The sequence below is a fragment of the Rana temporaria genome, chromosome 3 (assembly GCF_905171775.1).
Source record: "Rana temporaria chromosome 3, aRanTem1.1, whole genome shotgun sequence".
NCBI lineage: Eukaryota > Metazoa > Chordata > Amphibia > Anura > Ranidae > Rana > Rana temporaria.
Genome location: NC_053491.1, coordinates 215,858,112 through 216,002,290, shown reverse-complemented (window position 1 = coordinate 216,002,290; position 144,179 = coordinate 215,858,112). Strand labels below are relative to the sequence as shown.

The 144,179-nt window shown below is 41.5% G+C and overlaps 1 long non-coding RNA gene across 1 annotated transcript; it reads left to right on the top strand.

The window, feature by feature from the left end:
- Window positions 1–35,702: 35,702 nt before the first annotated feature.
- LOC120932097 lies at window positions 35,703–142,920 on the top strand. Its single transcript, XR_005747925.1, has 3 exons — window positions 35,703–35,818; window positions 129,057–129,136; window positions 142,396–142,920. It is a non-coding gene; the product is annotated as an uncharacterized LOC120932097 (long non-coding RNA).
- The last annotated feature ends 1,259 nt before the right edge of the window (window positions 142,921–144,179 follow it).

Here is a 144,179-nt window from a genome sequence, read left to right as displayed (position 1 = left end):
TAATTGCTTGTTACAGTGATGATTACTGTAGCAGCAATTATTTTAGCTGTCATGAATGGCTTTTATTCATGACAGCTTGCTTACTATTGTGATTGCTGTGATTGGCTACAGCAACCAAATGGTACAAGCCTGCTATGAATGGCCCTGTAGTATGTGAATGAAAGCCATTCATGACAGTTTGTTTACATGCTATCATGTGATTGGCCACAGCAATCACATGTCACCTCGGCCGTGTGCAACTGCTGGGAACCAAACACTGTGATCTGCTGTGTCTGGTGGGCACAGTGGTCACAAGATCGCACCACTGATAGTGGCAGGGGACGACTGGGAGGACATCCCTGAACACCCCCAGATCTGAAGTACCATCCTATGGCCGTATTTCTACAGCCAAGAAGTGGATATTAATCAGATGTAAAGTTGTTGGCAAAGGGTGGGGGAATTTTCACATCTCAACACATTTTTCAGAAAAGGCTTTTTGGGAGACTTCAAGGTGCTAGTAATAAAGACTATAGATTTAAAACATTATCTTTACAATACACATGACCAGTACATAAACATTTAAGGCATAATACACACAAAAAAACAATACAGGGCAAGACAAGGTGATGCTGCACAGCAGCAAACTAGGGGAGGAGTGGAAGACCTAAAGATACACTGGCCCAGGAAAGCAGGGTGGGCATTAGAGGGGTTCAAGCCACAAGGCTAACATGCCATGACACTTTATTACCAATGAAAACCAATAAATATACCAACCCAGGCATAGTCAATGGTACAAGCATAATGAGAGTATATGGGGAGAAGCATAAAACTATAGGAGAGTTCCCATGCACAAGATGTTCAAAATAATAGAATACAGAGCTCTGAAGAAGGAGAAAAAATACAAGACCACAAATTCAGATGAATGTTTAACTGGTCCCCAAAAAAATATCTCTGATGTCAGAAAAACAAAAATAGAAAGCAACACATCAATACTTCATTTAAGACAGCAGCAAGTATGCATCTCCCCAATTGGAATGGAACCAGCAGTTACAACCCCAACCCAGCTTTTAAGTACAGGTATGGCTGCCTATAATCCGTCCCTACGTCTGCCTTTGGAAACATAGCGGCATATATGATCACCAGCGGATATGCCGCTGCATATGTGGGGCTGTCAAATGCTGCACATGCAAAGTGGTGAAAGAGTGGAAGAGAGCCCAACCAAAAACTCCTCCTGTCAAACACGGAAGCCAATGGGATGATACACTGCACAGCGCATGCATGTGCACCACTAAACCCATCACTCAGAAAACCAAGATGCCTCATGACAGAGGGCAAAGAGGAGGCAAATACAACCCCCACACACAAAACACAATGAAATAGCAAAGATTATATACTGAAAAAAAAACAAGGCAAACAACAACCCATAAAAAGCAGCAAAGAAAAACAACAAACACAGAACAGAAAGGGGCTAGAGAGTATTGCTCAGACCACAATCCAAAACACCAAGCAGACCGTTAAGCTAACTAACAAAAATTTTACCAGATAATATGCAACAATAGAAAAAAACAAATACATAATTAATAATAACAATCAAAAAATATGAACAGCCTTTTGTGGATCAGGTATAGGTCACTGACGCTCAAAAACTCTTCAGGTCATGTCATAAATCAACACAGACTATTACAAGAATGGTTTTGAGCTAATGTCATTTAAACTTGGTGCCTTAGTGGCTTCTAACTTAAAGATCCATTTTGAGTTTAACCACTTCCCTACGGCCGTACGACTATTGACGGCCGCAGGGTGGTTCTAAATCTCTGAGCCGCCGTCAATTGACGGCAGCTCATTTCTGCGTTCCCCGCGCGCGCTCCCGAGCGCGCAGCAGGGGAACTTCTGTACTGGCCGTGTCCCTTGGACACAGCCAGTCACAGATCGCCGTGAACGGCCAATCGGAGCAGCCGTTTCCTAGGCGATCTGTGCGGCCAATGAGAGATGATCTCATATGTTTACATATGAGATCATCTCTCATTCCCGGCTCTCGCAGACAGCGGTGCTGTCAGGGGAGAGAGGAGACGGATCTGTGTCTCTTGTACATAGAGACACAGATCGGTCACCCCCCCCCCCAGTCACCCCCCTTCCCCCACAGTTAGAACACTATATAGGGAATACATTTAACCCCTTCCTCACCCCCTAGTGTTAACCCCTTCCCTGCCAGTCACATTTATACAGTAATTAGTGCATATTTATAGCACTGATTGCAGTATAAATGTAAATGGCGCCAAAAATGTGTCCGATGTGTCCGCCATAATGTCGCAGTCGCAATAAAAATCGCAGATCGCCGCCATTACTAGTAAAAAAAAAAATAATACAAAAATAATAATTCTGTCCCTTATTTTGTAGGCGCTATAACTTTTGCGCAAACCAGTCGCTTATTACGATTTTTTTTTTTTTTACTAAAAATATGTAGAATACGTATCGGCCTAGACTGAGGATAAAAAATGTTTTTTTTTAAAAAATTGAGCCATTTATTACAGCAACAATTAAATTTTTTTTATTTTTTTTTCAAAATTGTCGCTCTATTTTTGTTTATAGCGCAAAAAATAAAAAACGCAGAGATGATCAAATACCAACAAAAGAAAGCTCTATTTGTGGGAAAAAAAGGACGTCAATTTTGTTTGGGAGCCACGTCGCACGACCGCGCAATTGTCAGTTAAAGCGACTCAGTGCCGAATCGCAAAAAGTCCTCTGGGCAGGAAGGGGGTTTAAGTGCCCAGTAAGGAAGTGGTTAAATAAAGCAGTGATTTGTTGATTTGACCCCCTCTCTCCAGCTCTTCATGTGTTCTAATGTAATATGAAATATAAAGTATATTCTAGATGACACAGCAACATGAGTACATTGATTATCATCACAAAATTTCAGTACTGGTATTCAGGTCTAAAATATCTCTAGGAAACTATCAACATAACATTTGTTTTCCTTGTGTTTGTGCGGGATTTTTCCTCTCTTTCAAAGACAGCCTGGTAGATTTTTTAGTGTTAGTTTAGTGTTTAGTGTTTTAGTTAAGCCTAGAGCATGGGGGTTTGTTTGTATTTGAATGAATTTATAGAAGACATGCTATAAGATATATTGGCAATGAAAAGCTATCTATAGATATAGTAAGTGTTATTGCCTTTAAAAGTGCAGGCTCTAGGGCAGCCATCTAGATCCTGGTTTCCCTACCCAGCGAGTCTCTGACCTGGAACAATCATTCAGGGAGCAATTGAAGCTTTTTTGGATTTCACGGGATATGTACAGGCCAGTAATTCACAGGATAGTAAACCTAGATAATAAGCCCCATAGCCTACACCTGTATAGATGCCAAATGTCCCAGTTTTGTCAGGACAATCAAGCATGAGGGAGACAAAGGTTGCTCTTGTGCACATAGCTGGATCGGGATCAAGCTCAGGTAAGTATAAGTATGGGGGAGGAGATCCTGCAACTCAGAAGGTTTTTTACCTTAATGCATAGAATGCATTAAGGTAAAAAATCTTAAGGCTTTAGAACCACTTTAACTACTAGCCAACCGCTTACCACATAATTACTGTGGCAGATTGGCTCAATAGCGCAAAATCACATACCTGTATGTCATTTTGCACAGTAGACACTGGGGTGCTGGCGCACACTGCCAGAGGTGCGATTACATGCTGATTGGACACATTGAATGCCAATCAGCGGGTCCAGCGGCCCCAATTTTTGGCGGCACCTTGCTTTATTTACATTCGCTGAACTGAAAATACACGTTGTTCAGTCTTTAATCTTTTAACAAACCAACTCCACAGTCTAAAAATGAAAAAAAATTCCCTCTCTCTCTTTTTAGAAAGACAAATATGCACTATGGGTAAGCACTGCTTTAATTGTTCATTATTAAATAATAACATTTCATATAATGTGGAAAATGATATAAAACCTTTGATTAAGATGTTTTAAACAACGTTTCAAAAATTATTCCAAAATATTAAATAAACTTGAAAAAATAAATATTATAGTGTAACTCAAAGACAATTAGCTAATATGATTCGCTGAAGTGTACCATGTCTGGTTGGTTGCTATAGCTTACAACAGTCCACTGCTCTTTGCTCTGTTATTAAATGATCTACTTTTAAAATGCTTTCTATGCAGAAATTACCGCCATGGGTGGCTTATGAAACAATTCAGCACAGGACATCTTCAGCTGGTCCCTTGACAGACCGGTTACCATGGAAGGCTCTGCTCTTGGCAACACACACAATCTCTATACTTCTCTAATTGTTAATTTTAAATATTGAAATAGTGATTTCTTGCAGGAGTCATGTATCCCAAGAATAGCCAACAGGCAAAATGTTTCAGAAAGGTCTGCAGTTTTGTGATACACGCAATTAAATGATAGAATAACTAAGCAAATGAATTATTATAAAACGCAGCATCACATTTTTAATAAATGATCTACAAAACTAAGGGTATAGGTTTTATATATTTTTTTCCTGGTTACTTAATTTCTGTAAAGCTTGATTTTAGGAAAAATTTATCAAGAAGGCTTTTTAGAGAAAACTGTGTGTTTCTTTCTTCTTAACTTGCGTACAGAGCCTAAGTAAACTATCTGGCATCTGTGAAAGCAATAATTACATGACCTGGTTTTAAATGTCTTTTGTTTAAGGTGGCTTGCATTAAAAATACGACTTAAAATGTTGCTGTGCATTGTAAAATCGATACAAAGAAATGTAAAAAAATGTTAGCCTGTTAAATATAATAAAAACCCTGTATATAAAGATTTAACTGTTGTTAAATAAAGGATATTGCTATTTAAAGTTTGTGCTGTAATGAACTTGTAAAGCGGCCACACCTTGGCAAAATAGTGCACTGTTACGGTTGAGCAAGCTCCTGTGTAACAAATAACAGTATAAATTGGGTTGTTAGGTTTACTGCCCAGTAGTTTTCTGCTCAGTTGTTTGCCGTACGTGCATTCAGCTGATGGAGTTTAGATTGGGACTCTAGTGCTTTTGTTCTACACGCTTCAGATAAAACTTTAGCGGAGATGGATGAGTTCCGTGAATCGAGCAAGGTATGTGTTTTTTATTTAGGGTGCACTTTTTGTATTGATATACATAAATCATGAGAAACTGAAGATGCTGTTATACTTTGTCTGACAGAAAGGGCCTATGTTCAAGCTTGCAATTTTAATTGCCTGTTAAACAGTAAAGGGTGTCAGTTCAATTCTTTTATTGGTAAGATAGGATGCTACATTGTGTTAAATACCAAGACAGTTACTATAATCTGTATACAGCTTAGTGAGTATCGAGTGAGCCTGTTGACAGCTGAAGTTATTATTCTTATATAAAATGTAGTAGGGTATCTTTTATTTCATTTTCATAAATGTAAAGAACATTTCACCATTAGAATTCTGTTTACTGCTATATATACCTCTTTCCAATAGGAGTACCGGTACCCACTTGGAGTAACGTCACATGTATAAATGATCTTGAATGACATTAACAGAACCCATTTGACTTTTTGCTTTTTAACCCTGCAACTTTTGCATTTAGGAAAATTCTGTTTTGCATTTATTTGACATTCAAAATCTAACATTCTTACAGTTCTGCATAAACTGTATCATATCCTCTGCCTCTGATGAGAATTTGGGTATCAAAGGCCAATGCAAAGCACCTCATTTATATGATAATTACATATAAGCAGTGGCTAGTGATTCACGATTCAAGTCATTTGGTCCTTTGGGACTTGTATGTTTACCAGACAGCAAGTATGTGATTATGTCGTGCTAATTAGTTTCCAGGTGACTGGAAAAATGAGCCCACATTCAATAATTGTATACTCGATGGGTCCATTTCCTAGTAACAAAGTTAATTCTAATTGAATAACTAATCCTCATTGAGCCAAATGAATGTGATTATGTTTAAAACACTTCTTTTTGCATGGTTACAAGAAAAAAAAATTAACCCTATCACCGCAAAATTGTTAAATTATTTTTTTTCTTTGTGTGACTTTCTGTCAAATGTCTTTGTGTATGTCACTCCTTTATCAGTCGGCTCAGATATTCTATAGGTGTGCCATTATTTGTATATATCAAATGTGTATAAATGTGGTACACATGGGGATTCATTTACTAAAGGAAAATTCGCTGTGAACTGCAAGTGCACTTGGAAGTGCAGTCACTGTAGATCTGAGGGGGACATGCAAGGAAAATAAAAAACAGCATTGTTGCTTGCACATGATTGGATGATAGAAATCAGCAGAGCTTCCCCTAGTTTCAGGTCTCCCCCTCAGATCTACAGCGACTGCATTCCCAAGTGCACTTGTAATTCACAGTGGATTTGCCTTTAGTAAATATACCCCATGTCATAGTTATGGCATTGCTTACACTTGTTTACACGATTGATACAAATTTGCTTTATGTTTGAATCTATGGGGTTAATTTACTAAAAGCAAATAGACTGTTCACTTTGCAAGGAAGGTTGCACTCTGCATAGAAATTTTCTGCAGATCTTAGTGAATGAGGCGAAACTCTACTGGCCCCCATCAAGCAATCATGTGCAAGCAATTATGTCGTTTATTATGTTCCTTGCATGTGACTGGAATTTTTCTCAAAATTAAATTGCACCACATGCACTAGGCTCTGGGGAAAGTTCCCTTGACAAGTGCAACTTTCAATGCAAAGTATACAGTTCAGCTTATTTGCTTATAGGGTTAGGATTAAATGACATTTAGGATCCATTTGGGGTCAGTTTTGGGCTTGAGTTGAGGACTATTTGTTAAAAAAAATGGGAGGAAGAAAAACTGGTACAAAAGGGAGTTCTTGTGCAAAGTAACCAACTAGGTTCCTTGTTTCATTTTGCAAAATTATAAAAAGTTAATTCTAACTACAGTATGGCCAGAAACTCAGTTTTTGTTTTCTTTTTTTAATCATAAATATAAAAAAAATAATCCATTGATCAAAAGAAATGTAATACAAGATGACAATAAACACAACTTTGCACTGTCCCCTCTGATCCATTTAAAAGTTAACCTAATGCAAAACACAGGTCAGACGCAAAGCACAAGCAACCATGTCCATTAGTCTTTGAAACTCCAGCTCAAGCAACAGAAAAAACATCTCTAGCTGCAAAATGTATTCTATCTGGCAGAGACTGTTGTCTGGTCACTATTTAGGTGTGAGGCCACATAAGAAATTTCAAAGTATGGAGAGGAGTTAGAAGCTCAGTCAGTTTTTATTGCTGTCTGTGTCCCCAGTGAAGCAATTTCCTCTTACCTCCTGGACACCTCCCACTTATGCTATCAAAATAAGGAGAGGAGTAGGTGTTTTGTAGTCCAGAAGGGAGAACTGGGCAAGGTTGACAACACTGCCTGAGATTTAGTGCAGCAGAGGCACTGGGGTTGATTTACTAAAGGCAAATAGACTGTACACTTTGTATATGCAGTTGCACTCATTTTTCCCAGAGCTTAGTAACTGTGGTAAAGCATCACTTTGTAAAGAATACACAATCAGATGCAAGGGGAAAAAAAAAAACAGCATTTTTGCTTGCACATGACTGGATGATGTAAACCAGCATAGCTTCACCACATATACTATCTCTTGGGAAAATTAGTGCAACTGCACATGCAAAGTGCATGGTCTATTTGACTTTCGGAAATGTGTTATTAACAGGGCAGTAGGAGCAACTGAATTTCTAGCTTATCAGCAGGTTGCTTTCTGTAGTTGGTTTGTTTTTAATAGAATACAACATTGGGAATTATGGAGAGGTGCTGAATATAATTTTTTTCCACACGGTACCTTCGTCCCATCAAAATTTGAAATATGTATTTGGGAGGAGGCTGGGGTTTGGACTTTGATGGTACCATATATCAACTGATTACCAGTCAAAATTAGAAAAGTATAAAGAAGGTTTTATTACAAAAAACATATACATATTCATAGAATAAACTTCTTTAGTCATAACAACTATAAAGTGCCTAAAAAACATTCTGTCATTATAGATAGAGGGGCAGATCCACAAAGAAATTACGCCGGTGTATCTATTGATACGCCGGCGTAATTTTAAAATTCCCGCGTCGTATCTTTGTTTTGAATCCTCAAAACAAGATACAACGGCATCTCGGCTAGATCCAACAGGCGTACGTCTTCGTACGCCGTCGGATCTTAGATGCAATTTTTTCGGCGGCCGCTAGGTGGCGTTTCCATCAAAATCCACGTCGAGTATGCAAATTAGCTATTTACGGCGATCCACAAACGTACGTCGGCCCAGCGCATTTTTGTCCGTCGTTTGTGTTTGGCTTTTTCCAGCGTATAGTTAAAGCTGCTATATGGTGGCGTACTAAATGTTAAGTACGGCCGTCCTTCCCGCGTACAATTTTGAATTTTTTGCGTCGTTTGCGTAGAATGACGTCACGAATAGGAATTTGCGTAGAATGACGTCACCGTCATAAGCATTGGCTGGTTCCGGTTTAATTTCGAGCATGAAACAAGAGAAATTTAGTCACTCTAACCTAAGGGTCTGGAACAGTGATGAGCTTGGGCATTTTCAGACTAGCATCTAAACCCATGTGTGTAATTATCGGTAGCAGCTGCTTTCGCCGCTAGTGGTAATCACTGTCTTCTTTTGGTGGGGACGGCTTCCTATCGCCCCCCACTGGGAGAAAACAATGGCCTGGTAGGAGGGATTCCTGCATCAACACTGTCCGTTTTGATGGGGGAATTTAGCAAATTTCTTTCCTGCAACCCATGGTTGCAGGAAAGAAAGACACTCCATGTATGGTCGCCTAAGGAATGCTTGGGGAAGTTCCCCAGGCATCAAACAACACTATGTCACACCCAGTTTTCCACCTGCTTGAAGCCATGGGTGGTTTTTACACAACAGTGTGAAATGCCAAAAGTATTTTGGAACTGTTGGCCAGGAAACAGTAAGGCCTCTTACACACGACCGTTTTCCTCGACAGAATCAATGAAGAAACTTGGTGGCAGAGCTTTTTTGTTGAGGAAAACGGCCGTGTGTATGCTTTTCATCGAGAAAACTGTCGAGGAACTCGACGAGGAAAAAAGAGAACAAGTTCTCTTTTTCCTCGACTGGAGTCTGAATTTCCTCGTCCTGTTCCTCGTCTGGCTGGTTTTCGACGAGAAACACGATTGTGTGTATGCTAAGAAACCCGCGCATGCTCAGAATAAAGTATGAGATCGGAGCGCACCTTCGGTAAAAGTAGCGTTTGTAATGGAGATAGCACATTTGTCACGCTGTAACAGTCTGAAAAGTGCAAATCGTCTCTTACCAAACTTTTACTTAACACGCAGTAACATGAGATTAGAAAAAGCAGCCCCAAGGGTTGTGCCAGTGGAATCAAACTTCCCCTGCCATTGTATGTGTTGTACGTCACCGCGTTTGAGAACAAGGAGATTTGGTCTTGACCGTGTGTACGCAAAGCAAGCTTGTCAAGTTTCTCGACTTGCCTAACAAGGAACTCGTCTGGGAAAATGATGTGTCTTTTCCGACGAGTTCCTCGGTCGTGTGTACGAGGCCTAAGAGTTATGTTCTGTTTTATGTACATCTGTGTTGGAATAATTAATGCTGGGCTTTTCTGCTTGGGTAAGAAAAAAATAAACAAAATCTATAGTAAATTTGTTTCGACCTATCTGTCTGTTCATGTTAGTGGACTATTTATGTTAGGATCTCTGCTTACCATTTAATAATAAACCCTGTAAACAGGATCTGTGTATCTATCCATCACTATATACATAAGCATATAAAAGTCCACATGTTATAATGCAAGAATATATAAAGTATGTTTGTGTATATCTGTGTGGCTACATTTATCAGTATTCTTATGGTCTTCTTCACATATGAAATCTAACAATGGCTTCTGAAAAAAAAAAAGAAGATCATCTTTCTATTTTGTGCTGCATGTGGCCTGGGAATAATACAGCTTAGTACACACCATAATCAGGTTTTCAGATTGGCTGATCTTTTACAGATGTGCCCCTTGCCATCACCTGCGCCGCAGTAATTTATTTTGATATAACATGGTGTGCTTGGTTGCTAAAATCTACACAGCACAATGGCTGGCTGGAGCAGGCCAATTCATTGTTACTAGTCACAGCGTTCAGTAAAGTAGATTCACAATATGCCAGTCCTGCTAACAAAATGAGGATGAATGCTATTCTTTCCACAAGAGAGCCTTATAAATTCTGATCATACTATTAACACAGTGTGACTTATAGCTTTCCATATGGGAAATGTGTATTAAAAAGAAGCCTATTCGTTTAAAGAGGGTCATAGTGTTGTATAAATATACAGCAGATCAACAAAAGCTATATATAAAAAAAAGCTAATAACATGCTTATCCCTATACATCCGCATTTTTCCAGTTAAGGAGGATAGAGTGAAGAATATTTTCTTCGTCTAAATAAATCTCTACGGTGACTGTATGTTTAGCATGCCTGCTGTGGTCCAGATGAGCTCTGCATCTGGGATTTCTTTTTAAACCTACCCTTAAACAGTGTTCAATTATTACACAAGGAAGATTTCAGCACAGCTGTACATAGTGACAGTTCTTGCTAAAGATAAGGTCAGAACATCACCTGAGCTATTTGGAAAGTGCAGTTCAATTCCCTAAAGTCCTTTCCTGAGTGTGCAGAAATATGACAGTATTTATGGCAGAGATCCCTGTTTTTTAACATCATGGAAACCAAATTCACATCAGACAAGTAATGGGGAGCCACGTTTAGTATAAAAACATTTAAAGACATTTAGTATTAAAAAAAATAACACTAGGAAAACAATAATACATAAGGCAACATGTGCTGGGATTCTTGCATGTGCAATGTCCTTTAAAACTAAGTTTAGTCAAAAAAAATAAAAATAAAAAATAAAATAAAAAATCAGTACAAGGATTGCTAATTACAATCAATGCACAGTGCAGTTTTAGTTAAAATCTCCTGCTGTCTGATCCCTCTCTACCCCGCAACCAGGGGTTAGAGAGTATGTGAGACAGGGTACCTGTCATATGCAGTAGTCAAGAATGTGTCCGGCCCTCTCTTCTGTTCCTAGAATTCGTACTATAGCTTCCATGAATGAAAAATAACCTATGAATGGAGGAGGTAGACCTTTCATTCATCTGCCTGCCCACCCTTCGTAGAGAGCTTTTAATTAAGGGAACCTATAGTATGGCCCCTCTGAATAGGGGGGGGGGGTGGAAAGGGTGGACCTTATCAGCACTCTTGACAAATAAATACGCAAGGTCTCTCGGCTCATATTAACCCCTGCAGCGCTAGAAGAGGTTTACTGCTACAGGGGTAGGGGGGCATCAGAGGACAAAAAGTTTAAAGCGGAGTTCCACCCAAAAGTGTAACTTCTGCTTTAAGGCCTTCTCCCCAGCTCCTGTTTGTTAAACTGAGCTTTGTGAGGAGGAGGGGGGAAGCAGGTACCCAATTTTGACAGGTACTTGTTCCCACTTCCCTTCCAGTCACCTAGGTGTTCGGAAGTGGAAACTCTCCCTCCCAATGTCTTCTGGAACACACGACAGGTCCTAGAAGACTTCAGGACTAGCCCAGCTGTGAAGCCACAAGCTGTCACAGCCGGGTGCCCATAGTAGAGATGCAGGTGCCACCAAGGGAGGACATGGGGATAACACAGCATGGGTGAGTGCACCGCTGGATCATGGGACAGGTGAGTGTCTGTTTATTAAAAGTCAGCAGCTACACTTTTTGTAGCTGCTGACTTTTAATAAACAACAATATGAATGGAACTCCGCTTTAACTACTTCCAATCCTTGTCACAGCAATAGGCATGTGACATGTCCTTTTTTATGGAGAGATCTGGTGTCTTTAAGACCCCAAATCCCTTCTCTTCACTTAAAAGACTTTAAAAACACAGACATCAGTGTTTCTGAAAGCTTTCGATTTTCAAAAATTGGCGTTGATGGTTTCTGAGTAAACCTGGAAGTGATGTCATGTCATTGCTTCTGGGTTACTATTACAAACAGCCACAAAAATGTCGATCATGGCTTTGCTTGGTTGTCTGGCCAGCCGGCAGACATGCTGGCTGGTCGCTCCTACCACCTGGTGGGACGGGAGAGCCAGAGAGAGCCGAAGAAGGCGGCAGGAGGGGGGCATCACGTCCCGCTGCTGGCAACAGCAATAGAGCAGCTGGTGAGCTATTTCAAGAGAGCCAACCTCTAGCTCTAAAAAATGATACTGGTGCGATGGCTGCATCCTGGTTAAACAACCAAAAGTCCAGAGACGTATGGGTATGTCGCTGGACAGGGCGTGGTTGAACTAAAGCCTCACCCAACAGCACAAAGGACACTTTACATTAATGCTGCGTACACACGATCATATTTTCTGTCGGAAAACCTCGAATTTTGCGCGTCGGAATTGCTACAGACGATCAGATTTCGAAAATCCGATAGAATTTTTTTCCGTCTGAAAATTTGAGAACCAGCACTCAATCTTTTGTTGGCTGAAATTTCGACAGCAAAAGTCCAATGGAGCATACAAATTTCCGTTCAAGAGCTCCCATCAGACTTTTGCTGTCGGAATTTCCAATCGTGTGTACGGGGCATTGTTGTAAGTACCATCCCTTGTGCTAGTAAAAGAAAAAAAATGACTAAATTTATAGGCTTCAGAACTTAAAGGGGTTGTAAAGGTACATTTTTTCCCCCTAAATAGCTTCCTTTACCTTAGTGCAGACTTCCTTCACTTACCCCATCCTTCGATTTTGCTTTTAAATGTCCTTATTTCTTCTGAGAAATCCTCACTTCCTGTTCTTCTGTCTATAACTCCACACAGTAATGCAAGTCTTTCTCCATGGTGTGGAGTGTCATGCTTGCCCCCTCCCCTGGAATACAGGAGAGTCAGGACGCTCTCTACATTGCAGATAGAGAAAGGAGCTGTGTGTTAAGCCTCGTACACACGACCGAGGAACTCGACGGGCGAAACTAATCGTTTTCCTCGTCGAGTTCCTTGTTAGGCTGTCGAGAACCTCGACAAGACAATTTTCTCCATTCCAGTCAAGGAAATAGAGAACATGCTCTCTTTTTGGCTCGTCGAGTTTCTCGACAGTTTCCTCTGCAAAAAAAATATCTCCCAGCAAGTTTCTTGCTGGTTTTTGCCAAGAAACTCGGTCGTTTGTACGAGGCTTTAGTGGGCGTCCTGACTCTCCTGTATTCCAGGGGAAGGGTCTAGCATGACACTCCACACCAGGGAAAAAACCTTGCATTACTGTGTGGGGTTACAGACAGAAGAAATAAGGACATTTAAAAGCAAAATTGAAGGATGAGATAAGTGAAGGAGGACTGCACTAAGGTAAAGGAAGCTATTTAGGAAAAACATTTGTTATCTTTACAACCCCTTTAAGCCAAATGTTTATCAGATTCATACAGAGTGGGGAATGCTAAGAACCACTGGCACATTTTTAGTTGCAGTCTGTTTCCACATTATATGTCTCCTCATTTTCTGTAGGAACAGGAATTGATAAGAAATCCCTTGCATGGAAACACAGACTGTAGGAAAACTCTGTTCAATTGTTTTGCACAGAATGGCCCCTTTCCTCCTCTCCTGGAGTTGCTCTCTGCAGGGAAACCATGTGGGCATGCTCTGGAGACACACAATTCAGCTCAGCCACACCCTTGCTTTCTCCTCACAGGATATAACTGACAGCAGTTGGATTGGTGGAGAAATCGGGTAAGGGCTGGTTCACAATACAAAAATGCACTCCAGATCTGTTCCGGATGTGTTTCTGCATGTGAGTTTTTAACATGTTTTTGATGCATTCTGGTTCATTTTTCATGTGATTTAAGATGCATTCCATGTGCTTTATTTCTTGTTTTTTTGTTCCCACTATACTAGGGTCCAGTGTGTGTTTGATGCATTTCCGGTGTGTTTCAGTGCATTTTTGATGCGTTTTACTTTGTTCCAGTACAGTCCAGTGCAGGAAAAATGCAGCATGTTCTACTTTTTTTTCTGGAACAGAAAAGCCCTATAACTGACTGCACTGGTGGGAACTATGCCATTAGAAACCTTATAACCTACTTTCCATGCATTTTTGATGCAGAACAAAAACACACTCGACTGCATGTAGTGTTAACTGGCCCTAAGTGTTAAGGGACAGGTGGGGGAGACAGGAAGTGTTTTTTATACCTTAATGAATAGAATGCATTAAGGTAAAAAATACTTAGACTTTAGAACCACTTTAATAGCAGCCCTGTATATTTTAGGACATGTTTACATTAACACATCACTGTTTTAAATGTTGGTATATAACTGCAGCAAACCACAAAAGCCACAGGTGGGCTCAAGTCCCCTATTTGCAACAATTTTAGGTCAACTAATATCTACAGATCAATAATTGTGCATGTTGGGTAAAAAAATTGTGATATCTACCTAGGGTTTGATTGTTCATATATGACCCTTTGTGTTACATTAGTATATACAGCAGGGGTCTCCAAACTTTGTGAACAAAGGGCCAGTTTACTGTCCTTCTGACCTAGAGGGGGCAGGACTGTGGACAGTGGGAGTAGAAAATCCCTTGGTGTCAATACGAGTAAACAATGCCCCATCATTGGTGTCAGTGGCTAGAATAGTTCCCCTATCATTGGTGTCAGTAGGAAGAATAGTGCTTCATCATTGGTGTAAGTGGCAAGAATAGTGCCCCATCATTGGTGTCAGTGGCAAGAATAGTACCCCATCATTGGTGTCAGTAGGAAGAATAGTGCCCCATCATCCATGTCAACAGGAAGAATAGTGCCCCATCATTGATGTCAGTGGTAGGAATAGTAGCCCATCATTGGCATCAGTGGCGTTGGCGTAGAAGGAATAGTTGCTTGCATCAGTGGTAGGAATAGTGTCCTAAGGGCCTGATAAAGGCAAGCAAAGGGCCACATACGGCCCCCTGATATACAGATATATAGATTAAGTGCAAACACATGGCAAATACGTAAATTCAGTGGCTGAAAGCAGATAGGCATGGCCTTGGGCCACCAATTTTATGTATTTACTGTAGCTATGGAGAGCATGACCTGAGAGCAAAGAATGCTTTTGTGTTTATACAAATGTGTGTCTTTGAAATAAAATGTGTATTTAAGAAAGACACTTTCTTCTTGTGTCATCCTAATTGTTCTGTAATAACACAAGTGTAAAAGGTGACCACTCACAGGCTGCCATAAAAGTAAGGGGACTAGAGTAAAGAAAAATCTAAGAATGGGGGATGATAGAAGGGGAGAGAGACAACAAAGACTGTCATTTAGGCAATAATGGAAGTATAGACATATAAGAACTTGGTTCCCGCTGTTCTTCTGTTGTATGTGTCCACATAATCTTGCCGAGAGGTACAGTCGAAAAGGTCACGATTCTCTGTAAGAACTGGGAAACAATGGTTTCAGAGCAATAACAAAGTTTTACTATCACACAGTGTTCTTAGCATTTGCTTTACAAGAGCATGCTTTGCTAAGCCAGTCAGTCCTATTTCAGATGACAAATGAAAAAAATAAATAAAGAATGCTAAATAAAATAGACTGCTGTTTTGCTGAACAATGACTTCAACTTACATCTTCCCCAGTCTTAACTGGTTACTTTTTTTTTCTTTTTCTTTTTTTGATTTGATTTATATTTGCTCAGCATAATGCTTTTTTTTTCTTTACTAAAAAGCTTATACACTACACAATATAAAAACTACCAACGGCATATATAATTGTGAATGTATTGATATAGGGCTTGAGAAATCTGTAGTCAATATTAGATTTACAAGGGAAATTTTCGAAAGCTTGATCATGCTACTAAAATCAATATTGATTTACCACTAATAGTAGCAACGTGTCACTACAAATGGTTTCCTATAATGTAAATGACACAAGTAACATATATGTAGATATCACATACAATAATTAGAGCACAGTGTCACCATACAAGAATAATCACCACTATTCGCTAATTGTATAGTCTATATAATAGGGAACTATTTGCCCAATTTGTTTAGAAATCTGTCTTTATTGCTAGTGATTAATCAGTAGCAATGTTAGTATACCGATTAAGCTATTTAAAATCACCCATGTAACTCAAGCATAAGAACCATTTGTTGATCAATCAATGTAATTAGCTTGAAAAATCACGTCTGTCACACATGAAGCAAGACTGCAGTTTTGTAGAACATATTAAAACAGTGTAGAGATCACGTTTTCTATTTTAAGCCATGATGCCATTGGCGAACAGTGAGAATTTATCAATAGCAGCACTTTTTTTTAAACTGAATTCCTTTAGAAAAGAAAGCTGCATGGAGTCAAGGGCTATGGGCACGGCAAATAATTTAAAATGAATTGTAGAGTTTATATTTACAAACCTTTTCATTTAGTGGCTTTTTTCTTTTGTTCTAACACCTGTACACAAATAAACTCAGTTGAAGTTTGTTACTTCATCTAAATCGTATATTGCCATTTGTCCAAAGATTTTTATGTTTTTTTTTTTTCTTGGTGATTCACCTTTAATAATCAAACGTTATTTCTAAATCCTTAGAAACTGCTGTTTGCATACCTGAAAGTCTACCGACTTGTAGGCAATGTAAGAAAATTTGAAGGATTATTCACAATAGCAAATGAGGAAGATGAAGGACGCGGGTTCTTAGAAGCTGACAGCCCTTATCAGTTTTGATAAAGTGCCAAGTGGAATGAAAAGACTGCAGCAGGTGTTGAGACAGGCAGGTACTGAGCACCTGCTGGGAGCCACATCAAAGATATGTGGCTCCTATGCCACTAGGTGGGGACCTAGAGTGGTAGATTCCAAAGGTCTGCTTGTTTCTATCTAATTCATCAGAAGCAGAGGAATTGAATCTTGACAAAATGTAAAGTGGCACAAAACATCTGTCTATTTTGCACCTTCCATCCTTTTATCTTCCTTGATTTTTGTTGTAAGGAATCTTCATGTTCGTTCTTCTTGAATATAACTTAGTTATAGAGGTGATTTTTTTAAGGTGTTGGAAATAACGTAATGTAGTTATGTTCTTTAACTAATTACTCCAACTGCTGACCTGTAATAAAACTTATATATGCATTGATAGATAAGCACCACAAACCCTGTCCATTTGCATTAACTGATTGCTGACTTCACTAAGGATCTCTTTCACTCAGTTGTAGGGAGGTGGAGATAAGTAATCAACATTAGCGAGGAGCCCGATGTTCGAGTCAAACGTAAGTTCAGCTCGAACATCGGGTGTTCGCCCATTCGCTGAATACCGAACATTGTGGGGCGTTTGCGGGAAATTTGAGTGCCCGCGCAACGCCCCATAATGAACGCCGAGACCGCTGATTGGCCAAAACATGCACCTTACCTGCATGCTTTGGCCAATCACAGCGCGTGTGCTGTGAGAGCCATGAATTCTCAAAGGCTTTTGTTCAATCATGGCTCAGGGGGCTGAGTCCACACCCCACATTATGTTCAGCTGCTTACATAGCGGCTGTACATAGTTTAGTGAATAAAAGCAGAAAAATGACATTTGTAAAGGAAAAAATGTCATTTAAAACTGCTTGCGGCAGTAATGTATTGCCAAATCCCAGCAATATACATAAAAATAATTGAAAAAAAAAAGCGGCATGGGTTCCAGTCCATTACCAGGCCCTTTGGGTATGGTATGGATATTAAGGGAAACCCTGCGCCAAAATAAAAATAACTTGCGCCGCCCCCCCACCCCCCCAAAAAAAATCCATACCAGGTACTTCAGTTCAGTTATGGATTTTAAGGGGAACCCTGGAACCCTGCACCAAATAAAATAAATGGTGTGGGGGTCCCCCCAAAATCCATACCAGGACCTTCAGGTCTGGTATGGATTTAAAAAAGACCTGTGCCAAAATTAAAAAAAGAAATGGTGTGGGGGGAACCCCACTTCAAAATAAAAAATGGCTTGGCAACCCCCCCAAAATCCATACCAGACCCTTATCCAAGCATGCAACCTGGCAGCCCGCAGGAAAAGGGGGGGGGCGAGAGCGCCCTCCTCCTAAACTGTACCAGGCCACATGACCTCAACATGGGAGGATGTTTTGGGGTCCCCCCAAAACACCTTGTCCTCATGTTGATGGGGACAAGGGCCTCTTCCCTGCAACCCTTGCCCGGGGGTTGTGGGGGTCTGTGGGCAGGGGGCTTGTCGGAATATGGAAGCCCCCTTTAACAAGGGGACGCCCAGATCCCACCCCCCCTATGTGAATGGGTATCGGGTACATTGTACCCCTACACATTCACCATAAAGAGTGTCAAAATGGTAAAAATGACAGGAGACAGTTTGGGACAAGTCCTTTATTAAAAAAAGCATCACGCAATGTCTATCGATCCAAGCACCGACAACTGTAGAAAAAAATGGGAACACTCTGCCTCCATGGGAGGCGTCCTGGGACTGCAGGTTTTTTGCAATGACATTGTGACATCACATGACATCAGAGGGGGGCAGGGTCTCCCATTTACGCCACCGGTTGGCCCCGCTCTCAGCTATATAAAAGCTGTCATTGCAAAAAGCCTCCCATCGAGGCAGAGTTTTTCCTTTTTTTTTTTTTTTTCTCGGGTTGTTAGCGCTTTTATCGATGAATGGACATAACAGTTCCTTTATTTTCTTTAATAAAGGACTTGTCCCAAACTGTCTACTGTAATTTTATTTTTTTTTACACTTTTTAAGGGTGTTTATATAGATTTTGGGGGGACCCCCTGCCATTTGTTTTATTTTGGCGCAGGGCTCCCCTTAATATTCATACCGGACCCAAAGGGCTTGGTAATGGACTGGGGAGTTTCAAATATTTTTATCTATATTGCTGGGATCCGCCAATTTATTACAGCCGCAAGCACTTTTACTAGGCATTATTAAAATCACTGCTCCTGAAAAACGTCAGTTTGTCCCAAAACACATTTCTATTGGCAATAACATGCATATAAGCCTTTAAAATTAGCACTTTTCATTTTTCATGTTCGTTTCCCAAAGACTAATGGTCTTTTCGCGCTTGCACACATTTTTTTACCTGTTTGCGAGGGGGGGGGGAGACGACGACGAGTGTTTGGCTCATCCCTAGTCAACATCACCCAGAAAGATTTCTTAAAGCAGAGTTCCAGACAAAAATACAACTAGGTCTTAAACAAAAGACCACCCCACCTTCCTGATTTTAGAATATGCCACCAGGTGCAACTTATCACTTGTCACATCACCTTCCACCAGATGCAGCTTGTCACTTGTCATGTCACTTACTGTACCTTCAGACGCAGCTTGTCAATTGTCAAATCACCTGCTACCAGATGCAGCTTGTCACTTGCCACGTCACCTTCAACCAGATGCAGCTTGTCATTTGTCATGTCATAAAATACAACAAAAATAGTCTTTGCGCTAGAAATGTCCAATCCAAAGTGATAACACACTGACCAAGGAACAGTAGTGTATTTAGGTTTTGTGCTTCCCTAGGCCTGACTAAACTTGTGCACCCCCATATTTAAATATGACCCACCCCTTCCTGTCAAGGCCACACCAAGATCCGCCCTCCCCTTACAATTTTTTTTAAAGTGTTTCTATAGTTCTACTTTAGACACAGAATTCTGATAATTTTATGGAGAGGACTAAGAAGATATAACCATGCCAATGGTGCAGAAGAAAATACATAGCACAGTGAGGAAGGTTTGTGGTCCAGGATGATAGGACAGTCAACATTAGAAGCTCCCCCCCACAGTTGCGGAATTCTGGCTGCAGAGTGTAGCACAAGCCGGCGGGGACTCTTTCTGTGCTGCCCACTTGCAACGTGCTGCCCTAGGCCTGGGCCTTGTTGGCCTAGGCCAGGATACAGTGATGCCAAGGAATCCCTTAATGAGAATGCTTAATGTGAAACAATCTGGCCAGCACCATACTCCTTGCAGCTCAGTGATCAACGGGAAATTGATATCTGTGAAAACAAAAGGGAAAACAAAAGGGAATACGAGCGCACAGGCTCATGGTACAATAATGTCTTTTATTGGCTATAAAATAATAAAATCAATCAATACACTCACAAGTGAAGGTTAATAAAAAGCATTAAACAGTTCCTCCAATGAAGAGCCTTAGTGAGGGACATATCCATGTTTCAGAGTGAATGAGAAGACCTCTGGATGGCTGGATATGCTGGCTCCACAGACCAAGGGTCATCAAAAAGCTGCCGACAAGCCGTAAGTGAGCTGCTCACTGACTGAAGAAACATCCGGTCAGGAGAGGGCTGTGAGGCGCCTACAACTCTTGTCCCAGGGAGGGCTCTGGTGAAGCTAACAGCCACCAGATGCAGTTTGTCAAGTGTCACCTCACCTGACTTCAGATGCATCTTGTCACTTGCCACGTCGCCTGCCACCAGATCCTGCTTGTCACTTGCCATGTCATTTGCCACATCGCCTGCCACCAGATGTGGATTGTCACTTGCCACCAGATGCATCTTATCACATTGCCTGCCACCAGATGCGGATTGTCACTTGCCACGCTGCCTGCTGTCTGCTTAGAAACCAATCAGCCCCAAGGTTTTACTGTCAAAGCTTAATAGAACAAGCTGAAATTAGAAGCTGATTGGCTACCATGCAGAGCTGCACCAGATTCTGAGTGCTCCAAGTTCAATAAATCTACCCATAGTGTTTGTTTTTTTGTTTTTTGTTTTCAATTTTTACATGCATTGTGTTAAGGCAGCCAAGTGAAAAAAACAACTACATCAGACATGATTACTGAGTATCGCCCCTGGAAACAGACCTTGTGCTCTTGGCTCTGGTACATTTGGTAGTTAGGTACATTTAAAATGAGGTATGGAGTGGTCAAATACAAAGTAAAAAAGAAAAGCACTTAGAAGTTGAGCCAATCTTAGGCCAGAGTCACGTTGTTGTGCTAATTATGGACGATGAGGTGCACTGCCATTTATTCTGAATTGCACCGCAAAGAACCTTGTCGGTGGCTGTGTGTAGCAGTGCAACAAGTTGCAACAAGATACTTGTACATTTTTTGTGCATTTTAGTGTATTAGGTAGCCATCTTAATTGAATGGGCTGCTTCAATGTGTGACATAAACTGTGTCAACAAATGTGCATTAAATGCACTGCAAAGATATCAATGTGTCTTCGTAGCATGGCTTGCATGTTCACATACAGTCAGGTCCATAAACAATGGGACATCGACACAATTCTAATCTTTTTGTCTCTATACACCACCACAATGGATTTGAAATGAAACAAACAAGATGAGCTTTATCATCTTTAATTTGAGGGTATTTACATCCAAATCAGGTGAACAGTATAGGAATTACAACAGTTTGTATATGTGCCTCCCACTTTTTAAAGGGACCAAAAGTAATGGGACAATTGGCTGCTCAGCTGTTCCATGGCCAGGTGTGTGTTATTCCCTCATTATCCCATTTACAAGGAGCAGATTAAAGGTCCAGAGTTCATTTCAAGTGTGCTATTTGCATTTGGAATATGTTGCTGTCAACTCTCAATATGAGATCCAAAGAGCTGTAATAACAGTAAAGCAAGCCATCATTAGGCTGAAAAAACAAAACAAACCCATCAGAGAGATAGCAAAAACATAAAGTGTGGCCAAATCAACTTGAATGGAAAAAAATTGTTTTCTTTTTCCTAGGTTTGAAGACAAAAAATTGTAAAGAATATCAGCTTCATCTTTTAAGCCTTTCTTCGATAGACTGCAGTTTCTGAGGTAGAGAGCAAGCATATACAGTAGCTACTGAAATAAAAAAGTTGGACATTTTTAGTAATCTGCATATGAAAAAATTTCATAGATGGTAGTAAGCGTGGTTGAGTGGACATATTACATCTGGAAATAAAATATTAGTGTCTTCTGAAGACTAACAAGGTCAAAATGTTACAGTTTACAACCACATTACGCATGGATTTTTTAGTCAGAGACTTGTTAGGGCTGGGCTATTAGCAGCTCCCTTTTCAGTGCTCAGCCTGCTCAGCTGCCAGATAGTTGTCAGCAATCACTGATCCTCCAGTGGCTCACCTGGTTATCATTACCTGCTCATCAGTCCCACCTACAGCCAGCCACATCTGGCTACTTAAACTGCCTTGTTTATTCCTTTCTTTCCTTTGGAACATCCTTAAAAAGAAATAATGCACCAGTGAGCTCAGCAACACCAAAATACCCGGAAGACCACGGAAAACAACTGTGGTGGATGACCGAAGAATTCTTTCCCTGGTGAAGAAAACACCCTTCACAACAGTTGGCCATATGAAGAATACTCTCCAGGAGCTAGGTGTATATGTGTCAAAGTCAACAATCAAGAGAAGACTTCACCAGAGTGAATACACAGGGTTCACCACAAGATGTAAATCAATAATGATCAATGCCTTAAAAACAGGAAGGCCAGATTAGAGTTTGCCAAACAACATCTAAAAAAGCCTTCACAGTTCTGAAACAACATCCTATGGACAGATGAGACCAAGATCAACTTGTACCAGAGTGATGGGAAGAGAAGAGTATGGAGAAGTAAAGGAACTGCTCATGATCTAAAGCATACCACCTCATCAGTGAAGCATGGTGGTGGTAGTGTCATGGTGTGGGCATTTATGGCTGCCAATGGAACTGGTTCTCTTGTATTTATTAATGATGTGACTGCTGACAAATGCAGCAGGATGAACTCTGAAGTGTTTCGGGGAATATTATCTGCTCATATTCAGCCAAATGCTTCAGAACTCATTGGACGGCGTTTCACAGTGCAGATGGACAATGACCCAAAGCATACTGCAAAAGCAACCAAAGAGTTTTTTAAGGGAAAGAAGTGGAATGTTATGCAATGGCCAAGTCAATCACCTGGCCTGAATCCGATTTGAGCATGCATTTCCCTTTATGAAGACAAAACTGAAGTGAAAATGCCCCAAGAACAAGCAGGAATTGAGGACAGTTGCAGTAGAGGCCTGGCAGAGCATCACTAGGGATGAAACCTAGCGTCTGGTGATGTCTATGTGTTCCAGACTTCAGGCTGTAATTGACTGCAAAAGGATTTGCAACCAAGTATTAAAAAGTGAAAGTTTTATTTATGATTGTTAATCTGTCCCATTACTTTTGGTCCCTTAAAAAGTGAGAAGCACATATACAAACTGTTGTAATTCCTACACCGTTCACCTGATTTGAAAGTAAATACCCTCAAATAAAGCTGAAAGCCTGCCGTTAACTACTTGCCAACCAGCCACAGCAGTTATACGGCGGCATGTCGGCTTCCCTGCGTGAGGTCACGTAGATCTACGTCACCTCACGAAGCGGCCACACACAGCACCCGGTCCTGTCAGGGGGGAAATGACCTATGGTCTGTTCATACAATCTATGAACAGCGATTTGTCATTTCCCCATGTCAGTCCCACCCCCCTTCAGTTAGAACACACCCAGGGAACATGATTAACCCCTTCCTCGCCCCTAGTGTTAACCACTTCACTGCCAGTGGCATTTTTATAGTAATCAATGCATTTGTATAGCACTGATCGCTATAAAAATGCCAATGGTCCCAAAAATGTGTCAAAAGTGTCCAAAAAATATGTAGAAGAATACGTATCGGCCTAAACTGAGGAAAAAAACAATGTTTTATATATTTTGGGGGGATATTTATTATAGCAAAAAGTAAAAAATATAATTTTTTTTCAAAATTGTCGCTTTATTTTTGTTTATAGCGCAAAAACTAAAAACCGCAGAGGTGATCAAATACCACCAAAAGAAAGCTCTATTTGTGGGAAAAAAAGGACGCCAAATTTGGTTGGGAGCCACGTCGCACAACCGCGCAATTGTCAGTTAAAGCGACGCAGTGCCAAATCGCAAAAAGTGGCCCGGTCATTGATCAGCAATATGGTCCGGGGCTTAAGTGGTTAAAGCACATCTTGTTTGTTTAATTTCAAATCCATTGTGGTGGTGTATAGAGCCAAAAAGATTAGAATTGTGTCGATGTCCCAATATTTACGGACCTGACTGTAAGTTATATATGGTAAGGCAGCAAAGCTTCCAAAAATATCACCAGACAGAACACCAACAGCTTTACACCAGACAGAACACAAAGGTGTTGGGATAAAAGAGTAGATGAGTAAGGGCAAAAATGCAGTGTGTTCGTGACTAGGTTGCAGAAGTTCAGCACAGAAACAGCCCAAGTCAGAATCGTGACTAGTATAAGCACTTGCCCAGAACATTGTGGAACTTTTGTGTTGTACTTTTTATACCCCAATTGAGAACACTTTATTTTTAACTTTATGGCGAAGAGTAAATGTAGGTAGGCACTCCTGATAATTGTCATTTTTTATTTACCTTCCATTGTGTTTTTGCTTGTATTGAACAGTTTTCTGCTGCTATGATGATTTCCCCCAAAATATTTGGCTACATATGTTTTGGGGCAACAAAATCATTTATATATTTATATATATATATCTATACATATATATATATATATATTTATATATATATTTATACATATACACATTTTTATAGGTAAAACACAGTGTAGGTACAATGTAAATATTTATTTTGCAATTTATGATATTTTCCAAAATGCTAACATTATGCTTCTAAAAAAGGCAGAAATAGGTTATCACAAACGATATATGGTATATTTTCTATGTTTGTGTATTATATTAAACTCTGCCCCAAAAAATACATACCGTAATTGGATGAAAACCATAAAAATAGTTAATACATACAGTAACTCCAGGAATTTTATTGTTTGCATTCTTACATTGATGTAGCTTTAGCTAAACACTAATGGCAATTTGCTACCTGTACCTTCCTGCCCTGGGACAGGAAATTAGTGAAAGTCTCATCCCTGTCAGAAATCATAACCATTATGATTTACGAAAGTAATGCTGTAGAAAAAAAAATATTTTGATGGTACGTTAGGCATTGCTGTCTAGCAAATGTATGTTTGTAAAAACGCAAACAGTTTGTAAAATATTGGAATGTAATGTTTGAATTTTGACACATATTCTATTCTGCTGCATGTGAATTTCTTCTCCCACCATACAAGTCTATTGGGATATAAGGACTGCCTTAAGCAGCTTGATGCAGCTTAGGAGGCCAGCTACAAGTCAGAATGACTTGTGAAAGAATTCAGAATAATCCTAAACTGATTCTAAATGGACCCAAAAGCATACTGTATTTGCCCATCTTAACACTCTAATGTGAACAACAGGTTAGAAGAAACTCCAAAGCAATTGAAAACTGATCTACAACACAAGCCATTTTCCTTGTAAGGCTGTATTCACACCTATGCAGTTTTGGAGCTTTTGTGGCCTGGTACGGTTCAGGAGGGGGCGCTCTCCCCCCCTCTATTCCTGCAGTCTGCCAGGTTGCGTGCTCAGATAAGGGTCTGGTATGGATTTTTGGGGGAACCCCACGCCATTTTTTTTTACATTTTGGTGCAGGATTCCCCTTAATATCCATACCAGACCTATTGTTTTGCCTGTTCACATGTTCTGCTGCGAACCGAACCGGGGGGTGTTCGGCTCATCCCTAGTGAGGACATATCGTGTAGCTGCTGTATAAAATAGCAGGTGGGTTCTGACTATGGCTATAGCTTCCAGTCCTGGAAATAAGTTGCAGTAGCAAGGAAGAAGAGACCACAAGCTAATAGAACCACAAGTTGCAGATCTGCTTTACTGCTGAAAGGCCAGCAGGACACAAACCCAAGCTTTGATGGTGGTTTTAGCCAAATGTCGAGCCAATTTCCCATCTTGACTATTTTTTGTTTTTAATTCTCTTTATACTACTGTTTTCAATGCTTAAAACATTAACTTATATATATATGGTTATGTGATGCTTGGGCTCCAAAGAAGCGTTTTCAGAAAATTAAGAAGGGCCATCATCAAAAATCTCTAATCCCGCAATTTTAGAAGTGGGATTTATATGCTCTGACGTGCTCTTTATCCAATCAAAGCTAATTGCTATAATTTTTGTTTTATCATAAAATATTAATAATTTGCTTTCCTTAAAACAGAACTTAACTGTATCTGAGCACCAGATACAGTTAACAGTATCTGATTTATTTTTAATCTTTAGAGCAAACTCACCCATCCATCCATATCTCTAACGCTTTATTTTGTTGAGAAATCACTTTGAAAAACACACCTCCTAGAATTTCTAGCTGCGCTCATCTTAAGTAAGGGCAAATGATTAACCACTTCCATACCAGGCACTTACGCACCTTCCTGCCCAAGCCAATTTTCAGCTTTCAGCACTGTCGCAATTTGAATGACAATTACGCGGTCATGCTACACTGTACCCAAATGACATTTTTATCATTTTGTTCCCACAAATAGAGCTTTCTTTTGGTGGTATTTGATCACCTCTGCGATTTTTATTTTTTGCGCAACAACTAAAAAAAGACCGACATTTTTGAAAAAAATTAAGTTTTTATTTTTTTTCTGTAAGTTTTCTTCTTCAATTATGGGCACTGATATGGCGGCACTGATGGGCACCGATGAGGTGGCACTGATGGGCACCGATGAAGTGGCACTGATGGGCACCGATAGGCGGCACTGATGGGCACTGATAGGCGGCGCAGGTATGCGGCACTGATGGGCACTCATAGGCGGCACTGATGGGCACTCATAGGCGGCACTGATGGGCACTCATAGGCGCACTGGGCACTCTTTGGCGGCACTGATGGGCACTCATGGGCGGCACTGATGGGTGGCACTGATGGGCACTTATGGGTGGCACAGATGGGCACTGATAGGTGGACACTGAGCATAGATTGGCACTAAGAGGTAGCACTGATGGACACTGGGTGGGCACTGATGGACACTGGTTGACACTGAGGGGTGGCACTGATGGCATTGCTTAGCATCATTAGTCAGTGCCCATGTTGCCAGTCAGTGCCCATTTGTGGGCACTGATTGTATTCAATTTTGTTTTATTTTATTTATTTATTGTTTTTTTTGTATCAATCTGTGCTCTATTGAGCACCGGGGGGCACTCCCTGGTGGTCCAGTGTGGCGATCCGAGGGGGGGCTGCGCTGATAAACAATCAGCGTGAGCCCCCCTGTCAGGAGAGCCGCCGATCGGCTCTTCTCTACTCGCGTCTGTCAGACGTGAGTGAGGAAGAGCCGGTCAACGTCTCTTCCTGTTTACATTGTGATCAGCCGTGATTGGACACGGCTGATCACGTGGTAAAGAGCCTATATATGATATCTTACTTATATATTTACTAATGCTAACAGCATAAGGATGAAAAATAGTTAATGTTGATTGAGAGAGTTAAAGGGGTTGTAAAGGTTCGGCTTTTTTTTTCTAAATTGGTTCCTTTAAGCTAGTGCATTGTTGGTTCACTTACCTTTTCCTTCGATTTCCCTTCTAAATATTTTTTTTTCTTTGTTTGAATTTCTCACTTCCTGTTTCGCCTGTTTCGCCTGTTTCCACCATCATCGGCGTGGTGGAAAGCTTACTGAGGAGGTATATGAAGTGAGAAATTCAGACAAAGAAAACAAAAAAAAAACATTTAGAAGGGAAATTGAAGGAAAATGTAAGTGAACCAACAATGCACTAGCTTGAAGTAACCTATTTAGAAAATAAAAAACAAACCTTTACAACCCCTTTAAGTTCTGCTTTAATTCATGAAGTCATTCAAGTTGGTTCTCAACACTTTTCTCTCTCTATTTCAGTGCATCTGCACAGTGCTAGCATTACAAATTAAAAGGATGGCAAGCTGCCAACTCACTGCTGGCATATTGAAGCTAAGCTACTGAGATTAAATGAAAGTAAACTTAAAAGGTCCTGGCTGCAAATTGTGAGGATGAGTTACGCCACAGTACTTGCAGGTACAGCGATCAGTAATTATTTTATTGCCCATTATCAGTTTTCTGTCTGCTCTGAGCCACTCAGATTTGGTTGGATATTTTCCAAGTCAAGCTTACTTATAACTGATTTAAATAACTGGGTACACCACTTTTCAGTTAAAGTCGATGTAAACCCCTATTCATGAAATTTTAACTGGACACTTATATCTGCAGTGTTTTCTTATCTCTCATCAAAGCCCTATGTCCCGTAAATGTCTCCTGCTTAGTTCTTCTGTTATCAGCATGATAACTCCTGACAAGTAATGCTTCACATATGATAAAAGCATAACTGGAGAAAAGATATCTAATAGCATACAAGCTTGTGTGTTTCACGAATCAAAAGAATCAAATATAAGCTACAGGAAAACATTAATTCCACCATTAGTAAATGTCGCAAAAGGACTGATACCAAAAAACTGGTTAAGTACAAAAAAACAGACATAAAAGAATGGTTCGAAAAAGTGGAAAACTATAATAAAATGGAATATCTATGTAGTTGTGATGTGGGCCAACTCAATAAACATAATAAAAGATGGAGACAGTGGAAAGATTTTAAATCATCGGAGGAAGTAAAGAGGAAGGAACAAAGGGTGGGAGGGGGGCGGGTAGGGTTTATAATTAAACTTGATAGGTAAACTGATAAATAATAGAAAAAAAAGGGAAAACAAATGAAGTAAAGATAAATATATAAAATAGTATTCGTAAAACCACAAATGATGCGAAACCGATGAAGAGACGATATTAACCACTTAACGCCTGCCGCCGCACGCCTATATACGTCCACAGAATGGCACGTACAGGCAGATGGGCGTATATATACGTCCCTGCCTTCTAGCGGGTCGGGGGTCCGATCGGGACCCCCTCCGCTGCGTGTGGCGGGCGGCTTACCTCCGGGAGCGATCCGACTCGAGGGGACGGCTGTTCGTTTCTGACCGCCCCCTCATGAACGCTTCCAGCCAATCCTGTGAGCTGCCGCCGTGTCACTTCCTTTGCCTGTAAAATGTAAACATAGGCAGAGGAAGTGATGCAGCTCTCATCTCGGCAGTATTTTCAAACCGCCGAGATGAGAGAAGAGTCACAGTAAGTCGCACCTAACACTACACTGACACCAGTACACACAGGCACATTTAACCCCTTCTGATCACCCCCCCCCACCCCCCTGTCACACTGTCACTGAATGCAGTGATCATATATGTACTGATCACTGCATTTAGTGTCAATGTGACAGTTAGTGTGACAGCCAGTTAGTGTTAGGTCCAGGGTAGCGCTGTACCCCCCTAATAAAGTTTTAACCCCTTGATCATCGCCCTAGTTAACCCTTTCACTCCCTATTGCCAGTGTCACTAAGCGATCATTTTTCTGATCGCTGTATTAGTGTCACTGTTGCCGCTAGGAAGCTATTTTTTTTTATTGCGATTTTTTTTTCTAAAGACATGTGGCTGAATACATTTTGGCCTAAATTTTTTACTAAAATTTAGTTTATTCAATTTTTCTTATAACAAAAAGTAAAAAATATTGTTTTTTTTTTCAAAAATGTCACTCTATTTTTGTTTATAGCGCAAAAAATAAAAATCGCAGAGGCAATCAAATACCATCAAAAGAAAGCTCTATTTGTGGGAAGAAAAGGACGCAAATTTTGTTTGGGAGCCACATCGCACGACCGCGCAATTGTCTGTTAAAGCGACACAGTGCCGAATTGTAAAAACGCCTCTGGGCATTTAGCAGCATATTGGCCCGGGGCTTAAGTGGTTAATAAATGAATGAAATCATGAGCAAGTCTCTTGCTGTGGTTGAGTCTGAAGTGGTTATAAAGTAAAATAAAATAAAAAATGATAAAAGCAGCCTGGGATTTGTGTTGGGGTGGATGCTAGAAATAGATTAACAGTGTGTGCTGAACGATTCAATAGAGCTGAAAATCTCGACCTATGGGGAGAGGGGGGGTGTGGGAGAGGGGGTGTGTGCCTTTCCTCCAATCTTGACTGTATGCCCAGGCTTCACTGCAGTGTTAAACAGGAAGAGAAAATCTACTAACACGATTTGAACTTTCTAAAAAGTATATAACGATAAAGACAGCAGATATACAGTGGGGATCAAAAGTTTGGGCACCCCAGGTAAAAATTTGTATTAATGTGCATAACAAAGCCAAGGAAAGATGGAAAAATCTCCAAAAGGCATCAAATTACAAATTAGACATTCTTATAATATGTCAAAAAAAGTTGGATTTTATTTCCATCATTCACACTTTCAAAATGACAGAAAACAAAAAAAATGGCGTCTGCAAAAGTTTGGGCACCCTGCAGAGTTAATATCTATGCACTGAGAAAGAAGAAGAGAAAACCCTCATAAAGCATGCACTCATTTGCTTTCGTTTTTAAAGCTCTTACTGTAAATAACTATTTTCTATGTGAACATTAAATCTCTTTTCTTTCACACACATAAAAGTGCCCTTATGCCCTTTGAGAACTGTGAGAACAAAAAGGTTGTATGTTTTTTAAGGACAGTAAAAATAATTACTAATTAAACCTATTTTTCCTCTGTCTTTAGTTTATGTCTGCAAAAGCTTATTCTAGCTCAGTATTTTTGTTTGGCCTATTTTTTGACCAAGAGTATGCCATTTTTGCATGAAAATATGGTTTATTTGTCCAGTTTTTCCATTATTCAAGGAATCCATTACATTCTTATTTTTTTTTATCCAAAATTATTACATTTTTTTGCATGAAATAATGACCTATTTGTACATTATTTTCCATTATGCGAGGAAGCCATTCAATGCTTTATAAGTGTGGTGGAAAACACATGATGAACAATATTTTGTTACAATTTAATTTAACCTAATGTATTCAAGTTCTGCTAAAAGCTCTGCCTGCAAAAATAAATAAATAAACGTCAGCGGTTTAAAAAACTGCAGCTACTGACTTTTAAAATAAGGACACTTACCTTTCCATGGCGCCCGCGATGTCCTCACTCGAAGCCGACCCATCCCTCAGCTTCTGATGGAGTTATCGGCACCTTAAAGCGGAGTTCCACCCAAAAGTGGAACTTCTGCTTTAACCACTCCGCGCCCTCTTACATGTCACATTTGGCATTTTGATGCCTGACAGGTCCCAGGCGATCACCTGTCCACTCTGGGAGTGCAGCGCGACTCACGCATGTGCCATGCGTACCTGGCTGCGAAGCTGAAAGCTGTCACGACCGGTTGCCCGGAGTGAAAATGGAAGCGCAGGCGGAGAGGAGCGACGCTTAGGTAAGTACCTGTTTATTAAAAGTCAGCAGCTACACTTTTTGTAGCTGCTGACTTTTAATAAACATACAAAAGCCTGGAACTCCGCTTTAAGTAAGGGAATCAGGAAGTAAAGCCTTGCGGCCTTACAGTCTGTTTCCCTACTGCGCATGCGCAAGTTGCGCTGTGCGTTCTGACTGGTCCCTGCCGTTTACTGGGACCTGTGTGTCTCCCAGAAGACAGCGGGGGGGAATGGAGGAGGGGCCGGAGATGGTGTAGATCGCTGTGGATACTGCAGCAATCTTTTGCCGGAAGTGGGAGCAAATACCTGTATTAGACAGGTATCTACTCTCCCCTGAAGGGTGCCAAATGTGACAGCGGAGGGGGGGGGGGAGGAACCAGATCAGCGGACGTTCCATTTCTGGGTGGAATTCTGCTTTAATCTCACTGGTAAGTCTAAAAACAACTATAGCCCAGTTTAAAGAATTGCTGTAAAATGAGCATAACACTTGGCACTGGCTTATCACCTGAATATTTTATAAAGAACAATTTCATCTCAAAATAACTATTGAAAGAGAACTTTTTAAAGTTGTCTTTATGTAAAATCTAACAGCAAAGCTGAAATTTTGTCCGATAAGTTTTAAGCCACATTTTGCTATACTTTGTGATTTTATGTTTCATGAAACTTGGAAGCATTAAAATGACTTTAAAATTATTATTTTCAACACACCATATGACCCATTTTGCCCTGTGGTGGATTTTCTGAAGGCATAAGCAAACTACAGAGCACAAGTATTGTTTTGATTTCTAGGCATATTCCATATGCGCCAGAGCTGATGGCACTGTACATGAAAGTCTCTTTTGAAAGCACTAGGGATTTAAGTGCTATAACTCTGCTGCAGTTCCAAAGAGCACATTGCTTTGGTTACACACAAAGGTCATTGAGAAAAAAGTGAATATAATATTTTTTAGAAGCAAAATACCTTATCCAGCGAAGTTTAACAGAAAATTGCTGGGCTTAGACCTACTGTATGTATTGAGCAGATCTCCCAAAGCCTTTGCATTATTATTGACAATGTTCTTGCCGAGAAAAGTGTTTTTGTACGTACCGTAGTTGTTTTTGAAGGCTTCATAATAGTTAGAAACAACTAGAGATACAATGCATTCTCCTATTGTGTCAGTATACATATGTCAAAAGAATGCAATGGATAGTGAATCTATCCAAGGAGAATTAGTCTTGGCTGGTTTCTGCAGCTTGAATCCCCATATAATTCGATATAAATTTCATAATCCTGCTCAGCCGCTGTGTACTTCTCAGCCTATGGTGTATTAGGAGAATCACGTTCTCCAGAGCTTACATACTTAATCAACAAAGAAACATTCCCTAAATGCCTACTCCTCAGTCTGTTCTTCAAAGTTGGATAAGTCTCATATCCCCAGATATTTACATGTCTATTCCCTTTAGCCTACACTATATGAGTGTTCTCCATTCTACACCGAGCTGCTCGAAGTCTAACCAGCTATAGTGCGTCTGTTCCAAACATACCAACTAAATAAAATGTTTTTTTTTCTATATCCTTTTAGTTTAAAATATATACTAATACTATTAGCATGTATGATATAACTGGTAACTGATAACTGTATCCCTCAAATGTACCTCAAACAAATGATGGCATTCTTGTTTGCAGATTTTAAATGTTACCTGAACAAATTGCCTTTTTTCCTACAGAAGGCAATTAGTCAATGGGATGAACTAAGCATTCTTGAACAATACTCTGTATGGTTCTGTTACTTCCGACAAAAACCTTTAGTTTTCTTTTAGGTTTGGAAAGCATGGGAAAAGCTTAGATCTCTCTCGGGTTTTATTGATATTTGTTGCTTATCTGAGAAGAGTTACTTTTAATTCATATCCAAGTGACAACATTTTCATTAGGGCAGCAAGTGAGGGGAAATCTCCAACAGTTATAGACATTAATAAAAACCTAACTGAGATTTTAACCCTTCCCCATCCTGTCAAAAACTGCAAAACAGTTTGGGCTGGAATTTTGCTTTAAAGGTTTTTGCACTTCGCTAAAATCACATCCTCTTGTATTGTACCGTAGTGTGCTAAGCCTGATGACTGGCAACATAGCTAGAGGCCAGTAGAAAAATATCCTTGGAGATTTTTGCATTAATGACTATTGCTTGTCTGTGCTGCATACAACTGGGAAGTAAGGCCTCGTACACACGACCGAGTTTCTCGGCAAAAAACAGCAAGAACCTTGCTGGAGGAAACCGGTCGTGTGTACATTTTCGTTGAGGAAACTGTCGAGAACCTCGACGAGCCAAAAAGAGAGGAAGTTCTCTATTTCCTCGACGGGAGTCTGATTTGACTCGTCGAGTTTCTGGTCGGGCTGGTTTTTGACGAGAAACTTGAACGTCTGTATGCTAAGAAACTCGCGCTTGCTCAGATTATAATATGAGACGGGAGTAAAAGTAGCATTTGTAATGGAGATAACACATTTTTAAAGCAATTTTTAAAGTAACAGACTGAAAAGTGCAAATCGTCTCTTACCAAACTTTTATTTAACACGCAAACACATGAAGTTAGCAAAAGCAGCCCCAAGAGTTTAGCCAGTGGAATCGAACTTCCCCTGCCGTTGTATGTGTTGTATGTCACCGTGTTTGAGAACGAGGAGATTTTGGCTTGACTGTGTGTACGCAAAGCAAGCTTGTCGAGTTCCTCGACAAGCCTAACAAGGAACTCGACGAGGAAAACGATGTGTTTCGCCCGTCGAGTTTCTCGGTTGTGTGTACGAGGCCTAAGGTTTGTTAAATTGTTCATCCATTTTTAAGTAGTCCTTTCATTGCAGAAATGCAGGCCTGCTGTTGCCTGTTTTTTTTCTGGCTGTTACACTGACCTGCTGTTTTTTGAGTTACAGACCTGGAACAAGTATGCATAAAAAAAATAAGTCAATGAAAAGTCAGAAGTCCTGCATACTTGTTCCAGGTTAGTGAATTAAATGATAACAGCTTTAATTTAAACCCCTTTCACATTGGGGCCGTTGTCGTGTCAGCGCTAAAACGCAACTTGTTTTAACGGCTCTGTAGCGCTGTTTAATCGGTTAAGACCCGGACCATTATGCAGGTTAAGGACCTTGCCCCTTTTTGCGCTTCGGCACTGCGTCGCTTTAACTGACAGTTGCGCGGTCATGCAACGTGGCTCCCAAACAAAATTGGCGTCCTTTTTTTCTCACAAATATAGCTGTATTTTGGTGGTATTTGATCACCTCTGCGGTTTTTATTTGTTGCGCTATAAAAATGCAATATTTTTTACTTTTTGCTATAATAAATATCCCCAAAAAAGATATAAACACATTTTTTTCCCTCAGTTTAGTTCGATACATATTCTTCTACCTATTTTTGGTAAAAAAAAAAAAAAAAATCGCAAAAAGCGTTTATTGATTAGTTTGCGCAAAATTTCTAGCGTTTACAAAATAGGAGATAGTTTTATGGCATTTTTATTAATATATATATTTTTTACTACTAATGGCGGCGATCAGTGATTTTTTTCATGACTGCGACATTATGGCGGACACATCGGACACTTTTGACTAATTTTTGGGACCATTGTCATTTTCACAGCGAAAAGTGCTATAAAAATGCACTGTTTACTGTGAAAATGACAATGGCAGTGAAGGGGTTAACCACTAGGGGGCGCTGTAGGGGTTAAGTGTGACCTAGGGGGCGGGGCTGGACTTGTGACGTCAGTAATCGTCGTTCCCTATATCAGGGAACAGACGATCACTGACACTGCCACAGAGAAGAACGGGGAAGGTTTGTTTGCACTCAACTCTCCCCGTTCTTCAGCTCCTGTGACCCGATCGCGGGACTCCGGCGGTGATCGGGTCCGCGGTTCCCACGGGCACAGTCACAGAGCTTCGGACCAGGTCATGAGTGCGCCGGCGGCGGCACGCTCGTGACCCACGGCTGGGCTCTTAAAGGGGACGTATATATACGTCTATGTGCCCTACCGTGCCATTCTGTCCACGTATATAGTCGTGTGGTGGTCCTTAAGTGGTTAAGCAGCACTTTTCGGCCACTAGCGGGGCCCTTTTAACCCCACAGAAAGTGTTAAAAATGCCTGTGTTGAGATGCTTCCAAAGCTCTTTTTAGGCGCTTCAGAAGCGCTGCCCATTCATTCCAATGGGCAGGGAGCTTTGGAACCACTAAATACAACACTCCTAAGCCACCCCAAAGATGCTGCTTGCAGGACTTTGTGGAACGTCCTGCAAGCTCACAGCCCCAGTGTGAAAAGTCATGCTTGAATAAATGGGAGGCGGTTTTCAGGCGCTTAGCAGAGACAATTTCCAGCACTAAGGCATCTGAAAACTGACCATCGGGTAGATATAATAGGTATGATAGGTAAATAGGTAATAGATATAATAGGTACATATTATTACATCTTTGTATATATAATACATATATATAATACAGTACATCAATAAATGTATTATTTTAAATGCAAGCATTGTAATTACTTTCTTACCCCTACCCCATTTTGTACCCCTTTCTTTCTGCAATTTAGACTGTGGAACCTGTATATAAAAGATTAAAGTAAAGTGTTTCCTTTATCATAGGAATTCATTAAAATGGTTGTATCTATTTGGACATATTCTTGAGGAAATGTTTGAGTCATTTTAATTCACAGTCAAGCGGTATATGATCATTTTCAAATAATTTTCATTTTCATTATAGACAGGACCCAATGCGAAACCAAAACTTTTACAACATGGAGCCTTCACTCAAGCTGTACCAATCAAGGAGAAGAAATTCCACAGGCATGTGAGGTAGGGGCAAGCTTTATAAACATGTACTTCAAGAATTTCTCAATATTAATACAATTTAAGAAACGGACAACCTTTTGCTAAATAAATATCAGCTAGTAGCTGTTTCAGTGGAATTCCATGTACCGTAGTAGTAGTGTTTTTTAGTAGTCCCCTGACTTGGCATACTCCTTTGAGCTTCAAATCAATATCAGTCAAACACCCTGACATTCTAATATCACAATGCATGTGCCTCAGTGGCCAGTTGCATGTGTTATACTGTAGGATATCAGGAATATTCAAGCTCCAATTGGAGTTTAGTGAGCAGTGTTTAAGGCAAGTTTTTACAAAGTATTTGAAACGTTTTCAGAAGCTTTGGGCAGCTTTGTTGAAGCTTTTAGATCAACTTTTAGATCCAGTTTGAGGATGTCAAACACTGCTTGAAGCATGTTGATAGACCGCTAAAGCCTGACAGTAACATGTTTGAAGTTATACTCAACACACTCATTTACATCTGTGTTTAACATTCCTAAACTGGAACTTCCATAGCTGCACTTTAAGGTCATAACTGTATTTTTTTTTTACAATTATGTGTAAATAGTTAATATGGAAAATAATGTGTGAAATATCCGATGGCAACAAATAAACTTGCCATGCTACACTTGCCATGTACATGGAGGCCCCTTTCACACTTGCGAATGGGGCCGTTAGTGATTACTTGCGGGAGACCCAGCAAATGATTGGCCCTGGAAGCAGTCTGTGGTGTGTTAGGGCTCATTTACACTAGCAGTTGTTGGGTAGAAAATACCAATACCCTATACCTTCCTTCATGGGTGTGGCAGGAATTCTACCCCCTGATGTTTTCAGTGGGAATAGCACCCACTGAATGTGTCCCAATCAAGTGAATGGGGCCACTCTTGGTGCCCAGCAGCTGCATGCAATGCATGCAGTTGTAGCATTCTACAGTGAGGTTCAAGAGGTTAAAGCAGCTGGTGAGGAGGCAATATAGCACTTATTTACAACCTGTCATATGCTCTTTGAAGAGAATTCTGGATGCAAATTGTACTTCAGGGAGCATAATTGTGTGAACAAGCCCCTTTGTGTATATACATGTGTTTATTGTGCATAGTTTATGTGTGCTAGGGACTTATCACAGAATCTGCCAGGGACAGGACCACTATACAAATCAGGAGAATACTTACCTGTGTCCATGCATCACTCTCTGCTGCTTAGCAACTGACTGAAGCAATGCAAAATGTCACCTGTCGCTAATCTGGCCAGTGATGCAGTAATGCATGGATGAGAAGAGTATTTACTCAGCTGTACCTAATGATCCTGTGGGATTACAAGAGTAAACAGTGTATTTGTGTGTGTGTGTGTGTGTGTGTGTGTGTGTGTGTGTGTGTTAATGAAACTGATTTTGGCTCTGCAGAGAACTATCTTTCTTAGTCCCACTGACAATAATGCAGCATGACTCCCACTACTACCAGTAAAAGAAGGGGCTTTTATCCTGAAGCCACCTAACTAACAACACATACTGTAAGTGGCATTTTTAATCCCACTTGCCACCAACCTTCTTAAGTTGTTAGTAAGTAGAAAGAATCTTAGTGGTCAGTAGAACAGAAAATGCCCCGCCATAGGTTAGGGATAAATTGAAAGAAACATTTTTTTTTACCTAACTGACTAAAATGTATATGGACATTCTTCTACCCCACTAACCACCTATATAAGTGAACATATTTCATCCCACTGACCACTAGTGTTGGGCCATTATTTCTCCAAATGACTACCAACTTAAGAGAACATTCCTCCTCCCATGCACCACCAACTTAAGGGGCATTCCTAAACTGCTGACCACCAAAACAATGAGGCATTCTCCACTTTACTGATCACCAATGTAAGAGGGCATTCTTCCTCCTATTGACCACCAATGTAAGGGGTCGTGCTTCTTCATTTTGATCACTAAGGTAAGGGGAATTCTCCCTTCCACTGACGACTTAGGTAGTGAGCATTCTTCCTCCATTATTCTATTCAGTCTACTGGCCACAAGTGTCTAGAAAAAGTCATTAAAACAAATTTGTCCTCGTAGGATGTTTATATTTAAGACCTGTTCCATATGCATGTGGTAATTAGGGTGTTGTCAAGTTTTTTTTTCTTTCTGTTAAAAAAATGTACCTCTGGGGCCCTGTTTCTAGTCACACCCCTGTGTATTTCTAACTACTATATATATACATTTATATACATTATTAATATATTTTAACTGCTATGTAACTGCTGTTATACTGTACAGGGTCTGGCATATGAAGTTGGATGTTTACCAAGACAATTTTATTTTTAAGTCTTGCTTTAATCAAAATTTCCTGCAAAAGGAGTTTTTTTTGTTCTTCCTGATAGCCCTGGCTACGACAAAGCATTTCATGTCTTAAGCTGGTGTAGTGTTTCGGAACAGTGGTTTAGGTTTGGCAAGGTTACCTTTCTTCTAGGCAACATAAACACAATAATTATGTCTGCAATTTTAAGAAGACAGGTAAAACATATATTAATGCATTACAATCAAGACTTATTGTTTTTGGACCTGTATTAATTACAGCCTTTTTAATGGTATGTTAGAAACAAAGGCATAAGGATTTGATTGTGTCGCAATAAAAGGTGCCATGTTTTTCAACATTGAATGATAGTAACAGTTTATTTCCTAATTATTGCAGGTTACTGAGTGACTGTATGGGAATAGTGACATATAGGTAGACATCCCTACTCTTTAATGGACATGCTCTAGTGAAACATGAACATTTCCATACAGAGTCTTAGGTAAAAAAAATAGAAACCAAACTGGTATACCTCAGGTCACATGAAATGTTTCAAAGCTCAGTTTTTCATATAATATAGTACCATTGGTATTACTATATTCCTCAGCCCACTGTCTCTGTGACTGTCAAAACACCTGTCCTCACTGGTCCTCTCTGCACCAAAGCTGTCTGCCACTGTATGGTTTTGTTTCTTATATTTCTCCATAGAGCACTATAAGGTGAAAGTAAAGCACTCTAACCACCACCAAACAATGCACACAAATTACAAGAGAGGGCCAATGAAAGTGTGGCATGAGAATATGGAGTGATAATGATGGCAGCCCATTGAACATGAATATTATGTACGTTATCAGTGTACAATTTCTGTGTACAATCTCAACACTCATTTTAACTAGGGAAAACACTTGGGTGCAGGGCCGGGACAAGGGGTAAGCAAAAGAGGTGCCCTGTTCACTGTGGTATCATGTGGGGTAGAGGGGGAACCACAAGCAGATTGGGGGAGGGAATTTGTGTTGGAAAGGAGAATTTGGGGGAAGGTGGTAGTGGGTAAGAATTGTTCTAGGAGGGGAAATGTGGGTAGGTGTACTAGGAGCAGTGATTTGGGGGGAATTTGTTTTGGAAGGGGGGGGTGGCTGAAGAGAATTTGTGCTAGGAGGTGATATTTGGTGGGTTTTTGCTAGAAAAGGTAGGGAAGGGGGATTTGTGCTAAGATCTGAATTTTTATTGGGGGGGTGGGGGATTTATGCTAGTAGGGACGAGGTATTTGTGCTGGGGGGGATTTGAAATGGCGGCAGAGGTTTTGTGCTTGATGGGGAAATTTGCAGGGTGGAGGATTTATGCTAGGAGGGGGAGTTTTTTTTGGGGAAGAGGCAATTTGTGTTGAGGGCAAATGGGGAGAGAGAGAATTTGAGCTGGGGGGTAGGAGTGGGGCAAAGATTTGTGCCAAGAGAGGGGATTTCAGCAGGGCATGGATTCTTACCGGGAGGAAGGGGGGATTTATGCTTATGTGGAGCATGCAGATTGGTGCTCAATTTTTTTTTGGGGGGGGGTGTTTGTTGAAGCATAATCATAAATCTTGGTGGGGGGGCAATTTGGCATGTTTGCCCTGGGATCCCGGCACTGCTTGAGTGAGTAGTGAAACACCTTTAACATTGCAAAACAAGTCCACTTAAATGTAACAAGTTAACTACGTGGACTTTCTGAGTTAAGAACTTCAGCTTTAGTTTATCTGAGCCTACATAGTAGATGAAATTGGACTGTCAGGGTGTCATAGGGCACCTAAAGTTTGACAAAATACTAGAATGAGAGGCAGGAAATGACAATGCGGTCCTGAAGTCTGTCTTTTTCTGATTTAACTTTTTTTCTTAATTTTTTTAACCTTGTTTGAATGTAAACCTATGTTAATATCATACATGTTTAAATTCATTTAGTGCCGGTTCACACAGGGGCGGCTTCAAAGTCGCAAGCCACTCTGAAGTCACCCCAAAGTAGTACAGGAACCTTTTTCTAAGTCTGAGCGACTTGAGTCGCTCCTATTAGAACGGTTCTATTGTACAGAATGGAGTGCGACTTGTCAGGCGGCTAAGTCGATTGACAGGTCGCCCCTGTGTGAACCAGGTCTTACTGTTGAAGTAAAAGTTAAGTATAAACCACAAAGGTTAAAAGACAGACTCAGTATACCACTGCAGCTCATTATACATTTTACAATCTGACTGTACAATTAGTTCACCAAAACTATGTAATATCAGGACCTGCCTAGACAACTCACATAATCTGTATTCCAGTTAGGTAGGATCATGCACTACATAGTTATTGGTAGCTTCAAAAGGTTGAACGTGTGTCTTAAGCTTAAAGGGTAACTCAAATTTTATGAAAAAAAAAAAATTGTAAATATAAAGAATGCATATACAATTGCTACACAAACCATATTGCAATTTTACTTTATTAAAACTGACATGTCTTTTTCAATCTGCAGCCACTGTAGTTTTCTGTAAAATCCAATGCAATATGGCAACCTGTATGCATTCTGTAAACAGCTGGTGTACATAACTTCCCCAGAAATGTGACTTCTTGCTTGTGTGATTGGCTTACTGATTTTCACAAAAGCCTGCACTAACATACAAGTCAATTTAAGCTTTCTTTGCAATACAAATTATATATATTTTTTAATTATATTGAGATACTCTCTGAGGGTTAAGTACTTCTAAAGGGGTAGAGACACTATTTCCTCACTAGAAGAATGCAAGTGCATCAGCTGATTAGATTGAACACAGACACTCCCATTCAGGAGCCAGATATCCTACAGTAGGACAGGGGTAGGCATCCTTTGGCCCTCCATCTGTTGTGAAACTACATTTCCCATGAGACATTGGAAGGCTGGCAGTTACAATTACTCTCAGAGGCATGATGGGACTTGCAGTTCTGCAACAGCTGAAGGGCCGCAGGTTGCCTACTCCTGTCCTAGGACATAGTAGAACAAGACACTTTTTCTAAATAACAGAAACAGCTGGACTCTGCTACTAGTTTCTTAAGATACTTGCAATGCACATCACCTAAAAGGGATAATTTTTTTCTTAACAAAATTGGAGTTACACTTTGAGGGCCAGATCCACAAAGAAGTTACGCTGGCGTATCTATTGATACGCCGCGTAACTTCTAGTTTGCTCCGGCGTATCTTTGTTTTGTATCCACAAAACAAGATACGCCTGAAGCTGGCCTAGATCCGACTGGCGTATGTCTTAGTACGCCGTCGGATCTAAGGTGCATATTTACGCTGGCCGCTAGGTGGCGTTTCCGTCGATTAGATACGGCGATCCACGAACGTATGTCCGGCGGCGCATTTTTTTGCGTAGTTTCCGGAAGGCTTTTTTCGGCGTATAGTTACCCCTGCTATATGAGGCGTATCCTATGTTAAGTATGGACGTCGTTCCCGCGTAAAATTTTGAAAATTTTACATTGTTTGCGTAAGTCATTCGCGAATAGGGCTTTGCATAGAATGACGTTCATGTCGTAAGCATTGGCTTGTTGCGGTTAATTTCGAGCATGCGCACTGGGATACCCCCACGGACGGCGCATGCGCCGTTCAGAAAAAACGTCATTTACGTCGGGTCAAGTAAAATTAACATAAAACACGCCCACATCTTTAACATTTGAATTCCGCACCCATACGTCGGCAGATTTATGCTACGCCGCCGTAACTTTAGAGGCAAGTGCTTTGTGAATACAGCACTTGCCTCTCAAAGTTGCGGCGGCGTAGCGTTACTAAAATTACGATCCGCTACGTGGATCTGGCCCTGAGTCTTTTTCTGTCCTTACTCTTTTGTGCTTAATAAGCATAAGCCGAGCACTTAGAATATGAGATTATGGAGTTGATTTACAAAAGGTAAATAGACTGTGCACTTTGCAAAGTGTACTTGCCTTCTACAAGGGCAGTTGCTCCAGAGCTCAGTAAGGACCCTTTCACATTGGAGCAGGAGCCGCAGTGGCTAAAAATAGCGGTATTAACCCCTGCTAGCGTATTGCCGCGATTTCCTATTGTTTTAAATGGGAAGGAGCGGTGAAGGAGAGGTGTACACGCCGCTCCTCTCACCGCTCCAAAGATGCTGCTGACAGGAGATTTGTTTCTCTCCCGCCAGCGCATCGCCTCAGTGTGAAAGCCCTCGGGCTTTCACATTGGGTATGCAGTGAAGGAGTTTTTCAGGCGGTATAGCAGCGCTATTTTTAGCGCTGTACCGCCTGAAAAACTCCTCAGTGTGAAAGGGGTCTAAATGAGGTAAAGCTTCACTTTGCAAAGAATATCCAATCGCGTGCAAGAAAAAAAAGAAAAAAACACTTTTGTGCTTGCACATGATTAGATGATGGAAGTCAGCAGAGTGTCTGCTCATTTAATAAGCTCTGTAGCAAAGTGCACAGTCTATTTGCTTTTTGTAAATCAACCACTACGTGTATATGATCAGGCATTCCTAAGCAGCAACTATCAGACTGATCAGATGACCTCTGTTCTTCTGATTGTCCCAGCAATGGCAGCTCCCATATTTCTGTTTTGACATGTTTTAAGGTTTGTTGTCCTTTCTGGATAGAAGTTCAGTAACTGATTTTACTTGTTGCCTAGAGTTGCTCTGTAACACAATATACAGTTGTGTAAACCAGTTGAAGCACGCATGTCAAATAGTCTAAATGACATTACACTGTGACCTGACAACTATGTATTCACACTAGCTAAAGCTATTTGACAAAAAAATTTGATAAACAGACTAATGTGAATTTTATGAGCAGTTTTGTCATTATGTGAAAACTACAACTGTTTTTACAAGGACAGTGTTTCTCTAATCATTTCCTGTGAAGACCTGAAAGAATAAAAAGGTGACCTATGGCCTTGTGAACGTTCAAACTGTGCCTTATTATGCGTTTGTGTTGATGGCTATTCACCACAGGATGAACAGAGCTAAAGCAGCATTGCATTTTGTTGAAATCCAAGGATAACACGCTGGCAATGTGCGTGAAGTGTTCACAATAAAAAAGCAAAGACCGATGATCACTTGCATAAACTGCCAAAACATTCTTTATATGCTTCAATAAATCCTACATGTAGTTGTGTAAATGACTAAGCTCAAAGAGAAAGTTGACCCTCTGTAGACCTACCCTTTATACGTTCTGAACATCTCAGTGACTTCTAAAATTCTCAACAGTTTTTCACTTTGGATAAAGTACGGAAGTTGTCTGTATTTCTGCTAGGGAGTTGTTTTACTACTTTTATGATGGCTGTTGTCACTGGACCTGAATCTTTGAGTTGTCAATAGAGTTGGAATATAAGGAAGTGAAGGAAAACAATTCCCCAAAGTGACACAGGCAGTAAAAAAAATTAAATAAAATACATTTTTGATGCGCTGAAAACATAGTTATAAGCGTACGGTATTTAACCTCCCTAGCGGTATGATTATTTCAGAAAAAAAGGTGCTGAAAGCGGTACCATTATTTGCAAGGAAATTTGGCGTTTTATACTGTAGGCCTGTAATTCTTAGGAATAACTCATTTAAATCTGACCAAACAAGAGTCTAGTAGGCATCCCGGGTATGACATTTTTTAAAAAACAAAATTATAAATTATAATATAATAAATAATTATAAATAATTATAACAAATAATAATATAATTATAATAAAAATTATTCAATAATGTAATCAACTCAAAATCACTGACATTTTCTCAGTTGCAGAATTGTCGCTGTCATTACTTTTATTTTTTTATGACGAATTTCCCCACAAATCGCTATCGCACAATTCTGCAAGTGATTATAATTTATTATTGCTGTTTTCTAGCTGCTCTATATCCATTTTTGACATAAAGGGACAATTTTGGTTGCTATGGACAATCTACAGTTTGCAGGCAGAAAGAACAGTTTTTATTATATACAAGTACATGTAGGACACTGGGCAGACCACTAGGGACAAGGGGTGTGTGTATTTTTTACATACAGTACTGTAATCTATAAGATTACAGTATACTGTATGTATTGTGTTTGTTTACCTTTTTGAATTTGGTGCCGTTCTCCACTCCCGTGCGTCGTAACGTCGCAGGGAACGGAGATCGGCGGCACAGGAGGACACTGTGTGAATCGAGCGAGGTCCCGCTCGCTCACACAGCGCGGTGGCATCGCTGGATCCAGGGACAAAGTAAGTAAACACTGCCTGTGGATTCAGCGAGGGGAGCCCGAGTCTGACTCGGGGTTACCGATCGTAGCCAAAAAATCTCACCGAGTCAGACTCGGAAATACCGCCAGGGGGGTTAAATCTACTTAGGATTTTTTTTCTTGGGGTCCCACTGGATAAATTTCACTTCAGGCCTTGCAGATACAACTTGAAGTAAAAAGAAAAACCTCCCCACAGTTACAGTAAATACCCCCTTAGACAATTGTCAATAGAATACTGTAAGGTGTAGATTTACTAAAACTGGAGCACTGAGAATCTGTTGCCGCTGTGCATGGTAGCCAATCAGATTCTAACTTCAGCTTGTAAAGGGAAAGGATCGTCGCTACTCCTGCCGAGCCTAGGTGAATAAATGATGTATAGCAGCCTCAGCCTACACGTCTCCACAAAACCACATACCCTGATGCCTCAGTGGGTGGAGTGGTATGCACCAGGGTAGGCTGAGGCTGCTATTTCATCTCTACTTTGAGCAGCGCCAAAAGCAATCTAACTTTAGCTTGTTTAATTAAGCTTTGACAATTAAAAAAAACAACAGTCAATGCCCCTACCTATAACTGGTCCTCACAGCAAGGAGCACTGGAAGGGGCGAACGCATGTCAAAAAACACACAGAATTTCCAAGCTCAACTTACCAACCAATCAGCAACCAACCAAATTCACCTGTCTAACAGGGCGTTAAAAACAGGGGTTTAGTTGCACGCATTTGACAATAAAAACTGGAAGCTGATTTGTGTTCTCTGTTAAATATTTTTCCTCGGCTCCTGCTTGGGGAAAGTAGTCACCAGGACAAATAGAGGGGTGAATCACCTCAGCATCACACAAACAGCAATAAAAAGAGTAGAACAATATTATTTGCACCTAATAGTGCATACAAAAGGATGGATGGTTTCAGTTGTCAATTCAATCTTTTGAAATCATACTCACCTAGATGGATGGAGCATCTGTCCCCAGCTGCCCGCTGGCTCTAAGAGTGTGAACCGAGTCATCAAACACAGCCAATCGCTCAGTTCTCAGAGCACCCTGAGCAGAGGACTAGTGGCTGTCAGCTCTCTGCTCTGCCCTCCCGCTATTTGTTGAGAGGTTGAGCCGGTTGCCGGTCCAGGCATGTGGGCGGATCCCGGCCATATGGTCATAATCTTTCCCAATCCTTGGCGGGTCTGTGACGTCACCTCACAACTGGCTTTAGCACAGAGTCCTGCGTGTCATGGTGGTCACACCAGATGCTGATTGGTTTTCGGACCTTCCGGACCCCCCCAATACAGTGAAACTGCACATTTTAGAGTGCCTTTTTATTGTGGCCAGCCTAAGGCACACCTGTGCGATAATCATGCTGTCTAATCAGCATCTGGATATGCCACACCTGTGAGGTGGATGGATTATCTCAGCAAAGGAGAGCAAACACAGATTTAGACAGATTTGTGAACATTATTTGAGAGAAATGTGTACATAGAAAAAGTTGTTTAACTTTAATGCTTCCGGGAAGGTTGTCCACAAGGTCTATGGGAATGTTTAACCATTCTTCCAGAAGCGCATTTGTGAGATCAGGCACTCATGTGGATAAGAAGGCCTGACACGCTGTCTCTGCTCTAATTCATCCCAAAGATGTTCTATCACGTTGAGGTCAGGACTCTGTGCAGGCCAGTCAAGTTCCTCCAACTCAAACTCGCTCATCCATGCCTTTATGGACCTTGATTGAGCACTGGTGCACAGTCATGTAGGAGCAAGAAGGGGAAATCCCCAAACTGTTCCCAAAAGTTGGGAGCATGAAATTGTCCAAAATGTCTTGGTATGCTGACACCATAAGTGTTCCCTTCACTTAGGGGCGAAGCCCAACCCCTAAAAAAAACCAACCCCACACCATAATCCCCCCTCCACCAAATGATTTGGACCAGTGCACAAAGCAAGGTCCATAAACACATGGATGAGCAAGTTTGGGGTGGAGGAACTTGACTGGAGAATGGTCAAAGATTTTCCAGAAGAGTTGAAGCTGTAATAGCTGCAAAGAATGGGCCAACACAATATTGAACCTTACGGACTAAACTAAGACTGGAATGCCATAAAAGTTTATGGGCCCGCGTGATTTAAATGGGCGTGTGCCATATAAATTAGGCGCGCTCCCGCGCCGGACCTACTTTACTGTGCTGTGTAAAGTTAAGGCACCCAAAACGACGACTAACTTTGCGACGGGAAACTAGACTAGCGGCGACGTAGCGAACGCGAAAAACCGTCGTGGATCGCCGTAATAGAGATTAGCAAAATTTAGAGTTTTATTTTCTCCAAAATTTGCTGTAAAAATCAGAAGATTTGGGTAAAATGTACTAAAGTCCATGAGGTGCCTTCTAAAGGAGCAATAGTCTTTAAATGTCTCCTGAGGATAACTGGCTGGATCACCAGGTGAAAAAAACCTAAGAAATGAAACTAATGCAGCATGACATTTAAGGATTGATAAGCTGCAAGAAACAAAATATATTTTTTGGGCAGTTTAACAGACCGAGCTTGAAAAACTCTGCAGTTGATCAAGAGTAATGTGAAAAAAAACCTTATAATGCATGGTTCAGGTAGTTTCAACATGCAAAAATATCCTTTTTAATCCCTAAAAGCAATTATTTACCTTCCTGAATTATACTATAGTGTTACTTCTTACAAATATGTGCGGCTATTTAAACTTTGTGTACTGGAAGCAGTTATTGAGGAAGTCTATTTCACAAACTGTAAAAAAGAATGCCAAAAGGATCTTAAAGCGGGGATTCACCTGAAAATTGTTTTTTTTAAAAGTCAGCAGCTACATATACAGGAGCTGCTGACTTTTAAAAAACTAACACTTACCTCTCCAAGTCGCCCGCTGAAGCTGAGCGGTAGCTCGGCTCTCGGCTTCCCCTGCCGACATCCTCTGTAAGGGAATCGGGAAGTGAAGTGCTGCGGCTTTACTGCCCGGTTCCCTACTGCCAGTCATGCTGTGCAGTTCCCAATGGTTCCCGTTGTGTTCTGGGAGCCGAGTGTTTCCCAGAACACAACGAAAGGGGGGGGGCTTGACGCAGGAGTCTATACCCGGAAGTGGTGCAAATACCTGTTTTATACAGGTATTTGCACCCCCTCCCCCTGAAAGGTATCAAATGTGACACCGGAGGGGGGGAGGGTTCCAAAAGCGGAGGTTTAATTTTGGGTGAACCTCCACTTTAAATTTTTAGTTCCCAGCCTTTCTGAATATTGGTATAAACACATTTTATTCAGTGCTGCTTCTGGTTTACTTATGCCATTGAAATACTGGGGGAGATTTATTTAAACTGAAGCTTTTGAAATCGGATGCAGCTGTGCATGTTAACCAATTCGCTTCAAACTTCAGCTTGCTTAATTAAGCTTTGGCAATAAAATCTGGAAGCTGATTGGTTTCTATTCTGACACTGTACCAGATTTTGCATGCTCCAGTTTTAGTAATCTTTCCCACTGTATACCACTGTATACCTTAAGAGTGCTGTTGTGCTCGCCAAAAGATATGTATTTCTGTCCAGTCCGGAAATTTACACAGCTCTGCCCCACAACACTGGTTTGTCTAACACTAGAAGAGTCCTGATCTTTCTCTGTTTCAGTTTTAGATACAGGTCTCCCCACCCTCTGAATGGGCTGTGAAAAAGAGAATTGACACATTGATGAGCTCTCTCACTTTTTTCCCTTCTCCTATCATCCTGCAGCACCCCTGATTGGTTCCTTGTGTTGCTTCTTCCTCACCATCTCTGAATTCTGTACTATCTGTGATTCTGTCGTATCGCTGAGTGCGCTCGGTCGTATCTATGCGCCTGATTCAGAGAATCAGTTACGCATAGATATCCCTAAGATCCGACAGGTGTAAGTGTCTTGTACCCCATTACCAATTCACATAGGGGGGGCAGGATCTGGGGGTCCCCTTTGTTAAAGGGGTCTTCCAGATTCTGATAAGCCCCCCGCCCGCAGACCCCCACAACCACCGGGCAAGGGTTGTGGGGATGAGGCCCTTGTCCCCATCAACATGGGGACATCCTCCCCATGTTGAGGGCATGTGGCCTGGTACGATTCAGGAGAGGGGGCCGCACTCTGTCCCCCCCTCTTTTCTGCGGCCGGCCAGGTTAACGTGTTTAGATAAGGGGTCTGGTGTGAATTTTTGGGGGAATTCCACACCATTTTTTTAAAAAAATTGGGGTGGAGTTCCCCTTAAAATCCACACCAGACCTGAAGGGTCTGGAATGGATATTTGGGGGGAACCCCACGTCATTTTTTTTTAAAATTGAGGGCGGGGTTCCCCTTAATATCCATACCAGACCTGAAGGGCCTGGTAATTAAATTTGGTGGGACCCCCACGTTTTTTTTGTTTTTATGAATGAATCCTCTCTGAATTGCCGGGAGCCGACAATTCATTATAGCCGCAAGTCCGTTTTTAAATGTCTTTTTTTCTTTCAGAAATGACACTTTGTGCAGGGACAGTTCTAAGTACTGGAAACATGTGCTATTTCACATGCTAACTTTACACCGCCCCTAGGTACGAAATTTAAAGGAATATTTCACTTTTATTGTTTCACTCTAAGCATTATTAAATTCACTGCTCCCGAAAAAACGTCAGTTTTTAAAACTTTTTTTGCATTGATAGATGTCCCCTGGGGCAGGGCCCAGGTCCCCAAACACTTTTTAGGACAATAACTTGCATATTAGCCTTTAAAATTAGTACTTTAGATTTCTCCCATAGACTTTAACAGGGTGTTCCGCGGCTTTTCGAATTTGCCGCGAACACCTCAAATTGTTCGTTGTTCGCCGAACAGGTGAACAGGCAATGTTCGAGTCAAACATGAGTTCGACTCGAACTCGAAGCTCATCCCTAATCAGGAGTAGTGAACTGATACGCACGGATAAGGTTGACTGAATACAAGGTATGAAACAATGAGTGGGAAGACCATGCCGGGTAAAAAATTGAGACATTTGGGAGCCCTAGGCCACCTTTTGTATTTGGTGCAATATAAAATTGTTTTAGCTATCCATGGTCTAGTTTTGCCCCAAACATAGGTGAGCACATGGCGTTGTAATATTCTCAGAAAATGTGGAAAATGTGGAGGGAATTGATAATACCCAAAACAGGTATAAGATGTTTGGCAAGATTGCCATTTTGACTACATTGATGCGACCCATCCATGCCAGGAGCAGAACCGACCATGTGGACAAGAGACCAGTTAAATTAGTTAGCATAAGAGGGTAGTTAGCTGAATATAAATCAGCAGTGTCAGCTGTCAATTTGATTCCAAGATAAGGGATAGAGTGAGGAGACGATGGAAACGGGAGGACCTGTGAGAGGATTGATGGGGGCAAAGATATGTTTAGGGCTCTGGATTTCTGCGGGTTGATTACTAGGCCAGACAGAGCAGAAAATTGGTCTAGGGTTGCTAGAAGGTTGGGGGCAGAGGTCAGTGGGGATGTGAGAAAGAGCTATGATTTATTTATAAAAAGGGGAAATAGCTTATTTTTCCATTAAGCCCTGTTTTCTTGCTAGTTTTTAAAATGAAAATCAAATGACATTCTCTCTGTAGAATCATTTTATCTAAATCTCCACCAGGGGGATGGGGGTAAATTCACTTTAAGGTCATCACGGAGGACAAGGGGGCACTCTTTATGTCTAGAGGAAAAGAGATTTAATCTCCAAATATTAAAAAGGTTTCTTCACAGTAAGAGCTGTGAAAATGTGGAATAGACTCCATCAACAGCTGGTTCTATCCAGAAGATTGCGTTAAAAAAGGCTGGGTTATTTCCTAAATGTACATAATATAACTGGATGCTGATATTTATAGATAAAGTTGATCCAGGGAATATCCATTTGCCTCTTGGAGGATCAGGAATTCATTTATTTCCCTGCTGCAGCAAATTGAATCATGCCTTGCTGTTTTTTTCCTTCCTCTGGATCAAATGTGGGTAAAGGATTGTGTATAAAGGACTGTAAAAAAATAAATAAAAAGTCTTCCCTTTTATTGGTTGAACTAAATGGAGTCGCAAATCTTGTGTTACTACTCTATGTAACTATGATGCTGTCTGTTAACCACTTAACCCCCGGACCATATTGCTGGTCAAAGACCAGAGCACTTTTTGCGATTCGGCACTGTGTCGCTTTAACTGACAATTGCGCGGTCGTGCGACGTGGTTCCCAAACAAAATTGGCGTCCTTTTTTCCCCACAAATAGAGCTTTATTTTGGTGGTATTTGATCACCTCTGCGGTTTTTAGTTTTTGCGCTATAAACAAAAATAGAGTGACAATTTTGAAAAAATTAATATGTTTTACTTTTTGCTATAATAAATATCCCCCAAAAATATATAAAAAAACATTTTTTTCCTCAGTTTAGGCCGATACATATTCTTCTGCATATTTTTCGTTAAAAAAATCGCAATAAGCGCTTATCGATTGGTTTGCGCAAAAGTTATAGCGTTTACAAAATAGGGGGTATTTTTTTGGCATTTTTATTAATATTTTTTTTTTACTAGTATGGCGGCGACCAGCGATATTTTTTCGGTACTGCGACATTATGGCGGACACTTCAGACACTTTTGACACATTTTTGGGACCATTGGCATTTTTATAGCGATCAGTGCTATAAAAATGCATTGGATTATTATAAAAATGCCACTGGCAGTGAAGTGGTTAACACTAGGGGGCGGGGAAGGGGTTAAGTATGTTCCCTGGGTGTGTTCTAACTGTAGGGTGGGTGGCCTCACTAGGGGAAATGACTGATCTTCTGTTCATACGTTCTATGAACAGAAGATCAGCATTTCTCTCCCTGACAGGATCGGGAGCTGTGTGTTTACACACACAGCTCCCGGTCCCCGCTCTGTAACAAGCGATCACGTGTGCCCAGCGGCGATCGCGCCCGCCGGGCACGCGCACGAGAGTCGGGAGAGAGTGGTGGCGCGCCCCTAGTGGCCTGCGCGAGAACCGACGTATAGCTACATGCTCTCGCACAGGGGAGCCGACCTGCCGCCGTAAAACGACGGCGGCTGGTCGGCAAGCTGTTAAGTAATAGGCATACTGATTCTCTATCAATGAATTTGCAAAAGTTCATTCTAAAGCCATGGTCACATGATGATCCTTTTCTCTTCTCTTTACTTTCTGTGGGCCTTTTTTTGGCGTGTCCAAAGAAGGTGTGGACAGCTCCTATTGGTGGAGGTGACACTTGTAGTGGTTAGGTCCTCTCTCCAGAGGCAGGAGAACTTATAATGTTGGTAAGGGGACCAGTGCTCAAAACGACTACAAGCATGGAAATATGCCTAGTCCCCCAGGCAGGAAATTAGCTTGATTCATATCGGAAACTGTAACCTTGATTCATGACACTGCAGGATGGCCTAGGAAGAGGTGTTTGGAATCAAAATTGAGGAGTAAGGTAATTCATGAACAATTCACTATTTACATATAATTTCTTTCCTTGGAGTTGGACATTAATGATGTATTGATGATGACAGAGCTGCACTAAGTCTGTCTTTTCTAGGTGCCTGGAGTTTAGCTTTAACCTTACTAAAGCTTTTATGATTGTGTAACTATCTAATTAGAGGATTACAAAACTTTGTATTGTAAAGTCATCAGATGTTTCACGTACAATGGTGTCAAATTCATTTGTGCCAGACTAATTTTTCTGGCACTTTAAAAGAGTTAGAAATATAGCTCTAATGCATTTTTAAATACGTGTTTCTTTATTAGCACTTATGCCCTACTGGAAGATTTTTTTTAGTTTAGTTTCCACTGATTTTATTTTTCTACACGTGATTATTCATTTAATGCACTGTAATGTTGTAACTGTGGGTGACAGGTGTTAATATTGATCTACTGTTACAGTTCAGATAACGTGTATAGGTTTGAGGTTTGTTGGCTTGTTTAGACTGACAAATAAAGATGTTAACATACCTGAGAGAGTTAACCCATATCAATGGTTAGCAGGTCTCTACTGACATACTAGGATTTTTGGATGCCCAGTGTTTGGCAATGAATGCCACCACATTTTCATAAGAATAGTTTAGGGCAATTAACTAAGAAACCTGAGACCGTAGGAGAGGTTTGAGAAATTGCTGTCTAGATTTCCTTTAGGGTCCTGCATGATTGTATTGGTACGTTCACACAATCTTTTGTGTTAGAAACTAAATCCAAGTGTCTAGTGTACCATGAACTAAAAGTTTCTTTCAACACAAGCTGCAGTAGTGGCTTGGCTTTTCTCCAAGCTCATAAACTTGGTATGCGATCAAAAGGTTGTGACATAGCTCCAGAAGATTAATAATTCTCGCTTTAGAAGAAACAAACAAAGCCACAAGACAAATGAATATGCTTCTATTTTGTGGTATATGACCTGAGATGGCATAACCAAGTAGTTTAAAATCTGACTTTATTCCTATTACTTTACATAAATCTACATTTGCAATTATTTTTGCCATTCCTTCATATTCTTAATTAGACCTTAATTAAAACGTATACTGTGAGAGAACGCTGACGATGTGCTCATTTCTCTTGGAATGTTGTGGGCTACTCTCCTTATTGATTTTATGAAAAAGAAAGGCAATACATACCTAATGAAATAATTCCTGTGCCACAGGAACAGTTTCCATAGAGATTATTTGTGCAGACTGGACAAAAGCCTTTGCTACAGTAGAGGAGAATTCTAAATTGGGTATTAATTTCATCTAAATTAATGCAACATTGTCAAGTCATATTGTTTAACAGGTTCACATCTGAAAGTTAAGACAATGAACCCAAAATAGAATCTCTGCTAAGTGGAAAGTTACAGAAATAAGAATACCTTTGTTTAAATTCACTTGGCAAATCAATTTTATTTGAAAAAAAAAAATGTCCTTACAAAATGCACCAAAGGCCCTGGGCTAGGTTTCAGTATGTAACTTATTTATTTTTAATAAATAAATTGTACTTAGACTTTTGCCTTCCACCTTAATCCAGATAATCTCCTCTGTGAGTATTACCTGAATCTTTAATTTATCTTTATTAAAAATGTACTGTCTGAAAGTATTGAAGGTTAAAATGGTATATTAGAAGATCAAATGCACCTTCTAAGTGAAACTTCAAATGTTTTAGATAAGCATCTGTGTGGCGTTAATACTTAGGACTAATTGAGCATCATTAACTGTCAGCGTCATTTGGGATATTTTAATTAGAAGAAACCACACTCCAGTTTATTTACTTTCGCATTGTATGTTGTATAATACGTGTTTTAAGGCAAAACAAATGTCTCATTTATTTCCACTTGATATTCTCTACATTCACATTCCTCCACAATATTCAGCACAATGTTCAGGACAAAGACAAAAGAGAATTTCTCACCTCCAAAATGGATTAGATCAGCTGTTTCAATTATTCCGAAGAGACAGGCAGTGACCAACTGACTTGCACATCGTTGAAAAAAATGATATCCAGTCCTGTGAGGATGCCATATGCTCTGTGCTTTGAGGCGAGCTGCCTACAGTAAAGTGCAATTACAAACAGACTGGAGGCTACACTAAAATCTGATGAAAAAAACGCCAGCAGAGAACATTGTTTCGGGGCTTTCTTAATTACTAATGGAGACAAACAGCTAAATTTTAGTTATTTATCACAACTTAAGTTAGTTAAAATGCAAATTTCTGCATCCTTTCTCCTGGAAAGTGATACATGCATAGTTACAAAACAATTACGTTTTGATATGACTGGGATTTTTCCCGCTGGCCTATCACTCGTTAAGAATCCCTGAAATGGTTGCCATTGCTTTAAATAATATATCTATTAGCAGAAGAACATAAAATCCTGCTGCCTAAGATGTATCTGTTAAATTGTACTTTTATGCAGGTTTAGACATAATATCGCTTTCTACGTCCTTGTAGAATCAGTCATTACATTTTCACTGCTAAAATTACACAGAACACTTTTAAAATGTAATTTAAAATCAAAATCAAAGTGGTTTTTGATCTTATTAAGGGCAGCGGCAGTCCTATGGGTTTAAAGCCCAATTGTACATTAAGTTTATATCAGCTCAGTGCATTTAGGTTTATCAAAATAAAAGGTATTCAAAGTCATGAAGTTTCTTTAGTTAAGAAAGCAGCCACACCCTGAGTAGAAAGCTTGTTCCCTATCAAAATGCTGCATTAAAAGGACTATATCTCTCTGCAGTGGTCCAACACCTCCCTGTTAACATGGAACTAAACCTTACTATCCTTTTCAGCCAAGGAAGCTGCCATCTTTGCCTCAGTTAGATCTGCAACTGCTGTGGTGCTGCATATTTGACCAGTTATGACACCATATAACTAGAAAGAGGGAAACCATGAAAACAGTTATGACACCAGTCATTGGATGGTTTGATAGATTGGTTGAGAACACATTCCTGTGAATGTAAAGTTACATTGATGGATTTAGTTCCACTTTAAGTCAGAGCTAAAGCTTTTGAACAGCAAGAAACATGATCTTTGGGCTGCGACTTCTTTCTATAGAAAAAAACGGTAAATCTACATTCACCCAGCAGTTTAGCTAATTAGCTTGTGTTCAGTTTGGGTGCAGCCAAAACTCAACAGAAGTGTCGACCGTGGATGCACACGGCCTGTGTCCAGGGTCATCAGAGGCCCTATTTACATATAATTGCTCAGATGAGTGGTTACTAGGGATGAGCTTTATGTTCGGGGCAAGCATGAGTTTGACTCAAACATTGGCTGTTCGATCATTCGCCGAAAAACTAATATTATGGGGTGTTCGCGCCAAAATCGAGTGGCGTGTAACGTCCCATAATGCACTGCGAGATCGGAGTGCATTGGTGGATGATGATTGGCCAAAGCATGCACTATGACCCGCATGCTTTGGCCAATTTCCAGCGCCGTCAGCAAAGAGAGCCATAATTGGCTAAAGGCAGGGCGCCTTTGGCCAATTATGGCTCATGGGGACTAAGTCCATGCCCTACACTATATAAGGCCGCCTGCACGTCGGCCCTGTGTAGTGTGTTGCTGGTGTGGACCGAGAGAGAGTGTCATTTAGATTGAGCAGGCAGGTTATTCACTTAGCTCAGCTGCAGTGTATTTAGCATATATATATATATATATATATATATATATATATATATATATATATATATATATATATATATATACTGTATATATATATATATATATATATATATATATATATATATATATATATATATATATACAGTCTTGTATATCAACTAGAGTATCTGTGAGGAGTTGCAGTGTTGTGGCACCACCACCACTGCTTAAGGCCCAATTTTTCTGCCCCAGTTTAACAGGGGCATGTAATTACAATTTTTAGCTGTAATATTTCACAGCAGGGCTCATTCCTGCGCTTAACTAGAGTATTTGTGAGGGGTTTCAGTGTTGTGGCACCACCACCACTGCCTAAGGCCCAATTTTTCTGCCCCTGTTTAACAGTGGCATGTACTTACAATTTTTAGCTGTAATATTTCACAGCAGGGCTCGTTCCTGCGCTCAACAAGAGTATCTGAGAAGCTTTACAGTGTTGTGTCACCACCACCACCTAAGGCCCAATTTTTCTGCCCCTGTTTAACAGTGGCATGTAATTACAATTCTTGATATAATATTTCACAGCAGGGCCCAATCCAGCGCCCACCAAGAGTAACTGTGAGAGCTTACAGTGTTCTGGTATCACCAACACCTAAGGCCCAATTTTCTGCAGAGTATATAGTGCAGGCCATATAGCATATACAGGTGGTCCCCTACTTTCAAACATCCGTCTTACAAACGACTGCAAATGGAGGGAGACAACAGGAAATTAGGGGAAATCTACCCCTAGGAAGGGAAATTATCTCCTGTAAGAGTTAATATGGGACAAAAGTGTCTCCACTGATGCTTTCTCACCAATCCTTGTTACCCTAAAAACTCCAAATGTTCTAAATCCAATTGTCAATGGGACAGAAAGTGAGGTGAAATCTTCTGAACATGGGCATAGACAGCAAAACAAATGTTACAGGGGTGATAACCCTTCCCTATGTTATCCAAAAGGCTTAAAAATAGATGTTTTGGCTGGAAAATGTACAAACAGATTCAACTTTTGAACAAACCTACAGTCCCTATCTTGTTTGTAACCAGGGGACCGCCTATATACTGCTGTTCAGAGTATATAGGGCCTGTGGGCCCCACGCCTTTTAATTTGGGTGCGGGGTTCCCCTTAATATCCATACAAAAATATCCATACAATAATTTTCATCTATATTGCCGGGACCCAACATTACATTAAAGCCGCAAGCAGTTTAAGATGACTTTTATTCCTTTAGAAATGTCATTTTGTGCAGGGACTGTTATAAACATGGGAAAAATGTGCCACTTTACAGGCATACTATAGACAGCCCTCGAGTATCATATTTAAAGGAATATTTCACTTTTATTTTTTCACTTTAAGCATTACAGTATTAACCTCTTTCCGACCGCACTATAGACAAAACACGTCTACCGCATGGTCGAGTTGTTCTGGGGGGACGTCCTCCCAGAATCTTGCTCCCGTGCGCCCCCTGGGGCGCGCTCCCAGAATCATCCATTAACGCCGGATCTAGAAGACCCGGCGCATCACGGATCGCGGTAAATTGCTGCTGATAGCGACCGTTTATCGCGATCACTTGTAAACAAACCGGCGTCAGAATCTCTGTACCGACCCTGCGCAATACTATGCAATTCCCTGTGCAATACTCTGCAATTCCCTGCGCAATACTCTGCAATTTCCTGCGCAATACTCTGCAATTCCCTGCACAATACACTCCAATACTCTGCACAATACTCTGCAATACCCTGCGCAATACTCTGCGCAATACTCTGCACAATACCCTGCAGTATCCTGCGCAACACTCTGCAATACCCTGCGCAATATTCTGCAATACCCTGCGCAATTCTCTGCGCAATACTCTGCAATACCCTGCACAATACTCTCCAATTCCCTGCGCAATACTCTGCAATACCCCAATACTCTGTAATACGCCAAAACTCTGCAATACCCTGCACAATACTCTGCAATACCCTGCGCAATACTCTGCAATACCCTGCACAATACTCTGCAATACCCCAATACCTTGCAATACTCCAATACCCTGCAATACTCCGCAATACGTCCCTCCCCCCACCACCCTCCCATGCTTCTCCTACTCACCGCTACGATCAAAGCCAGGATCATTTTATTTTTATTTTTTTCAGTCTTCCCAGCCTAGAGGTGAGATGTGGGGTCTTATTGACCCCACATCTTGCTGTAAAGAGGACCTGTCATGCCATATTCCTATTACAAGGGATGTTTACATTCCTTATAATAGGAATAAAAGTGATCAAAAAATGTATTTTGGGAAAAAAGTGTCAAACTAAAATAAATAAAGTAAAATGAACAATACATTTTTTTTTAAAGCGCCCCTGTGTGCTCACATGCAGAAGCGGACGCATACGTAATTTCCGCCGACATATGAAAGCTACACATGTGAGGTATCGCTGCGAACGTTAGAGCAAGAGCAATAATTTTGGCCATAGACCTTCTCTGTAACTAAAAACATGTAACCAATAAAAATAATTAAAGCGTCGCCTATGAGGATTTTTAAGTAGCGAAGTTTGGTGCCATTCCACGAGTGTGTGCAATTTTGAAGGGTGACATGTTTGGTATCTATTTACTTGGCGTAACTTCATCTTTTATATTATGCAAAAACATTGGGCTATCTTTACTGGGTTTTTTTTTTTTAAGCACAAAACATTTTTTTCTAAACACGCGTTCAAAAAATTGCTGCGAAAATACCGTGCGCGATAAAAAGTTGCAACGACTGCCATTGTAATCTCTAGGGTCTTTGCTAAAAAAGCATATATAATGTTTTTGTATTTTTCTAGCAAATAAATGATGATTTTTATATGTAGGAGAGAAATGTCAGAATTGGCCTGGGTGCTTCAGAACATCTGATGGTGCTCCCTGCATGTTGGGCCTCTGTATGTGGCCAGACTGTGTAAAAGTCTCACACACGTGGTATCGCCATACTCAGGAGTAATATCAGAATGTGTTCTGGGGTGTAACTTGTGGTATGCATATGCTGTTAGTGAGAAATAATCTGCTAATGTGACAGAAATGAGAATTTATTTTTTATTTTTACAGAATTTTCAGTCTTTTTTCTTTTATAGCGCAAAAAATAAAAAACCCAGAGGTGATCAAATACCACCAAAAGAAAGCTCTATTTGTGTGAAAAAAAGGACAAAAATTTCATATGAGTACAATGTTGTATGACTGAGTAATTGTCATTCAAATTGTGAGAGCACCGAAAGCTGAAAATTGATCTGGTTAGGAAGGGGGTTTAAGTGCCCAGTGGTCATGTGGTTAAAATCACTGCTCTTGAAAAGATGGCAGTTTTTTTAACTTTTTTTTGCATTGATACATGTCCCCTGGGGCAGGACCCGGGTCCCCCAAACACTTTTTATGACAATAACTTGGATATTAGCCTTTCTTACATTCGGGTCCCATAGACTTTAACAGTGTTCGAATGTTCGCTCAAACTTTCAGTCCGTTCGCATGTTCTGTCACGAACTGAACATGCGACAGAACATGCTGCTCTTTGCATACAGTGAGTTTTATTTACTAAAGGCAAATAGACTGTTAACTTTGCAAGGAAAGTTGCACTGTGCAAAGGAATTTTTACTAGGGCTTAGTGAATAAGATTCAGCTCCGTTGACTTCCATAATCCAATAGTGTGTAAACAAAAATGCTTTACAAAGTGAACCCTTACCACATTCTCTAAGTACTGGGGAACATTATTTTGCAAAGTGCAACTTCCCTTGCAAAGTGAACAGCCTATTCACTTTTAGTAAATCAAACCCGTATTTGAGTGAATTCCATGCATTCATTCAATTAAAGTGCAAAAGTAAAAATATTTAAATAAAAAAAACATAGTAAGACTCCCCCAGGTCCGCCCGCACTCACCCATTCACGGTGATGGACCCGCCCCCCACTCACGCCTCCACGGTGACGGACCCCCCCAAAAAAATAAGACCCCCCAGATCCACCTGCACTAACCCCTTCATGGTGACGGACCCCCCCAAAAAGAAAACAACAAAAAAATGTACAAAAGTAAAAATTAAAAAAGTAAAAAAACAGTGAATATTGATTCGCTAGTGTCACGAATGGCTGGGTTCAGGGCACAGTGCTCTGCACCCCGAGCCCAACCTTTTTCAAATATGTGGCTTGAAAAAAAAATAGAAACATATAAGTCTGTTTCCCCGCATGCAAACTAGAGGGACAGCCTTTATTGACCGTCCACTCCTGGTCCCTCCCTTTCTCAGATTGCATCCTGCTGTGCAGAAGATGTCAGATGCTAATATCAAGACAGGGGGCTTACTTTAACTGGTGCACTCAGAATCTGGTGCAGCTGTGCATGGTTGCCAATCAGCTTGTAACTTCAAATAGAACAAAAAAGGGGACAGAGAGTGCACAGGCTCATAGTGAAGCTACTAGACATGCGCAGAACATAACATTTTATTTAATTATGGAATTTGTTTAGTTTGGTTTCGGAATATGTTTAGTTCAGTTTAGTTTTTTGTTCAATTTAGTTTTGTTTTAGTTAAAATGTATTTCATTTATTAATTTTCTAACAAATCCCAACTTTTTTTCTAGAATGATTAGAATTCGAATCGGTTAAAAAAACATTAACCAATTTGAATTGTGTGTGAAGAAATAGCTGGTTGTTAAGCAGCGGGCCAGGAAGTCGGCCATCCATGTGTTTAACAATCACGAGTCATCATCTGTCAGCGGGCTTCCCCACTGACAGATGAATGTAAAGATTTTTTTTTGCCAATTATACAGCAATAGAATAATGGCGTAGGGTCCATACCAGGCCCTTTGGGTATGGTATGGATATTAAGGGTGGAGACTCTACCTGTTGATGGGGACAAGGGCCTCTTTCCAACAACCCTTGGCTGTGGTTGTTCTTGGTATGGAGGCAGGGGCTTTATCGGAATCTGGAAGCCCCTTTTAACAGTGAATGCTTTTGCAATAATTTATGCTGATTCCAAAAGGATGGAGGAAGAATAAAAAACACGAGGAATGCCAACGTATAAGAGATAGCTCCACCTTGAACTGATATTGAGAGCATGAACAAAGTTGCCAACATTAGGTAGAGAGGGCTATGATTCACGAGCAACAATAAAAGCAACTGAAGTCTTTGTTTAAAACATTAGCAGAAACATATTTAAAACCAATGAAACCTCTCTTGGTGAAAAATATCCAAGCTGATGCTGATGATAGATGATGACGATAAAGATGAAATTGGATTTTACTTCACTACTTTTGAGCATGTTGCTAATTCCAGTAATTGACAACAATGCCAATGGGTAATAGGCTTGGCTCCAAATTTGACTGGAAATGCACAAAAAGTAATATTGCAGATGCTGCCAATCATGATGCTGTAAAAGAGGCCATATTGAGGCAGTTGGACCCCATTAAGCCTATACAAATCTGAAAGAGCTGCTCCCTAAATGGATTAAACCAACTGCCTAGACAAAATAATGGATCTTGGGCTACAGGGGCAAGACAAGTGGTAAGGTCTTTTAACCCTGTTTCTACTTAGCAGAATTTGCCAAGAGCGTAGAAGACCTGCATAGATCAGAACGTTTACTTAAATGTGGGAAAAATGTGCATATTTTCCATTTTTGCTAGCAAGTCCAAATCTCTGTTCTGTTGTTACATCAGACACTCGAGATGGACCGTCAAAAGCAGCTAAAATTAAAGGAAAAACTGTTCTTGCTCTGAAAGACACCGATAATCTGTATTGAAAAACAACTTTCAAGTGGAACATGTGAACCACGTCAATAAACTGTGTTCTTGGTTATTTAAAATGTTGCCCTAATACACAAGTCACTATTGGCTTCAGAGACTGATCAGAAACAGTTAAGGTTGCTATTGTTAATAAACTGCCTTATTTAGTTATCTTGGGTAGATATTTTCCAGGATTTAGAAAACTGCTTGTTGAAGCAACAGGAAACATTGCTGTAAGTACCAATAGAGCACACACTCTGAAACAAAAAAGTCACTATGTCCGTTCTTTCCTTTTGAAAAATAAACTTTTCAAGGTGCTGGTACATGCAAAAAGACCAAAAGTGAAAAAAGGAGATTAAAAGAATAAAGCAGACCCCGACACCTTGTAAAAATGGCACCTAATCTTAAGTGGAATGCTGATATTGTTGCTGAACAGTCTAAAATGAAGCACTAGTACTGTAGAAATGTATCTGACAATGATTTTGTGAATATACATGTACAATAGTTTACTGGGAAGAGTATGCAAACACCAAAACCTTGGTTTTTAAAGTTGAGCAACCTGTGGTACCAAGAAAGTCTAATTCTTAAATTGGCGCATCTGAACCTTATGGCAGGTCATATGGATAGAGATAAAACCCTTTTCCAAATTCTTCAGTTTTTTTGGGGGCCTGTGGTACATAAAGATGTTACTAAATTATGTGATACTTGTGCCACTTACCAAATGAATACACCCATTAAATAAGACCAAGAGCACCACTGAAAGCTATCCCTATGGTTGGCAATATGTTTGAGAAAGTAACCATGGATGTTGTGGAATCCTTAAAAAAAAGGAGCAAAAATATAAAATATATTTTGGTTGTATGTTACTACTTAGGTACCCAAGACCTATTTTTTTGCATGGTATTATTGAAAGAAGAGTGGCAAAAGAAGAGGTAAAATATTTAGTAAAACGGGCATTCCTAAAACTGTTTGACTGAAGAAGGCACTAAGGGCCAGATTCACAAAAGAGATACGACGGCGTATCTCCTGATACACCGTTGTATCTCTGTTTCTAACTATGCGACTGATTCATAGAATCAGTTACGCATAGATAGGCAGAAGACCCGACAGGTGTAATGGACTTACACTGTCGGATCTTAGGATGCAGTACCGCGGTCGCCGCTGGGGGGAGTTTGCGTCGTAAACCAGCGTCGGGTATGCAAATTAGGAGTTACGGCGATCCACAAGGCTTTTTCCCGTCGTTACGTCGCCGCGAGTGTTAGATTTCCGTCGCAAAGATAGTGCACCTTTAACATGGTGTAAAAGTACTCCACTATGTTAAAGTATGCCTGTCTTTCCCGCATCGCTTTTGAATTATTTTTACATTTTTTAATTTTCCTGGCGTAACTCTTTTTTCACGTCGCGATTCACAAAACGTCGGCACGTCGTAATTTCACGCAAAGCACGTCGGGAAATTTGCGACGGGAGCATGCGCAGTACGTCCGGCGCGGCAGCGTGCCTAATTTAAATGGTACCCGCCCCATTTGAATTGGGCCGCCTTGCGCCGGACCTGTTTACGATACACTGCCGCAAATTTCCAGGTAAGTGTTTTGTGGATCGGGCACTAAATCGGATAAATGATGGCGGTTGTAACGTAAACCGGTTATGTAAAATTGCGCCCGCTCTACGTGAATCTGGCCCTAACTTCCCTTCTGCCTTTCTAAAAGAGCCGTACAATATTTTAGGAGTTTAAACAGTGAGAACAAGACCAAATCATACTCAGACAGATGTACAGTAGTTGCTGAAAGAATGAATCAAACTTTGAGGTGAATGCTTCAGAAGCTTATTGCAGGTGAACCCAAACTGGAATAATGGCTGCCATACCTAATGTCCGCTTACAGAGAATTTCCAAAGATGTCAACAAGGTTTTCAACTTTTTAAAAGCTGTATGGTAGGCAACCATGTCTGGATGTGATCAAAAAAAAATTTGATTGATAGTAATTGTGAGCGAAAATGTGTGATGACTCACATGTCCCAGGTGCGTTAGTGCACCACACTGTGTATGGCATGAAATATTACAGCGGCTGGTTTTGGAATGGTGTATGTTTTCCTCCTTTTTTTTATGTTTTCCTCCTAAGCAGGTAAACTAGCTGTCGTGTCGTCCTGGCCCCTCACATACACGTGTTCGATACAGGGTAATCGTATCTTCATCAGGGGGTATTCATAATGACATAATTATTGTTTTTATTTTGGTCATATCACATCTATGTCACATATTTCACATTAACACTACATGTGTTTGTTTTAATCTTCAGCACACATATATTGTGTAATATTCCAAAGCGCAGCATATAATTTACTATTTTTGTCTATGTGCACGAGCTTATGAGACGTGTGTTACGCTTGCAGCTGGTTAGTGATATCTATTAGGCTTTGGGTTGATTGAGACTCACAGGAATTCTATTACTTTCTTATTATCTTATTTATATGCATCAGAAATTGTCAAGGATAGGTGATGACAGCTAGGCAAATGTACAGAAAGCACAACATAAATAAAAATGATGATATAACTGTAAGTCAAGGGCACATAGCTTTCACCTTGGTGAGAAGATAGTGGTGGTGGTAATGTTGTTGCTTACTAAGGAAAGGAAACTAATAGCTAAGTGGCATGGTCTTTTTTCAAATTACATGTCAGGTAGGCACTGTCAATTATGAGGTTGCAATTCCAGATAGAAGCAACAAAACTGTTTACCATGTAAAGTTGTTGAAAATGTGAATAAAGAGAGAGGAAAAAACATCCCTTATGGTTATTAAAGAATGTGACCAAATGTGGAGGCTGAGGGCTATCAGAGACTGGTGGTGGTTAAAAAACCTATAGAGAAAATTTACCTGGGGAAGTTGCACTAGTAAGCAACATGATGACCTCAGGTCTTTGCTGCACCAGTATCTATCACCTTGATATAGACACCTGGATGTACTAACCTCATTAAACATGTGACATCGATACAAGTGATGATTAGCCAACCAGACAGAGACCATAGAGAATTCCTGAAAAGTATAAAATGTAGCTGAACAAGAGGTTGCTAAAATGTTGAGACATGGTTTTCTAGAAAGGTGTTCACCAATTTTACTGGTTCCTAAACAAATCAAAACAAGTACACCCTTTTTCAGATTTCTGTAAGTTCTGTGCAATTTCTAAGTTTGATGCATACAGGATTGAGTATGGAAAGTCTAATTAATTTGTGCTTTGGATTTAAAGCGGAAGTAAACCCATCCATAAAACAGTTATTTTTTTCCGACACGTGCCAGAACTGTAACGCTCCCATTGGTTGTGCTCCCAACCAAACTGTCAAACCATCCAATGGCTGGTGTCATACCTGATCACATGTGCAACATCATGGCAGTTGTAGATTAAACAGAGGCATAGATGGCAGCTTCCTTGGCTGAAACCAATAGGGGAGTTTACTTGCACTTTAACAAAACTTTATTAACAAATTCAAGTCCAAAGAAAAGACTGATTTTGTACAGGGAAAGCGTTGTGTTAATATATCAACAGGATTTCATAGGACACCAGCAGAATTTCAGCACCTAATGAATGATCCTTTAAAGAGGTATACAAGAGTATGCTGCTGTATATCTTTATGATGTGGTAGTGTTCAGTTCCACTTGGGAAGAACACATGAAACATATGGATGCCATCCCTATTCTTGTGTTAAATCCTCAGGGTACACTTTCAACCCCTTAAAGTGTGCATTTGCCTTTAGTCATATTGAATACTTGGGGTATATCTTGATTAAAGTTCTTAAGTCTGCCACAAAAAAATAAGTTTGTTCTTTTCCTAGTCTAGTTGGATACTACTGAAGATTTATTCCTGATTTTTCCAAAACTGCAGCACCACTTACTGAGCTCACCAAAAAAGCAAAAAGCAATCAAGTATTATGGAGTACAGAATGTGAACTGTTTTTAACTGGATTAAAGACATTCTCTGTAGTGATCCTATTCTGAAAAGTTCACCTTTTTCTTAGCCTTTTATTGTCAAAATAGATGCTTCTGAAATTGGTTTAGGATTCATTCTAAGCTAGGAATTTGATGGGAACAAGCACCCAGTGCTCTATATAAGCAGTAAATTGTTTTCCGGAGAGACTAGATACGCTGTCTTAGAAAAGGAATGTCTCGCTATAAAGTGGGCCTTGAAGTCTCTAAAGCCTCGTACACATGACCGAGAAACTCGACGGGCGAAACACATCGTTTTCCTCGTCGAGTTCCTTGTTAGGCTGTCGAGGAACTCGACAAGCCAATTTTCTCCATTTCCGTCAAGGAAATAGAGAAGATGCTCTCTTTTTGGCTCGTCCAGTTTCTCGACAGTTTCCTCGACAAAAATGTACACACGACCGATTTCCTCGGCAAAAAAATATCTCCCAGCAAGTTTCTTGCTGGTTTTTGCCGAGAAACTTGGTCGTGTGTACGAGGCTTCAGATCCTATCTTTTGAGGCAGAAGTTTTTACTGGTAACAGATCACCATCTACTTCTGTGGTTTAACTCCATGATATATAACAATGGCAAAGTAACCAGGTGGTGTTTAGCATTGCAGCCCTTTTAATTCACTATCCAACATAAACCTGGTAAAGAACATAAGAATGCTGTTCTGTTTCATTATGAAGTTAGCATTGAGTAAAATGTTTCTGTTGAGTAATGCTTGATATGTTACCTTTCTCTTAAGAAACAGAATTTGTGTCAAAGTCACAGCTTAACCCTTTTATTACCATTGAGGTATGCCATACCTTGTCAGCAGTGGGAGGTTTTATGGTTGTCGGCTGCCAGATGGAAGTGGTGGTTGAATAGCTGTCTCAATCACTTCCATGCACCACCAGTACATTCACCCTGTCCCTGTGTGCACCTCCAACATGATTTTCAAAATACACAATCCCACCTCTGGGTCTGGGAGGTGCATTGCGGATGATACAGAAAATGGCTGGGGCCCAGAAGAGATGTGTATTACATAATTTCCAAGTTCAACTGTCACTAGAGAGCATGAGTGAAAAGTGATTTATAAACGGAGGTGGTGGACCTTTCATTCATTCATTCATAGAATTTATATTACAGCTTCTATAAATTGAGGATGGGACAGAAAGGGCAGATATAATAAGCACTCTTAACTGGTGACTGTGACAGGTCCCTAGGCTCTATTAACCCCTGCAGCACCGAAAGATTACAGCTGCTGAGTATGGGAAGGGGCAGAGGACAAAGGGACACTTTATTTTATACATACCGTATTTTCCAGCGTATAAGACAACTTTCTAACCCCTTAAAATCTTCTTAAAAGTCAGGGGTCGTCTTATACGCCGGTAACCTAACATCCCTTACATTATCCTAAGACATGCAGAATCGCGGGCATCCATTCAGCTTCCCAGGAGACACTGTGTTTAGTGTCGGCCTATCACGGAGGCCCTCTCGTCCTGTGCTTGGTGTCCGCCTATCACGGAGGCCCTCTCGTCCTCGGATGAGAGGGCCTCCATGATAGGCGAACACTGAACACAGTGCCTCCTGGGAAGCTGAGTGTTCCGCCTATCACGGAACAGAAGACGTAGGAGGCGCGGCTTTTGAAAAAATGTACGGCCGCGATTCTGCATGTCTTAGGATAAGGTAAGGGCACAGCGAGTCTGGCATGTAATGGGGCACAGTCTGGCATGTAATGGGGCACAGTCTGGCATGTAATGGGGCATAGTCTGGCATGTAATGGGGCACAGTCTGGCATGTAATGGGGCACAGTCTGGAATGTAATGGGGCACAGTCTGGCATGTAGTGGCACAGTCTGGCATGTAATGGTGGCACCGTGAGGCGAGGCATGACTAGTAGGAAGGGGGTAGTCTTATACAGCGAGTATATCCCAAAACCAACATTTTGGCTGGAAAATTAGGGAGTCGTCTTATACGCCCAGTCGTCTTATACGCCGGAAAATACGGTATAAGTATGCACATGTATATATAGTTCTATTACATGTCTATGTTTTTTGTTGTTTTATGTATGTATAAATGCTCCTCCTAGGATGTGTGAGAGTACAATCAAATGTGTTATGTAGACCCCACTCCTTGGTGACAGGTAATATACTGTTGTTGGTTTCTAGTAGTAAATACAAAACACTGACACTGACCCTCTTTCTTAGCTTGTATTATTATAACTTTCCATTGGAATTTACTTCTTTATATTTCTGAGCATAGCAGGAAAGTGGTTTCTATTTATCAAATATGCTACACAATAGATATAAAGAGCATTGTGCTAATTTGTTGTGCAGTGAGCTTTATTCTGGCCATTCTGAGAGATTGGAGGTTCTGTAGCATATCTAAACCTAGGAACAAGAATGTTATATATTTCAGCTTTTTAGTGTTTCAGATGTGGTGGTTGCATTAGTTTTCTTTTCTCTGGCTTTATTTTCCTTCATTGTGATTTATGAAAAAGGGCTTGTAATAAACACATATCCATCCATTGTGATAAAATTACCCATACCCCCCAAGGATTTTATGAAAAAACAATCTTGTAATAAATATGTATATATATATATATATATATATATATATATATATATATATCACTGGCCCCTTTATCAGGCACACCTTGCTAGTACCGGGTTGGATCCCCTTTTGCCTTCATAACTGCTTGAATTCTTTGTGGCATATATTCAACAAGGTGTTGGAAACATTCCTCAGAGATTTTGGTCCACATTGACATGATAGCATCACGCAGTTGCTGCCTATTTATCCGCTGCATATCCATGATGCGAATCTCCCGATTCACCACATCCCAAAGGTGCTTTATTGGATTGAGATCTGGAGACTGGGGAGGCCATTGGAGTACAGTGACCCCATTGTCATGTTCAAGAATCCAGCTTGAGATTATTTGAGGTTTGTGACATGGTGCATTATCCTGCTGGAAGTAGCCATCAGAAGATGGGTACATTGTAGTCATAAAGGTATGTTCGTGGTCAGCAACAATACTCAGGTAGGCCAATGGCATTTAAACGATACTCAATTGGTACTAAGGGGTCCAAAATGGGCCTAAAATATATACCCCACACCATTACACCACCAGCACCAGCCTGAATCGTTGATACAAGGCAGGATGGATTCATGTTTTCATGTTCTTTACACCAAATTCTGACCCTACTATCTGAATGTCGCAGCTGAAATTGAGACTCATCGGACCAGGTAGCCTTTTTCCAATCTTGTACAATTTTAGTGAGCTTGTTCGAATTATAGCCTCAGTTTCCTGTTCTTAGCTGACAGGAGTGGCATCCAGTGTGGTCTTCTGCTGCTGTATCCCATCTGCTTCAAGGTTCGATGTGTTGCGCATTCAGAGATGGTATTCTGCATACCTTGGTTGTAACGAGTGGTTATTTAAGTTACTGTTACATTTTTATAAGCTCAAACCAGTTTGTTCATTCTCCTCCGACTTCTGACACCAACAAGGCATTTCTTTGACTCAACTGCCACTCACTGGATATTTTCTCTTTTTCAGACCATTCTCTGTAAACCCTAGAGATGGTTGTGCGTGAAAATACCAGTATATCAGCATTTTTTTTTAAATAAAAGCCTGTCTGCCACATTTAAAGTCACTTAAAGCTGCTGGCTTTTTATAACCACTGCCCATCTCAATCCCACCCGATTCAACCAATCAGAACCCGTTGCTATGCCACTCCACAATCTGCCATCACCTGGAGCAACCCAAAAAGAGAGGAAAAGAGGGGGAGAGACCAGGAAAGGGAGGCAGCCCTTTGCACTGTCCGATGGAGCCCCACATAAACGCTAGGGGCTCAGTCATGGGACAGCAAAAATGACTAAAGAATAACTTAAATAAAGAAACACAACACAATTAATTTCATGTTGGCTATAATGGCCACTTTGTTTAATAAGGGGTTACCCAAAGATGAACACAAAACATCCATAACTGGAAAATATTTCATCTTAAAATAACATAACCATAAATTATTTAATTTATTAATACTATGCGTTGCACCGATTAGGACGGTGCCATTGCCGTCAATTGCCGGCAAATGCCGCCGATTTGAGATGCGATTTGACATTTCAAATCGCATGTCAAATCGTACCACTGTGAACCAGGCCTAAAACAAAAATGTCTAAACCAACATCCGACAGGTGTAAAAAATCAATTCTGTACAGACCAGAAAGGAAACCCTCAAAATCTATATGGCGGTAAGAAAAACCACCTTGGGAAATAACTAAATTGCGTTTAGTTCTATTTATGCGTTTCCTAATCCTATCTAAATAATGGAGGTTACTTGAATCTGACCAAAGGAGTCTAGGTACCATCTCTGAAAATACTATGACCACAAAAGGAAATAACAACTTAAAAGAAGATAAATTCCTCTTCATTTCACAAATCAAATCCCAAGTTTTAATCCTGCCCAGGTCGTTAGCCCCGGCATGAATGATAAGTACATCAGGAGAAGGCCATTGTCCTAGTAAAAAAAAAAAATGATCCCTTAGGTTTCTCCATCTCAACCCCCTTATCCCCCACCATAAAACCTGAAATTGTCCTTCATCCAAAACAAGATTGGTTTTAAAAGTCTTGATGGAAGTACTCCTTTTGGTCCAAAATATAAAGGAATGTCCTACTATCCAAATGACACACTTGGAAGTACCTAAGGAAATTAAACAATAACAAGGTCAGGACGAACATAGAATTTAAACCTATCACTATCCCAACGTCCCAATTTTTTAAACCATCATTAGAGAAGCCAAAAATGCTGACTTCCATAAAGAATGGGAAGAAAAATGAAAACCAGAAAGGTTAACATTTTTAAGGCAAGAAGACAGGACGGATGAAAACTGAAATCTTGTTAATGGAGACAGATTAATGTGAATAAAAAATGAACCTGAAAAGGGGGGTCGGACATAAAGATATATAGTCAAGCCCTGTACACACGGCCTGGATTCTTGTCAGGAAAAAAACTTTGTTTTTCATGACGAGATTCCTGGCAAGATTGTCTTGTCGGCCGAGTGTACACACGTACGATTCAAAGGAACCGTTCGTCACATTCGATGCCGTAGCCGCCATCTTGCTTCACCCTACCTATGCCTTGGAAGCTACCGCGCATGCGTCAAAGTTATTTCAGGCATGCGCAGGTTTCCATGGAGACAGGTAAGTATACACACACTCGGGTTTCTCGGCAGGAAAACACTTGCTGAGAATCACGATGAGAAAATAGAGAGCAGGTTCTCTATCTTTCTCGTCTAGATTCTGTCGTTTTTCAGAAGCCGAAAAATTATGTGAAGCCCACACATGATCATTTTAAATGACATATTTTTAAAACAACGTTTTTTTCATGCTGAAAAATGATGGTGTGTACGCGGCAACAAAACTGGACAGATGTTCTCAAAAGGAGCTCTATAAAGAGTAAACCACGACCTTTCCCTAACTGGTCCATCTTGGATCTACAAGAAAAATCCTAATCAAATCTTCCTTAACCTCCCTGGCGGTATGATTCTTTCAGAAAAAACATGCTGAAAGCGGTACCATTATTTGCAAGGAAATTTGGCGTTTTATATTGTAGGTCTGTAATTTTTAGAAATAACTCACTTAAATCTGACCAAACAAGATTCTAATAGGCATCCCGGGTATGACATTTTTTTAAAAACAAAATTATAAATTATAATATAATAAATAATTATAAATAATTATAACAAATAATAATATAATTATAATAAAAATTATTCAATAATGTAATCAAATTAAAATCACTGAAATTTGCTCAGTTGCAGAATTGTTGCTGTCATTATTTTTTTTTTTTTATGACGAATTTCCCCACAAATCGCTATCGCACAATTCTGCAAGTGATTATAATTTATTATCGCTGTTTTTTAGCTGATCTAAAACTATTTTTGACATAAAGGGACACTTTTGGTTGCTATGGACAATCTACAGTTTGCAGGGAGAAAGAAACGTTTTTATTATATAAAATGACATGCATGACACAGGACAGACCACTAGGGACAGGGGGGGTGTGTTTTTTTTACATACAGTACTGTAATCTATAAGATTACAGTATACTGTATGTAAGGTGTTTGTTTACGTTTTTGAATTTGGCGCCGTTCTCCGTCCCTGTGCGTCGTAACGTCGCAGGGAACGGAGATCGGCGTCACACGGAGGCACTATGTGAATCGAGCGAGGTCCCGCTCGCTCACACAGCGCGGTGGCATCGCTGGATCCAGGGACAAGGTAAGTAAAAAGTGCCTGTGGATCTAGCGAGGCAAGCCCGAGTCTGACTCGGGGTTACCGATCGTAGCAGGAAAATCTAACCCCGAGTCAGTCTCGGGAACACCGCCAGGCAGGTTAACAGAGATATCTGAATACACTAGGAAAGAGGAAGAAGCTTTATTAGCTGCTGTGAGCTCCCCTATTCTAAAAGCACCAAAAAAGGCAAAGATGAAAACCATTCTGAACAGCGACATTTCAAAAGAGGAAAAGCAAACTTCTTCCAGTGTAGACATCAGTTTTACCAATAATTCAGAAGAAATAGGGCATCCACTGTCAATAGCTGGGGAAGACCTTCTGAAGTCTTTCTTCACTTGTTTGACTGGAAAAAAGGAAGAAGGAGCAGGTAGAAATTATTAGACATTTTTAGAAAGAAAGAGGCCTCCGCTAATGTCTTGTTAACTAAAGCAGGACTACGTTTAGCTTGAAATAGAGAGGAAACAAAGCATAAAGCCGTATAGGCGTCAACTGAGTTAACAAAACGATTAAGCCCTGTACACACGATCGGTCCATCTGATGAAAGTGGTCTGATGGACCGTTTTCATCGGTTAACCGATGAAGCTGGCTGATGGTCAGTCGTGCCTACACACCATCGGTTAAAAAAACGATCGTGTCAGAACGCGGTGACGTAAAACACAACGACGTGCTTAAAAAAAACGAAGTTCAATGCTTCCATGCATGCGTCGACTTGATTCTGAGCATGCGTGGATTTTTAACTGGTTAGGTATCCATCGGTTAAATTTAAAACAAGATTGCTTTTTTTTAACCTATGGATAAATAACCGATGGGGCCCACACACGATCGGTTTGGTCCGATGAAAACGGTCCATCAGACCGTTCTCATCGGTTTGACTGATCGTGTGTACGCGACATTAGACACTGAACAGAAATTAAACCATTTAAACCAGGCTTGAGAGTATTCTTCCCAAGTTTTAGGAGCGATGGACTTCCTTAGATTTGCCTCTATTAGTCCCAAATCAGGCCCCAGAGAAATTCTGGACATGGGAATCCTTCTTGATCTGCCTCTAGAGCGAGTTCCCGAAACTTCCGGAACTGCGAGTGAGATAATGAATCGCCAATTTCATTAGTAAAATCAGGGACATGCTTTGCTTTAAGCCAAATGTTAAAAGTCATACATTGCAAAACCAAAAAACGGAGTATTTTTTTTACTAATTCAGATTTTGATGATAGGCAGGTTACAGCAAAAAATACTCCTTTATTATCCGTATGAAAAACAACCTGTTTATTCTCAAAGTTTACTCTCAAACATACTCCTTTATGAAAAATAGACTGGGTATTAATTGTTTGGGGTCTCTGAGTATATTGAGGTCTTTGTGGCAGCATCAGATTCAGCCACAGCCCTACATCTTTAACCCCCCAGCGGAGGGATGGGTGAACGGAGAGCTTTTGTCTGAGGCTCTCATCGTAACTGAACCAAGAATGCCTTTAAAGTGGCGATATACCTCCGCCACTATATCTAGGTGTTGAAAGAATCCTGAGCATTTATCAGAAAAACATTCGCCCATCACAGAAGAAGAAATACAGAAAGCCTGGCAAAAAATTGCCCTCCTCCTATCCTACTTCAACCTATCATCCATTCTTTTATTAGATTTCAACAAGAATTCCTTAGATGACAGGCGCAAAGATAAAATATCTATAAATTCTCCCCGCCATATTTTTTCTTTGATAGTGGTGGATAAATGATAGCCCAGAGGGGACAATTGACAGGGGAGAGCCTCTTTAAGACATGAGTCCGAAACCAGAGCTTTAATAGGTGAAGAAAGTGTAGAATTTGAAATAGAAGCAGGTATAGTAGAAACAGCACTGGTATTGTCTACAGGTAATTTATCCATAATAGAAACCATGGTATTCAAAGGGTTAACACTTACTGGGGTGGCGGGGTTACCCTGTGAAAATACAGCATTATCTGACGTAATTATACCACCTGAGCCACCGCCGTTCCAAACAGTACCAATATTGTGAGGTTCACTCAGTTTAGAAAGTGCATTGGCTAAAGAACCAACTACTTTACCCAATTCAATAAAATTTTAATAATTTTTCTCACCAGAACTGCGGTTCATACTAACAGGTTGCCCAGACGTTGCCACCTCACTGGATATGCCTGCATAAGCTAGCTGAGGTGATTCACTTCTGGCTCTGTTTGAGGAGCGTGACCCTCCTTCTTTAAATTTCCTCTCAACGAAGAAGAGGGAGAATCTTCCCTTCTCAACCTCTTTCCCCTGTTACCTCTGTGACCTTTCTTTTGAGCAGTAGGGGAAGCTGGGTGACTGCCATTCTCCATATTTTCAATGGGAACCCACTGGGCATGTTCCATATCAGCCAAAGCTGATACAGACGGGACTGCCTCTTCCTCCAGACACCTTTTTAGCCACTCCACCCCTCTGCGACTCTCAGCTGTGAGGATAAGATGGCGCAGCCTTTCTTCCATGTCACAGGTACACTGACTGCAGCAGCACGGGCTCCGTCTTCAGCAGGGTCTCTTAAGGTGGTGAACGGAGCAAGAAAGCCGCCGGCTTTTTATAACCACTGGCTCAATCCCGCCCAATTCAACCAATCGAGACACGTTGCTATGCTGCTCCACAATCTGCCATCACCTGGAGCAACCTAAAAGAGAAGAAACGAGGGGGGGGGAGACCAGGAAAGGGAGGCAACCCTTTGCACTGTCCCATGGAGCCCCTCATAAAAGCTAGGTGTTCAGTCAGAAGACTGAAGCCAGCCATAGATGGATCGAATTTCGGCCGGTTCATCAGGGACCATCCAAATTTTGATCCATGTATGGGCAGGCTGGTTGTACTGAAGTAGATCCATCCCAAGAGTGGGAAGGATTTAGTAGTTTAACAGACAACTGAGCAGGCTTGACAGTGTTTCTTGCCATTTCACTGTAAGGTTTTGTGTGTTGTCAGGTTTTGGAGGGAAACTAGGAGCTAATTGGATTTCTTGCAGTTTAACAGATATTAATCTGTTTTTCCAGAGTTGTTAAAGGATTTAAAAAAAATGGGGAAATGTATGCAAAGATGTACTGAATATGTTATTTTATTTTGCCCTGACATACAGTATGCTTTTAGGGGGAATCTCTTCATGCTGAGATCTGGAGCAGCTGCCAACTGTAACTTGGCTTGGGGATCTCAAATAAGAAACTTCAATGACTTCGTATTCATATAATATCTTAAATCTGCTGTGAGGAGATGAATCCATACACCGCAGGGCTAAGATATTTTTATATGGTTTAATCTGTTTAATTTAACATTTTTGTCTGCTTATATTTATTGCTAACAATAAATGCAACTTGGAAAATGCTGATAGAGCAATTTGTACTTCACTTTATGGCTACTGCTGAGAAACTACTTTTCTGGATCTTCAACTTTATTATTTCCAGGCCAGACATTCTTAAAATTTTAAACACCAATTCCTATAGTTCCTGATATGAATATGTGCTTCCTCTCAGTCATTCTACACGGAAACTCTCCCTCTCTTGTTTTCTGACTTTGGATAATTGTCATGTACATCAATTTCAGTGCTGAAAACAGTTTAGGACGTTAAACTGTGATTTTAGTTTTGGTGTAAACTGTAGAGTTCAGCAGCTCTCTTTAATGTACTATCAATTTTCTTAGCAAGATCCATTTTTCTTAACTGAGCCTGATCCGATCCAGCGACATGCATGATAGCAGCGGCTCCAGTCGCTTTCGTCCTCCTTATTGTACAGATTGATATAATTGATTTCAACTCCTGCTGCTGTCAACCAAAAGCTGTAACACGGGAGTGGGGGGGGTGGGGCCAAGTCCCATGTATGTGTCAATGGACGCAGCAGCGGGACTTGGGAGCGAGAAAGCAAGGGTGCTTCCATGAAATACAGCTATTTGTGGGGGCACCCGCCGATAAGGAGGGACCTGGAGCGCAGGCAGGGGACCCCAAAAGAGGATCAGGGCTGCTTTGTCCAAAACCATTGCAAAGAGCAGACGTGTTTTTTTTTAATTAACAAAAAACAAGCCTTTAGTAACACTTTAGGTGCTGCAGTTTTTTATCACAGGACAAAACATACCAGTAGGTAAATTGGCTCCAACTCAATTGGGTGTTACTGTGTTCATGGTGTATTATGGTTGCAGTGATATTTCAAGCTTTCTTGAGGCAGCTGTTAAAAGGGTTAATACATCTGGGGTTTTCATTTCTTTTGGAGTTTGTTGATTTTTATTTTATGTTGATTGGGGATTTCTAAAAGTTTGGGGAGCTCAAGTGTAGCACTCACTTGTTGCTGATCAATTCTTGGAGTTTGGTTTAGTTTGCAGCATGCAGCTCCATAGTATTAAATACAAGTAAAACTATTTCAAACTACCATAAATTACATCAAGAAAATTCACCTTCCCAACATCATAACAGTAAAAAATAAAAGTTTGCCATACACATGTAGCAAGGTGTAACTTTGCAACGTAGCTAATAGACTACAGTTTGTGATTGAGAAGGAACTCGGCTCCCTCTGGTGTTCTATTGTTATACTGCTGCGACTTGTTCGGTTTAATTATATTAGAACAATGCATTATGGACCTTGAAGTACAGGGAGATAAATACTCCATTGCCTTGGGTGTTTAATAGACTATAATGCCCACAGTGCTACTGTGCTACCAGAGTGCATTGCATCACGCACAGCCTCCTCAGAGGAGCTACTTAAAGGAAGGGAAGGTTTGCATCTGACCTCTTGGGATGGCACCTTCAAGCAAGCAAGCAGGAAGCCTGTGCTGAGGCCTGCTACGAGGGTGCTTAGGCCTAAGAAGCATGGGCCTACAGTGTCCAGAGTGGATCGCCTATCCTGTGGGGGATCCTTGACACAGTGTCTGGCCTATGCTCCACAGCAACCAGAGACGCCTATCCACCTGCGATTTGTAACTGCTGCGTGGAGGACCAGGGACTGCCAGTAATGGAGAGACCGAGAACAGAGACACTACAGACAGAATGTACCTGAGAGGCGAGGCCTCATTTGGTGAGAGGGCACCTGCCCAACTATATAATAACTGTATCACAGGAAGGTGGATCTGATAGACTCACTATTATTGTTTGGAGGTTAACATGCCACGTGCAGGGATACATTGCATCCGGCAGTGACTGTGCATTGAAAGAATTGGCGCCTGTGTCGCCAGTACGCTATATTTACTCTGAATGCTCGTTTCTTCTTTTTCTTCATACCTATTGGATTACAAATTGTTAATGTGCACCAACTAAAGCTAGCGAAGACTACAGTTAACCAGAAGGAACAATTACAGGATTCAGTTTGACTATCTGAGCTAACATAGTAGGACACATGTCTGAGAATTGCCCGCTGGGGAGCCAAAGAGTATATAGACTTACATACATAATATAATTGTTTTATACTCATTTGTACAGTATTGTTGTTCCTGATCCTGAGAGCTGGGTGAGGCCTAGTGGAGAGGTACTCCAGTACTGATAGTATTGCATTGGGGAAATCCCTCCACTGCGTTCTTACGTAGGTCTGACTTCAGCTTGTATTGATTAAACTTGTTCCTTATTCTATTACCATCGACTCTTGCAGGGCCCTGTAAGAAGTCAACTGCTGTTTGTTTAACCCTTAAACACTTACTTCTTGGTTAAACTGCATTTTGTGTGGAGCCTTATCTGTTACCATTTGGATAGGTGATCAGTACAAGGTAATAACATTTGACTGTATCTTTATTACTGTATGGTATCATTGTGGTTCCCAACTGCCAGTGGGTTCCATAATCGTTGGCTGTCCAGTTGTGCCAAGGGAGGGTTCGAGTCAAACTTCTGGGTTTGATAGGCAGAGCGTAGACCCAAAATCTAAACCAGCAGCTCCTATGGGGGTAGTGCTGCACACATATAAATTAAGCCTATTATCCCTTTCACTGTCCTACTGCTTGAAATGTTTACACTGTTGAATGTTCTGCAGTATATTGATTCACTCTTGATTGTTGTAGTTAAAGTGATTGTAAAGTCTTGTTAAAAAAATAAAAAAACATGTTATACTTACCTGCCCTGTGTAGTGGTTTTGCACAGCATAGCCTGGATCCTTCTTTTCTCAGGTCCCTCTTCGCTGCTCCTTGCCACTCCCTCCTGTCGAGTGCCCCTCACAGTAAGCAGCTTGCTATGGGGGCACCCGAGCCAAGCTGCAGCTCCATGTGTCCATTCAGACACAGAACTGCCGTTCGGCCCCGCCCCCTCTCTCTCCTGATTGGCTAACTGACTTTGATGGACAGTGGCAGCCAATGGTGCTGCTGCTGTGTCTCAGCCAATCAGGAAGGAGAGTCCAGGATGGACAAGGGACTCATAGACATTGCTGGACAGAGATGGGGCTCAACTCGACAGTATTAAGCGGCGCTGGGGCATAGAGCTGCACGATTAATCAAGATAAGATCGCGATTCACCTCCCCGCGATCTCCAGGCTGGATGACCCGCGATTTTCTTATCTCACCGCCGATTCCAGCGTGGAACGCAAATGGCACCGATATCAGAACCATCGTCAGCAGCCTGCGCCGCTGCATGGATGCCTGGGCGTAGGCTTCTTTCTCACAGTTCTGTACAACTGTAATGTGTATCCATGCTCCACCCAGTGGTTGCCGGCGGTACTCCTTCTGATGTACAAAAAAACAGACCAGTGGTATGTCTATAATGTTAAAGACATTGTAGACATATCACTGGTCTGTTTTTTATACATTCATATTTTCAAATATATCACAGGTGTATTTATTTATTTATTTGGGGTGGGGGTGGGGGTTTCTGGCATTCAGTTTTTGAGAATCATGAGAGAATCGCAATCTTTAGTTTAAGCAAAAAAATTGTGATTCTCATTTTGCCCAGAATCATGCAGCTCTACTGGGACAGCTGCTTCACACAGAAGGCTTTTTAGATAAAAAAAACCTTCTGCCTTTACAACTCCTTTAACCACTTGCCGAACAGCCGCCGTCAAGATACTGCAGCAGGTCGGCTCATTCCCACAAATCGGTGTACGTTGGCTCCTTTAAGAGCCATAGCAGGCACGCATGCACTACTGGAGGCGATGTCCGCCGGCCACCCGCGATCGCGAGAAAGAGAGCCAGAACGGGGATCTGTCAATGTAAACAGACAGATCCCCGTTCTGACAGGGGAGGAGACAGAGATCGTCTGTTCCTAATGATTAAGAACTCTTAGGATCCCTCGCCTCCTCCAGTCTTCCCCAATCCCCTCACAGTTAGAAACACCTCCCAGGGAGCACATTTAACCCATTGATCGCCCTCTAGTGTTAACCCCTCAATGCCAGTGACATTTACACAGTAATCAGTTCATTTTTATAGCACTGATCGCTGTATAAATGTCAATGGTCCCAAAAAAGTGTAAAAAATGTCTGATCTGTCCGCCGAAATGTCGCAGGCCCACTAAAAAAATCTGAGATCACCACCATTACTAGTAAAAAAAATAATTGTAATAATAAAATGCCATAAATCTATCCCATATTTTGAAGACGATATAACTTTTGTACAAAAAACAATCAATATACACTTATTGCGATTTGTTACCAAAAATATGTAGAAAAATACATATTGGCCTAAACTGATGAGATATTTTTATTTGTTTATTTTTTGGGGGGATATTTGTTATAGCAAAAAGTTAAAAATATTGATTTAAAAAAAAAATTGATGCTCTTTTTTTGTAGCTCAAAAAAAAACGCAGAGGGGATCAAATACCACTAAAAGAAAGCTCTATTTTTGGGAAGAAAAATACATCATTTTGTTTGGGTACAGCATTGCATGACTGTGCAATTGTCAGTTAAAGCGATGCAGTGCCATATCGCCAAAAAGTGGTTAAACAACCGCCTGGACAGTACCTGCCTCTCTAGTACATTTTGGCTAATTATTAAAGTGTTCGCAGGGCCGGATTTCCCACAAGGCCAACAAGGCCAGGCCTCGGGGCGGCACTGTGTGCAGGTGCGGCACCGCGCGGCGGAGGAGACAAGGAATTTTTTCAGCGGTGCGAGCCGTGCGGTGGCGGAGAGAGATTACATCTTCTCTCATTGTTCGCACTGCTGTTCCAACTTCCGCCCTTACTTACAGGCTGCGTGACACAGAAAAGAGAGAATTACGTCATCTCTCACCGCCCGCCCTCACTCTCATCTCTCACTCGAGTCTCATGTGCCTCTGTTTCACGGTTAACCTGCAGCTAGTTTCCCCGCGTGGGAGAGGAGGCAGCATTGTACCTGGCTGCAAGTACTCTGCAATGCTGGAGGGGGGCTTGATTTTACATGCAATTAGTGACAAACTGATACTTTTTGAGTGGCAGCCAGGTAACTGTGGCAATTCCCATTCTGCTAGCAGGCAGTGTGGCAAGTGACATCCCCATCTCGTGGCAGGCAGTTGTGGCAAGTGACATTCCCATCTGGTGGCAGGCAGCGTGGCAAGTGACATCCCCATCTGGTAGCAGGCAGCGTGGCATCTCCATCTGGTAGCAGGCAGTGTGGCAAGTGACATTCCCATCTGGTGGCAGGCAACGTGGCAAGTGACATCCCCATCTGGTAGCAGGCAGCGTGGCATCTCCATCTGGTAGCAGGCAGTGTGGCAAGTGACATCCCCATCTGGTGGCAGGCAGCGTGGCAAGTGACATTACCATCTGGTGGCAGGCAGCGTGGCAAGTGACATCTCCATCTGGTGGCAGGCAGTGTGGCAAGTGACATTCCCATCTGGTGACAAGCAACGGTGGCAAGTGACACGCTCAGGGCTCACACTCATTCTGCTTTATGTTGAGTTTAACTATTTCATTTTATATTACAATGTAATGATAGAAATAATGCATTTCAATCATCCTGACACCATAACAACCATGGTGCCGGGATGATTGAAGCACTAACACCAGTCATTGTCTGGGAAAAATCGCTTACCTCCGCGCGTCGCCCCCCCTTTAATGGGGGGGGGCGGCATTGAAGGACCCGGCCTTGGGGGTGGCAAAGGGAGTAAATCCGGGCCTGAGTGTTCGTCAGCCCAAATATTGTTGTTACTACAATCTCCTCTGTTATAATAAATGCTGTGCCCCACTGTATGTGTTTTCTAAAAACATTTGTGATAAATACCTTATTTCATAGCACCAATCGGCAGTTGCATGACCAGTGATCTCTCTCCTTTCTAGGTCTGACAGCAAAGTAAGCGGGATGTCAGCCAGGAGGAGTAGAGGAGGAGAGAGATGGTTGGACAGGCAGGGAGGGGAGGGGAGAGGAGAACACAGGAGTACAGAGGAGAGCAGAGAGTGGGGCTGCGGATGATAGGGGCACATAAACTGACCACAGTGTCAGGGCTCAGCAGCCATGATAAACCGTGGTCAATTAACAGAGGGGAGGGTATAGCAAGGAAGGATCAGCCAGTGTTACAGGGGGCCAAATGACACAGCACAATCACTGTGCTGTATAACATGCTTTAAAGGAACAGAATCCAATTTTTTTTCAGGTTGTACCCCATACTCATTCACCGAGGGTGGGAGGCCAGAATCTGGAGGCCCCGTTATCCGTTAAGCCCCCGCCCGCAGACCTCAACAACCAACGGCCAGGGCTGTCGGGAAGAGGCCCTTGTCCCCATCATCATGGGGATAGGGTGCTTTGGGGTGGGGGGGGCGGGCGGCGTGCTCGGATAAGGGTCTGGTATGGATTTTGGGGGAACCCCCACACCATTTTTATCGGCGTAGGGGGGTTCCCCTTACAATCCATACCAGACCCAAGGGCCTAGTATGCTCCTGGAGAGGAACCCATGCCGGTTTTGTATTTTAAATGTGTCATGGAGTTCCCCCTCGTGATTCATACCAAACACAGTGCCTGGAATTGGCGGGAATCCAAGTCGGATCCCTGTCACTTCTTTCTCACGCTTGCTGTAATGTGTTTTTACTTTTGCAGCCAGCGGGAGATCTACAGCACCCTGTCGCCGAGAACCGGCACGATGCGATAGCGCTGGAAACACATTCTCGCGGGCAGGTACTGTACATTTTCTCCCCCCTTCTGCTAAATAAATCAGTCTAATTTAGGGAAACTGATGTGTTAAGGTGGTCACCATACATAGATCAAAATTCAATTGGTTTAGCAGGGATCAGCTCAGTTTGATCCATGTATGGATAGGCTGCAGTAGCGGCTGGTGCTCAAACTTTTTGAGGGGGGGCGCAAACAAATTGAAAAATTCTGAAAAATACTAATACAAAAACATCAACTGAAGCCACTGTGCCCATCAAATACAGCCACTGAGCCCATCATAGGCAGCAACTGTGCCCATCATATGCAGCTACTGAACCCACCATATGCAGCCACTGTGCCTATGAAATGCAGCCTCTGTACCCAAAAATTGCAGCCACTGTGCCCATTAATTGCAGCTACTGTGCCCATCATATGCAGCCACTGTGCCTCCCCGCCGCTCGTCTGACTGGCACTTTTTTCCCCATTTTGGTGGCGGGTCAGCCAATGGCTCCTGTGTCCTCCATGTGTCTCTTCTTCATTTCTGATGGCTGACCAATGGGATTGCCTGTGCTTTCAGCCAATCAGGTGACCAGTATTAGACCCATTCCTCCTGATTGGCGGCCAGGCGGTTCAGTGTTAGAAAAGCAAATACTTATTTGCTTTGCTAACTTGCCTGGGTGGACTGTGAGCACAATGCTCTTTGCTCCAAGTCAACCTTTTTTGAAGCCTATTAGAGCCTATCTCTAATCTCTAATCAGGTGCATGAATCTATTCATTTGACAGAGTGACAGAGCAGGTGGCACCTGTGCGCCCTCAATAGGCAGGCCACCCCTGGTAGGCTGGTTGTACTGGATTAGATCTACTGCTTGACTTCTGTACAACCAGCCTGTCCGGTCTTTCTTGATCGTTCAGTGCTGCTGGCTGTAGCTAGAAGCACTGATCAGTGTATTCTGACAGTGGGGAAGTCTCCCTGCTATCAGCAAACTAGAGCTTAGCAAAACATATTTTTTGTTTAACCCACTGGTTGAAAAAAAAAAAAAGAATGAAAGAAAAAAAAAACAATGTGGGGATTTGCAAACCTGACCAGCATAGGTTTTGTCCTACACAAAGAGATGTCAGAATAAAGTTGAAGCTGTTCTTCTGGCTTGCATTGCTGCACAGTAGTTGCGCTTTACTAATACAATGAAGGTCTGAGCAAGTGCACTCACTGAAATAAATGCATTCCCTGTGTGCCTGATCACTTTTTTCAAAATAAAATCTTTTCCCAAAGATTCACTAAAGCCTCAAAAGATTTCCAGCTAAATCTTCTGAGTTAAACTCTACTGTTTTTTTGTACAATGTTTAATGCAAATTTACAATGAAGTAGAAAGTAAACTTTGAAAGAACTGTTTAATATGTATCAGCCTGCTGAGTTATTAATAAATATGTGTGTGTTAAAGAACACCTAATTCCTTTTTTGCAGGCATAAATGGACTAAGTAAGCTAAACTGTCTGCGCTTTACATTTTTCCACTGGAAACTTCTTGGAACTGTGACTTTTTGCAGCTTCATGTCAGGTTCTGATTTTTTCTTCATTTTTTTGTTAAGAAGCATACCATTTAGAAAATCAATGTATATTTTTATGTGTACTTTTGCAATTAATGCAATTAACCAAGGTGCAAACATAAATATATGAAATGTTAAACATACAATTATTCTATTATGACTAGGGATGAGCCAAACAACCCCCCGTTCGGTTCGCATCAGAACCTTCGAACGGACCGAACGTTCGCGTGAACATTTAGAACCCCATTGACGTCTATGGGACTCGAACATTCAAATTCAAAAGTGCTAATTTTAAAGCCTAATATGCAAGTTATTGTCGTAAAACGTCTTTGAGAACCCGGGTCTTGTCACAGGGAACATGTATCAATGGAAAAAAAGTTTTAAAAACAGTAGTTTTTTTCTGGAGCAGTGATTTTAATGATGCTTAAAGTGGGAAAAAAAATGAAAAATTCCTTTTAAATATCGTACCTGCTGGGTGTCTATAGTATGCCTGTAAAGTGGCAGGTGTTTAGAACTGTCCATGCACAAAATTAGATTACTATAAGAAAAAAGCAATTTAAAACTGCTTGCGGCTTTAATGTAATGTCTGGTTACATACTCCCCTCCTCAAGGGCGCCCCAATGGTCTCTTTTACTGGAGATGGTCGTTCAGGGTATCTGCGGTGGAACTGTCTGATTAACTGTGGGGCATGAATGTTTGAGGCATCTTCCCAGGAGTCATTCAATTCACCATAACCAAGCCAACGAACCAAGTATTGTAGGGATGAACCTCGTCTTCTTGAATTAATGATCTTTCCGATCTCATACTCCGTTTCACCTAAAACCTCTATTGGTGGAGGAGGTTGTGGGGTTCTGTTATGAAAGGTATTGGGAAAATAAGGCTTTATAAGGGAAACGTGAAAAGAAGGATGTATCTTCCAATCTGTAGGCAGTTTTAATCTAACTGCATTTGAGTTGATTATATGTATGATAGGAAATGGACCAGTAAATTGTCGGCCAAGCTTCTTTGATGGTACTTTAAGTCTTAAATTTTTTGTAGAGAGCCAAACTAAATCACCAACTTTGTAAGGAGGAGGAGGTGTTCTGCGAAAATCGTAGTATCTTTTTTGTCTTTGCTGGGCGGCCAGTAGGTTTGAACGGAGTTCAATGAGAGTATTCTTTATGGTGGTAAGATAATGTTCTAATGCTGGAACATTATTAGATGGGAAGGATGTTGGTAAGCTGTTAGGATAAAATCCATAATTAGCAAAAAAAGGTGAGTAATGAGAGGAGGAACTGGTAGTATTATTATAGGCAAACTCAGCACAAGGAAGCAACTGACACCAATCATCCTGGAGGTGACTACAATAACACCGAAGATATTGTTCGAGGATCTGGTTTACACGTTCAGTTTGGCCGTTGGTTTGAGAATGATAAGCTGTGGACATACGATGGTCTATCTGTAGTGTCTTACACAAGGCCTTCCAAAATTTAGAAATGAATTGTGACCCTCGGTCCGAGATAATCTGACTTGGGATGCCATGGAGTTTGAGGATGTGATTAATGAAAGCCTCCGCTGTCTGTAATGAGGTTGGTAATTTCTTTAGGGGTACGAAATGGACCATCTTGGTTAGAAGATCGACTGAAACCATGATCGTGTTTGCACCTTGTGATTTAGGAAGATCGACTATGAAGTCTAAAGAAACTATTTCCCAGGGTCTATTTGGTACAGGAAGAGAAGTGAGGAGTCCAAAGGGAGGTCTCCTAGAGTGCTTGTTGGTGGCACAGATCTCACAGGAACGGACGTATTCTTGAACGGATTCAGTCATTTGAGGCCACCAGTAATCTCTTTTGAGAAGAAGAAGGGTCTTCTTGAGACCTGGATGTCCGGCTAATAGAGAGTCATGGGAATGTTTAAGAACTTGAACCTGAAGTTCTGGAGGGACATAAAGTTTACCCTTGAAAGTATAAACACCATCAGGTTGTCTTAAGAGGTCATGAGGTAAGGATGGTGCGTTGTTAGCAAAGGAACGTGAAAGTAAGTCTCTGAAAGGTGTAGCAACTCCAATGATGCGATTTGGAGGTATAATGGAGAGAGGTGGAATCTCAGTTGTCTGGTCTTCGAACATGCGGGAAAGGGAGTCAGCTTTAGTGTTTTGAGATCCTGGTCTGTAGGTAATAAAAAAGTCGAATCTGTCGAAGAAAAGACTCCACCTGACCTGTCGGGCCGATAATGTCTTACATGCCTTAAGGTGTTGAAGGTTTCGATGGTCTGTAAGTATAGATATAGGGTGTGTGGCTCCCTCTAATAGGTGTCTCCAATTTGTCAGTGCATCCTTGATGGCTAGAAGTTCTTTTTCCCCAATGGGGTAATTCTTTTCTGAAGGTGATAAGGTTCTGGAGTAGAATGCAACAGGATGCAAAGGTTCTGATAAAGAAGGACGTTGAGATAGTATTGCACCAAGAGCAAAATGAGATGCGTCAACCTCTAAAGTAAAGTGGCATGTTGGATCTGGTAGTTGAAGAAAAGGTGCGGTGGTGAAAGAATTCTTTAATAAATCAAAAGATTTCTGGGCATCCATGGTCCAGCTAAACGGTACTTTTGTACTAGTAAGACTAGTTAATGATTTCACGTGGAAGAGAAATTCTTTATAAACTTGCGATAGTAGTTAGAAAAACCCAAGAAGCGTTGTAATGCTTTTCTAGACTTAGGAACTGGCCAAGAAAGGATGGTCATGCATGGTGTCGGAATAAATTAATATATCATCTAGATAAATTACGACACAGACATCAAGTAAATCCCAGAATATATCATTAATGAACCATTGAAAGGTAGCAGGAGCATTACAAAGACCAAAGGGCATAACTAGATATTCGAATAGGCCATACCGGGTTTTGAATGCAGTCTTCCTAATCAGGTTGTAAGCACCCCTGAGGTCCAATTTAGTGAAGATCTTAGATGTTTGAAGTCTTTCAATGAGTTCTGGTATGAGTGGTAAAGGGTAGCGGTTCTTTACTGTGATATTGTTTAGAGACCTATAATCAATGATGGGTCGAAGGGAGCCATCTTCGTTTTTAACAAAAAACATTGCAGCACTGGCTGGAGATGTAGAGGGTCTAATAAAACCTTTTTTCAGATTGTCGTCTATGTATTCCTTTAGATGAATTAATTCTGGTTGAGAAAGAGGGTAAATACGTGCAGTGGGAATAGTACTACCAGGAATGAGATCTATAGGGCAGTCGTAGATGCGATGAGGTGGTAAAACATCAGCATTAGCTTTACAAAACACATCTGCAAATTCATGTAAGTAAGTAGGGAGACTAGGAACCTGTGTATTAATTATTAAGAGTGGTAACATTGATGAACAGGTCTATTTACAGTATGTGGAGGGTAAGGATAAGGATCTGGTTGACCAATTGAAATTGGGTTGATGGAGATGTAACCAAGGTAACCCAAGTACGATTGGAAAAAGAGGGGAAGAAATGATGTCAAAGGAAAGCTCCTCTGTGTGATGACTCATACAAGAAACCTTTAAGGGGACGGTATGTGTACAGATTGGACCAGAAGAGGAACTTGAACCGTCAATAAAGGTGACTGACAAGGGTGTTGGCTTGAGAAGGAAAGGAATTTTATTATGGTGTACAATCTCAGAGTCTATGAAGTTGCCACAAGCTCCAGTATCCACCATTGCTTCAATAGGAATCTTTTCTTGGTCCCACTGTAAAGTAAGAGTAACATAAATATAAGAATTAGTGGTGGATCCTCGAGTCGTGGGCATACAAATGTTGGTAATTTTACCTTGGGTATTCTTCTTGAGTAACGGGCAGGTGGCGACAATATGATCTGGTGCTGAACAATATAGGCATAAATTATTTGCTCTACGTCTCTGTTTTTCTGCTGGAGATAGAGGACCTCTTATAGAACCTAGCTCCATAGGGACTTCCTTAGGAGGTGATTTAGATCTCTTGAGTGGAACGGATGGGTATAGAAGGGCACGTTCAGCCTTCCGTTCACGCAGACGTCTATCTATAGCAACTGATAGATGCATTAAATCTTCCAAGGAGGGAGGTAGCTCTATTCGAGCTATCTCATCTTTCAAAGCCTCAGATAGGCCGAGTCTAAATTGGTTCCTAAGTGCTATGTCAGTCCATTGAGTTTCTCGACTCCAGCATTTATACTCTGATATATAATCCTCAACTGGTCTTTTGCCTTGTCTGAGATTGCGGATTGTATTTTCTGCAGTCAATTGTTTATTGGGATCCTCATACAGTAGAGACATTTCATCTAAAAAGGTATTGAAAGCACCAAGAAGTTCACCATGTTCCTCTACGTATGAGTCTGCCCATACTCTAGGTTCACCTTTGAGGTACGAAATTACAGTAAGAATTCTCATCCTATCCGAGTAGTAAGTCCGGGGGCAAAGTTCAAACAAAAGTCTGCAGGAACTCATAAATTGTCTAAATAATCTTCTATCACCAGAAAATGGTTCTGGTGTACAGACTTTAGGTTCAGGGCGGTCCCTGGGATGGGCGAAATTTTGATTGCGAAGAGTGTCATTTTCGAGCCGAAGCTCATTCATAGAAGCAGTTAGAGTGTCAACCCGTTGGGAGAGACCAAGCATATGATTAGCTAACTCTGCTGGATCCATTTAACAAAAAAAGTCATTTTTTGGGGTTCCACAATTATGTAAAGACCCTGCAGTCTTGGGTTATGTAAATGGTATGGATCGCAGCTGCAGAGGTTTCTCAGGTATGATACCCTTATTCACTCTCTATAATAGCTAGAAAGTTCAGGGATCAGGTCATCACAACCTCTTATTTAGACACCAAAATATGATACTGTTAATACCTATTCCCTCATAGGCATTTGTGTTAAGGTAACAGACATGTATGGATTACAGTGGTATAGCATAGGATAACTATCTTCCTGAGATCAAACAAGAGATGCAAGTGATGTTACTTATGACAGTATGTACTTGGCATTAATATATGGTCAGTCCATAGGTGTCATAGGCTTGCTCTATATTATTACTGGTAAACCATTATACTTGCGGTTAGTTGCTTGTCCCCTTAGTTGTAGAAGATAGTTCCTAGTGATAAGCCAAGTCGCTGTAAACTGTATCTGGAGATTGTCCTAGAGGAGGAGGTAGTGAAGGTAGCTTATGCTTGTTCAGCTGTACTGCTCAGGGCTTGAGTATTCTGTTCAAGGTCTCCAAAAGGTATGTATCGGGTTCTGTGTTCCGGATCGAGTAATGCGGCTGGTGATGCAGGGTTCAGACACTCAGGAGGCGGCAGGCGTCCTACGAGAATTGTGGAACACCTAGCCGCCATCTCTGAGGGTTTAAATAGCAAGCAAGCGTGTGAGGAAGCCGGGGAACGCTGAGGCGCACTTCCGCGTTCCAGAGTGGAACGCATGCGACCGCGCACCGGAAGTGACGCGGCGCATTGGCCAAACTGAGCCTGATTGCAAGAAACTGAGTTGAAATCAGTAAAAACATGAAGGGGAAAGCGAGAATCATTACAGATAATGACAGAGGCATTACAATAACTGACCGATGGGGCCCACACACGATCGGTTTGGACCGATGAAAACGGTCCTTCAGTCCGTTTTCATCGGTTTTGACCGATCGTGTGTCCACGGCATAAGTTTGGCTCTATGTTGCTTAGATTTATAAGACTGTGCCACAGAGACATTGCTGTGAAGCATTCATGTTTGTGCAAGTTTTATAATCAGTTTTGTATTATTCAGCAGTGTATGACTACTCTGCCTTTTTTACACTGTTTTGCATTATTTATTCTGACTTTGGACTTGTTTAGTGAGTGAGTGAGTGAGTGAGAAACTTATATAGCGCAACACATGCTAACTGAATCGCCTCTGGGCGCTTGGTATCCATTCCCTGGGCCCTCAGAAGAGATGGGTCTTGATCTTTCTCCTGAAGGCCAGGTGGTTTACCTCCAATCGGATTCTGGTTGGTAGAGCGTTCCATAGTCTGGGTCCTTGGACCGAAAATCTTCGTTCTCCTTTGGACTTGTATCTGGCTTTGGGTATCTGGAGTAGATTTTGGTTGGTGGATCGCAGAATGCGATTGGTGTTGTGAGCTTTTAGTTTCTCGCATAGATATTGGGGGGCATTTCCCAGAATACACTTATGCATTAGACAGAGAGCTTTGAAAGTGATTCTGTCTTTTACGGGCAACCAATGAAGGGATCTCAACGAAGGTGAGATTGATTCCCATGGTTTTTTCCCAGTCACAAGTCGAGCGGCCGTATTTTGAACGACTTGCAGACGAGTGATTTGGTATCGGCAAGTCTTAGCGTGTACAAGCAGAGGGACAAACTTGTGCACTGAATCTGGTGCCTGCTCGGGTCAGAGGCCCCTCCCCTCTCCATTGTATATACTCACACTCGGGAAGTGAACTGTGCTTGCTGGATGGACATCCCGCAGACATCACATAGCTGTCGATCGCCCTCTCCCGCCCCCTCCCCTGTATTGTTAGATGCCAGCCGGAGGTACAGGGGGAGGTGCGGGGTCTTGGGGCCCCCCCACACTGGCGGAATGCCAGGATCCAGTCACAAGTGCGACTGTTGCGACCCTGGTAATTCCACCACTGCTAAATGTTCAGTACAAACTGAAGCTTGCAGTTCTTTGATATGTGAGTGGACATGGAAATGGTTGAACCTGAATGTAGCCTATGACTTGAGGTTATAACAACTTCTATCAGTTTTCAGAGATGGCCCCTTTTAACTTGTCTGTCTTTGATATTAATGCCGTTTTGCCCAATTAGGTAAAAGCAGAGTACATACAAGTGTTTTTTGCCTATGTATGGTGGATGCGTTCATATACATTGGTGTTTTCTTCACTTTGTACTTTGTAATCTAGCCTTATCTGTATCCGATTGTTAAAACTCTGTATTTGCTTCATATAAGACCAACATATGTCATATGAATTATTCTACCACATCCTCTGATTTCTGTTTGACACCACTTGTCATCTGATGCGAACATCTCTGGAGATACATGTTTTGATACTAGTCAGTCCGTCACCTTGATGTGCTTTCTGCTTGGCTTTCTGAAAAGTTTTGTCATGTTTCTGATTCAATATTGGAACTTGTCTTTCAAATGTTATTGCCTTGCTCAACAAAAAAAGGCATGTGTGCACGATGGTAACCTCTGAAAGCAACAGTTAATAAAGGAAGAATGGTCAATCTAAAAAGCAGCTGCTCAAGTGACACATATGTCAATTATAAGTTGGTTTCCGGCTCACTTAGGACTGCATCTAAAAATGCATTTTCAATTTCTTCTTGTCTACAGATTAAAGTTTTCATATCATTGTATTTTCTTTTGCTTTTTTATTTTTTTACTTTTTTTTTATATTATTCTTTGACAGATCCTTCTGTAAAAGTAACAAAAAAAATCCTACATGATCAACATTTACCATACAATACACAGTATATATGTAAATATATATATATATATATATATATATATATATATATATATATATATATATATATATATATATATACTGTATATATATATACACACACACACATTTAGCTTGCGGGTATAGTATTACATTGACAACTCACAAATTCTTTTTTTTTGGGCTGTCCATCCACAAGTTTTCATTCCAAAAAACAGAACATAAACAAAAGCAAAGTTGTTCCAAAGCAGGGGTGAATCCAGCAGAACATGGGGAATGATCAGCAATGCGGCCATCCGTACAGCTCTCTCCAGAGTCTTCAAACTAACTAAGACAGGTGTTTTAAGCACCCGACTCTACAAAATAACCAGGATTCTGTGATTGATACTTGCTCCCTATAGAGCCTGTCTTTGAACAGACCTTCGTGTTCTTGGTGGCAGAATGTGTCTGTCCCAGACCAACCCTTAGACCATCTGGAGCTGTTTGTCATTATGTGTGCAACAATTCATAACAAGTTTAAAAGATTATGCCCAAACTCTTCTGTATAGTGCCATGATAATAATCTAAAACAAGATTCAAAATGTGCTTGTTATCTTTACCTGCACCTGATTTGACCTTCAGTGTACGTGATCCCTTTGAAAATCAATACATGCATTTATACGCATTTAGAAATTTTCTAAAATTGCGGTTATGTCAATGCCAGTGTGAACTGACAAAAATGTTCTGTTGTTTATTTAAAGAAATATTCCTAATTCAGTCAAAATCTTATTAGACATTTGTAGCACCTTGCTGCAAATATGTGCTAATGTATAGCAGAAATACTTTTTGTGGACTATGATCTATCCAATAACTGAATATAGTGTATTACTCTGCCAATTCTCAAAGCAATTGGATCTTGCATTTCACAGCAGTCCATGGAAGAGTAAGGAAGGCAGTTATACTTAGCGCCATCTTGTGGCTGAAATAGACAAGCACAGTCATTTCATATATACTAGAATGCATAATGTATTTACCTTTTTTTCTGTAAGACTAGCAGACATGATACACATAAATGCTTGAGTTTTTAATCCTTCATTAGCTGTGAGGGGAAGTGTTTCCTCACAGATTGGGATGTTGGTCTTGGAAATTAAAGTGGGATTTTGCAAAAGGAACAATTTAGATAAAATCAGGGCTTCCCAGAGTTCCTCTTTACAGGATAGCTGTACTTTCAGGACAGAGTCTCCAGTTTTTATAATCTCTGCAACCAGTCCATGAAAGTTACGTGGAAGTCGGTACCTTTTAAAAAAAGATGAGTCTGTTGTATTACTGCTTGTGCTTAGGAATGAGTTGCTTTCAGGAGCCACTTAAGTAAAAAGGAATTATAGGATAATGAAAACCAAGAACAAAAAACACATTTATTGCAGTTTACCAATTTTTGGATGTGGTGGCTGCAATTGTTTTTGTTTTTTAGGTTATGATCATTTTCAGCAAGTAGGCTAAGACCATTTTCAGCAAGTACAAAAACATTTCCGTTGATCTAAAAATGCAGCCTCTTTGTCGCTTCCTGTGAGTTGTTTAGAAAGCAAAACAATTCCATCTTCGTTATTTAAACTACTAATCCCATGATCCGTCATGTATTGTTTAAAGTCCAAAATGGGTAACATCCATGGCTCTCTCAATGGATACAGTGGAAGGGTGAACAGGAAGCAGTTACCTAGGGAGGAGAACATGCAGAATTTCCTATTGCCATTAAAGGGAAAAAAGACTGAAAAATAAGGAACTACTAGTAGGCTATAATATTTAAAAAGTTTAGTTGTTTTAAGATGATTGAAATTCCACTATCTTGACCCCAGAGTGAATAGCAAAATCTAGTAGTTCAGTCTCTCCTCTCTCCTTTCAAGGGTGTGGGAAGCCAAGGAATGCTGTATCATAATTGGTGGCAATGCCCCAAGGTCTATAAACTGTGGATAAGGTATACAATTTGATCTTAACCATCCTCATTAAAATGTATTTTGCAACCCGTAGGAAACAATACTTCATAGGACCATGTCTAATCTTATCAGGTTTGAGCAGAAATGTATATTTTGTTTCTTAGCTACAGGTCAAACTATTGCCAGAGCCTGAAGGCAGCTGACCTAGAACTTCATAGGTGAAGAGATGAAGCAGCAGATTATGGGTACCATGGTTCATGAAAAAACGTTCTGCTATACTAAAAGATACAACTCAAAATTTATGAAAATATGGTCTTTCTTGGTCTTTAAAAATTCAACAAAATAACTGTGAAAAAAAAGCCCACAATCTCTTGTCCTCAGCTCTTTTTGTAATAGGCTGCACGAGTACTAATAGCTAAGGGTTATTGTGTAAGGAAGAAGGCTTGTTGCCTCAAATATATGGCAGGATTTACCGGCACACAAATATGTATCTTATTCAAATATAAAGTTTATTACAAAAAAAACACACATTTCTTAAAAACAATACATTAATAAAATCATGCTTCTCAATTCATGGACATTGTTTACCAACAGCCCATTTACAGTATACAAACTTCAATCCAGTTTTTTATCTAAGCAGTATATACCGTAATTGTATTGGTTTCTCTACCAAACTCAAAGCGTTTCTTGGACTTTGGTCCACTCCATCAGGAGCTTACTAGCAGGGTATGTATATACTGTATACACTCCTCACTGAGTGTGAAAGGAACATACATAGAATATTAAAATAAAAAAACAAACTATCAATTTTTCTTTATGTTCACACATGACCGCCACTTACCTGGGTGGAGTTGGGTGTGGGGAAAGAGGGGAACCCGACTATTATTCCTTTATGAGGGGGGCAGAACAGGTCAGTCCCAAGGTTAGAGAGATACAGCGGAGGGATCTACACAAGATATATATTCTATATCAGATACTAGGGCTGCGCATCTTCACCCGTCTCACGATTCAATGCGATTACGATTATCAAGTCCACGATTCAATTCGATTCGATTCAGCGATGCATCACGATGCATCAAGATTAATACCCAAGTGCCCATGCTTTTCAACTTTTCATCAAAAAATAAATGCAAGCAGTCAGAAATTGAATAAAAATATATTTATTTGCATTTGCTATTTAAATATACCAAGTTCCCTGCAGAATCATATAGCAAAGTCTGAATGAACAAAACAGTGCAGCAGAAAACAGTATTTATTTAAAACAGTACTGTCTGTAACATTAAACTCTTGTGTTGGGCTGGCCTGGTTCAGTTAGTTTCTAAGTTTTACAATAATTGTACTATATATATTAAATAATAAATATATTAAAAACAGTAACGCCTACATCTCTACAAATTTAGGAGCACTTCTAGTTCCTGACTGGCAAACATCACAGTGAGTCAGTGAACCTATAACAGTCAGTGACTGTGTTATAGGTTCACTCACTGTGATGTTTTCCAGTCAAGAACTGTCTGTCACACAGTTGTGTTGCAGAACTTCCTGGTTCACCGTGATTGTTTTAGTACCACCAGCACCACCACCCCCTAAGCCAAGACCGCAAATTTGTACACTTGGTGCAAAGGGATTAATGAATAGGAATACAGAATATGTATGTAATAATGGCAATCCAATCACCAGCATTATATTATTTACTTTAGTATGTATATTTTACAGTACACTACAAGTCCACACAATGCATCAGCGATACAGATTATTAATCTATATCTCTGATGCATTGTATGGACTCAGAGTGGGCTGTAAAATGTAAATACTAAATATAATGCTGGTGATTGCTGGATTGCCATTATTCCAATAATTCCATACATATTCTGTATTCCTATCCATTAATCCCTTGCACCAAGTTTAAGTTATATCATATCTCAGTTTAATACAGTAGGACTTAGTGAGTGTGTGTGTGTGTGTGTCTGTCAGTGACATTGAGTCACCTACCTGATTAATGATGATGCGATGACAACGACGTACGACGACGGTGGTGGTGGTGGGTGGCACTGGTACAGTGGCAGTGGTGGCACTGGCTGGCTGCTGGTGGACTACTGGATTCAGTTCTCCTCCTCTCCTGCTGTCTGTGATGACGGAGTCTGAGGACAGGGCAGATGACAAGTTTAGTACAGTGACAGTCTGTAAGTGACAGTGACACCGTGACCGGATGCATGACCAAAATGACTTAAAGACTAAACGTTTGGCCTGCATTCTGCAATACAGAAATGTAGTAATTAGTTCCCCAGCACAAAATCTACTGACATTTGTAAAAAAAACTGATTTCATAACTTACAGTACGCTCAAAGAAAACAAAAATGTCATAACTTTACACTCAGTGTAAGTTATTAAATGTTAGTTTTCTTTACAAATGTCAGTAGATTTTGTGCTGGGGTACAAATGAAATTACTACATTTCTGTATTGCAGGCCAAACGTTTAGTCTTTAAGTCATTTTGGTCATCATGCATCCGGTCACGGTGTCTGTACTGAGGAGAAGATAATACTACACTGTTGTTTTTTGTGCAGAAGGGTATTTTTTACTTACTGTGTGTGCTCAGTTGCGCTGCACTGCAGTGAGTGTGTGGCACTGGCGGGTGGCGGCGGCTGTGGCCTAGCTCGGGGCTCCAGTCTCTCGTCTCTCCCCAGTGCAGTCTCTATCTCCACTGTCTGTGACCTGTCCTGCTGCTGTGTGAGCCGAGTACGTCGGTGAAGGTCTCCTCTCCCCCTGCAACACAGCCTGTCAGTGTCTGTCTCACTGTGTGCTGTTGTAGCCGAGGAGGAGAGCTGCCTGGTAGTACTCTGAGCGGCGCGCTCCGGGGGGGGGGGGGGATGTCCGTGCTGTGCTGCTGTCCGACGTCCGGCTCCTCCTCTCCTCACGACTCGAGGAGTGCGACCCAGGCGAAGGGGGATGAAGTTGGTGGGAGGCAGCGGGAAAAAAGGCGCTAGAAGTTCGGCTCCACTCGGCTCTGCGCGACAGGACGCGACGATGACGTCATCAACATGCATCGATTATTTAAGGCTACAGCATCGATGCGAAATCGCCGGCGGTCGAATCTCGATGCATCGATTCTCCAATTATATTCAACAGCCCTCTCAGATACTTTATCAATTATTTTTAAATGGTTACGGCATAACTTTTGCGTTGATCACATCATATGTAGAAAAAAAGAGGGAAAAAAAAGGGGGGAATGAAAAAACGTATATATTACAAGAAGACCTACATTTTGCCACCATGGTGTAATATTGATGGTGCTCTCTGAAAATTAATCCATCTTGGCCCATATATTGCTCTTAAAACACAAGCAATGGAAATAATGGTGCACTATAATGGGCCAGCTTAGTTGTGGATACTAAAATAAAACCACCCAAACAATGATAGTGCTTTCTAAAGGTGATTAGTCTAGCCATAATCAAATACAATCAGATAATTACACCCAACATGGCTGCAGTTATAAATAGATCTATATCACCTTATGATATACAAAAAAAATATATATATATTTTATAAAGGAAGGGATTATACTCCTTTACCTGGTGTGTTATGGCATGTACCAAAGCTAAATATTAGCAAAAATAAAAAGGACAAAAACTGGACAGCCGCACTCCAAAAATTTCTTAAAAAGAGATGTCTTTTATTTTTCAACTGTGCATACAGTCACTGCAAGCCAACAACATACAGTATGGCCAACGCGTTTCGCACTGGCAGTCAGTGCTTAGTCATGGCTCAGCTCTACCAAAGCTAAATATTAGTTCCCTTCTAATAGCATCCTTTCCACTTAAACTATGTGACCTAAACAGAGGGCACATGGGAAAAACTTGTTTAGGATAAAGTGGCTTAAAGGAACACTAAAGGTTCGTTTTTTATTAGATCAATTGATTGCTGTAAGCTAGAGCATTTAAATATCACTTACCTCGTTTTTCTTTTGACCTCCAAAATACAGTAATCCAGGTTTAAAAATGCCATTTCCTGTCTCTCCTCTTCTTGCTTTCCACCAGCATCTGAGCCGTTTTGCATGGTGGAAAGCAGAATGTGCTCACCCCCTCCCTATGACTACAGCCCTGCGTGAAGATGCTCTCTTATCCCTCACAGGCATGGAGGCTAAGCCTAATGGGAACTGTAGTTCCCATTAGGCCGTGATGTAGCAAGAATGAATGCGCACCGCAAACCAGGAAGTCAGTGAGAATAACGATTCAGGAGTGACGGAGGTGAATAAAACAGCTCGATTTCAACAGGTATCAAACTAGTTATAATGCAAAACATTACTTTTTACTTTATAAGCTACTGTCAGACTTTAATTTAAGAGGAAAATATTTTTGTCTTTACAACCCCTTTAAGCCAGAAAATGTTTTTTAAACATTCCAATCAGCAAAGCTTGAAGGATGGTTGGGAAGGCTGAAATACCATCTGTTGTCTTGAGCAAGCTTCTGGTATATTACAGTAGTGTGGTCTGTGTGGATTCCCCCAGCTGCACAATTTCCGCCTGGAACCCCCAACTATATATCACCCTCATTAGCCACTATTGCTGTCACCTGGGGTGGGGGCGGAGGTGTAAATGTCCAGCTAACAGCTGAGGACTGTTCTGTCCTCCTCATAAAAGGATAAAGGTCGTGTTCCCCTCTTTCCCTATGCCCAACCCCATCCAGGTAAGTGGCGATGTCATGTGTAAAGAGAAATCAATATTTGTTTTCTAGTTTTCTACAGTATGTACAGTATGTTCCTTTCACACAGTGAAGAATGTATATATACATTCTTCGCTAGTAAGCTAGTAAGCTCCTAATTAAGTGGACCGAAGTCCAAAGTCCAAACACGTCAAGTTTAGTAGAGAAACCAATAAAAATATACACCACTTAGATAAAAAACTGGATTGAAGTTTGTGTAATGTAATTGGGCTGCATTGAGAAGCATGATTTTATGAATGTATTGTTTTTACGAAATGTGAGTTTTTCTTTGTATTAAACTTTATATTTGAATATGATATCTATTTGCGTGCCATTAAAATCTTACCATATCTTTAAGGCAACAAGCCTTCTTCCTTACACAGTTTTGAATAAGGATAAGGCACTGAAAGGCCAATCAATCAATCCAAGGGGTCTGTATTATTAGCCAAAAATCCAAATAATTAAGTAGAAAAAATTCTGATTTGAAAATGTTCTTTTACAAGTGACTGCTTTTCAATGTAATATAATGTGCTCTTCAAACCCTACTCAGGGGCCTGTTTATTATCTTTTTTACACATTTACCCAGAATTCACATATTTTCAAACTGAATCCAAATTGTAAAAAAATATGTAAATAATGGGTGAAACTTGCATTATTCTTGTGTGAAAACATTTATTTAAAAATCCCTTTGGCCCCATACACACGATAGAATCCATCCGCAGATAAATCCCAGCAAATGGGTTTCTGCGGATAGATCCTATGGTGTGTACACGCCAGCGGATCTGTTTCCGCGGAGAAATCTCCTCTGGGATGGATTCCAGCAGATCGGATATTTGCTGACATGCACAACAAATTCATCTGCTGGAATCCATTCCAACGGATGGATCCGCTCGTCTGTACAGACTCACCGGATCCATCCGTCCAAAGGGATTCCCCGCACGCGTCGTAATGATTTGACGCATGCGTGGAATTCCTTATATGACAGCGTCGCGCCCGTCGCCGCGTCATAATCGCGGCGACGGCGCGACACGTCATCGCCAGAGGATTTCCGCGCGGATTTCAATGCGATGGTGTGTACACTCCATCGCATAGAAATCTGCGGAAATCTTTGAGAGGATTCATCCGTGGAAACGGTCCGCTGGACCGTATCCGCGGATAAATTCTCTCGTGTGTATGGGGCCTTAGTGTTGTTCTCACCATCAATGAGAACATTCAACATGATCTTTTCTAGTGTTCAGAATGTGAATGAGAGGACCTGTTCTCTATTTTTCTTTTGTATAAAAAAGCAAGGCTTGCCATGATCTATGATTCTATGAAAATCCAGTTAAGTGTCCGCCGAAACTCCAAACATTTACCCTGATAGAAAGATTCTGAAACATCCATGACACCCGGCACCTACCCTGGAGGGTCCCTCTCATCATCCCCCGATCCAGACGTGCAGTTTTCTCCGCAAATCGGCAGCGAACATGTCCCGCAAAGGTGGCAAGGAATCTCAGCAGGCCATAGAGCATGGAAGCCAAGATGGGGCCCGGACCCAGCGCTCAGCCAAGGAGGCAGCCATGCAGATGTTAAGCAGCGCTCTGGGGAAGGGTGGCATACCTAAAACACCCTCTCATCTCATGGATGCATCCGATTTGGACTCCCCTGAAGAGGCCATGGAACAAGGCATGACCGGAGGACGCAGACCAGGCCTCCTCATGGGACGCAGTGAATACACCTGCTACTGATATTAATGCCAGGGCCCTGACAGACCAGGACAATGTCCTGAGGGACATTTTTGCAGCTGTAATATCCTGCAACACATCCATTATTACACTAATTAATACAATTAAAGGGGTGAAGCTGAAACTGAATATGGTTACACAGGACATGCAAAAGCTGCGTGATCGCACGGCTGCACTGGAAGACAGAGTGAGCAATGTGGGGGATGATGTTGCCCCCCTGCAGAGAGAAGTCCATCATATGCAATCTATTATCACTGGCCACACAGACCATTTGAAAGACATAGAAAATAGACAGAGACGCAATAATGAACGTGTGGTAGGCATACCAGAGAGGGCTGAGGGCAAAAATCCTGTGGCATTTGAGAACTGGCTAACTAACACATTTGGCAAAGACTCTTTTTCTTCCATGTTTGCAGAGTCCCACCCAGGCCGCCCAAACCTATTGAGGCCCCCAGGCCGTTCCTGTTCAAAATGCTGAACTTTAAAGACCAAGATGCCATTCTGTACCAAGCCAGAACCAGGGGTGCCCTTATAAGAATTGATAATACTGTCATACCCTGATTTCTCTGCTGAGCTGCAGCGTCGCAGAGCCAAGTTCACAGAGGTTAGGAAGCGTTTTCGCAAATATGATGTCACATATGCTTTGTTGTACCCTGCCAAACTCAGGATCGCTGCCAATAGCCAAATGCAGTTCTTTGATAATCTTACCAATGCGTCTCTGTGGCTGGATTGTAAAGAGCACACCCTCAAGAAAGCACCGGCACCTATGGCCTGATGGTGATTTGCCTTTTTCCCTCTTTCTACTGGGTGAAGTGGATGCCCTGTGAGGAAATTTGGGCATGCTACTCTTTTTCTTTGACCTCCCTGACAGACGGAGAGGAAGACAAATGTTACTTGCACTACATTTACCTGATGACTCACAAGTCCCTTCGAATCAGAGTTGAACTGAGTAGGGTACCCAACTGGTCGATATGGGAAAGGGCAGGGGTTGGGTTCCTCATCCAAATACTTGACGGACCTGTCTTAAAGCCGTTCACCCAATTGAGCGAATTCCCTGCACTCATGGCCACCACTGTCAATATATACAACTGCAACACGCCATTAGATATCAGTAGACAAAAATTTGCAATTAGAGGAATCCACGTTCCTTGAGTTCATATTTTACAACCCTGAGAAGAAGGGAATCATTTCTAGAATCTATACTCACTTATTATCACACATACAAGCCCCTGACTTGTTACCATCTAGGGAAGGGTGGGAGTAAGATGTTGGCCCCATCGATGGTGAGCAGTGCACTAAAATACTGGTAGTGGGCCCCTTGGTATCAGTATCAGCGGCGCAGACTATCCCACCTTTTCATACTACATAGAGTATACCACACTCCTGTGCAGTTACATAAGTGGTGTAGGCCTGATTCCCCCATATGTCCGAAATGCCAAGCCCACCCGGGTGATCTAATTCATATGCTCTGGTGATGCCCCAAGCTAGTGAGGTACTGGAATTGCATTGTTACCAGAATAAACAGTGTATACCAAGTTCAGCTTGCGGTGGAACTGCTAATGTGTTTGCTAGGTAGCATAGATGAAGACCTGTACCTCCCTTCGGTATACATTTCCCTCACAAGGCTCCTATATTTAGCCAGGAAGCTGATTGCCCATTTGTGGCTATCAGCACGCACCCCAAGATAGGCGCAGTGGATCCAAATGGTCAAAGATAATCTTATTTGGGAAAAAAACACATATCATCATAGAAAATCGCCAAATAAATTTACCAACATCTGGCAGTTGGTTGAACTCCCCAGAAGTGGCACCGCCACAATTGGCCCTGGATAGGCTGTTGATGGTATAATCGGTCCTGTGGTGCAGTTCTTGAAGCTTTATAATGTTGGGGAAGATGAATAAGGCACTAGGAGAGCTTTGCATGATTGACAGATTTAAACCACTTGTGATATATCAACGGTTGGACTCACACTTTATTGTCTAATTTACTTTCATTTAATTTTGTCTTTGTTTTTTGTTATTTTTTCTTTTATTAGTTGAGCACTAGGTTGTTCATCTGTTTGTAACTAGGAACTCAGGGCCAGATCCACATACACGTAGAACGGCGCATCAGAGATACACTACGCCGCCGTACCTTACCTGGCGCATTTTCGAATCCTCAGCGATTTTGCGTCGTAAGTTACGGCGGCGTAGTGTATTTCTGGCGGCGGATTTGAAATTGGGCGGGTTGGGGGCGGGTTTCATTTAAATGAAGCGCGTCCCCACGCCAAATGAAATGCGCATGCGTTGTCAAGAAATTTCCCGCCGTGCTTTGCGCGAAATGACGTCACAATGACGTCATTTTTTTTAACTTAGACGTGAGTTACGTCCATCCCTATTCATGGACGACTTACGCAAAAAAAATGTAAAATTCAAATTTCGACGCGGGAACGACGGCCATACTTAACATGGCAAGTCTATGTATACGCCGAAAAATACCAGCTTTAACTATACGCCGGAAAAAGCCGACTACAGACGACGTTAGAAAATGCGACGGCCGCGCATACGTTCGTGGATCGTCGTAAATCGCTAATTTGCATACCCGATGCGGAAAACGCCACCCAGCTGATGCCGAAGCTGTCGTCAAAGACGTACACCTGTCGGATCTAACCCAGAAGCTGTCGATCTTGTTTTGAGGATTCAAAACAACGATACGACGCGGGAAATTTGAAAGTACACCGGCGTATCAGTAGATACGCCGGCGTACTTCGTCTGTGGATCTGGCCCTCAGGGTTTAATACAATGTTTTTCAGTTCTATAATTTCAGTGTTGAACAGTTATGCCCCGTACACACGATCACTTTTTTGTGATGAAAAAAAAAATGACATTATTAAAAAAGTCATTTAAAATGATCGTGTGTGGGCTAAACATATTTTTTTGTCTTCTGAAAAACTGGCAAAAAAAAAATTCGAACATGCTTCAATTTTTTATGTCATTTTTTAAAATGTCATTTTTTGCGTCATAAAAAATGATCGTGTGTGGGCAAAAACGACTTTTTAAACCCGCACATTCCCAGAAGCAAGTTATGAGACAGGAGGTAAAACTACCATTCATAATGGAGTAAGCACATTCATCACGCTGTAACAGACAAAAAAGCATGAATCTGCTTTTACTAACAAGTAACCAGCTAAAAGCAGCCTCAAGACGAATAGAACTTCCCCTTTAGAGTGCCGTCGCTTTGTTCATAATTTTTCAAAAACGATGGTGTGTGGGCAACATAATTTTTATTGATGAAGTTGGAAAAATTACGTTTTCTTTCATCACAAAAAGTGATCGTGTGTACGCGGCATTAGCCTTTAAATGACCTTCTCCCACAGCAACCATTTGAGTGTTACACTTACCTGTTCTTTGCTCCTCGGAAGGAAGGCTTCAGAAAAACAAGGATAGGGATAAAACTTGTTGGGAAAAATAACTAAAATAAAGGATGCTCAATACATTTATTCCAAATCTATTACATTTTTCATTTAGCAGACACTTTTTCAAAGTCACCTCTTTAGTATTGGGTCAGGCTGTCTTTCATATTTAAGGCAGGCTTCAGGCTTAGCAAGGTAATACATACAGTACTTTAAAGATTTGGGTTCATGCTGACTTGATTGGGTTCTGAAGGTCCTGCAGAGTTGTTGGTCACATATACATGTTACATAGTTACATAGTAGGTGAGGTTGAAAAAAGTCCATCAAGTACAACCTATGTGTGTGATTATATGTCAGTATTACCTTGTATATCCCTGTATGTTGTGGTCGTTCAGGTGCTTATCTAATAGTTTCTTGAAACCGTCGCTGCCCCTCGCTGAGACCACAACCTGTGGAAGGGATTTCCACATCTTTGCCTCTCTTACAGTAAAGAACCCTCCACGTAGTTTAAGGTTAAACTTTTTTTCTTCTAATTTTAATGAGTGGCCACGTGTCTTGTTAAACTCCCTTCTGCGAAAACGTTTTATCCCTAGTGTGGTTTAAGCTCACTCATGCACTGTGTGCATTCCAAAGTCTGATCCTATCATCTGTATATAGCAGTCTTGATTCATACAATGTTTGTGATCTCACACCCAACATTGTTTAATTTTCTAGTTCTTACCTGTAAGAGTGACATACTGTGACATACTTTATTGTTTTATTCTGCTACAGCACATCCTATTTAATGTTTAATGTGTTTCACATCATTGCTGAAAGGAGGGTTTACTTGACTCCCTAAACAAAGGGACATGCATTTTTTTTATTTATTCATGTATTATGTTTACATTAAATGTTAACTTTTTTCGTTGGGTAAATAAAAATATTTGATTTTAAAAATATTTTATATGTATTACTTGCAACCATTAGATGGTGAACTTGAAGGCTAGTTTACTGCTATATTGTAAATAGTCTTGGTAGCTGATAGTGAATGGGCATGAATTACAAATGATCAGTCAGACATTGAATAAGGTTGCATTCAGAGTGGCTTTAATTAATAGAAAGCTCAGCAGATGTTGCAAACTAAGTATAATATATAATAATACTGTAGGCGCATTTTGTATCCAATGTATACTTTTGAAAGAAAGAATTACATTACTCGAGCCTGGACCAAGGGCGGATCCAGGGGGGGGGGCAACAGGGAAATTGCCCCCTCGAGATAATCGCACTGACAATCATCATATCACACTCGCTTGCTTGCTCTGCGGCTGCCGCTGCCTCTGTCCGTCATACCCGAGTCTCTCTCTCACATCAGCCGATCAGTGGTGCAGAGAGAGACTCATCTAATGTATTTACGCCGCACTGACACTGACAGACCAGGAGGATACCAGAAGGAGGTGGTGGGTGGAGCCTCTATCCTGCACTCGTTGCTAACGCCGGGGCCGCCTAGCAACGAGTGACGTCAGTGAGTCACGTCGGACTCGAGTGAGTCTCAGAGCTGACGTGATGTTTACAGCAGCTGGACTTGGACTGGAACCTCAAATTGTGGGGGCAGTTTACTCTGTTTAGAGTATTAGAGATACTGAGTTTCGTTTCTGCACAGGGCACTACATGTCCAGCAGTGTCCACAGTCAGAGCACCAGCATTCTTCCTTCTGACTGTGTTGGCCCCACCCACCAGCACCTCATCCCTCCATCTTCTCCACACTACAGGCCTCCGCCATCCCTGAGTTAGTGTTGGTTCCACCCACCTCCCCCATCACAGAGCAGTGCCGTGAATACAGGAAGAAAACGACTTGTTGAGAAATTACTGGAACTGGATCCATCTCCACTCCATTGCTCCTGCATGGGAGCCCCTCCCCTCACCAAAGCACCAAAATAATTGACAAAAAGTGAGTAAAAGAATAATGAATGTCATCTATCAATCACAAAATACATGTGTGCCATTTATGGAAGAAAAAAAATGCCCTTTTAGTCTTGACTTCTTAAATCTTAACCCCTTCATCTCTGAAAAAATCCCCCCCCCCCTTATGACCAGGCCATTTTTTGCAATACTGCAACTGGCTGACAATTGTGTGGTGGTGCGACGCTGTACCCTAATAAAATTGATGTCCTTTTTTCCCCCCCACAAATAGAGCTTTCTTTTGGTGATATTTGATCGCCTCTGCGTTTTTTATTTTATGCGATATAAACAGAAAAAGAGCGTCAATTTTGAAAAAAAATCTTCCTCAGTTTAGGCCAATATGTATTCTGCTACAATTTTTTGGTAAAAAAATCCCAATATTGATTGGTTTGCGCAAACATTTTTTTTATTAGTAATGGCAGCAATCAGTGATTTTTAGCAGTACTGCGACATTGCAGCGGACACATCGGACACCTAATTGACACTTTTTGGGGACCAGTGACACTAATAAAATGATCAGTGCTTAAAAAATATGTACTGTCACTGTACTAATGACACTGGCTGGGAAGGGGTTAACATCAGGGTTTGATCAAAGGGTTAACTGTGTGCCATGGGGGTACCTGCTAACTGTGTGGGGGGATGGACTCACTAGATGAACAGAGTGATCCATGTTCCTGGTTAGCAGGAACACAAGATCACTCTGTTCATCTCTGACAGAACGACGGTCTGCCTTGTTTACATCTGCAGACCTCTGTTCTATCTCTGTGGGGAGCAATCGCAGGTGGCTGGTGGACATCGCTTTCGCCAGACCCGCTGATTGTCTCCCCTTCTGGCCAATCAGCGTGCGCTCCTTCACTGGCTATTGCACAAAATGGTCTACAGGTATGTCGTTTTGTGCAATAGAGCTGACCTGCTGCAGTATATGTACTGCAGCTGGTCAGCAAGTGGTTAATCTAATTCTCTCTGGATCCGCCTTTGGCCTGGACTGGTTTAAATGTTTCTGTACTTTTACAATGTTACTTTCCAGTCCTCAGTTCATGGAAGGAGGACTTTTAAGGAGTAAAGACAAGGGTAAGTATATAAGACTGCAAACACAAATTCTGCCTATAAAGATAATTCCATAGGCAGATTCTTAGATTACACATCTTCTTGACTATGTTTGGCTGAGAAACAATTGAACCTTCTGTCTATATGGTTTATATATTGAGTTGCAACCATGTGCTCCATTAGTCATTTGGTCACATGGACAGTTGTGCCTAATAATGCATATTTTTCCATATTATTATTTGTTATGTTCAGGCATGTAAATATTTCTTCCCATTGAAATCCTTTGAAAATTATGATCTTTATGACTACAATTATTATAGCTTAGAAATCTGAGCTTTGAGTGGTCACTGAGAGACCATTTTCAGATGTTCTGCAGTGCAAGGAGCATACTTATAGAAGGGGAGAACAGAGATAGATGAGTTCATCATTGTGTCTCCTCTCTTCTTATCACTGTCCAGACTGGTGTTGAGGGGGGGGGGGGAGACTTGCAAGTGCTTAAAGAGGAGCTCCAGGCCCCTTAAGAAAACAAATACTGTAGCTGCTAGCTCTTAATATTAGGACACTTACCTGTCCATGAATTTCATTGTGCCTTCACCTGAGCTGATTTTTTATTTGGTTCTTAAGGTGCTGCCATCTCAGGTAAGGGAATGGCCCAGCTGTGGGGGAGGGATAAGGGGGGCTGAACCTTCAGGATGAGTTTTTCACTGCAAAGTCACCCAGAAGTGGAAGCGGGTACCTATCAAAACCAGGTACCTGCTCCCCCCTGAAAGGTAGCAAATGTGGCACAGGAGGAGGGGGAGGCAGATAAGTGGAGCTTCCCTTTTGGGTGAAACTCTGCTTTAATCAAGTGCAGCTAAGACTTCTTGTGACGGATCTCGGATACCCCAGGTGGGCACATCCGCCAGACCTGTGTCCCCTGGCTCCAAACGCACCCGCAGCCTGCAGATTTGCCATAACCAGCCCTTAACCCCTCAATCACGAGACAAGCCACACAAGTGTTGAGGGTTAAATATGCAGAGACTTCTAAGTCTCGCGGTCGTTCCCTCAGGTATTGCGTCCAGTACATCTCTGTGGAGGAGGGAAGGATCTTCCCCTAATGATGCCACTCGTGGCTTAGTGTTTCATGCCAGAGTTGCCCGCGAATCACATCCCCCCAGCTGAGCATGGTGTGCTCTGTTGCTGGTCCCCGATGTTGCTTCAACATGCCTTTCAGCCTCCTCCCGAACTCCGCTCTCATGCTGGCTGGTCCCTGTATCACTCCTCGGTGGCTGCCCGGATCTTAAATCCTGGTGGTGGTTTGGATGTCTAGGACTGCAGGAGACATCCCACTGCGGCCTTCGCTGTGACGGATCTCGGATACCCCAGGTGGGCACATCCGCCAGACCTGTGTCTCCTGTCCTCCAAATGCACCCGCAGCCTGCAGATTCGCTATAACCAGCCCTTAACCCCTTAATCACGAGACAAGGTTTTGAGGGTTAAACATGCAAAGCATAAACTGTTTATTAAATACAAAACATACACTTTTACACACAGTTAGGAACACTCCCCTTAGCCTTGTCATAGAGGGGAGGGGGTAGGGGACAAGGAAGAACCAATGGAAACTGAACACTTGTAGATTGAAACAGACTACAGTTAAACATAAAGGGATTATGGTAAGCAGGCAGCCTCTCAATGCACATCCCCTGCGGCGAGAGGTCTCCAGTCCAGACCATTGTCTATGTGCCATTTACCAACACAATTAGACACAGCAACAAGAGGGGGTAGGGGAGAAGGAATGTAGCGTTATATTACACTATCTCCATGCCAGCTTGTCCCCAGATCTCCAGTCTCTTCTGGGCCATAATCTGTGGGTAGGAGGCCAGCCCACAGTCCCTCCCAAAACACACAGTGACAGTCACACTTCTGATTTGCCAGGTAGTGCTGTGTACATGTCAGGAATGGATTAATGATAAAACAGGTATTTTATATGTAATCCAGCTGTTTGCCCGAAAAGTTTATTTTTTATATTTAATTTGTTATTTGCAATAATTAGTTGACCATTTCAGTACCACAGTTTTAAATGTATATTTATCTTTAAAAGGGTTATTGGCAAATTTACTTTTTCTTTTGTTCTTGTAATTGTTGCATATTCTTGTATGAGAGTTGTTTACATTGTTCGGGTAAGTGACCTATCATCCTTTAATTGTCCTCTTTTATTTTAAGAAATCGATATGAAATCAGAGAGATGAAATAAACAGTTGTAATGCAAAGAGTTAGGCCATCGTCCATTGCTTGATTTTTTTCTCATTCAGACCTCTCTTCTTCTTTCAATTGATTTTCCCATCCACACTAGCAGCCTGATAAAGGAACTTGGACTGCTGGCTTTTTTTTATTCAGGCAGCCACAGCATTCATGGCTACCTGAATACAACAGTGACATCATCTGATTTTTTATTGACTTTTGTGAAGCTGGGTGATGCTTGCAGGGGCACCCATGGTCTACATTTTGGCTGCTTCTGCAACAAGCAGCCCAACTTCGAGCCATCTATGTGGGCCTTCATTTCAGTGACTAATAAAAACAAAACTCTTGGAAAGGGAAACACTTTAAAAGGATTCCACGGTGTCATTTATTTGGTATTTGAAAATTTCAAATATAATATACCCTAGATGATTAATTTTTATTTTTATTTTAGAATGCAATTATCATATGAAAACTGCTGATGGTTCCCTTTGTGAGTTAGTAAAAAAAATAACATAAAAATTCCAAAATAAAAATACATATTTTTTATTCTGATTGTATACTGAAGAGCACAGTATGGTTGGCAGGTGTCTGCAATCCCATATTTCATTTAACATTTAAAGTTTCAATTACATTTATTAATGTATCATATTAGCATGAATGTTTCTTTTTGATTAAATGGGAACAATTGCTTCTTTAAGGTAAAGGTCTGTGGATGTGTGATTAATCAGATTGAAATGACAGTGCAGACGACTTATGCCATGCTTCGTTATCACAATGATTGATTTTAGTCTCTGCTGCCGGGTGAAAAAATATCAGCTAATAACTGCAGCACCAAAGCTCCAGATGTCATTGATAGCACAAATCATTCTTTCACATTCCATATTATTTGCTTCATTTGCAAGGATGCGGACACAGAAAATGATGTGTTGGATGTGAAATTATAGCATGAATATGACACCCTTATTTAACCACCAAGCACATTTTGCCACTCCACAGTTACAAATTACTGTTCAAGGACTTGGCTTTTTAAGTTCTTTTCTGTGGAGCACTTGATTAAAAATAGACTTTTGTACTATGTTTTGTTCTGATTGTTTATCATATTTAGTAGAGGGTTTAGTTCTGACTTTCCTTTTTAGTAGTTACTAAGTCATGCGTTACACCATATTTCAATAAATAGTATACATTAAAATATGTTAAAGGTACAGAACTGGCATCCCTGAGTTACTGTATATTACTGGTGGCTGGTTCAATCGAAAGTTTACAATATGCTTTAATAATTGCTATGGAGTTACTGGCAAGGAAGAGTGTGAAGAGCTTGGTCAACCTCAAGCCTAGCTGAGATAGTGATGCATGTAGCAAGGGGATGATAACAATTATACCTGGAAGATCTCATAGCTGGAAGCTCAGAGGGAGATACAATCTGCTGGGTAATTTCAACTCTGTCTTCTACCCAAAATTAAAAATTTAACTTTTGGGTAGGGATAAACTGAACACCCCCTGGTTCGGTTCTCGGCAGAACATGCGAACAGGCAAAAAATTTGTTCGAACACGCGAACACTGTTAAAGTCTATGGTAAACGAACATGAAAAATAAAAAGTGCTCATTTTAAAGGTTAATATGCAAGTTATTGTCATAAAAAGTGTTTGGGGACCTGGGTCCTGCCCGGGGACATGTATCAATGCAAAAAAAGTTTTAAAACTGCAGTTTTTCCCAGAGCAGTCATTTTAATTTTTTTTTGCCATTTAAATATTATGGGCTAGATTCAGGTAGGGGCGCGCATAGTTACGGCGGCGCAGCGTATCGTATTTACGCTACACCGCCACAACTTACAGGAGCAAGTGCAGTATTCACAAAGCACTTGCTCCGTAAGTTGCGGCAGGGTAGTGTAAATGGGGCCGGCGTAAGCGCGCGTAATTCAAATGTGGAAGGGGGGGGGCGTGTTTTATGTTAATCTATGATGACCTGACGTGATTGATGTTTTGTACGAACGGCGCATGCGCCATCCGTGTACATATCCCAGTGTGCATTGCTCCCAAGTACGCCGCAACGACGTATTGGTTTCGACATGAACGTAAATTACGTCCAGCCCTATTTGCGAACGACTTACGCAAACGACGTAAAAAATTCAAATTTCGAAGCGGGAACGACGTCCATACTTAACATTGGCTGCGCCTCCTAATAGCAGGAGTAACCTTACGTCGAAAAAGCCTAACGTAAACAACGTAAAAAAATTGCGTATCTAGGTCATTTGCATATGCTACGCCGAAAACAACAGAAGCGCCCCTAGCGGCCAGCGTAAAAATGCACACAATTATACGCCGCCGCATTCAAGTTACATCGGCGGAGGAAGCCTATTTTTTCGTCGTATGTGCCTTGGAGAATCGGCGTAAAGATACGCCGGCGCAGATTTGAAATTACGGCGGCGTAACTGCTACCTGAATCTAGCCCTATGTTGCTAAAGTTCCCATTAAAGTGCATAAAACATACCGCATCGCTGTTTAAATTAGTAAAAAACTTGCCTCCACTGCTCTGCAGGACGATGTGGACGTTTCCATCTGCTGTGTGGGCAATTGAAGCCCAGTAAATTTTTTTTACTCTGCCCGGCTTGTGCATGATGGGTAAGCTTGACATCTTGCGTGCGTGCGTGCATTAGAGCAACGCTCGTAGCGGTGATTGTTTGTGCCGTTGTCATAACAACGGGCGGCAGAGGAGGAACGCCCCGCCCCGCCCCGTTGTTATGACAATGGAGGTAACAGAATCCCCACACCTCTCTCTCTCGTCCCCACAGATGAATGAAAAGTAAGGGCTTTGTGCCCTTATTAAACATGGCGCTGTAAACAGCACCTGTACTGTCCTTAGGAGCGCACAGACTCCTGGGAAATTATGACACTACATTCCCAGGAGTCTGTGCGGTGTAGGATAGAAAGCACAAGCATCGCGGTGCAGGAAGAAGGAAGATTATCTATTCTGCCTAGAAACAACCGTTTAAAGGCATGTAAAAAAAAAATGTTGTTAATGGGTTAATGACATTTTTTTTAAACGTACTGATGTAAAGTTATATTTGTGGGTGGAGCTCCGCTTTAAAGTGAAACAATAAAAGTGAAATATTCCTTTAACCACTAGCCGACCAGTTTTACGGCGGCAGGTCAGCTCGGCTGCGCGAAATCACGTAATATAACGTGATTTCGCATTTCAGCCACTAGGGGCCTGCGCGCACCCCCTGCTCGCCCCTGGTGCCGACGCGTGTGCCCGGCGGGCGCGATCACCACCAGACACCCACGATCACTCGTTACAGGGCGAGAACCGGGAGCTGTGTCAGGGGGAGCGAGAACTGGGAGCTGTGTCAGGGGGAGAAATGACTGATCGCATGTTCATACAATGTATTAAGAGCGATTTCTGTCAATTTCCCTAGTCAGTCCCACCCCCCTTCAGTTAGAACACACCTAGGGAACATAATTAACCCCTTCCATGCCCACTAGTGTTAACCCCTTCCCTGCCTGTGACATTTTTACAGTAATTAATGCATTTTTAGATCGTTGATCGCTATAAAAATGCCAATGGTCCCAAAATGTGTCAAAAGTGTCCGAAGTGTCCGCCATAAGGTCGCAGTACCGATAAAAATTGCAGATCGCCACCATTACTATTAAAAAATATATATTATATAATATTAATAATAACATAAAACTACCCCCTATTTTGTAGACGCTATAACTTTTGCGCAATAAATGCTTATTGCGATTTTTTTTCATAAAAATATGTAGAAGAATTCGTATCGGCCTAAACTGAGAAAAAAAAATCGTTTTTGTTTTTAATATTTTTAGGGGATATTTATTACAGCAAAAAGTAAAACATATTCTTTTTTTTTTAAAAATTGACGCTCTATTTTTGTTTAAAATAAAAACCGCAGAGGTAAATACCACCAAAAGAAAGCTCTATTTGTGGGAAAAAAAGGATGCCAATTTTGTTTGGGAGCCACGTCGCATGACTGTGCAATTGTCAGTTAAAGCGACGCAGTGCAGAATCGCAAAAAGTGGCCCGGTCATTGACCAGCTAAATGGTCCGGGGCTGAAGTGGTTACATTTCGTACCTGGGGGGGTGTTTATAGTTTGCCTGTAAAGTAGCACATTCGTCCCGTGTTTAGAACAGTGCCTGCACAAAATGACACTTCTAATGAAAAAAAAATAATAATTAAAACTACTTGCCGCTATAATGAATTGTCGGGTCCCGGAAATACAGATAAAAGTCATTGAAAAAAATGGCAAGGGTTCCCCCTTCCAGTCAATTACCAGGCCCTCGGGTCTGGTATAAATATTAAGGGGAACTCCGAACCCAAATTTTTTAAAAAATGCATTGGGATTCCCCCAAATTTCATACCAGGCCCTTCAGGTCTGATATGGATATTAAGGGGAACCCTGCACCAATTTTTTTTATAAATGGTGTAGGGGTCATCCCCTCTGACTTTACTGGGGACGCTGGACCTATTTTCTCAGGGGCCCATATTTCATCCAGCGCGGGAAAAACTCGATCTGATTACATGGGTACTGAGAGGCAGAGATTTTTTAGATCTTGGTTGTTCAGCTAAAGCAGTCAATACCCTTATGAAATCTCATAAGAAAAGTGTGTACAATAGAGTATGGCAGAAGTTTCTGGAAATTGTTCTTTGAATTATTTTTGCCAGCAATGCTACAGAAACGCCACATCATGAATTTCTGCAGAAGGATGTGGACATGGGCTTAATGCAAGTATGTTCAAAGACCAAGTATAAGCAAAATCAGCCTTCACAAGTGTTCACTAAGCAGATAATAGTTTGGTAATCCAGTTTTTCTTTTTTTTTTTTTTTTTTTTTTTCGTGTCAATATATCTTTATTGTGTAAAAGTAGCAACAAGTATACAGAAATTTCAGATAGTATAAACATATACAGAGGAAAATACTGAAATACTATATAATGATGCATAACATCCACATCACATCTGAACTCCGTTCATGAAAATTTGATCAAAATAAACTTGAAAGATAAACAAATAAGTCCATCAACACATATTTCTGGATAACAGAGGTCTTGCAGCTTAACTTATGAACTTCGTTCCAGACGTTGTACTGCTTCCAAGACGTTAGAGGCATCTAGTTAGTGTTGTATTTTCCTAATAGCTTAGGCAAATAGAAGTCGCAGATGCGAGGTAATAATGTAAAAATAAAAAGGAAAATTATAAAACATTAAATTAAAAGAGGGAAGGTAAGGGAAGGAGAAGGGGATGGGGGTCTCTGCAGGACCAGACCGGGGATCCATCTGCATTTTGGTTAGATAAATCAGGCTGCCTATACAATGACTGGACTACCATGGCATCATTACCGCATTAACAAATGTGTTCTGCATTGTGAGATTAATCCAGGGTTCCCATACACATTCAAATCTGGCGATCGTATCCGACTCAATGGCCGACATTTTGGCAAACTTCATTGCTGTGTTCATTCTATTGGCAGCTTCGCTCATGAATAAGTTAGGAGATCTCCATGCTTTCGCTATTGTTTGTTTTGCTGCCGTGAGGAGCTGTCTAATCAGGTTGAATTGCATGTGTGACATATTGTGTGGTTTTAAATTAAGTAGTGCCAATTTTGGATCCATAGGAAGGGAAGATTTAGTGAGGGCTTCTATTGTTTGGAAAACTTCTGACCAAAATACCTGTGCCTTTGGGCACGACCACCATATATGAATATATGTTCCCGTACCAGAACAATCCCTGAAGCATTGATCAGAATAATTACTAGCGAATTTAGCCACTCTAGCCGGCACCAAGTACCACCTAGATAGTACTTTATAGTTCGTTTCCGCTGCTAGCACATTAGAAGAAGCTGTTTTAGTATTGGTCCATATTGGCTCCCACTCCCTCTCATTCAATTCTATGCCCAAGTCCTCCTCCCATTTACGAACATATAGTAGTTTCCCTTTGTCTGGTTGCGAAAGTAGCTGCGAGTATAGGGTTGAAATCACTTTTCTAGCGTGGGGATTCTTATCACATACATTTTCAAAGCCTGTGAATTTGTTCGGCAAGTATGCTGAGTTAGTAGGGGGTTGGAAATTTTTTTTGATCTGTAAATATCTAAAGATTTCCTTCGGTGGTATTCCATACGTTGTACACATAGATGGAAAGGGGGTCATTGACATTGAATCAAAAAATTTGTATTTGAGTGTACAGTCCCTATCCACCCATTCTTTAAAGGAATTGGGAAAGACCCAAGCTGGGTAGAATGCCGGGTTTTTATTAAAGGACAGTAACGGGGTTAGAGGAGACAATAGATGATGTTTGGATTTAAGTGCATCCCATAAGGAAAGCGAGTGTTTCGTGACTGGGTTGGTAATATGCTTACGTAACTTTGGAGAGATCCACAACAAGTTAGGTATAGAAATAGGGTCGCTTTCCACTGCTTCTATTGAAACCCAAAGTGGCACCTCAGTTTTGGCATGATATTTTGTTAACATTGCCAGTTGCGCTGCTTGGTAATAACGGGCAAAATTGGGATAGCCGAGTCCACCTGCCGTCTTGGGGAGATGTAAGACTTGTGATTTGATTCTTGGCTTGGAAGAACCCCAGACGAAGGTGGAGACCCGTTTTTGTACAGTTCTAAGAAAATGCGCAGGAATGGGTATAGGGAGTACCCTAAAGAGGTATAGGAGCTTGGGCAATATAGTCATTTTTGTTGCATTAATTCTACCGAACCAGGATAAGGGGAGTAGGGCCCACGAGTGTAAAAGACTTGTTATGTGTTTCAAAAGTGCAGGATAATTGTATGAGTATAGATCTAATATGTCAGCTGTGAGGTGTATTCCTAAATAAGGGATGCTTTTGGCTGGCCACTCGAAGGGAAGACCCACTTTCGCCGCATTCAATTCTGTGCTGGAAAGTGAAACGTTGAGGGCCAGGCATTTCTTAGGGTTTATCGCTAAACCCGAGAAAGACGCAAAATGGTGCAAAATTGGGGTTAAGTTGGGACCGGAAACTTGGGGAGATGAGAGGAACAACAAGATGTCGTCCGCATATAGACATAATTTGTGTTTTACACCGCCCAATTCAATACCCATTACCTTGGGGTCTGCTCTTATTTTTTGGGCCAGAGGTTCTATGAGGAGGGCAAACAATAAAGGGGATAATGGACAGCCTTGCCTGGTGCCTCTTTGTATGGAGAATGCATCTGATTTATATCCTACGTATTTAACATACGCTTTCGGATTTTTGTATAATTGTAGAACCCATCGTATGAAGTTAGGACCAAAGCCCCATTTCAGCAATGAGTACTCTAGGTATGACCAAGAGACAGAGTCGAAGGCTTGTCTTATATCTAGTGATAAGAAACATGCTGGAATTTTCCTCTTTCTTGCAAAGTGTGCTAATAGACTAGCCCTCCGAATGTTGTCCCCAGCCTGTCTATTGGGCATGAAACCCACTTGATCCCTATGAATCAGTGATCCGATAATTTTGTTCAGTCTGCTAGCTAGGATTTTGCCAAGTATTTTAATGTCCGTGTTAAGCATGGATATCGGGCGGTAGTTTTCGCTAAGGGTAGTGTCTGAATGCGGTTTGGGTATTGTTACGGAACCATGAACCAGACGTACAACAAGAGATAAGTAAAAATAAGAAGGCTTTATTGAAAATCAAGCTGTAAAGCAAAAGTCCAACGGATGGTGAAACCAGAGATCAGGAACCAGAAGGGTAGTCAGACGAAGCCAGGAACAGGAACCAGCAGGGAAGTCAGACGAAGCCAGGATCAGGAACCAGCAGGGAAGTCAGACGAAGCCAGGATCAGGAACCAGCAGAGAAGTCAGACGAAGCCAGGATCAGAACCAGAAGCAGCAGCAGTCTTAGAAGCATGTGCACACAGGAGGACCAAGCAAGGAACTGAAGTCACAGACCTCCTATATATGTGAGCCAGGTATCCAGCTCCTCCCAGTGGGAAGGAGGAGCCGCAGGGTGGGAGGCTACAAGAGACCTAGAAACCAAGATGGCCGCCAGCACATGTCAAACGAAGGAGACAGGAGAGAGGTAAGACCATGACAGTACCTCCCCCTCAAGGGCCCCTCCTCCGCGGTGCAAAAAACGGTTTCTGAGGGGAGCGTGCGTGGAAGGCTCGGAGCAAGGCAGGAGCATGGACATCTGCGGAGGGAATCCAGGAACGCTCCTCAGGACCATAACCACGCCAGTGAACCAAAAACTGCACCCGACCGCGGACCAGGCGTGAGTCCAGGATATTGCTCACCTCATACTCCTCGTGATTGCCCACTTGGACCGGACGAGGCCGAGGAACCGAGGAAGTGAAGCGATTGCACACCAGTGGCTTCAACAGGGAGACATGAAACACGTTGGAGATCCGCATGCCAGGTGGAAGCGCAAGGGCATAGGCTACCGGGTTTACCCTGCGAAGCACTCGGAAGGGACCAACAAAGCGAGGAGCCAGCTTGGGAGTGGGCACTCGAAGGTTGAGGTTGCGGGTGGACAACCATACACGGTCTCCGACCTGGTAGGAAGGAGCAGGCGCTCGTCTGCGATCAGCCTGGAGTTTCTGGCGTTGCGCAGAGACCTCAAGGGACTTCTGGATCTGTACCCAAGAAGCACGTAGGACGGAAAGGTGATCCTCCACAGCCGGAATATCCTGGGGAGAGAATGCCTCCGGTAACACGGCAGGTTGGAACCCATAATTGGCCATGAAGGGAGACGTCCCAGAGGAAGAGTTCACCGCCGTGTTCCTGGCAAACTCAGCCCAAGGCAGGAGGTCAACCCAGTTGTCTTGGTGATCGGAGACATAGCAACGAAGGAATTGCTCCAAGGCCTGATTGGATCGTTCTGCGGCCCCATTGGACTGAGGGTGGTAGGCCGAGGAGAAGGAGAGATGAATCCCCAACTGGGAGCAAAAGGCGCGCCAGAACCTGGACACAAACTGACTCCCCCGATCCGACACAATCTCCTTGGGCAAACCGTGCAACCGGAAGACCTCCCTGGCAAAAATCGTGGCCAACTCTTGTGCAGAGGGTAACTTCTTGAGAGGAACACAGTGGCACATTTTGGAAAACCGATCCACAATCATGAGAATGACCGTATGGCCTCGGGATGCAGGGAGGTCCACGATGAAATCCATCCCCAGGTGTGACCATGGGCGGTCCCCGGTGGCTATGGGTTGCAGAAGACCCAACGGAAGGTGCCGAGGGGACTTACTCTGGGCACAAACGGAGCATGCCGCTACATATGCGGCGATGTCGGAACGTAGGGAAGGCCACCAGAACAGACGTGAAACAGCCCAGGACAGCTGATTCTTTCCAGGATGCCCCGCGGTCTTGGAGTTATGGTAGGTTCGCAACAACCGAGTGCGCAACTCCTCAGGCACAAAACATCTGCCGTTGGGTCTCCCAGAGGGAGCACCAGATTGAGCCGCCAAAATCTGCTCACCCAGGGGAGAGGTCAGGCTGGTGCGAATGGCGGCCAGGATCTGATTCGGAGGTATGACCGAAGTCGGAATCGATTCCTCCCTGGACAGCTCGGAGTACTGCCGTGATAAGGCATCCGCCCTGATGTTCTTGGAACAGGGTAGGTAGGAGACCACGTAATTAAAACGTGACAGGAACAGAGCCCATCTGGCCTGACGTGGTGTCAATCTCTTGGCCTCAGAAAGGTAGGTCAGATTCTTGTGGTCCGTCAGGATGAGAACCGGAACCACCGAGCCCTCGAGCAAGTGCCTCCATTCTTTAAGAGCCTGCACGATGGCCAATAACTCCCTGTCACCAATCTGATAGTTGCATTCCGCGGGAGACAGTTTCCGGGAGTAAAACCCACAAGGAAGCAGAGGACCCTCTGGTGTTCTACGCTGAGACAGAAGAGCGCCTACTCCCGTCTCAGACGCGTCCACCTCGAGGACAAAGGGCAACCCAGGGTTGGGATGCGACAGAATCGGAGCCGACACAAAGGCGGACTTTAGGGCCTCAAAAGCTCGGATGGCCTCGAGCGGCCAGACCTGGGAATTACTGCCCTTCCTGGTCAGATCCGTGAGAGGCTTGGCCAGCATGGAAAAGTCCCTGATGAACTCCCGATTATAATTGGCGAAGCCCAAAAAGCGCTGCAGGGAACGAAGACCACTGGGCTGGGGCCACTGTAAGACGGCCGAGACCTTCTCAGGATCCATGGAGAACCCCTCAGCAGAAATGATGTAACCTAGGAAGGTTACCTGGGAACGGTGAAATTCGCATTTCTCAAGCTTACCGAACAGCTTGTTCTCTCGTAACCGTTGCAACACTCGTTTGACATCCAGAATGTGGGCCTCCATGGATTCAGAATATACCAAGATGTCATCCAAATAGACCACCACACACTGCTGCAACAGGTCACGGAAAACATCGTTGATGAATTCCTGAAAGACTGCGGGCGCATTGCACAACCCAAAGGGCATAACCAAGGATTCATAATGACCGGTCCTGGTGTTAAACGCGGTCTTCCACTCATCGCCCGCCTTGATCCTTACCAGGTTATATGCCGCCCTCAGGTCGAGTTTGGTAAAGACCGTGGCCCCTTTCAGGCGATCGAACAGCTCTGAAATCAAGGGTATCGGGTAAGCGTTCTTGATCGTGATGCGATTGAGACCCCTGTAATCGATGCAAGGCCTCAACTCACCGCCCTTCTTTTTCACAAAGAAAAATCCAGCCCCTGCCGGGGACGAGGATTTGCGAATGTGACCACGGGACAGCGCCTCCATCACGTACTCCTCCATGGCCTCATTCTCCGCAACCGACAGTGGATAGACCCTGCCGCGAGGAGGAACGGCACCAGGTTGTAACTCTATGGCACAATCATAGGGGCGGTGCGGAGGTAGGGCAACTGCGCGTACCTTATCGAATACATCCCGGTACTCCTCGTATTCAGGAGGCAACAGAGAGTCCGAGGAAGTACACAGCAACTTGACAGGCCCATGGATGCACTTAGCCCCACACTGTGGTGACCATGAGAGGATCTCGGCCGATCTCCAGTCGAAAGTCGGATTATGCTTCTGGAGCCAGGGGTACCCCAAGACCACCGAGTAGTGTGGAGACGAAATAACTTGGAAGCAGACCGACTCTCTGTGAGCGACACCAATGGCTATCCCCACTGGAAGGGTCTCATGAGTCACGTGTGACGGCTGGAGGGGTCTGCCGTCTATCGCCTCTAGAGCCAGCGGGGAACCTCGAGCCTGTAGAGGAATGGAATTGGCGGCAGCGAACTCACTATCAATGAAAAAAACACCAGCACCAGAGTCCACCAACGCCTGGGTCGTCACCGAGCCCCCGACCCAGGAGAGGACAACAGTGATCAGTGGTTTATCAACACGGGAAACCGGGGACGAGGAGACTCCACCCAAGATCTGCCCCCGACAGGATCTCAGGTGCGAGCGTTTCCCGGACGGTTCGGACATGCCAACCGAAAATGCCCACCGAGACCACAGTACATGCATCGGCCCTCGCGTCTCCGGAGTACCCTCTCCCCCTCGGACAGGCGAGCAAACCCCAGCTGCATGGGTTCACCCCCAGACAAGTCAACACCAGGAGGCGTGGGAGGAGAGGGAGGCACGGGTGGGACAGCAAAAGTAGGCGCCAAACTGTTAGGAGGCCTCCGCAGGCGCTCCTTAAAGGAAGGTCTCTCCCTGAGTCTGGTGTCAATCAAAATCAGGAAAGAAATAAGAGCCTCGAGCTCCACTGGTAGGTCCTTAGCTGCAACCTCATCCTTCAAGGCATCCGAGAGACCATGAGAGAAAGCAGCGACCAGAGCCTCATTATTCCAACCTACCTCTGCTGCCAGGGTACGAAACTCAATGGCGTATTCGGCTACGGATCGTGAACCCTGTCTGACGGACATAAGGAGCTTCGCAGCAGAGGCGGCGCGAGCCGGCACATCGAATACCTTCCGAAGAGAAGCAACAAAACCGGAAAACTCGGCAACCACCGGATTGTTGTTCTCCCATAAAGGGCTGGCCCAGGCCAAGGCCTTGTCCGAGAGCAGCGAGATCAAGAAGCCCACCTTTGATCTCTCAGTGGGAAAGGCATGTGGCAGCAACTCGAAATAAATGCCCACTTGGTTAAGGAAACCTCGGCACTGAGTTGGCTCTCCCCCAAATCGTTGTGGAAGGGGGGCAGAACCGGACATACCCCGAAACACCGCAGGCGCAACAACAGGTGTCGGGGTAGACTATGGCGCAACAACCGGAGCGGCAGTAGGAGCGGGCCCAGGAGCCGTGCGTTCAAGCAGGGTTTGCAACGCCACGGCGAACTGACCCAACAGGGACTCCAGCTGATCAAGTCTGGCAACCAGCGTGGGTAGCGAGGATGGCCCTGTACCGTCAAAATTCATGGCTTGGTCCTAATGTTACGGAACCATGAACCAGACGTACAACAAGAGATAAGTAAAAATAAGAAGGCTTTATTGAAAATCAAGCTGTAAAGCAAAAGTCCAACGGATGGTGAAACCAGAGATCAGGAACCAGAAGGGTAGTCAGACGAAGCCAGGAACAGGAACCAGCAGGGAAGTCAGACGAAGCCAGGATCAGGAACCAGCAGGGAAGTCAGACGAAGCCAGGATCAGGAACCAGCAGAGAAGTCAGACGAAGCCAGGATCAGAACCAGAAGCAGCAGCAGTCTTAGAAGCATGTGCACACAGGAGGACCAAGCAAGGAACTGAAGTCACAGACCTCCTATATATGTGAGCCAGGTATCCAGCTCCTCCCAGTGGGAAGGAGGAGCCGCAGGGTGGGAGGCTACAAGAGACCTAGAAACCAAGATGGCCGCCAGCACATGTCAAACGAAGGAGACAGGAGAGAGGTAAGACCATGACAGGTATCATACAAATCGTGGCCGTGAGGGATTCTAGTCTAAAGGATTTATGGTGTAATAGATCATTAAAGGCGTCAGCCATTGTGGAGGAGATCTGCTCCTTTAGCGTTGTATAGTAACGCGCAGTAAACCCATCTGGACCTGGTCTTTTATTTATTTTGAGGTCTTTGATGGCTGCCAAAATGTCTGTTGGTGTTATAGGTTCTTCTAAAAGTGCGTTTTGGGAGTCACTCAATCGCGGTAACTGTAAATCGGAAAAGAAGGTATCAGCTTCCTGTGAGTTGAATACCTTATTTTCGGAGTACAATTTTTTAAGGTGTGTACTAAATTTTTGCACTATTTTGATCGGATTACTAGAAATGTTATTATTTGCAATTTTTAAATGAATGGGTTTGTATGTCTTATTGATCGAATTAAGTGATCTTGCAAGGAGTGAGCCTGATTTGTTAGCATGTTTGTAAAAGAAATGTTTCATCCTATACAAAGATTTATTGGCAGATTCCGTGAGGAATAGGTCATATTCCGTTCGTGCCTTGTCAAGACGGGCTTTTGTTTTGGGCGAGTGATTATGTTGAAAGGCCATGAATGCCAAATTCTAGTTCAAGTGTATTTGCTAGTTGCTTGCGTTCCCTTTTTTGAGGATACCGTACTGTTTTTGTATTATTCCTCTCAGCACTGGTTTGTGCACTTCCCACAGTGTTAGCGGTGAGATTTCCGGGGTTGCATTAAGTGTCAGGTATTCCTTTAGGCTTTGCTCTATTACCATTTTATAAGATGGGTGTTTGAGAATTATATCTGGCAGGTACCATGTGTAGTCTTGCTTTTTGGGTATAGTCGAGGCTAGAGTGGTAAGGACTGCGTTGTGGTCCGACCAAGGAATAGGAACGATGCCGGAGTCAAGTACCTCCGGCAGCATACCTATTGTCAAGAAAATGTGATCAATACGGCTAGACGATTGATGAGGATTCGAGAAATATGTGTAAGAGCGCCTGGTGGGGTTCATTTCCCTCCAGGAGTCCACTAGATTGTATTTAGATAGTAAGTTGGAGAGGGACCATTTGACCTGTTTTTTCGGAGGGGAGTAGGGGGTTTTGTCCAAAAAAGGGAGGAGAACCTGATTAGAATCCCCACAAATAAAGAGGGAACCAAATTTGTGTGTGTTTACCACTTGAAATAAGTGTGACATAAATGGGAGTGGGTTCTGATTGGGAGCATAATATGACACAATAGTTACTGCAGCGTCCATTATATGACCTGTTAGTATGATATAGCGACCTTCTGGGTCCTTTATTTCAGACTTTACTGTAAATTGTGTAGACCTATGAAAGGCAATTAGGGTGCCCCGTTTTTTAGATGAAGCGGACGCTGTATAAACTTGAGGGTAGGAAGCATGAAAAAATTTTGGAGTGGTGGTAGGGGTGAAGTGGGTTTCCTGTAAGCATACTACATGTGCTTTCTTGGCTTGAAAATATCTGAAAGCCTTCACTCGTTTTTGTGGAACATTTAGACCCTGCACATTTAATGAAAGTACATTCAAAGGAGCCATGGTAGCCAAACCATTCCGCACTTCTTACCATATGAGCCTGTACAACGATTACCCGGTCTAGTCCTTGCAGAGGGGGGAAGAAGAGGAAAGAAGGGGTTCAGGAAAGTAATCACCTTCAAAAAAGAAAACAAAATGTTACTGATAAAATAACAAACAAGCATCAGAATGTATAAAAAATGTTCCGAACTGGCCCGTGACCGGGAGGGAAATACCCGGTCAGGGGAAAAAGGGCCCACGTCTGGCCCCCGCTTATTATTGCGGGGATCAGAGGGGAGCCAAATGTGGCACATGTATTATCCGTGCCATGGAGACCCGCGTCCAAAAAGATATCCTGTAAGTACCCATAACAGGTACTGAATGTACAACATTACTAATAACTCCTATTAATTACGGGGTAACTGTACTGTGTAATATAAGAAGAACTATTGGTTATTTAAGGAAAAAGGGGGATAGAGAGTAAAGCGAAACTCCATTCAGTGTAAAACCTGGATGGTGGCTTCTCTTGCCCGTTAGGCAGGGAAGAATTAACATAAAGGTAATAGAATACATGTGGGGTACTAGGAGAGGATGGGTTAGATTGAAATGTCCTAGTGAGAGATTGGTAAAAGACAGAAAGTAGTGTAGGTAATATACCATCTGGCTGTTGGGTTAATTGGTCCCCTGTATAGGGGGGGGGAGTGACTAATCTTGTGGTGTGAGGAAGCTGAGCCACTGAGAAAAATCCCATGCATGTTAGTGGTCCCTCCTATGAGGGCATTGGTTATAACAATGGTAGAAACGTAGGAGAGAGTATTAAGAAAAAAAAAATATATAAAAAAGAAGAAAAGAGAGGAAAAAAAAAAAGATTGGTCTTTGTAATTGCCATGTGTTTTGCAAACTGCAGGTGAACAAGTTCCTGCTCTAAGGTAGAGGGAAAAAAGTAGAATCTTGCTCTGAGGAATCAGTCCATAGTATCTTCCTGGTCTTGTGCTTGCTCTTGAGCCACAAATCTACCACGCTTGTGTATTTGATGGATGCCGTTAATGTGGTCCTGCTTAGGTGAAGTGTTGTGAGGAGAGGAGGATGCTGATCTTCTGCTTGCAGCATGCGCTGTTGGTGGTTTTTCAATAATTTTGAAATCAATAAGTGCTTGGTGAAGCTGATCCGGGGTTCTGCACACTATTTTGGTACCTTGAAAAGTGAACCTCAGGGAGAAGGGGAACCCCCACTGGTATTTAATTTGGCGATGCTGTAATTCTTGAAGGAGGGGTTTCATAGCCCTTCTCTTATTTATCGTCAGCTGGGAAATGTCCGCAAAAATCTGAAAGTCATGCCCCTGAAAGGATAATTTCTTTTTTTCTCTAGTGGCCTCCATTATTAATTCTTTGGTTTTGTAAAAATGGAATTTGGCTATGATGTCTCTAGGTGGTCCATCCGCTTTCCTGGGGGCAAGAGCCCTGTGGACTCTGTCCATTTCCAGTCTGCTTACGGGTATATCAGGCAGCAGTTCCTGACAAAGTGCCAATATGGTTCCGGGCAGGTCAATAACTGATTCGGGCAGTCCCCTAAACCTTATATTGGACCTCCTGGCTCTATTTTCGAAATCTTCCAGTCTGTTTTGCAGGGTTAAATTTTCTTCCTTAAGGGTATCAATTTCAGTCAAACACTCTTGTGTGAATACCTCAATTTCGTCCATTTTTGATTCAAGGGCCTCTGTGCGGCCCCCAAGGTCCCTAATCTCCTTGGTGAGATTGGCTGTTATCTGGTCTGAGGTAACTTGCAGCGCTCTGTGAAGCATCTTTTCAAATTGCTGTAAAAGACCTGAGGGGACCGCTGCATCCTGTCTTAATAAAGATAAGGGTTTCTCTGACGTGTCCTCTCCTTCACTATCAGTTGCTGTAATACTGCGGGAAGCCATTTGCTTCTCTGGCTTTGATAATGGTTTTTTCCTCCTCACTACCTCTGAGGAGAGTTCACCTGAGGTAATCGGCGCCTTTTTCACTGCTGCGCTCTTAGGATGCTGAGCGCCGTTTGTGCTGCCGTTTTTGTTTTTTCCCCTGCTTCCTCCCAGCACCATCTTATATCATTCGGTGCCTCTCACCTTCCGATAGTCCGTTCCGGTGTCCCCGTTCGTTATGACGGATCGTTCCGTCGTTTATTTGCGGGTTTATCTCCTGCACGGAGCAGAGCTCTAGCCCAGCATTACCGCTCCGCTAGGCTCCGCCCACACGCCCTCGGTAATCCAGTTTTTCAAGGCTGTAGTAAAGCTAATGCCTCCAAAAGCCCTTTAGTTTCCTAAATGGGATTTTCGAACAGTCTTATGCCACGTACACACGACCGTTATTCATGTCATGAAAAAAAATCTTTTTTTTTTTGTTCCGTTTCGTATCGTTCCGTAGCTTTGTTTCCGTTCGTTTTTCGTAAGACGCCCGTTTTCCTGTTTGTTCCCATTCATTTTTCGTACGACGAGATTTTTTCGTATTCCGATCGTTTCGTATTTTCGTTACCGTTTTATTTTCGTACACGCGGGATGGTTCGTTATTCTGTTTAGTTCATGTTCGTTACTTGTTAGACAATAATGTTCGTGAATTTTCGTCAATGATTTGCATTCTGTATTTAGAATTCCTTTTTCTGTTCGTATTTTCAGTCGTATGTTCATATGACATCTATAACAATTTGTTATAGATGTCATATGAACATGCGACTGAAAATACGAACAGAAAAAGGATTTTCGTCATTTTGTACTTTCGTAAATATATCGCGGGATTCGCGGCACTTTCATCCATATTAACTATTGTTAAGCCCCATACACTTGGTCAGACTTTTTTAACAACAAACATAAAAACGATCGTTTTCCGTTCGTTCTCAGAAAATGTGTTCGTTTTTAAACTCCATCAGAAAACCATTTTTGGGTTCAAAAGTCTGGCCAACTGATCTCCCTTCAGATGAAAATCCACAGAAAAGTTTATTTGGCTTTACTGTTCTACTCAGCACAAAAGAGAAGCTGCTTCACTAACTACACTCACTGCCCATTCAAAAAAACAAAAATGACATCTATAACAAAAGATTTGCATTCTGTATTTTGAATCCAAAATACGAACAGAAAAAATACAGAATGCAAATCTTTTGTTATAGATGTCATATGAACATACGACTGAAAATACGAACAGAAAAAGGATTCAAACAAAATACAGAATGCAAATCTTTTGTTATAAATGTCATTTTCGTTCTTTTGCCGTTTTCGTTTTGTCGTATTTTCGTCGGATCGTTCGTATTTGCGGTTGTTCGCTATCCCGTCGTTTTCGTATTTTGGTGCTTTAATTTTTTCGTATGTACACATTATTCCGCGGGTACGAAAATGAACATTTTCGTACGAAAATAACATTCATACGAACGGGAATGCACATATCTACTAAACATGAGGAAGACTCTGCATGCTTACATTGGTGCTACATCTAGTATCAGATCATCTGTTCATATATTTGTGATCCCATTTGGAGCAAGCAAAGGAGCCAAAACCTCACGCAGAGCCATAGGGGGTTATTTACTAAAACTGCATGGTACAAAATATGGTGCAACTCTGCATAGAGACCAATCAGTTTCTAGTATTTTTTTTTATTTTTTTAAAAAAGCTTAATCAAACAAGCTTTAGTTAGGAGTGGGGTCCCCCATCCGTATAGCTTATGGGTATAGGATATATAGTTATTTGTAATATATAACTGTAACGGTCACCACCATTTACGATATTCCCATTCCATCAACCCAAGACACTCCACAATCCAGCAGACACGATCCATAAGAATTCCCTCAGAGAGACGAGACATACGCTCTGTGTTCTGAGTCAAATGAATGAACAAACTTTAATGGTACACTCTCAGTTTTTTATGCAGTTACAGTTAATTACAGGGACAATGAAACTCTCCACCCACACATCACACAATGGGGGGGCTTCAATACACCTTCTCTTAGACAATGATATTCAGTTGAGTTAATTATTCCCCAGACGTCCGGACTCTGATACTAAGTGATTCACCTGCATAATACACATTTCTATGTCAGACGTTTTGGCTCCGATTTAACATGACCTAATTACTACAGCTGAGAAGTCAGACTCTCACCTGCTATTCCTATCACATAATATCATCAATAGACTTTTCACACAAACACATTCCTTTACTAAACATAATTGACATGCTAATTCCCTACCCCTGAAAGGAGACATCTGACCTTCCAGACTTAATTAGTACAATGGACACAGAATGCAATTACAGCAAGATACTTTAACATCCCATAATAGCAGACTTAGCATCTCAACAGCCTAGGTGAAGCATTGAAGTAGACACTCTTATTGACCGGTTGTGGGTCAGCATGAAATCAAACTGTAATATGTCCAGATCTCCTGCAATACATGAATTAACAGTAATGTCCCATCTAATGTAATTTATAATTAATATTTCTCAGTTACCCTATGCCCAAAACGGGCACAGAGTGACCCTAGACCCAAGAGTCATTAGTGACGCTGGCACAGGAGTACCCCCCCATCCTTCCAAAGTCTCTGGTTGTCACGGGTCATTCCGTTACAATAACTATTTAATGTAGTTGTGGAACAGTCTGTTATTACTGATGATCCAATTGTTTTAAATGTATTTTATTTAATTTTAAAATATATTTTTAATTGTGCTACATTATTGTATATGGAAGTATTTGATGAGTTTTAAATGTTATTTATCATTTAATAATATTGTAGGGCCTATATTAGACTATTCGGTATATATTGGTCTATATATGCTAATTACTCTGTATATGCTAATTATTCTAGCCACCAGCCATTTACTTATTTGGATTATGTTCATTTTTAATTATTTTTAATTAATTTTGCACATAAATGTACCTGTTTATATAATTGATACAGTGTCAATACTTGTATGATCAGGTATGATCAGCAGACGGGGTCAGATCCAATGTATTGCGGTCCGGGAGACACGGAGCCTGCACAGGCGCAGTCTCAATAAATCAACACTAAGTTGCGGGCGGGGTATAAAGGGAATGCAGGTATGTCGTGTAGCCAATCCCATTGAAGAAATCAGTTTGATGTCTGGGTCTGGGCTGAGCTACACAGCAATTAACTGTGGTGTTTAGTGTCTGAACTTACCGCTCACCATGTGTCAAATCGTTCTAGGAGCAGAAAGACAAGCAAGCGACGGTGAGATCAGTAGGTTCAGCTCTGGGTTTTGCCATGACCGCTATATATCGCATGCACCACTGCTAGTCTCTTGCCTCTGAAAAAGGATTTTGTTTGAAGTGCCTTGTTTTTCTTGGAAGGATGTGAGTGCAATATTTGGAGATTTTGTGTGTGCCGTTTTAATAAATGGTTTTACAGTACTTCACTATTGCAAGCACTTATTTATTCTTACATGTGGAGAACACTGGTTTACTAAACACTGTTGGAATTGCCTAGGAGACCTTTCAGGGTTTTACTAAGCTTTAATGCTGAGCATGAGAATGCAAGGCACATTCTTGTGGTGAGTGCAAATCCTTAAGGGGGCGGAGTCACAAAAACACAAGTGGTGTGGTGGAAGCATTATATCAAGTTGTTTTGAGAAGATTGCATGTTTGTTTAAGTTTGAAACACTTGGAAAAACACTACAATTTATGGACTTGATTTTTTTTATTCTTTCCACACTTTAGGTGTGGGTTGTGGATAACCACTTATGAACACTTGTTTAGAGATAATATATAATTTGCAGTATATATTTTCTACATTTTCTTTTTATTCTCATGTTTAACAATTTTTTGACAATTTTTCACATGGTGATTTTGTTTACATTATTTACATGTTTTAGATATGTTTATATGATTTATAAACCCAGCGCTACAAATTTTTCATTTAAATTTTTGCATATATATCATACCTTTCAAATAGCAGCTTTAGGCATATATATATTTTGAATTAATATATTTGCATTTATTTTTTGTTTGCGCAGTGGTGGTTTGAGAAGGTAAAGGGGCGCGTATACTATCTTTAACCAGAGTTTCAAAGCTTTAGTTAGAACTGCCAGTTTTAGTAAATCTTCCCCATAGTGTCCTGGCTGGTGAAGGTCATCACACTAGCTTACAAATCTAAGGGTTGGAATAATGGCACACTCTACCAGTAGCATTTCAACTTTGCTGGCAGCTTTTCAAATCTTGCTGGAGATAATATGTAAGACAGCAACATACAAACTTTTATTACTCATTGTTGTGTAGAACCAGCAGTGATGAAAAAGGCCAAGAATGTTGAAAGATTATTGCAGTGACTTCTGACCACGAATAACATTTTTTCTGCATTATCTCACCCAGGTATACAGTAGCTAGGTATTTTCCAGGTATGTGCTGACATGGAGCCATCAGGGAAAATGGAAAATTGTTCTTCACGCTTACTGCAATTTTCCTTTCCTGTCGAGCTCTGTGGCAGCACAAATTCCCACCCAGAATTGAAGGAACTAGTTACATAATACCAGACTGGAGAGGGAGTGATTTTTTTTTTTTTATGACTTATGATTCTAACTAGTGCAGGGGGTGGTGGGGCCTACCCCCAGATGTGTGCTGCCCTGGAGCTCATCAGGAAAGGTAAACTGCTATAAGAATGAAGCACCATTTTTAGTTTATTTTCCTATTTGAAGCTGGACTCCAGGCAATACCAAATATATGTTGATGAAATACATACTCAATACGGGAGCTAATTTAGCTGCCAAATCATTTGCTGACCAACCAGCACTGAAATGTATACAACCCCTTATGGCAGTAAGAGGATAGTCAGCAGAATGAGCACATCTCTAAGACCCCTTTCACACTAAGGAGTTTTTCAGGTGGTACAGCACTAAAAATAGCGCCTAAATAAAGCCTGAAAAACTCCTGACCAGCCTTTTCAATGTGAAAGCCCGAGGGCGATGCGCTGGCAGGAGAGAAAAAAAATCTCCTACAAGCAGCATCTTTGGAGCGGTGAGAGGAGCGGTATGCATACCGCTCCTTCACCGCTCCTTCCCATTTAAAACAATGGGAAACCGGGGTAATACCGCCCGCAATGCGCCTTTGCAGAGGCACATTGCGGGCGGTATTAACCCTTTATCGGCCGCTAGCGGGGGTTAATACCGCACCGCTAGCGGCCGAATCACACAGCAATTTCGACGGTATAGCGCCGCTATTTTTAGCGGCGCTATACCGCTACTGCGCCTCCCGCCCCAGTGTGAAAGGGGCCTAACACTCCACTCTATCATACTATCAGCAAAGCACAAGCAGCATAGCACCAACTTCCAATATGAGCTCTGCTGTGCAAGGTTTTCAGGTATTTACAGTGCTTTCATTTAAAACACAAATATATTTCATGTAAAATAAAGAACGCAGAACTGCATTATATTGTGTCTTTTTTGTCTGCTTGTAGTTCAGCTTTACCAGAACATAATGTGTACATTTAAAATCCAAAAATGTTTAATTATTTTTTCTTCAATACCTAAAAATATGTCCAGATGCATTATGTTTTTCAGACAAACACTGCTTAATAGATATATATATATATTTATTTTTTGTTCATTTGTTGCAGTGATTCCATTGCGAACAACTACAGTCCTGCAGCCAGAGACTTCTCGACTCATTCAGTGTACAAGCATCAAAGCAACAATGGTATAACATTTTGTATCTGTTGATATGTTACATTGATATAGATGCATGCTTTTGGTTTGATTTTAAATAAAAAAGTTGAAGCGGGAGCAAATCCTGCCTCTGAATCACTCTAGCGATCTCCAACACAGTGCAGAAACTACCCTTCAAACTGACATCCCAACCCCGTAGATAACACTGTAAAAGTGACTCTGTTGAAGATAACTTTTGAGAAGCACTTAGTCAATTTATTTTTAATGGCTCAGTGCACAAAACATACCTGTTGTATTTTTGGCAATGCAGTGCATCACAACTCACAGTATGCATGTTTTTTTGTGTGCTGTAGTAAGGGTGTCTTGACAGCTGCCATATATGTGTATTAAGGTCCTTTTCTAAATTAGTGGCTCTGCAGAAAACCTAGTTTAAGGCCTTGGGCTTCATTTCCATAAAGTTTTTGGACGTTTTTACAGCCACTTTTCTGAGCGTTTTTTGCAGCTTAAAAATGGCTCTCCATGTTAGTCTATGGCCTCATGCCCACCATGACGTTTTTGAGCTGTAGATGGCTGAGCCGTTTTTAAGCTGCAAAAAAAAAAACAAGGACCAGTGCGTTCTGAAGCTCCAGCGTTAGAGCTGTAAAACGCCAGACGCTAAAAAATGCTCAAAAACGCTAAAAAACTTGCAAAACCGTTACCGCTCCTTTTTTGAGCTCCAGCTCAAAAAAAAAAAAAACATGGACAGGCGTTTTTAAGCTGTAAAAAAGGCTAAAAAAAATGGCTGTAAAAACGTCCATGGAAATTAAGCCTTAATGTGTGTTCCAGTAAGGTGCGGCAAATATAAATGTTATAATGCATTACTGCAAAACGGAAGTTTGAAGCCTGCAGAGAAATTCCATTGTGCATATCAGATCTATAAATGTGCTTACCAGATCCGATTATTTTTACTCCTTAAATTAAAAGTTTTAATAAATGTTACAGTTTCATTTAGCTAAACCAGAATCAAATAGAAGCTAGTTCTCAGATGACCTCTCAGAATGTTACTAGTGGTCAGAGTGTATGGTTTAGCAAAGTATTAATGGATTTTAATGTCAATGAAAAAACAAAATGGCAGAAACAGTTGTCAGTTTCTATTTGATATGTGGTTAAAGCAGAACTCCAACCAAACATCTACACATATAGCTCAATACAGTGCCTTGAAAAAGTATTCATACCCCTTGAAATGTTCCACATTTTTTCCTGTTACAGCCAAAAACGTAAATGTATTTTATTGGGATTTTATGTCACAGACCAACACAAAGTGGTGCATATTTGTGAAGTGAAAGGAAAACGATAAATGATTTTCAATTTTTTTACAAATAAATATGTGAAAAATGTGGAGTGCATTTGTATTCCACCCTCTTTACTCTGATACCCCCTAATGCCACGTACACACGATCATTTTTAGGCATGAAAAAAAACGACGTTTTTAAAAACGTAATTTAAAATGATCGTGTGTGGGCTACACATCATTTTTCGGCTTCTGAAAAACAACACATTTTTTTTTCTAACATGCTGCATTTTTTTACATCATTTTAAAAAATTTTGTTTTTCGGGTTGTAAAAAATGATCGTGTGTGGGCTAAAACGACTTTTTTAAACCTGCGCATGCTCAGAAGCAAGTTATGAGACGGGAGCGCTCGTTCTGGTAAAACTACCGTTCATAATAGAGTAAGCACATTCATCACGCTGTAACAGACAGAAAAGCGCAAATCATCTTTTACTAACACGGAATCAGCTAAAGCAGCCCAAAGGCGAATAGAACTTCCACTTTAGAGTGCCGTCGTACGTGTTGTACATCACCGCGCTTTGTTCATCATTTTTTAAAAACGATGGTGTGTGGGCAACGTCGTTTTTAATGATGAAGTTGGGAAAACTTTGTTTTTTGGACATGCTGAAAAACTAAGTTTTTTTTCATGCCGAAAAATGATCGTGTGTACGCAGCATTTCTAAAATCTAGTGGACAAAAAAATGAAAACAAATGTAGTGTTAATCTACACAATCACAGTAGGGCAGTGAACAATTATATATAAATAGTATCCATATTCAAAATTTGTCCATCAAAAATATAAATATTCATATATCCAAAAGTCCATTGTGAAAAACTGGTGTAAATGTCCATAAAAGAAAATAACTTAAAACACCACAAATCCTTCACCAAAGTTAACAAGTGACCACCCCAATCTCCATTCAGATCTCCTCAGACTATGAATAGAGGACAGCTCTCTCCACATGTAGAGATAAAATAAACACTATGGCCCGGATTCAGATGCATTTACGTATCTTTCGGCGGGCGTAGCGTATCTCAGATACACTACGCGGCCGTAACTTAGGGCGCAAGTTCCGTATTCAGAAAGAACTTGCACCCTACGTTACGGCGGCGTAGTGTAAATGTAGTGTAAATTCAAATGTGGCTAGTAGTGGGCGTGTTTTATGTAAAACTCTCATGACCCCACGTAATTGACGCTGTCTTCGAACGGCGCATTCGCCGTCTGTGAACATTTCCAAGTGCGCATGCTCCAAATTACGCAGCAAACTGTCAATGCTTTCGACGTGAACATAACTTACGTACAGCCCTATTCGCAAACGACTTACGTAAACGACGTAAAATACGATGCTGTTCGGTCGTTTCCGACGTTCATACTTAACATGACTTACCCCTGCTTTATGAGGGGTAACTTTACTCCGGAAAAAGCCTTACGTAAACGACATAAAAAAATGCGCCGGGCGGACGTACGTTTCTGAATCGGCGTATCTACCTAATTTGCATATTCCTTGCGTAAATCTATGGAAGCGCCACCTAGCGGCCAGCGTAAATATGCAGCCTAAGATACGACGGTGTAAGAGACTTACCCTGGTCAGATCTTAGGGAAATCTATGCGTAACTGATTCTACGAATCAGTCGCATAGATACGACCCCGCACACTCAGAGTTACGATGGCGTATCCGGAGATACGCCGTCTTAACTCGTCTCTGAATCCGGGCCAGAGCCTCCAATAGAGTAAAAACTTCTAAGGTACTAGTTTTAATGATGAAAGTAATGCGCTTACATCACTATAAAAAACAAATCGTCTTTAAAATATTTTAGTTACCGGTACATGCTGTGTGCCTGCATACTGCATCTACAACCTCTCCTAGCTCACACTCACAGATCGCATTCTCAGCGTCACGATTCAGTTGCCGTGTAGCCACGGCACAAATGCGTTTCTTCATTAAAACTGGTACCTTAGAGGTTTTTAAAGGGTCACTAAAGGAATTTTTTTTTTTAGCTAAATAGCTTCCTTTACCTTACTGCAGTCCTGGTTTCATATCCTCATTGTTCGTTTTTGCTTTCATGTTGCTGTAAATCCTCTCTGTTCTGGACACTTCCTGGTTGCCTGTTTCCTGATAACCACAGTACTGGGAGATTTCTCACGGTGGTCACTAATCAAGGAGGTGTGATTACTGTGTGTAAAACGAAACTGGATTGGTGCTGAGGAGTTTTAGACAAAGTATCACTGCTCTCTATTGGCTGACTGCCCTCTAGTGGCTCTCTGTACATCAGAGAACCAGCAAACAACAGCAAAAACGAAACTACACTGCAGGCACATTATATGATTGTTTTTTTATCTATTTTTAATCATTTTTAAAAGGAATCAGTTAACTATTATGTCTCTATGCCCTGTAAACAGTCATTTCAGCTAAAAAAAAAATTTCCTTTAGTGACCCTTTAAGCTATTGGAGGCTCTGTGTTGATTTTCTCTCTACATGTGGAGAGAGCTGTCATCTATACTTAGTCTGAAAAGATTTGAAGGGAGATTGGGAAGGTCATCTGCGTGAAGCAAGATTAATTGCACATGTGATTAAAATACTGTATTTATCTGCGTATAACACACACTTTTCCCCCCTTAAAATCAGGGGGAAATCGTGTGTGCATGCTATACACCCGCATAGGGCTGCCTCAGAGGGGATGGAGGGAATGAGCGCTGCCAAAATAGACAGAGCTGCGATCTCCTGTGTACTCGGCTCGGCTCACAGTCATGCCCAGTCCTGCCTCCTAGCATTGATGACCCATTGAAGCAACCAAGAGGCCCATGCAAACCTACCAAGACATGGCAGTCCACCTAAACTGACAGGCCAGGCAAGGAGAGAATTAATCACAGAAGCAGCCAAGAGGCCAATGGTAACTCTGGAGTAGCTGCAGAGATCCACAGCTCGGGTGGAAGAATCTGTCCACAGGACAACTATTATGCCGCGTACACACGATCGGTCCATCCGATGAAAATGTTCTGATGGATTTTTCAATCGGTTAACCGATGAAGCTGACAGATGGTCAGTCCTGCCTACACACCATCAGGTAAAAAAACGATCGTGTCAGAACGCGGTGACATAAAACACAACGACGTGCTGAAAAAAAAGAAGTTCAATGCTTCCAAGCATGTGTCGACTTTATTCTGAGCATGCGTGGATTTTTAACCGATGGACGTGCCTACAAACGATCGTTTTTTTCAATCGGTTAGGTATCCATCGGTTAAATTTAAAACAAGATTGAATTTTTTTAACCGATGGATAAATAACCGATGGGGCCTACACACGATCAGTTTGGTCTGATGAAAACGGTCCATCAGACCTTTCTCATCAGTTTGACCGATCGTGTGTACGCGGCATTAGTCGTGCATTCCACAAATCTAGCTTTTTTTTTAAAGAGTGGCAATAAGAAAGCTATTGGTGAAGAAAAGCTATAGGAAGTCCAGTTTTCAGTTTGCGAGAAGCCATGTAGGGAACACAGCAAACATTTGGAAGAAGGTGCTCTGGTCAGATGAGACCAAAATTGAACTTTATGGTGCAAAATGCTGTTTGTGGTGGAAAACTAACACTGCACATCACCCTGAACACACCATCTCCACCATGAAGCATAGTGATGGCAGCATCATCATATAGAAATGCTTTTCTTCAGCAGAGACAGGGAAGGTGATCAGAGTTGATGAAATATGGATGTAGCCAAATACAAGGCAATATTTGAAGAAAACCTGTAATGCCCTGTACACACGATCGGTTTGTCTGATGAAAACGGACCGATGGACCTTTTTCATCAGATGAACCGATCGTGTGTGGGCCCCATCAGTTTTTTTCCCATTGGTGAAAAAAAATAGAACCTGTTTTAAATTTTTCCTATGGTTAAAAAAACGATAGAAAAAAACGATCGTCTGTGGGGAAATCCATTGGTCAAAAATCCATGCATGCTCAGAATCAAGTCAACGAATGCTCGGAAGCATTAAACGTCATTTTTCTCTGCACGTCCTTGTGTTTTACGTCACCGCGTTGGACACGATCAAATTTTTAACTGATGGTGCGTAGGCAAGACTGATGAAAGTCAGCTTCATCGGATATCTGATGAAAAAATCCATCGGTTCGTTTTCATCAGACGAACCGATCATGTGTACAGGGCATTAGAGTCTGCAAAAGACTTGAGACTGGGATGGAGGTTCACCTTCCTGCAGGACAACGACCCTAAATTTACAGCCAGAGCTAGAATGTAATGGTTTAGATAAAAGCATATTTATGTGTTAGAATAGCCCAGTCAAAATCCAAACCTAAATCTAATTGAGAATCTGTGGCAAGACTTGAAAATTGCTGTTCACAGATACTCTCCATCTAATATGACAGAGCTTGAGCTATTTTGCAAAGAAGAATGGGCAAAAATGTCACTCTCTAGACATCTGGTAGAGACATACCCAAAATCATTTGCAGCTGTAATTGCAGATAAAGGAGGTTCTACAAAGTATTGACTCGGGGGGGCGCCATACAAATGCACGTCACACTTTTCACATATTTATTTGTAAAAAAAATTGAAAACCATTTAGAATTGGCTTTCCACTTTACAATTATGTGCCACTTTGTGTTGGTCTATCACATAAAATCCCAATAAAATAAATTTACGTTTTTGGTTGTAACATTTTGACAAAATGTGGAAAGGAATACTTTTTCAAGGCACTGTATATGTACTGGTTTACCTTGTAAGGTATTTTCAATTCTGTTCATTGCAAATGAGTTTTGAAAAAAGTTGCCTATAGTTGCCTAAAGTTGAATATAAAGACATATTTTGCCATTTTCACAGCCTGTAGTGTTGCAACATTCTGTGTCACATCCCAGCTTTTAGTTTCATCATTGGATAATTATAGAAATCTATTTTTAGAAAAAATTTGAGTGCAGCCTCTCTTTTAACCACTTCAGCCCCGGACCATTTTGCTGGTCAATGACCGGGCCACTTTTTGCGATTCGGCACTGCGTCACTTTAACTGACAATTGCGCGGTCATTGTGTCATGGCTCCCAAAAAAATTGGCGTCCTTTTTTTCCCACAAATAGAGCTTTCCTTTGGTGGTATTTGATCACCTCTGCGGTTTTAAATTTTTGCACTATAAACAAAAATAGAGCAACAATTTTGAAAAAAAAATTATATTTTTTACTTTTTGCTATAATAAATACCCCCCAAAAATATATAAAATACAATTTGTTTCCTCAGTTTAGGCCGATACGTATTCTTCTACATATTTTTCGTAAAAAAAAATCGCAATAAGTGTTTATTGATTGGTTTGCGCAAAAATTATAGCATCTACAAAATAGGGGATAGTTTTATGGCATTTTTATTAATATTTTTTTTTTACTAGTAATGGCGGCGATCAGCGATTTTTATCAGTACTGCGAACCTTATGGCGGACACTTCGGACACTTTTGACACATGTTTGGGACCATTGGCAATTTTATAGCGATCAGTGCTATAAAAATGCATTGATTACTGTAAAAATGCCACTGGCAGGGAAGGGGTTAACACTAGGGGGCGAGGAAGGGGTTAATTATGTTCCCTAGGTGTGTTCTAACTGAAGGGGGTGGGACTGACTAGGGGAAATGACAGATCGCTGTTCATACATTGTATGAACAGACGAACAATAATTTCTCCCCCTGACACACAGCTCCCGGTTCTCACTCTGTAACGAGCGATCGCGGGTGCCCAGCGGTGATCGCGCCCGGCGGGCACGCACATCGGCACGCACCCCTAAAGGCTGGAATGCGAAATGACGTATAGCTACGTGATTTCGTGCAGCCGAGCCGACCTGCCGCTGTATAACTGCACCGGCTGGTCGGCTAGTGGTTAAGAAGTCCTACTTACCCGGCAGTCTTGCTCACTCAACTGTTTTAACGCTTTAAGTCACACACTAGGAAAAAGTATGCAAGTGATTTTCAAACTTGTACCTGGTTCTTGACATGGAAAGCATTAAAGTATATTTAACATTTTCATGAGTTGATCTAAAGTTAGATCCATATTTCTCCCATGGCCACTTTAATGAGCATTGCTACACTGGTAGGGAATTCCTTGCCAGCCTACTTAAACAGCAGATCCTCCACCCTTTACTGCCTGTTATGATGACAGCATTTTACACTGCAGAGGAGTGAGATTTGGCTTGCATTGGAAAATCAAAATAAAAACTCTTTGCATACATTTTTGGTGTTTTGGAGAATGTAGGACAATTATGTGAATATAACTTTTAAGTTCTTAACATTTTAGAATGTAAAACATTTAAAGGTACACTGCAACATGGCCTAGCTACTCAGAACATCAGTTTCCTTCCAAAGCTGGCAATCTCGTGATCTTACAAACACATTTTAGTTATTGGTTTCTAATGGCAGAAAGGTATTCCCAAACAGACTCCTTCAATGATCCTTGCTCACTTTTGCATACAGAAAGAGTATTAAAATATTACTCTGAACTTTCCCACAGCTATCCATCCATTCAAATTAGTGTTAGAAGTCTGAGAAAATCACAGTGCACAGAAAGCAGACCTACCCACAATACATGTGATCCATATGAAATATGGATACAGTGGATTACGAAAAACAAGCTGATTGGTTGTGCTTCTTGCCAGGAATTGCTTGTGTCTGACGTATGTGTCAAAATCAGAAATTGCTGAATTGAAAGTTAAAGATAAGATTAGATATGTAGTACCTGTATCATTTTTTTTATATCTACAGTGATAAAAAAAAAAATCTTAATTGAATATGTGTTTTAAGTCTGACCTGAGTCCCTGATGAATTAATAATCTTATATTAAAAATGTAAAGGTGTTCTCTTGTTTAAGCATGTTTAAACAAAAACATACATTAAAGGATAAGTTCACCTTAAAAAAATACAAATAAATGAATGCACATCTTTTTGCAGGAAAAATTGCGCATTTTTTTTTAACCACTTTACGACCGGGCCTATTTTTCAAAAACTTGTTGTTTATAAGTTAAATTATTTTATGCTAGAAAATTAATTATAACCCCCAAACATTATATATATATATATATATATATATATATATATATATATATATATATATATATATATATATATATATATATATATATATATATATATATATACATATATATATATATATATATATATATATATATATATAATCTAACACCCTAGAGAATAAAATGGCAGTCGTTGCAATGCTTTCTGTCACACCGTATTTGTTCAGCGGTCTTACAAGCACACCTTTTTGGGAAAAAATACATTTTTTGAATTAAAAAATATGACATCAGTAAAGTTAGCCCAATTTTTTTTATTTTGTGAAAGATGATGTTACGCCGAGTAAATTGATACCCAACATGTCATGCTTCAAAATTGCCCCTGCTCTTGGAATGCCGACAACATTTTTCCCTTAAAAATCTCCATATGCAACGTTTAAAATTCTACAGGTTGCATGTTTTGAGTTAAAGCAAAGGTCTAGAGCTAGAATTATTGCTCTTGAACTAACCATTGTGATGATACCTCACATGTGTGGTTTAAACACCGTTTTCATATGCGGCTGCTACTAACGTATGCGTTCGCTTCTGCATGTGAGCTTGGCGGGACAGGGCACATTACAATTTTTACACTGTTCTTTTTTTTTTAAATGTGTCACATTTTTTCATATTACAAGGAATGTAAACTTCCCTTGTAATAGAAAAAAAGCATGACAGGACCTCTTAAATATGAAATCCTCGGATTTCATATTTACACTAAAATGCAATAAAAAAAAGTAAAAAACAAAACAAAATGTCCCTTTAAGAGCTATGGACGTCACTCCCGCCCTCAAATTGCATGGAACTGAGCGGGGGCCATCTTCCCCTCACTCAGCTCCATGCCAAGCAGGGGAGAGGACGCGATCGCCTCCACCGCTGTCGGCGGCTCTGGTAAGAGGGCACCAGAGAGCGGCGAGAGAGGGGACACCCCTCTCCTGCCACAGATAAAAGTGATCTTGTAGTGATTCCGCTGCAGAGACTACTTTTAGCTGAAAGCGGACTGCCCGATGAAGAAGTGGATACCGGGGTTATGGCAGCTAGCTGCTACCATAACAATGGTATTCCACTTCAAAGTGCCACTGTATAATGACGGTGGGTGGTCCGTAAGTGGTTAAATTAGGAGCCTGTAAAGCATTGCACCTGCGATCAGCAATCTCTGGCTCCTGCAGACTGTGGGCCGGATTCAGAAAGAAAGATACGACGACGTATCTCCTGCGCCTGATTCATAGAATCAGGTTACGCATAGATATGCCTAAGATCCGACAGGTGTAAGTGACTTACACCATCGGATCTTAGGCTGCAATTCCAGGCCGGACGCTAGGTGGCGCTTCCATATCTTTTACACGTCGAATATGCAAATGAGCATTTACGGCGATTCAGAAACAAGCGACCGCCCGGCGTTTTTCTTTTTCCGGCGGAAAGTTACCCCTGCTATAGGAGGGGTAAGTGCGGCATATCCTATGTTAAGTATGGCCATCGTTCCCGCACCGAGTTTTGAATTTTTTACGTTGTTTGCGTAAGTCGTTCGCGAATACGGCCGGACGTAATTTACCTTAACGTTGAAACCAATGACGTCCTTGCAAAATCATTTGGAGCAATGCACGCTGGGAAAATTTGCAGACGGCGCATGCGCTGTTCGATCGGCGCGGGGACGCGCCTGATTTAAATTGTACACGCCCCCTAGCCTCGGAATTTGAATCCCGCCGGGGGATTTACGATACGCCTCCGCAACTTTAGAGGCAAGTGCTTTCTGAATAAAGCACTTGCCTCAAAAAATTGCGGCGGTGTAACGTAAATCAGATAGGTTACGCGGATCTAAAGATCCGTTAACCTATCTGAATCTAGCCCTGTCAGTCTAGTTGTCTGCTCCTACCTTGTATGGGTAGGGAAGTTACAGAATGACAGGGAGATTCAATGAGCTAATAAAGGCACTCAATCGGCACCATGGCAGTTCATTAAAAACTACATGCTGTCAGCCGCAATGGCTGATGGTACTTGTAATTCTCCCAATCACAGAACTCTGTAAATGAATGAAGCCTCTAGGTAGGCGTAGATCCCTGGCCTGCTGTCACAATGGGAACTGGGGGGGGGGGGTGAATCCATAAGAAAGATATGATTTTTTTGGTTTATTTGTTGTTCAGCAAAGGCGCAACAAGGCATTATGACATTCAGGATTTTTTGGTACTCGCAGAAAATGAAGTCACACCATCTAAGGACTGTAAGCAGCAATAAATTACATTTTTGGTTTGGTTTAGTGATTCTTAAAATAAAACCCACATTGCTTACATGGGCCCAGATTCACGTAGAGCGGCACAAATTAAGTTACTCCAAACGTATATCATTTAAGTTACCGCGCCTTAATTTTGTGACGTAAGTGCCGTATCCACAGCGCATTTGCGCCCAAATTTGCACCAGCGCGACGTAAATACCGAGGCGTAAGGCGTGGTTATTGCAAGTGGGAAGAAAGTGGGCGTGCTCCATTGAAATGAGCCGTGACCCCATGCAAATGAAGGGCCAGCCGTACTGCGCATGCGCGCACGAATCTGCACCTCACTGGGCATGTGTAGAACTCGGCTCGGCGCAATCAGCGAGATAGGAAAAAGGCCAAGCATACTTAGGCCACAGTGGGTGTGCATGCGTGCATTCTCATTGTGCCATGATTAATGTGTGTGCTTACTGTGCAAAGATGCATTCTGCGAGGCGTCTTCTGACTGCTGTTCCCTCAGAAGAGGGGGTACCCTCGGTTACTAAAGTCACTAGTATAGTTATGAGCATGGATGCCCCTGGCATGGTGGCATGCAGATTGTAGTCCGGCAAGTGTGTGTGCTCAGCTCTTCCTCAATGGTGTTAATTTAGCTGACATTTACACGGCTGGAGCAAAGTTAGGGCAGCTTTTATAAAGTGTAACTTTACTCCGGGAAACTAACAGATGCGCACAGGGCGTAGCCTACGCCACACACACTTAATTTTGTGGATCGCCTTATCTCCCTCATTTGCATCTTTGCCTAGCAAAACAATGGTGTGTCTAGCGTATTTTGCGCTCGAAGAAGCGCCGGTGTAATTGTTTTAGGTAGGACGAAAAAAACAGTTTTTCAGGCGTATTTCGTTTTGAGGATCAGGCGCAAAAATACGCACGGCGCATTTTTCAATTACGCCGCGCATCTCTAGATACGTCGGCGTAAGTGCTTAAGAATCTGGCCCTAAGTACCTAAGTACGGAGAAAACATCACTATAAAAGTATTTATTTCAGTGCTACATGGCAACACTACTAGATGACATGTCTCTATACTATCTAGCAGCCAATATAAATGTTTGAAGTCTATATGCAGATCGACTGAATAGAGTTTCACATTAGATCACTTCCTTTAACTGCTTGACATGATTCTTGCCAGCTAGGTGGTTGTTGGATGCCAGAGGTAGATTGTCATAGTTACAAATCTGACAGACTGCTACTGCTATAGACATATCTATGGACAATGCTAATGTACACTACAAGCCACTTAAGGAAAAAAAAGGTTTATAGGGAGAAAAATAACAGGCTAACATAATAATAAAGGAAAGAACAGTTTAACCTTGACACTATTTAACACTGATGCCATCTTTTGTGTTTTTTTTTCTACTGCAAAAAAATGTGGTTTTCATTATAACATAATACATAGCAGCAAGTAATGAAATCAATCCTTATTAACAAGAAAGGGAATAGCTGTGACCTACATTTCACAGGTTTTCTGAGACTACTCAATATGTAAGTTTTCCACATCGTGAAAAACGGTCGTGTGTATGCTTTAACGAGGGGGGAAAAACATGCCTGCTCAGAAGCAAGTTATGAGACGGGAGCGCTCGTTCTGGTAAAACTAGCGTTTGTAATAGCGATAGCACATTGGTCACGCTGTAACAAACTGAAAAGCACGAAGACTGAAAATCGCAAATCGTCTCTCACCAAACTTTTACTAACACGCGGTAACACAAAATCAGCAAAAGCAGCCCAAAGGGTGGCGCCATTCAAATGGAACTTCCCCTTTATAGTGCCGTTGTACGTGTTGTCGTACGTGTTGTACGTCACCGCGCCTTTTCATGATCGCGTGTATGCAAGGCAGGCTTGAGAGGAATCACGTTGAGAAAAACGTTGTTTTTTCCATTACATGAATAACGGTCGTGTGTACACAGCATTGTGTGTGTGCACTAGGTGATTATGATGAACCAGACCCTTCCATTTAGGAATCAGTCTGGAAAGGACAAGGTAAAACAGACAGCTGTTTTTTTTCTTCAGTAAATCATCTAGAGGGGATTTGCTTTTGTTTTCGTTAACAAAAGTGCTGCTACTGTAAGGTTAACTAGACCCGGGCTTAACTGGATGTATGGAACTCTCCGATGCATCGGCCAGTGAAAACATCCACACGTAGATATGGTATGTCAAGACTAGGCTTTATTTCTTCTGCGTACTTGTACATAATCAAATCATACAATAAAGGAACGCCCTTGTCTCAGACAATCATATTTAAGTAATTAGGTTATACAAGTAATATTTGTCACAATTATACATCGTGTGTAAAATATAACAATCTATCTTCTGTGTGTTAAACTTTGTTTCTACTGCATCTTATCTAATGTTATCATTCTTTGCCTAGTACATAATTGCAAATGGCAAGGTTGTTGTTAGTTTCTATGTAACTAGTCCTAGAAGCTCTGGGTAAAAGGATACGTAAACATACAAGCATTCAATACTATGGGGGAACTCTAGCAAGCCTTATAATGCATTGATATTATGGGGGAACTCTATCAAGCCTTATAATGCATTGATATTATGGGGGAACTCTAGCCTTTCAGCTACGTTTTAAGCATTTTAACAGTAGCATTCTTAAAGAATACCCTGTTAGCTCTATAAATACAATATTTACAATTCAAGAGACCTTACAGGTTCTGTTATATTTTTGCATTTTAGAGTATTCTGAGTTATGCAAACCTGAGAATCAAGTGGAATTATTATGCCAGAAACCTCCTTATCAGGATCTCCGAATTTCCAAGAAAAGGGATTCATGTTATACATTGTATAAGAGAAAGTAAGTACTATTAAGTTGTCAGTATTTTTTTAAGATACTCTTAAAATTCAATGTTGATGTCATCAACAGTATTCCTATGCTCAGTTTATGAAACTGAAATAATATTGTAAATGATACCAACAGAGCAGGGATAGGAGGTGCTTACATGATGTGGGTCAGATTGGAAGGTGGCACTCAGAAGTGATATTTTGCTGAGATGAGTTACAACAAATTTTCTAGTAATATTTCTAGAGATGTCCATATTGATTTAAGACGGTACATACGTGTTTATTGTAAATAACGTTTTTCCAATTTAGTTTGTACTGGAATGGTACAAAATAGAACAATAAAATCGTATGTAAAGACTGCAAAATTACTGTATGCTGAAGCATGAGGTTTTGTAGGGAAATTCCTCACTGATATCTTAAATATAACCATCTGTTGAAGCCATCTGGAGAGGTTACTGGTTTGCAGTTGTCTTCATGTTCTTGACACTTTAATCTTTCATTGGAATGCTCTGGTAAGAGCTATTTCCTAGACCTAAAGTCTGCATCTTGATCTCCTGTTTTTGACCCCAGGGAAGCCTGTTAAAACAGAATGGCAGGTTCGAGCCGGTTCTTACTGTGCTTGACACTCTTATTTCTGATAAAATCGGCTGTTTGCTGCAAAAACAGGGCTGTGCGGGGGACGGAGGATTCCTGTGAGCCTGACATATATAGCAATTCCCCTTTGCCATGCGATCTTCCCTTCTTTTCTGTTTGATATGTGTAGGGGATGTGGGGAATGTTCGATTTACAGTGTTATGAACCTGTGTGTTCTCTGTGTTCCCGCATGTTCCTTCTTTTTAAATAAAGAATTTATATATAAATATATATTTAAAACAGAATGGCAGTTGTTATTATGTACTGTCCATTTTTATACAAAAGTTGTGACACCTATAAAACAGTCCACCTGTACGGCACACTCAACCAGGATACTCACAGTTTCCCTCTGTTCTAATATGTGATAACCATCTCACACTTCTCTACATTATATTCTCCAGGTAACAGTTCAGTGCTGCTATTCTAGTTAAAAGAATTAACCACACAACTGAGTAATCAGGCTCCCAAAACCATTCCTTTGGCAGAACGCTGTGTGGTCTCATCTGGCCTCACGGCCTACACTGCATGGTTTGTCCTTTAAATAGTCCCACATCACCAGTATCCCCTTACATCTACTTGGCTGATAAGCCATAACTGGTGTTATTGGTTTCATATTGGCCTTTGTTTACAGTGCTAAGAGAACCTGTAATAAAACACTAAGTTTGCAGGTGTCTTTAAGTTTCAACTTGGGTTTATAACACAAGACTAGAAAATACAGAACTTGCGCACGTACACTGTGCTAAATAGGGCAACTTACATCTATTCCCTCTCCTTCATTGTGGTTGAAGCTGTATGGAGTGCAGCTGATGTTAAGCTTAAACCTAGCTTTATTTTACTCAGGAGCATTGCTAGAATTCCAAAAGACTGTCATTATTGAGCAATTACAGAGTGAAAGAGTTTGGTTAATATGGGGGTGGCTTAATTGCATTTAAACTTGCAGTCATATGACAGATAACAACAAACAACAATCAAATTGAAATATGCTGTTGAAAACATCAACAAATTTGAATCAGATTGATGGCCTAAGCAAAACCATTCTTATTTTC